The following is a 144179-nucleotide window of genomic DNA, read 5'->3' on the forward strand; positions in this document are numbered from 1 at the left end:
AGGGAATACTACAATCTCATGTAGCAGCTAAAAAAAGGTATGAGCAAAAGAAGAGCAAATCCAGTAACTAAAAAAAGATCTTTTTACATTAAAAAAAAAAATCCATTATCAATATAACGGCCTTTGACAGACTTGGAGTGTGTCTGAGTAGAGACCTTCAGGCTACAGAGATAAAAGCAAGGACAAAAAGAAAAAAAAGAGAGAGAGAAAAGAAAGAAACTGTGAGAATGGGGAGAAAGAGTGACAAATAGGAGCTAAACTGAAAAAAAAAAAAAGTGGGAACCATTCTGAGATGCTTATTTGGAAATGCTATATAATGCACTTGTCCTCCTTTGCTTACCCTGCAAATTCTTCACTTAATCCTGTATTGTTCACCAGTGCTAATGGGCAGGTGGAATTTTGTGTCTGTGAACCTCAGACGGAATAGCTGACATTACAGATACTATACAACTGTTATTTATAGAAAATTAGTTTATCTTCACTCTCACTAAATAAGTATCAAGCAATACTTTCCAAACATAAATCAGTCTGAAGAGGCACCAAAACATTACTGCCTGTCTGGTGCTCACACAGATCTCAGACCAGCCTTGTCTGAGGATATAATGTATTTATTTCTACATGAGAACTCTGCTCTCAAACTTCTCCTCTATCTTTCCACCACTTTCCTCAACTGCGTTTTTAGAGAACGTGTAATTTTAAAAGTCATTTTAAATCCCTTATGCAACAAGGCGGGTGATAAATACAAGTAATGTCTCACATGCTGATGGCTGGTAGTACACAAAAGCCTCTTTCACACATATGCTGCCTTCCATTATAAAATTGTTTTCCAAGTTCTAATTTGATATAACCCAAATAAATCCTCTGAAACTGACACAGTGATATAAAAGGGCTATTTTTTTCATCTGTCCAACTACTGGGGGAGTGGAAGAAGGAAGGATGCCTAATGCCTGGCCCAGGGCAGGACCTTCTGCTGGGTTAGTCAGAGACATTGCAGAGCAGGGATCAGAAACCAAATCTGTGTGAATGCTTATAGCCTCCCACCAGCATAAACTTGAGTAGAGCTCTGACCTCTACAAGCTCCCTGGTCACAATAACAGACCCACTGTTTCCGCCCCCCACCAGCCAAACCAATTGTTAAGTTGTTAAGATCAGAGTATTTCTATTACAATAAACAGAAAAATAGTCTCATAACTTCTCTCCTTTATTTCTATTCCTAAAGCAAATACTTGGCTTCTTGGGAATTTCTAAGGGTTTTTCTTTAACTAAAAAGTTAAAAACCAAGAGTAAAAAGCACTCCTCCTATGCCTCCCAATACCTTTTACTTCCTTCTTTACATCACTTAAAAAATAGAGTTCCACACAGACGTTAAAGACAAGTCCTTATACAAAGTACTGGGTCAAATACATCTTGAGGATTTCCTTCCAGGAAAAAGCGGACTAAGTCTGTGCTATTTCCAGTGTACCAGAGACCCTGGGATTTGAAAGGGGAGCAAAACAGGGGAAGTGCATTTACAACTTACCAAATCAGTTAGCCCAGCTAAAGCAAAAACTCCTAGTGCAATATTAAAATCCTCTTCAATAATCAAATAGCCCAAAACTGGGGCCAAGCCAATTCTTGTCATTGACAACATATTTGGGATTGTCCATGGGTTTTCATACTGAAACACAAAGACAACAAAATTTAAATTAAATGCTAGGAATTCATACTTTAACCATATTAGAAAAATATGCTTATACCAACTTAGGAGTCAAAAACTATATTAACTTTAAATTTAATACTTTGACTTTTAAAATCCATTCTGTTGTTTACAGACCATAGCACTAAACTATCAGAAATACAGAAGATGAAGATATGTCATATGCCCATAAAGTATCTGCTATATAGAGAGTGTGTGTATGTACACGTACACACACACACACATTTCTTAAAGAAAGAAAAGAATATGTATTATTTACCATATAGGTCAAGGCTTTAATATAGGACTTCAGGATTAGAATTCAAACCTTACAACACTCTGCTTTTAACAGTGTAACTTCAAGAATATCTTATACTTCAAGTAGAAAAGTATCAGGGAAAAACAAACAAATAAACAAAAACAAGCCAAATTACCAACCCCAGGCATTTTGGCCTAAAATGCTTAGCAAATAACTTCTCTCCCTCCCCTGCACATACCCATCAAAGGAAGGCTAAATGCTATACAGTATATTGGACATATGATGAAGAGGGAAAAAAAATTTAATTCCATGATCTCATCACTGAATGGATAATTGCTGGAAGAAAATGGAGATAGAAATAGGGATTGAGACCTTTAGGAAATAAAGAGAAATTATGTAAATCTGCTCAAAACAGCCATGAAAAAAAATGTTAAAATTTCCACCTAGAATCTGAGGGCTTTAATATTCTTTGAAACTTCATTTGGAGCCAAGCTGTTTGAAGTTGGCACTAGCAAAAGGGCTCTTTGGCAGCTACTATGAAGAACATTACTTACTTGCCAAACAAAATCTGTTGCATGAGAATATTTCAACTTTAAAAAGCCCCACCCCAGTGGAGCTAAGATACCCTGCCCAACAGATACAGAAATAATACCAAGAAAATGTCTCCCTAAAGCCTGGACTTTTTCTCTACTGGTGAAGGTTGCCAACTCCTACCCCATGGGACTATCTCCTCACAAGACTAAGCCTACTCTTAATTAGTAACCAATTAATCTGAACCTTAACTTTGATTTTTTTAAAACAGTGACAGTTTCCATTTCTAAAGAAATCTTTTAAAATTCCATGAACCATCCCATAAGAAAAAGCAGTTCTCTAACGATACTAAATCTGTGTTTATAAACAAACGGGTAAGAAATGTTTACCTTAATTTGAAAAGAGAATGGGGTTGTTAGGGCAGAATACTGCCATTTAAAGCTACAGAAAAAACTTCAAATTCTCCGGAAACAAATCACCAAACAAGAAGCAATACAAACCTCTTTTCAAGGACCCTTTATTGAAAGTAGAACACATTATGTAATGAAATGGGAAAATTCTGGGAACATATTCCAAATTCAAGTTCAAAGGTCAGAGTGTTTCAGAACCCAAAGAAAAAACTCTGTTTACCATGGTCTGTTAACCATAATGTGGTACCGAGTAAGTCAAACACTGATCCAATATTACAGCAAATGAGAGGGGGGGGAAAAGTTCATGACTGAGAAAAAGGAATCACAAAACAAAAGGCCAAAATAGAGTCCCAAAATCAATGTCAGAAATACCCACAGGGCAAAATTAAAGACAAAGTTGCAAACAGCCAGATCATTTCATTTGGCGAACTAATCAACAGAACTATAATGTTGTTGGAACAGTGAAAGAGACTTCTTTTTAGCTCCATATAAAATATTTTTAAGTACCTCATTAATTTCTAATCATTACATTTGCAAGTTTCTAAATTACAATTAAGAGAGCTAATCTCAGATTACCCAACCAGATAACCTGTGGCATACTCGACCAACTACTGCCGCTCTGGGAAGGACTTCAGCCACCATATGGCAACCTCAAAGCATCCAGCATTCAAACCCCGACATACTTTAGCTATTAGTGGAGCTGAGACCCCGGCCAGGAGGTGGCCACCTCAACCCATGCTGTACAACTGATGAAAGCAGTACAGGGCCCACTGAAGACATAACAATTGAAGATGTAATAATTGCATGAGCCTTGCTAACATGACATCAAAAGCTCTCCCATATTCATGCTCTGGTGTCTTCTGCTTGGGCAGTATTTCAAAAGGTAAGCAGACAAATATTTCGTTCTATTACCTCAAAAAAAGAGTTGTAATCTTCTTCAATAATTAGAGGTTAAAGAATCCTTTAATTACGATTATTTAATTATCCTTCATCTTGTAATACATAAGGTTACCAAAGGTCAAATGATAGTGAACCAAACCTGCACAAGCCAAAAGGCTTGTATACTCTTCTGAAGATTCCTACTGACTTGCCCTAAACATTGGGGAATGGCTTCAGAGAATTAAAAATAGACTTAATAAGACAAGTGAAGGCTATTTTTACCAATGCAATATCCTGTGGCCGATCCCGCTTAAGGTGCGGACAGAAAGCGGGTAGGGAAGGAGGAATTCAAACTCGACCGCCGAGACTAAAGGTGGACTCGGCTGGCACCTCTGAAATTCATCCCAACTGAATGACCTGCCCGTTACTCTTCAGGGAACGGTTTACAAGTTCTGGAACGGAAATGTCTGACTTGGGGCAGTCAGAGCACGTTATTTTCCTCCAAGTCCGACCTCCGTGAGGGCCCGCAATCCCGACCCAGGGCTGCCCCTCCGCCGCCGCCTCTATACATACCAGGCTGGTGGCGCTCGCCTTGCCCCATCGGCCGCCCCGGGCCTCCGCGGCGGCGTCCTCTCCGGCTGCGGGCCCGGGAGCCGCCTTCCCCGCGCCGGAGCAGTGGCCCCGTGGGCTGGCCCCAGGCAGCCGCAGACCGAGCGCGGCGGGGCGCAGCCACCAGCGCTCCACCAGGCAGCCTAGGCAGCCAGGCACCGAGCGCAGCAGAGCCCCGCGGGCGCGCCCCTTGCCCGGCCGCACCCCTGGCGCCCATGCCGCGCTGCGAAGGAAGCCCCACGAGCCGCGGGCCACGCGCGAAGCCAGCATGACCCTGCCGCCGCGCCGCGAGGACACAGGCGGCTAGAGCTCAACAGCCTGGGGCACCGGCGAGCCGCCTCTCCATAGAGTGCCCACAACGTCGCGGAAGCTCAGCCGCCTCCATAGCAGTTTTCAAACCCCAGCACGCTTGGCTTATACAGGTGGCCCGGAGCCGCCAAGGACGACGCCTTCGCGACGCTTTTGCGACACCGTCGGCGCTAGCCTTCCCAGCGCCCCCGGCGGTAGCACAAGGAGCGTTGCGTTGGGCCCCGTGGGCTTGCTGGGAGCCGTAGGTTCGTGGTGCTGTGGCTTTCTTTCTGCCTTGGTCGGGAGCTTAGGTCCGCCGGGAGGGGAGCACAGGAACTGTAAGGCTGAGTGACGGCGGGGCCGATGTGGCCTGAGAGCGTAGGAGCCGTTTCGGGTCTCGGCCTGAAGCCCTCCGAGGCCCGTGACCTGCAGAAGACCCCCCCGCCCCACTCCGAGGTGTGTGCGGCGCTCCGGGGGTCCTCGTGGGAGGTTTAAATATCAGTAAAGCGTCTGGTACAGAAGTCATTAATACAAGCTCCCTGCCTTTTTCCCTCTTCTGAGCGTTTAATACGCCAAAAATGTGGGTATTAGAAAATGACAGTTTACCAGGAAAGTGTTTATTTACAGCTAGGTTCTAGTGCATTCTCCCGTTTAGTCCTTCCAGCAACTCCAAAATAGGAAATTTAGGATGAGAGAGGTTAAGAAACTTGCTTATTAGAGGAATATCCAAAATAAGAATGAGCTCATCATTGATCAATATTATTATACATTAATTATTAATGTTGCAATTATATTAATTGCTGACATATTTTGCATTAATATTGCAATGTTGCAGAACTGTTTTCTTAATTGACTTCTGTGTCAAATTGGATTTGAATGGGTCTTGCTGCCTCCGCACTGTTTCGCCCCCACCCCCCACCCCAGCCCTGTCTGTGGTGACAGACCCACTTTAAAGTTGATCTTGAACTCTTAATTCAGGTAGTTAGGAAAGGAAAAGACCACCTGAATTTGAAAATCATCGTAGATCTGAGTATTTATCAAAAGAAATCTTTAATGTCTTATGTGCATATTGAAATACTGACATTGTGAGAAAAGTTAAACTTTCTGATCTAGCAATGTGAAAAATTTTTTTAAAACCATAAATAAAAAAATTTAAAAAAAACATTGGAATCAAATACCTACAATTCTCATAGACATTGGATAATCCTGTGAAGTGAGAATGGGCAGTATTTCAATCTCTCCTTTGCTTTTCACTCACTAAATTGCCTCTATTCGTTCTTTCCACTTCTTCCTAATTTAAGACAGTTTCTCACTGTTTCTTGGAAGTTTTCTTCTCTATGCTGCGTCTGCCTGTAATAGTTGGCACTATGTGGTCTTTTATCGTGGTAATCATTTTCCAATATATACTTGTTTCGGATCATGTTAAGTGTATACAATGATGTATATCAATTACAGTTCAGATAAAACTAGAAGAATTTAATACCTATATATTATATATATAAAATACATAGATATTAAGCCAACTTTACTATGAACTACTGATAGTACTGTGAAATATAAAGTAGGACAGCAAAGGGTCTGGCATTTTGGCCTAAAGGACAATGACAGGCTAATACATAGGACTAAAAAGTAGGAGTGCTTGGCTGGCTTGGTCAGTGGAGCGTACGACTCTTGATTTTGGAGCTATGAGTTTGAGCCCCATATTGGGTATAGAGATTATTTAAAAATCTTTGAAAAATAAATAATATGAGTAACAGTGCTTCTAGCATTGCATTTCCCTAACATTTTAAGACAGGAGAATATCCAAATATTAGTCTCTGATTTCATTTTCTAGAACATGACAGGTGTCAATAAGTTAACAGGTTAATCTGGGATGAAGGATGTAGAAAATGCAGAAACCCCGGAAAACAATTTCAGGTATAAGATAGTAGGTACATAAAGTAAATAAAGAGTGTAACATATTTCATAACATAGTTTGGAGGAGGGCAAAGGAAACCTTAAAATTCTACAGTTAGTATTTGTTTTATAGTAAGTTCATTTAAATCTGTAATTGTTCATTTCTTTTTTTTTTTTTTTTTTTTTAAGATTTTATTTATTTATTTGACAGAGAGAAATTACAAGTACACTGAGAGGCAGGCAGAGAGAGAGAAGGAAGCAGGCTCCCTGCTGAGCAGAGAGCCCGATGCGGGACTCGATCCCAGGACCCTGAGATCATGACCTGAGCCGAAGGCAGCGGCTTAACCCACTGAGCCACCCAGGCGCCCTGTAATTGTTCATTTCTATCCAGTAAGATTAAATAGGTGGGCAGCTTACATGTCTGAGGGGATTGGGAATCTCTGTCACTGAAATTTTCCCCAAAATTGGGAAAAAATAATTAGAGAAGTCTGTAACATAAATCCAAATAAGAGTCCATATGTAGGGGTGTCTGGGTGGCTCAGTCAGTTAAGCGTCTGCCTTCCACTCAGGTCATGATCTCAGGGTCCTGGGATCAAACCCTGCCTATTTGGCAGGCTCCATGCTCAGCGGGGTGTCTACTTCTCCCTCTGCTTCTCCCCCCCTCTTGCTCACTCTCTCTCTCAAATAAATAAATAAATAAAACCTTTAAAAAAATCCACATGTAAACCCTAGTCCTCATGCTTGAAATTAATTTCAAATTTTTATCTCTCTACTCTTGTTATTAGAATTATTTTTTTTAAAGAGCGAAAATATTCTGGTCAGGTATCTTATCCCAACTTCTCTAGTCAATCATGCAAGTGCTAACATTAAGAGAAACAAAGAATATGAAAAGAAAAAGGACTAAATAAATAACCTTGGATAATTAGCCAAGTTGACAGTGTACTTTAGTTCTATGAAAACATAAATGCTTTTAACAGCCACTAATATCTATAGTGCAATCACAGCGATACTGTGTTTGGCCCTTATCCTTTAATTGATCCTTTGCAGAGGAAGTTGTAAAAATAAAAATCCCGCCCTTAGAGAGTAGTAGTATCTTGCCACATTTATGCTTTCCTTGGTAAGTTGCAAAGCACTAAAGGTCTGGCTGTGCTAACTATCAACGCATCTGAGGCTTTTGAAAAAAAAAAAAAAAAAAGACTCTATTCCAAATCTGTTAATATTTTCTATTGATAAATTGAGAAACTAGAAATATGTTTGCCTTCCCCTTATATCAGACATATGATGAGGCATAGGTTTGTTATTTATAATAATTTTTTTAGTCTGGGACACACTAAACTTGAGCCACTTTCTGTTTCTTGGGACCAGAAGAAAATAGTGATAATGCAAAGAAGTAGCTTTGCAAATGGATCTTATATAAATATAAATAATAATGATTGGAAGTTAAACCAGAAAATTGAAATTGTTTCTCTAGGAATCAAGTTAAGTCTTGTAGGAGTGAGCCATTAAGTATTGACAAAAAAGCCAGTATCTAGTAACTAGTAAGGCACAGGTTTCAATCATTGTAATAAATATACCAACAGCCTTAAATAGAAAGGAATAAAATGATTTGATTTAGAATCAAAACACAAGAGAGGGAATTCATTGTAGGGCCAACCTCCTCAAGACTTGCAGAGATTAACTCCAACAAAACTCTGTAATTTAGCTCACCCTTTAATTTATTAAGAGATCTAAACTAGGGGCACCTGGGTGGCTCAGTCAGTTAAGTGGCTGCCTCAGCTCCAGTCATGATCCCAGAGTCCTGGGATCAACGGAGAGCCTGCTTCTCCCTCTGCCTGCTGCTCTGCCTACTTGTGCTTTCCCTCTCTCTGTCAAATAAATAAAATCTTTTTTGAAAAGAGTGAACTAAAGTATTTTTTGTCAACTTCTAGTGCTAATTTTTCGTTATTCCTTCCTGCAAAAGTACTGCTGTTACTAAATCTATCAAGGCTTTACCTAAGAGCTTTTAGGCAGTCCATTCTTGTAGGAACCTCTAAAAGAAATAAAAATGCTCACAAAGACAGGCATTATCTACAAACGAGGAAGTAAAAAAGGTTGGTTTCAATATATTTACCCTCTTCCCTTTGCAATAGTTTAAAAATAACAAAGGGATTTTTAACATTATTTAGTGTATGACTTGCTTTACTTTCCATTCTAGTCCTCCTTCCTGTCAAGAATTTAAGAATCTTGTTGTCCTTTTTGTTGCTTAGGGTACCCTGTTTTAATGTTTTTATCTATCCTTTCTATTTCAGGGCAAGTGGCTGAATTTTGGAAGGTAAGAAATCACCCTCATAAACCACCAAAAAAAAAAAAAATTAAACCAATGCTGTGGACTCCTTCAGTGATTTTCTTCTGAGAAAAGCCTTCAGATATGAGCACAAGGTAATTTTTTTTTTCCTCCACAGAATCCTAAGCATTTTGGTTCATTTTAAAGGGGTCCATGTAGGGACACCTGGCTGGCTCAGTTGGTGGAGCAAGTGACTCTTTATTTTGGGGTCTTGAGCTCAAGCCCCACGTTGGGTGTAGAGATTGCATAAGAACAAATAAAGGAGTTCATGTAATTACTGAAAATGGAATGCAAATAGAATTTTTCAAGTGTTTTGTGTTTTGGGGGGCACTTGGGTGGCTCAGCCAGTTAAGCATCTGCCTTTAGCTCAGGTAATGATCTCAGGGTCCTGGGATCGAGCTCACACTGGGCTCCCTGCTCAGTGGGCAGTCTGCTTCCCCCTCTCCCTTTGCCCCTCCCCACCCACTCCTGCACTCTGTGTGTGTGCGCGTCTCTCTCTCTCATATAAATAAATAAAATCTTAAAAAAAGTGTTTCTGAATATGGTACGTATTCTTTAGCTATTAATTTTCTGCACATACTTCATAGTCCTTAAGAATTGAGCAGAGTTATTATTCATATTTTTATAAACCATGTCTCCGTGTAACTCAGCATTAATTTTTTTCCTGGTTAAATCAGGTTATTTAATAACCTTATTTCTGGTGCACAGGCTGATACATAGGATAAGAGGGGACAGAGCTGGGCAGCTCAGTACTGATAGCGTTAAAAATAGTTGTGTTTCTTGGCAAAATTGCAGTTAGACTAGGCCCCTTCGGACATTATGAACAAAGTACAGGGCTAGATCTCTTTTGGAAGAGATCACTGCTTTCTTATTAAAATGCATATTTTACCCAGTAAAACTAGATATTACCAAAGTAAGGTCAACTTGTGCAGATGTCAACCAGAGTTTGGGATGGATTTTCTGGTACTAAAGCCAACCCTCTCTTCTGTTCTTTTCAATTCCAATCCCATTTCCCAGGAGGCAAATTAGCCTAAATGTATTCTTTCCCTTTTCCCACAAATACTTAGAAAACTGTTGTATACCAGTCATGTCCTAGATTCTAGGTAACCTGCACACGTCTTACACAGAGTCATCTGTGTAAATAGATGATTACACAATCATGTAAGTGCAAACTTACATGATTGCACACTATCTAGACTCCAGCCCCTAAAAGGTAAAAAAAAAAAAAAAATGTCTTCCAAGGAATGTTTTCCAGATCTCCTATAGAATCTGGTAAAAGCTATAAAACATCTGCAACACAAATTTTGTGTAAAATTTAAAGGATTCCTGTCACCCAGGAGACCCACTCACCAACCCTAAGGTAAGAACCACTAGGCAGTGCTCACTCGATCCTCTGAGCTCAGAGTTCAGGTGGTCTTATGAACTGTTTGCCGTGTTCCCAGGAGTCAGGTCTTGTGCTTGGTCTCTGCAGCCCCTAATCTCATATATTAGGTGGAGAAAACACAGGGCTGTCACCTCAGCTTTTCTTTTAGAGCCATTGATTTAGCAACCCAGAGGGGCACCTGGGTGGCTCAGTCGTTAAGCATCTGCCGAGGTTCTGGGATCAAGCCCCACATTAGGCTTCCTGCTTGGCTGGGAAGCCTGCTTCTCCTCTCCTACTCCCCCCTGTCGTGTTCCCTCTCTTGCTGTCTCTGTTTCTGTCAAATAAATAAAATCTTAAAAACAACAAAACAAAATTTAGCAACCCAGAAATTCTCCCTTTTTATTCTTGGCCTTGGTGAAGGCATGTGACCTTTCTCTGAGAACTGCCCTTTCAAGAACCTCTAGTCTTCCTGCTGTTTAGGTAACCTCTGATGGCACAGAACTACAGCCAAAGGGCGGGGGGGTGGGGAGGTGGGAAAGCGGCATCTCATGGTATCATAGGGGAGGTGTCAATAACAAAATATTTAAAAAGCCTGGGTGGCTCAGTGGGTTGAACCTTCAGCTCGGGTCATGATCTTAGGGTCCTGGGGTCAAGCCCCGCATTGGGCTCTCTGCTCAGCAGGGAGCCTGCTTCCCCCTCTCTCTCTCTGCCTTCCTCTCTTCCTGCTTGTAATCGCTCTCTGTCAAATAAATAAATAAAATATTTAAAAAAAAAATGTTAAAAACTTCCACAACTGAAATTTTAGCTGAGATTTTTTTTCACTGAGCAATTATTCAACATTCAGAGAGCAGGAGACAACAGAATGACATGACTTGCCTTTTTTTTTTTTTCTCTAGCAGGATTTCAGCGTCATGACTACATTTTGGCCGCTACTGTTAGAATACCACGTACAAAATGTATTAGTGTCCTGTTGCTACTTGCAATACATTGCCACACGCTTAGTGCCTTCACACAAATTTATGACCTTAGAGCTCTGTAGGTCAGAGTGTGATGCGGGTCTCCCTGGGCTTTAAACGTCAAGGCACTGACAGGGCTGTGATCCTCTCTAGGGGGTTGTTTCCTTGCCTTTTCCAGATTCCAGAGCCCACCCACATTCCTTGTCTGATGCCTCCGCCCTCTGTCGGAAAAGCCAACGTGTTGCATCTGTTGTGTCTTTCCTGCAGTCTTCCTCTCTCTGACGCTGTCATTTTGCCTCCCTCTGACACTTTCAAGGTTACGTCTGATTATATCAGGCCTGTCTCCCAATTTTAGGGTCAGCTAACTAGCAACCTTAATTTTCCTTTGCCATGTAAGCCAACATAGTCATAGGTTCTGGGGACTAGAACCTGAGGATGATCGAAGCTGTATCTACACATGGTAACTAATTCCACCATGGAGAAAAGCTGATGATGGAAATCAAATAGGTACACTCTACCTTTCCATCCCCAGGCCGACTTCCTAGAGCAAACTTAATACATCTTGTCTGTTTTTAGTTCTGATGGTTACCTCCATAACTTTAAATAAAGCCAGGGGGCGCCTGGGTGGCTCAGTGGTTTAGGCCTCGGCCTTCGGCTTGGGTCATGATCTCGGTCCTGGGATCAAGCCCCACATCGGGCTCTCTGCTCAGCAGGGAGCCTGCTTCCCCCCTCTCTCTGCCTGCCTCTCTGCCTACTTGTGATCTCTCTCTGTCTATCAAATAAATAAATAAGTAAATAAATAAAGCCAGTATGCAGTTTGTGTGAATTAATATTGCCTTCTAACCATAAGTATTGTGTAATGATCTTGGTGGAATGCTTTGGATAAGGATGAATCCGTGAGGGCTTAGTTGCTGGAAACAGAAACGACGGTAGCCACAGGAAGGAGGATTGCACAGTGGAATTGGGTGCTTGTCATATTGTTGGAAGGGTGGAGGCGTGGGCACTCTGTGCTGGGTCTCCAGAGCTGACTCCCAGGAAAAGGTTGAAGGTCTGGCTTGCTGCAGGAGCCACTAACCCCATGACAGTGAGGAAGGTGGAGAGTGGGGACTGCTGCCATCACCCCACAGCTGCTTCGCAACTACTGCTAGGATTCTGGTGCAGAGAAATTAAATGTCTCGACTGCATATGCCATGTTGGAGGAAGATGGCTCTCTCCTGCTTCCACCTTCCAAATCCCACACAGGACGTCTCATCAGTGCAAGCCAGCTCTCACTCAGAACGCTAGCTGCAAAAGGAGTGTGGAAATGTCAAGTTTCTTTGCTTCCTAGTCTCTGTGTGATAGGAAAGCCTACCAGGAGGTAGGAATGAAGGTTGGATATCAAATCGCTGTATTCACGACCTTCATTTCTTTGGCTCGGCAATATGCATATACAAAATTCTACCCATTCATAACCTTCTGTATAACAATAACAACTATAATACATTAATGCAAGAACTCTTTTTCACTCCTTTATAAAAGGAGAGTTATTCACACAGGCCCATCACTGACTATGTGGTACACGTTCCTCTTCTGTTTCGGCTGCATTCTCATCTTGATAACCTCTATCCTTAGGACTAAATTGTCAAATTAATTATCACCAATCCAGGGCGCCTGGGTGGCTCAGTGGGTTAAGCCGCTGCCTTCAGCTCAGGTCATGATCTCAGGGTCCTGGGATCGAGTCCCGCATCGGGCTCTCTGCTCAGCGGAGAGCCTGCTTCCCTCTCTCTCTCTGCCTGCCTCTCCATCTACTTGTGATTTCTCTCTGTCAAATAAATAAATAAAATCTTTAAAATTAAAAAAATGAGTAAATTATCACCAATCCATTTAAAACACTAGAGAAAAATAAGAGGGGAAGGTAAATTGGTTAATGTACAGTACAGAGCTCTCCCCAACTAGTCATGAAGGCCATGAGGTTGTTGTTAATGTTTAGAACTATCTTCCTCCATTCCCATTCCTTACTCCCTTTTTGCTCAGTCAGCATCTCAGCTGCTCTGAATTCTTTACCTTGTGGAGTGACACAAAGCTTCATTCCTGAGGAGTTTGAGCCTACAGAGATCTTACCTGTAGCCTTCCATCATCCCTTATTGGTGGATGTGAATATAGTAGGAGCTTCCCCAGAAGATTCTGAGATTCAGAAATGTCCCCCATGCCCCATTTAGAGGAGTGACTCAGTTTCCCCCTCATTCTCAGGTAAACCCATTAATCCTCTCTTTTCTACTTCTGTCTCAACTTCCAGTTCAGTGGGCCCATTGCTGTGTCCTCTGACAGACGTATTCCTCCTTCAGATAGTAAAACCTCTAGCTAGGAAAGCCCAATTTTTTGAGGATGCAAAACAAAAACTTTATGAATGGTCATTAGAAGTAACAGTAAAACTGTTCTAAAATTTGTACCTTGGTTCCTAGGCCCGTGTCTTCTGGCTGTGGGAGAAACAGAACCATAAAGTGGGCACTAGCTTGAAGAAGTTCACATAGGATGGTACCCCAAACTTGCAAGGTATTGTCACCTAGCTGGTACCGTAACTGAATCTTCATGGTCCATTCCAATGTTCCGTAAGGCCAGATGCTTTGGGGTATCTGCTATAGAGACCGGAGACTTAACAGTGATGATAATAGTAAAAAATTCCTATCCCTTTGGAGCTTACATCCTAGCCAGACTAAAGAAACATTAAAAAAAAAAAAAAAGAATAAACCACATAGTGTATTAGATTGTATTGATTGTTACAGGAAGGAAGGTAGGGTTGGTGGGGGAGGGGGCAGAGTGCAGTTTTAAACAGTGTCTAGGAAAGATGGCACCACTAAGGTAACATTTGACCCTGATGAGCTGGGAGGATGAGCCATGTGGCTCTCTGGTGGAAAGCATATTGGATGGTAGCAACAGCATGTGCAAAAGCCCTCAGATAGGAAATGTGCCCAGGATGTTCTAGAACCAGCAGAGACCATCATGACAAGCAGACTGAGTGAGGAACAGGGGAGAAGTGGGAATCAAGGTGAGAGTGTGAACATGGGGTAAGATGTGAAAGGTGTTGTTCTGTTCAGTAGCTACTCCCCATAGCTCCACCACTCCCCTTATCTACAATGGTATTCTGAGTTTCCCAGGATTAGAGTTAGCTTGCAGATAATACATGACATTTATTTAGGTTTATCTTGCTTACAACAGTTTGTGAACCCATCTGAAAATCTTTTTGTTTCAATAGATGAGTCTATTTGTATTTATTAATGTGACATACTTAGGTTTAAGTTAACATCATGATTATGTTAGGCTCTTATTTTAAATACTTTTCATGAGGGGCGCCTGGGTGGCAGTGGGTTTAAAGCCTCTGCCTTCAGCTCAGGTCATGATCCCAGGGTCCTGGGATTGAAGCCCGCATCACATCGGGCTCTCTGTTCAGCGGGGAGCCTGCTTCCCTTCCTCTCTCTGCCTGCCTCTCTGACTACTTGTGATCTGTCAAATAAATAAAATCTTAAAAAGAAAAAAAATTTCATGATGTAATGTTTTTTGCTGCTTTTGTTCTAAAATTTGTACCTGAGATTTGTTTTAATCAGGTATGAGTTGACAGACAAGAGACAACCACTTTTGGAAAGCATTAATTACATTTACTAAGAGAAGGGGGCATACCATGTCACAAAGGGCCACATGGGGAAGCACCCAGGTTGGTCAGGAGACAAGAGTGAGGGGAACCCTAGCCCTTTATTGCTATAGTTGTGGGAAGTTTTTAGGTGGGGATGTCCTTTACTGGGGAGGAAGTGAAACTCAAGTGTTGGGGTTTGTGGTTGGAGGCTGTTAGTTGCAAAAGCTGCGATCACAGAGATGTAAACAATTTTGGCTGCCAGTTTGGCCTTGTGATTAACTGAAACAAAATAAACAATACAAGATGGAAGAAAACCAGAGATTCTTCTGATAATTTATTATTTTTTCCCCTATAACTTTCTCCCTATCATAGTTCTCACCTTTGACTTTTTAAACAGTATTTACTTTCTTCTTCTTTGAACAATACAATGTGTATATTTATATGGCTATATATACTATATATTCTAGAACATAGCATAGGCTATGTACTACAACCGCTCTTCATCAATTTCTGTACTCCAGCAAGCTCTTCATCAATTTCTGTACTCCAGCAAGATCCTGAGAAGCTGCTGCTGCCAACCTATATGCCATATCCACACTACTGAAAACGGTTTTGTTTTTTTTTTTTTTTTAACCCCAAAAGGTGTGTAAAGTACATTTTAAGAAATATGCTTTGTTGGGTTTCTTCTACAGTATTCACCACCAGGCACCATCTCAGCCTCTTCCCCTTGGAAGGCTGTCTGGGTCATCCTGATAGCTTTTGGCAGCTTTTCCTAGTGTGTTGGGGTTTGGGGATTAGTTGTCTTCTAGTTCACAGAAGATGGACTATATATTTTTATTTTTCAGTTTCCTTTTTGTTGTGAGCAACTTCACAGGAGAGAAAGGGGAGAATGCCTCCATCTCTTGCTAGAAACCTCTTGTATTCTCTTGAAAATTTTCATATTCTTAAATCAAGTTGCTTACCTACTTTGGTTAAGTTCTGTGTCCTCATTTATAAGAGATATAATCACCCATATATGTGTATTGACTTCATGGTGTATGTATCAGAATCTCTTTTACCTGTTGGGGCAGCGGTTACAGAATGAAGCAAAGACTTTGTCCTTACAAGGTGAGATGAGAGATGTGGTTTGGTCCAGAATAATGGAACTAGAAGTAATTAAAAGTGCTGAGTGAATTTTTTGATGGACTAATACAAGGGTAAGAGGAAAAAAAGAGTAAAGATAACACCAATATTTTTGGCATAAGCAACTACCAGGATAGCTATGAAACATAGTAAAATTTCAGGATACCTGGGAAAAGGGAAGACCCCAGTACCTTCTCAAGGTAAAAAAGATCACCTGGCAAGAATAAAAACAATTAATGGCCTTACATTTCTAAACAGGAACACTGAAAACTAGAAATAATAGAGCAACACCTATTTTTAGTTTTACAAACTAAAATTTTATGCCCAAACTATCAATCCAGAGGGAAGGGTAGAGTTTGCCTAATGAACTGTTCTCAGGGAGCTACTAGAAGATGGGTTCTACCAAAAGAAAAAGACATAAAAGTTAGGAAATGAGACAGAAAATGAGAAGTCCCAAAATGACAGTTATATAGTTCAGACTGGAAAATGCTAGAACCAGGAGAAATGTCCCCAAGAAATTAAAATAGACTATTTGATTTGTTTGCATCTTTTTTTCTTCTTTTTTTTTTTTAAAAAGATCTTATTTATTTGACAGAGATGGTAAGTAGGCAGAGAGGCAGGCAGAGAGAGAGGAAGAAGCAGGCTCCCTGCTGAGCAGAGAGCCCAATGTGGGGCTTGATCCCAGGACCCCAGGATCATGACCTGAGCTGAAGGCAGAGGCTTTACCCCACTGAAACACCCAGGCGCCTCTTGTTTACATGTACTAAGAGGAGACATAGACTTGCAGTGGAGCCTCTGGGCCAAATTAGTGGTAGATACAGAGAAAGCTAAATGGTTGAAAAACTAATTATTAACTCTAAGGAAAACAAGTCTGGTACAAGAAAGGAAAAGAAATATTCGATAGTCGTAATAATGTTGAGGCTAAATGTAGATTTAACATAAGATCATGACTTATAACTAAATTCGAACGAAATGGGAAATTGTGTGCATGCAGAAGGGTTTAGAATAGCATTTTCACTTTCTGTGTAGTAAGTAAGTTAATGAGGTTGCTTGGTTTTTTAATATAAGCGTTGTACAGCTACTGACTTAAAACAGGTACATATTTAACTTGGGTAATAGAACATATCATTTAAAATTTTTTTCAGTAGCTAAGATGTTAAGTTAAATATGTCAAATAAAATATTTCCAATTTGTTTTGGAAAGTTGGTTTCAATTTATTTCTGAAAGATATTCAGTATTTGTATGTCAGAACTATTTAAACTTTAAGATGTAACTTTGCAAATACTTACCCAGATGGAACACTTAATATAAAAAAAAAAACAACTATGAAATATTTCTAAGAATAAAAGAGGTCAAAAATAAAACTACATATCATTTAAAAATATAATAATTTATTTTTAATCTTTCAGAAAAGCTGTAAAAAATAAGCACCTGACTTTGTTACTTTTTAAATTAACACTCTTTTCCTATTACTTTTAGCATGTCATTTTCTAGAGAACGGTATTTTTTTTTAACATATTCTTTATTACTGAGATGGTTTTAAAATGCTAATAATCCCTGGAGGTGCTGGTTTGGTAGTCCTTTTACATAGTTTGAAGCTGGTAAACCTTTGGGCCTTTTTTTAAGAGGTAACCTTGGTCATTTAGTGATCCAATAAAATTTTCAAAATCAGCAACCTGGAATAAAATATAAAAAAACAGCCTATTAAGTAATATGCAAAAATATGATTTATAAAACGAATCTCTCAAACAGATATATACAAATCTCAAGTTTCTTGGGCAAATAAATTTATTTTTATTTCCTCAGAGAAAACTGCTTACATATGAGCTTTCAATTCTATTATGAGATTCTATTCTAATTAATTAGCTAAGCCAATAAAAAATAAAAACACCAGGATCCAAAGTATTTTTAAGATTTTATTTATTTTTTTGAGAGATAGCACAAGCTGGGGGAGAGACAGAGAGAGAGGGTTAAGCAGGCTGCCCACTGAGCAGGGAGCCCAATACAGGACTCGATCCCAGGACCCTGGGATCATGACCTGAGCAGAGGCAGATGCTTAGCTGACTGAGCCACCCAGGCACCCCCAGAGTATTTTTTATTTTTGTTTTAGATTAGCTTCAAAACAAAAATTAGACTAGTTTCAATTCTGAAATCAAGTGGGCAATTTTCTGTGTAAACTTTTGTGTGCTTATATCCATTTTCACTAAAACTTTTAAGTACATAGAGCAGGTGGAATATGTCTATTTAACAAATGAGGAAACTGAGATTCAAAGATGTTAAGATGGGGGCGCCTGGGTGGCTCAGTGGGTTAAGCCTCTGCCTTCAGCTCAGGTCATGATCCCAGGGTCCTGGGATCGAGCCCCGCATCGGGCTCTCTGCTCAGCAGAGAGCCTGCCTCCACCTCTTTCTCTGCCTGCCTCTCTGCCTACTTGTGATCTCTGTCAAATAAATAACAAAAACAAACAAACAAAAACAAAGATGTTAAGATGACTTGCCCACCTGGGACGGTCAGAGAAATATGGAAAGTGAGCCATATTTCTCCCAATTGTCAAGATACTGAAAAAGAGGTAAGTGTGTGTTTTAGATAACTTTTTTAAAAAGCTCTGAGCAGCTCATTTCATAGCTTAAATAAAGAAAATAAGCTTATATTTTGAAATTCTCCAAAAAATCCTATTCCATTCTTTTCATCCAAATATTATTTTTTTCAATCTCCATTTAATTTTTTAAATTTTAATTCCAGAAATAGTTAATAGTGTTATATTCATTTCAGGGGTACAGTAGAGTGATTCAGCAATTCCACATATTATTTAGTCCTCTCATAATAAGTGTACTTTAAAAAAAGGATTTATTTTTATTTTTTTCTAAAGATTTACTTATTTATTTGAGAGAGAGAATGCACCTGTAATTGAGCACATACGGGAGTGGGAGGGCCAGAGGGAAAGGGGGAGACAATCATTTTTTTTTTTTTAAAGATTTTATTTATTTATTTGACAGAGAAGAGAGAGAGAGACAGTGAGAGAGGGAATGCAAACAGGGGAAGTGGGAGAGGGAGAAACAGGCTTCCAGGGGAGCAGGGAGCCCAATGTGGAACTCGATCCCAGAACTCTGGGATCGCGACCTGAGCTGAAGGCAGACACTTAACGACTGAGCCACCTAGGTGCCCCAGGAGACAGAATCTTTTTTTTTTTTTTTTTTTTAAAGATTTTATTTATTTATTTGACAGAGAGAGATCACAAGTAGGCAGAGAGGCAGGCAGAGAGAGAGAGGAGGAAGCAGGCTCCCCGCTGAGCAGAGAGCCCAATGCGGGACTCGATCCCAGGAGCCCGAGATCATGACCTGAGCCGAAGGCAGCGGCTCAACCCACTGAGCCACCCAGGTGCCCCAAGGAGACAGAATCTTAAGCAGACTTCCTGCTGAGTGCAGAGCTAAACTTGGGGCTCAGTCTGAACACCCTGAGACCATGGCCTGTGCCAAATCAAGAGTCACATGCTTAACTGACTGAGCCACCCAGGTGCTCCTAAAGATTTTTATTTTTAGGTAATCTCTACACCTAAGTGTGGGGCTTGAACTTGCAACCCTGAGATCAAGAGTTGCATCCTCCATTAACTGAGCCAGCCAGGTATACCTAGTAACATGTACTTTTAATCCCCTTCACCTATTTTACCCATCCCCTCCCCCTACCTCCCCTCTGGTAACCATCTGTTCTTTATAGTTAGGAGTCTGTTTTTGGTTTGTCTTTCCTTCTCTTTTTTTGTTTGTTTCTTAAATCCACATGAGTGAAATCATATGGTATTTGTCTTTCTCTGACTTATTTCACTTAGCATTATACTGTCTAGCTCCATCCATGTTGCACATGGCAAATGTCATCTTTTTAATGGCTGAGTAGTATTCCGGTGTGTGTGTGTGTGTGTGTGTGTGTGTGTGTGTGTGTGTATACACACATACTGTTTCTTCTTTATCCATTCATCTATAGATGGACACTTAGGTTGCTTCCATAATTTGGCTACTGTAAATAATGCTGTAATAAATATAGGGGTGCATATATCACTCTCAATTAGTGTTTTTGTATTTTTTGGATAAGTGCACAGTAGTGTGATTGTTGGATCATAGCATAATTCTATTTCTAATTTTGGGGGGTAATTTTGTACTGTTTTCCATAGTCATCCAAATCCTTTGAAAACATTTTTTTTAAAAGATTCTATTTATTTATTTCACAGAGAGAGATCACAAATAGGCAGAGGCAGGCAGAGAGAGGAGGAAGGAGGCTCCCTGCCGAGCAGAGAGCCTGATGCGGAGCTTAATCCCAGGACCCTGAGACCATGACCTGAACTGAAGGCAGAGGCATACCCACTGAGCCACCAAATCTTTTGAAATTTAAAAGCTCAGGCGCCCCCAAGTCTTTTTTTTTTTTTTTTTAAGATTTTATTTATTTATTTGACAGAGAGAAATCACAAGTAGATAGAGAGGCAGGCAGAGAGAGAGAGAGAGAGAGAGGGAAGCAGGCTCTCCACTGAGCAGAGAGCCCGATGCGGGACTCGATCCCAGGACTCTGAGATCATGACCTGAGCCGAAGGCAGCGGCTTAACCCACTCAGCCACCCAGGCACCCCGCCCCCAAATCTTTTGAAATTTAAAAGCTCTATACTTATTAAAGACCTCATGAGATTGTCATAAAAAAGATGTATTAAGCATTTGGTTTATCATACCTGAATGTTTAGTTCTTTGGCAATCTGCCGAAGTTGTTGAAACTGAAATAAGTTATTGTAAGTTCTTTCAGCAATGTTGTTGAGAGCAGAAATAAATCTTTTTGCTGTTGACCTGTTGCTCATTCCAGAACCGTGCTGAGATCGCTCAAAATCTAGGTTTCCAAATTCATCAGAATAAGTTCCTAGCATACTTAGTGAAAGGAGAGAAAAACAAAGTTACACAATGTGGCATGGCTACAAAATTTTTTGTCTCAGGTTATAAGAAGAAAAATGTGTACATAACCATGAGGCTCATGTAGCAAAAATTTAAACATGTACTGACTGAATGGCCACCATGAAATTCACTATGGTTTGAACTATGTGGAGATAAAGACATTTTTAGACATAGTTACCACTTTTAAGAAACTTGTACATTTGAGAAGAGAAAAGCTTAAGAATACAAAGTTGATAAACTGTGATATAAATACCTGGAACATTCTTTTTGATTCATGAAAAAAAGAAATTCTAAACATATTAAATTTAGGCTCTAGAGGATAAAGATATGTTCCCAGTTCCTAGGGAAGCATCTGACAAATGAAAGATGTTTAAAAATACCATGGGAATGAACTAGAAGGGTTCTGCAGACTTGCAGTCACGACAGAAATGAAAGGATCCACTAGTTCTCTGCTGCTTCCTCTTATTTTCACAGTATCATCAAAGAAAGACATATGTACTGTATAGTAGATTTTAGCCAGAAGTCTGAAAACACCAGAGATACATTTAGCCATCATCCGTAATCCAGTTCTGTGGCTGATTCCCTGCCTGTACAATGGAACTGACATGGCATACGGCAAAAAAATGTTATTTAAATCCAGAATTGGCTAATTAAATACAAATTCGTCACCTGCTAGGCAGTAGATCTGTAGTGGTGAATGAAACAGTTATAATTCCTGCCCTCAAGGAGCTTACAGCAATGAATTTACAGGGTTTCTAAAAACATAGCTTCATTTTGATCCCTGAACAATTAAGAGCCCACATGAAAGAAAAAGCTGTACAAATAGGAATGAATCTTCCAAATAAGACTGTAATAAATAATACATGTAATTTAATTAATGTAAATAAATATAATGAACTGATAAAATCTCTGTTCTGAGGTGACCAACCAATCTAGCAAAGGAGTCCCAGTCCCGGCCCCAGGGGCATTCCAGGTCTTCCCCTAGCCCCACTGGCCACAGCCACAAAAGTGGCACAGATACGGAAGTGAAAGTGTACAAAATAACCCCTTTGTTTGTGCTTGGGGTTAAGACCTTGTGAGATTACTCTCCTCTGAGCTTGCCGGTGTAAAATAAAGCTCTGATCCTCCAAGGTCTCTGAGTTTCACTTGATTTTTTGGCCAGGATCCAGTCCGTGTTCTGTAACATTTGGTTCCCTCACTGGGAAACCCAACCGCACTGGCCCATTGTTGCCACAAGTTTGGGGGCAATGGTGTGGCAGTGACAGAACAAGGGGTTGTAACGGAGAAAGCGCACCCTGCCTAATCTTTGGTAGTCTCCCACCTGGTCACCTTGGACTGGCCCCGCTCTGCTGTTCCTGCCAGACTCAAAAGAGACTTGTCAGGTGAGGACCTGGTCCTGCGGGCCATCAATGAGGTAGCTGTCCCCCTACAGTGGTCCCAAATCCATGCACACTCCTCCAGTATGTGGATGACCTCCTCCTTGCCAGTGACACAAAAGAAGACTGCACAAAAGGCACAAAGGCCCTCCACAGCTCCTGTCAAACTGGGGATACCTAACCTCATGGAAGAAGGCACACATCTGCCAACAACAGGTCCAATCTCTCAGTTTCCTCCTCACCAAAGAGAAGAGAGAACTAGGGCCAGAGAAAAAGAAAGTCTTCATCAAAGCCCTAGAAAAAAAGGGGGGCCTACAAGAATTCCTGGGGGCTGCAGGAGTCTGCTGCATCTGGATTCCTGGGTTCTCAGCAATAAGAAGACCTCTCTATGATCTCTCAGGGGGACCAAATTGAGAACCTCCTGGCTGGACTGAGGAAGCAAAGGTTGCCTTCATAGAAATAAAGGCTTCCTTGAGGTGGGCTCCAGCCCTGCGCCTACCAAATAAGAAAAACCCTTCAATCTCTTTATACACAAAAAAGAACTCGGGGTACCTACCCAGACTGTTGGGCCCTGGCAGAGGCCAGCTGCATATCTGTCAAAGCAACTGGACTCTGTGGCAGCAGGATAGCCACCGTGCCTCAGGGTGCTAGCAGTCACAGTCCTACTCATTAAGGAGGCAGACAAGCTCACCCCAGGGTAAGAACTTAATGTCAAGGTTCCTCATACAGTTGCGACCCTCATGAACACACAGGGACACCGCCTCCTTTCCAACTCTCGGCTAACACAATACCAAGGGCTCCTCTGCAAGAATCCAAAACAGTGAGGACATTAAACCCAGCAACCTTTTTCCCCACGGAAGAAGGGGAACCAGACGATAACTGTTACAAAGTAACTGATAAAGTCTATGCAAGCTGTCCAGGCTTATAGGATCAAGCCATAAAAAATCCAGAGCTTGTGCTGTTCAGTGATGGCAGAAGTCTCCTACAAGAAGGTGCCCAGAAAGCAGATTATGCAGTGACCACAAGCACTGAAGTCTTAGATGCTAAGGCATTACCAGCTGCACAGTCAGCCCCACAGGCGGAACTATACACCTTAGTCAGAGCCCTCACCTTCAATGAAGGCAAGTGGGTCAACATCCACACTGACTCTTGGTTCGTCTTTGCTACTGTACATATACAGGGGGCCATCTACAAGGAGAGGGGCCTTCTAACTGCCGCAGAAAAAGCTATCAAAAACAAAGAAGAGATACTAAAACTCCTCGAAGCCATCTGGCTTCCAAGAGAAGTAGCAATCCTGCACTGTAAAAGACACCTGAAAGGAGACAACTCCATAGCACGGGGAAATCACCTGGCAGATGAGGCTGCCAAGACCACAGCCAGTAAGGACATGGCTGAGGGGGCCACCTGGACTAAAAAGAGTTGGTGGAGGATGCCAGATGGGCATGTCTTCATCTCAACAGCAACAGGAAGACATCTAGTCAAAAAATATCACAAACTCACCCACCTAGAAAAAACTGCTTTAGAAGCCCTCCAAAAAGTACTACTACATCAGCCAGCACTATGTCGAGCAGCCAGTGAGCAATGCATAACATGTGCTAAAAATAATGCTCGACCTGCACCGCAGCCCCCGCCTGCCAGGTGTCCTGGGATGGAAGTAACCCCTTTCAAAGATCTAGAAATAGACTTCACAAACGTGCAGCCAAGCAGTGGATTCACTACTAGTGAATCCACTGGTAAAAGTATACATATTCTCTGGATGGGTCAAAATCTTCCCAACCAGGATGGAGTGAAGCCGGGAAGTAGCCAAAGTCCTCTTGTGGGAGATCGTGCCCCAGTTCAGCCTGCCACTAACAATCCATAGTGACAGTGGGCCCACACTGTAGCAGACATTGTACAGGTCTTAACCAAGTCTTTCAGCATCACCTGGAGACTCCACACTGCCTACCAGCCCCAAAGCTCAGGGAAAACAGCAAATGAATCACACCCTCAAGGGAACCTTAGCAAAGTTTTGTCAGGAGACTAGCCTTCCATAGCCAAATCTGCTACCCCCACTCCTACATGCCTGCTGCACACCTGGGACTCTACATTACTCCCCTTTCAAATTAGCATATGGATGGCCTCCCCCATGCCTGGGGAGTCTTCCAGGAAACTTCCATCAAATTGGAGATTAAAACAAAATGAAACAAAACAAAGCAAACCCTTCAGGCCCTGGGACCACCTTAAATAATTACAAAGGCCCTGAGAGGGCCCCAACCTCCTTAGGGTCCCAGGTACACTCCTTCCAGGCAGTGTAGATCAAAGATGAAAAAAAGGACCCCCTCAAACCACAGTGGACAGGGTCTCACATTGTTGTTCTAACCACCCTTACTACCCTTAGGGTTTCTGGTATCACCCTATGGGTCCAACACTCCAGAATGAAAAAAAGCCCATCACTCCGATGAAGAGCCACACCAGTGGAAAGTCCAGTCAAACCCTACAGATCCGCTCTGGCTTCATCTCTGACGAGACCCCACCAAATAATGAACACCTGCTTGCTGTGGTCCCTCGCTCTCATCAGCATGATATTCCTCATCCTAGGGGCTGGACTCTATACTGTTGCCCCTTCTGACTGGACTTTCCCCCAGAGACTTGCCATTATTGTTGTTTACTGAGTAATCCTAGGGTGTTTTACTGCCCTTACTTGTCCACAGGTTTTACCTGCTATCCGGCTAGCCACAATGGCTCCCTCTAACTAAGGTTGTGGACCCACAACTGAGGTCTACTCCTAAGCACATTTCACCATAGTTTTCCTGACCCCAGTCAGTCCTGGTCTTCTGCTACGTGGTGTGCTGTTCCTCCTCACTGCCATTAGCTTGCCTGACCTGGCATTGGTGGGGGCGGGGGGGACCTCTCAACTCTCGCATTACCGTTACTAGCAAATGGTTCCCTTGGTTCAGCCCCCTCATCGGCCCCCTCCTTATGCTCCTCCTCACAGTAGCATTTGGTCCTTGTATTTTTAATGCCCTTACCAGGCTTATCACACATTGCCAAGATCAGACTCCAGGTGCTCCTTACTATTGCCCATAGATAATAAAAATGATGCCCTCTAAACCAGGCATTTAAAAGGGCATCAAAGGGGGGAATGATAAAATAAATCTGTGTTCTGAGGTGGCCGACCAATCCAGCAAGGGAATCCAAGTCCCGGCCCCAGAGCCATTCCAGGTTTTCCTCTAACCCCACCTAGCCCCACAGGCCACAGCCATAAGAGTGGCACAGATATGGAAGTAAAAGTGTATAAACTACCCCCTTTGATGGAAGTAAAAGTGTATAGACTACCCCCTTTGTTTGTGCTTGGGGCTCAGACCTAGAGAGATTACTCTCCTCTGAGCCTGCCAGCATAAAGTAAACCTTCATGATCCTTCAAGGTCTCTGAATGCTGCTTGATTTTTTTGTCCAGGATCCAGTCCCCATTCTGTAACAGAACAAGAGCTTATTTTTCATAAGATACTTTTCAAAAATGCTTTATGCTATTATGTTAATTATTAACAACTTATGTTCGCCTTAATTATATTTAACCACCATATCCTATCCCATTTAGCCCAACAATCCTCTGATTCAGGGACTATTCTTATTCCCATTTTACAGATGAAGAAGGAAAGTCTAGTAAGGTAAGTTATTTGCCAAAGGTTACAGAGCCAATGAGTGGATATGAATCTGAGCTATATGGGGTCAGATGTGAAGATTTATAAATATCTGAGCCACTTTCCTGAAAGAGAAAAAACTCAATTTTCTTTCATCTTTCAAGATAGCTCTATTCTCCCATACTTCCTAGTATATTTTTTAAAAAAGACTGATTTGAGAGAGAGAGTGAGAAACAGCATGAGGGAGGAGAGGGTCAGAGGTAGAAGGAGGCTCCCTGTTGAGGCAGGAGCCCAATGCGAGACTCAGTCCCGGGACTCTGGGATCATGACCTGAGCCAAAGGCAGTCGCTTAACCAACTGAGCCACCCAAGAGTGCCCCCTTCTTAGTATATTTTTAATTTTAAAGAAAACTTATGTAAACTTTTACCCATAAACATTTAGTTTTTATAAAATAAATATAAATTTACAAGATTGCCATTATAATCAACTGTATCACAGTTTAGATATTTCTTATTTTGACTACTGCTTCCAAGTTAAAATGTAATTTTACAGGTTCAAAAACACATTAAGGGCAAACATTCAAAAACTCAAGAGAAAGAAACTCTGAAATGAGTTAATGACTGAAAAATGATTACTACAGTTAACTTTACTATCAATACAGTATATTTACTGAGGGCATACTGTGTGGTAGGTATGATTCTGGATCCTGGAAGTAAGTACAGCAGATAAAGTCTCTGCTCTTACAGAGTATAGACTAAGGTCAGAAAGTATGGAAAGTTTAATTCACAATCTAGTCTCAGTGTGTTTAACTGAGTCTTGAAATATACTATGGAAATAACAGCAGGTAATTCCAATCACTAGGAATCAGCCTATTCTCGTTATCTGAAAATTTTTATGAAAGCCAGTAAAGCATATTCAATTCACAGAAACAACCTGGTAATGTCACGTAGGTACTGTTTATAGTTAACAATGAGGTAACTTTTTTTGAAGCATAGAAGTAAACTGACAGCCTAAGGCTAATTCAGAGTTACCAGCAAGGCAGTTTTGAGAAGTAGAAACAAACATAAAGTTCTACAAGAAATGCCACAGAGTTCCTCTTGAATGGATAAGTACATGTAAACACTGTCCAAGATGAAGATTCAGACATGCAAAACCAATAACAAATTAGTAATATACCATTTTTATCAAAAAGGTTGAAAGAATAATTTATCTTAAGTGTAATGCTCAGATATGAGAACAAATCAGACCAGTGGATTTATTGTGGAGAAATACCAGATGGCTGCTTGCGGCAATGTCTGGGGTCTGAGGCCTATGGAAACTAAATAAGGGTGAAGCTTCAAAAATAGAATGTTACAGGTAAAAGAAGGTGACAAGGTAGTCTGATCCCTGATTTGCTTGATAGCCAAAAGTCTATGAAGTAGAAGCACATGACACTGTTTTGCAGAGTCAGGCCAGAAGGCCCAAAGGGTGAGAGATCATTAAATGGAAAAGGAAATGTTAGCCCCACCCACACAGATGGAGAGTTTAAGAGCAAGATGCTCAGAAAGAATGTAAACAAAGAGGCAACTTTTTGTCATTAAACAAGAAGTCCCTACTGCTTGTCCTTGTTTTTAACTGGGGGAAAAAAGTTTAGAATCCAGATTTTCTGTAAGTTTGGTTAGATTCACTGACTTAGTTTTCTAGTGAGAAAAAAGGATCTCTGTTAGGGCAATCTCTAGGTTTCTTACTGGTCTGGTCTACCAGAAGTCAGGCAGACAACCGGTATTTGTTGGGCACTCTTCTATGTCATATGCTAGCACACCGAAACTCCGGTAGCACGTTGTAGGAGACAGTCTTGTAATTCGTAGACTACCTGGTTGCTTATAAATGGCAAATGGAGAGTCTCCCAACACAATGAAGTCAACTGGAGAGGGAATGAAGCCAGCTTGGTAAAAAATTTCATCTACAAGATCCCTCAAAACCAGTACTGAATCATGTAAAAGAGAAAATGGACAGTGCAGGCACTGTGTAATACTAAACCGACGCACCAGACAAAAGATAATACATTAGGAATTGGTTGAAAGGGTTAGTAGTCATTAAGTGCTGATGATTTTACCTATTATGACGTTGCTTTTGAGCATTCTCAAAATACGTATTCTTTAATTTATTTTAGAACTATGTGAATGTATTACCCATTCAAAAAAACACATTTTTAATATAAAGATTTACACAGATATTTTAAACCAAGAAAGTATAGTTTGTTCAGAGAATCAAATGGGCTACATAAAAATAATTTAGCTTTGCCTAATTAAATATATAATTTGAGATGAAAAGATAACTGGTATTTCATTTAAAACAGCAGCTAATCTTACCTATATTTCATAACTTCAACTATATCCTCAGCATCTTCTTTGGTTGCTTCCTCTCTTAATTCCAACCTTGCTCGTGCCTTTGAAAGAAAACAAGCATTTTTACATAACAAAAGTATATTTACACTGAGCAGTTAGTATATCAAAGTTTATTTCATTTATTCATTTTGGGGACTAAAATATGAAAAGTCGGAATAAAATTATCTGAAAATTTGAGCATGAAAACAATCACTCGTTTAAAATCTGGATGAAAATCTGTTTGTATCTACTAACATATATCTTTCTAAGTGTTCATTTCAGAAAAACTGATTATGAAATACATGTGGTTTTTCCTTGCCTTTTACTTTCAGGAAATCATGCCTAACCAATCTGTTAAAACAACACAGAAGGATAATCTGATTTTAAATGCAAAAAGCCCAAACTCCAGCTAATTTTAATTGCCAGAGTTTCCTAGCATTCCGAATCTGTGAATAAATGTTACTGCTGTTAGAAAAATAGGTACTATCCTTATGGACCTGTCATGTATCAAATCAAATACTGACACATTCCATGTTTCTATATATTCAACTTAGAATCTCAGAATCCTTAATAAACCTAACCACTTGTCATACTCCAAGAGTCTAAAATGTCAATAAAAGGGGGAAAAAAGAAAAATTGCATGGGAGGTGCTAGTCTCATGCCTAGAAAGAAGTGGCTATACTTTGATTGGTTATGAAAGAGATATGACCAAACATTTTTTTAAATGGTTGTGTGGAAGTTTTGTTGCCTTTCTTTTTTTTAAGATTTTATTTATTTATTTGACAGAGAGACAGCGAGAAAGGGAACATAAGCAGGGGGAGAGGGAAGAGGAGAAGCAGGCTTCTTGCTGAACAGCAAGCCCGACACGGGGCTTGATCATGACCTGGACCAAATGCAGACACTTAATGACTGAGCCGCCCAGGCGCCCCTGACCAAACATTTTTAAGAACTTTTATACATCCATTTCTAATGTCTTTTAGTTTGAAGAATAATTGAGTTAATTATATGCAGGAAATGGAGAGAAATCACATCACTTCTTCCCCTTGTTTTTAAGTTAAAAAAAAAAAAAAAAAAAAGGCATGAACTTAAACCTCTGTTAGACGAATCAGAGATTCCAGCTGCCTAGTGGTGATGGGTGAGCTATTTAACCGCTGGCTCTGTTTCCGAAGCTCAAGGTAAAAATCCTGAAGAATCTGAGCAGCTTCTGTGGATAGCCTTGGATAGACATACTGCCGAGCATAACCAATGTACTTTCTCAATAGCTGGTGGGGAATTAGATCTATTGTTTCTCCAGGAACTACCTAAAACATGATAAAAAGGCCCAACATTACAACGATAGCAAATAAAATCTTTCTGTTAAAATAACTTGTTTAGATACATAAAAAAATTCTAAAAGACTTTCCAAATAAGACAAACACTGTAGTTCTAGCTCTGAGTCTAGCTGGCTTAGATTATTTCAATTAAAGTTTACATGAACCCTACTATTGCAATATAAAAGGTTTCAGTATGAAAGCAACATACCAAACTCTGACATTCAAATACAACCAATCTGAAGGATTAAGAAACAGAAGCTTACCTTTAATCTTTCTGATAAGGGCTTATCAGACACCACTTCAAGTACAGAAGTGTTTGAATCCTGACTGTTTATGCGAGCTATGGTGGCACTGCTAACAGTTCTCTGCTTTCCAGCCCTTATTGCAATCACATGTTCAGAGAGTAAGTGATCATGATCCTCATTTGGGGTATCTAACAGGATAAAGACCAAATCAAATCGGGACAGTAGGGCGCTCCCCATTCTAAGAGGTATAAAGAAAAGAAGAAATTGATTAGAATCAAAGCAAATAGAAAATGGTTTACTATTTAAGTTGTTTACTTGTTTACTATTCAAGTTCCATGTCAATAGAACTTTTAAAAAATGAAGTTTAGGTTGAAGAAACAAGCAATAGCTTTTGGACTCGATAACACGCACCAACTCTGAAGAGACACCAGGCCACACACCCTTCAACATGTAAACAAGCCATATATGTACCTACTTTTCATAAGTTGAGGTAAGGTCCCTTCTCAATCTCTGTTTTTTTAAAAAATTTATTTATTTGTGTGTCTGTCTGAGAGAGAGAAAGCACAAGCTACAGGCAGAGGGGGAAGCAAGCTCCCCACTGAGCAAGGAGCCCAATGTGGGGCCCAATCCCAGGACTCCAGGATGATGACCTGAGCTGATGGCAGATGCTTAACCGACTGAGCCACCCAGGTATCCCACAATCTCTGTTTTTCATATTACTACCTAATGGTGAGCTTCACAATGACTTTGAATTCTAAGATACATGGTATATCATTCACCAGAGGTTTTCTAGTTGTACTTTTGTACTTTTTCTCTCACCAAAAGAGTCTCTCAATGCATCCATGATCACTTAGAAAAAAAAGCCCACTTTTTCTTAGAAGTCATTATAATCAGGACACCTGGGTGCCATCTCGATTTCAGCTCAGGTCGTGATTTCAGGCTGTGAGATCAAGCCCCACATCAGGCTCCATGGGCATGGAACCTGCTTAATATTCTCTCTCTCCTCCCCTCACTTAAAAAAAACACCAAGCCATTATAATCATTATAATAAAAATGCTGTGTTCTGTCTAGTCATCTTGTCATCTTCCCTGATACCACCAATAGATAATCCTTCTATTTGAGACAAGAAAACTAAAATCCAGAGTGATTAAAGAATTGGCCAAGGCCCTAAAGCAGGTTTGGATACCTCTAAAAACCAGAATCCAAGTCCTTGTTCAACAGGATCTTTCTGATTTTTCCAATATAGCAGTTTTTCATTTTATCAAGAAAAACCAACAGATGGACTTTTTTGGTGGGGTGGTATAGCTTTTCCAAGTACAACTGTACATTTTGCTATGTATCATTTCTATAGTAAAGGTATGTATTATCATCAAACATTAGGCATTAGGAAATCTGTTTTTTTCCCTCTAGAATTTAAACTTCCATTTTTTTGGTCTTTTTTCCTTTTTTTAAATTAACATAGAATGTATTATTTGTTTCAGGGGTACAAGTCTATGATTCATCAATCTTACACAATACACAGTGCTCACCACAACACGTACCCTCCCCAGTGTCTATCACCATGCCACCCCATCCCCTCCCCTAACCCCCTCCCCTCCAGCAGCCCCCACTTTGTTTCCTGAGATTAAGAGTCTCTTATGGTTTGTCTGCTCTCTGGTTTCATCTTCATTTTTTCCTCTCCTCCCCTATGATCCTCTGCATTGTTTCTCAAATTCCACGTATCAGTGAGATCATATGATAGTTGTCTTTCTCTGACTGACTTATTTCACTTAGCAATAATACCCTCTAGTTCTATCCATGTCGTTGCAAATGGTAAGATTTCATTTTTGATGGCTGCATAATACTCCACTATATGTAGCTATACCACATCTTCTTTATCCATCATCTGTCAAAGCTTCCAGTTTTTCACATGAGGTATCCTTTTGTCCTTTTTCTCACTTCTGCATCATTTCAATCTATTTCCCCCTTCCTATACTTTTTGTCCAACGTACACAGAAGAAATTAGAAGAGAAAGCATATACAAACGTTGTTTTTGGAAGTGGGATCATACCCATTTATAAGAATATAATGTGTTTTTTTTTTTTTTTTTAAAGATTTTATTTATTTGAGAGACACAGAGAGAGAGCATACATGCACAAACAGGGAATGCTCAGAGGAAGAGGAAGAAGCAGGCTCTCTGCTGAGCAGGGAGCCTGACATGGGGCTCCATCCCAGGACCCTGGCATGACCTGAGCTGAAGACATGCTTAACTGACTGAGCCCCCCAGGTGTCCCTATAATGTGTTCTTTTAACAGTAAAGCACAGAGCTATCAGCACATACAGAGCTACTTCCGTTTTTGTAAATGTTACTTTCCACCATACAGCCTTGCCATAGTTTAACCACTTCCTTTTCAAAGGGCATTTTAAGTTGTTTCCGATTTTTGGTTGTGATAATGCCATCATACCCCACCTGTAAATATATCTCTGTACACTTGCATGGCTATTTCTGTGAGTATTTTTCCTAAAAGTAGAACTGACTAAAACAAAGAGAATGTACATTTAAAATACTGATAAACGGGGTACCTAGGTGGCTCATTTGGTTAAGTGTCCAACTCTTGATTTTTGGCTCAGGTCATGATCTCAGGGTTGTGAAATCAAGCCCTTGGTCAGGCTCTGCGCTGGGCATGGAGCCTGCTTGAGCTCTCTCTCCTCCTCCCTCTGCACCCCCTACCACTTGCTCATGCTTGCTCTCTCAAGAGAAATAGTGATAAACATGCCAGTTGTCCTTCCGTATGCTAACTTGAATATGTGAGAACCCATTTCTCCAATCCTTTGTCAATGATTATAAATATTTGAAATGTCTGACAATCTAAGAGCTATCAATGGTATTTCATTGTTTTAATTTGTGGTCCTCAAACAGTACATTTACTGGAAGGTTCCATTTCTGTGAACGATTATGTCTTCTGTTATCTTTTTCTTATTGATTTATAAGGATTCACTATATTAAAGATATAAATATAAATATCTGAAGAGACTTACTTTAAATTCTCAGAAACTGTTCGGGCTTTATTGTAGTGTCCTCCAACTGGATTTGCAGCAGCAATGATGGATGTTCTTGCAGGGAGGCTACAAACCATGCCAGCCTTAGCAAGACTAATACTTTGCTGTTCCATAGCTTCTAACAAGGCTTGATGTTGATTCCCCATCTTATCAAATTCATCTATCCCACAAATACCTATAATCACAGTAAAATAATACAGACAAAAGCTTTCTTTGGTCAAGCTCCAAATCTTACAGGATGGAAACTGTTTCATAATAAAGTACTGAATTGTTTCCAGCAGTTAAAATTATGAACTGTCAAGGGTGCCTGGGTGGCTCAGTCATTAAGTAACTGCCTTCAGTTCATATCATGATCCCAGGGTCCTGAGATCCAGCCCTGCATCAGGCTCCCTGTTCCGTGGGAAGTCTGCTTCTCCCACTCCCACTGCTTGTGTTCCCTCTCTGGCTGTTTCTCTCTGTCATATAAATAAATAAATAAATAAATAAATAAATAAAATCTTTTAAAAAAAATTATGAACTGTCATACACTTAAGAATTTGTGCCTGTTTTACAGCAAACAAAGCACTCCTCTTAACTAACTTTTATTCAGTATTTTCTCATTCAGCATTTTCCATAGGCAAGTGTTGTGAGGGCTATAAAAATGAAGATATGAGAGTGACCCTCAAAAAGTTCAAAAACTCCAAAGAACAAATAATCCAATCAAGAAATGGGCAGAGGACATGAACAGACATTTCTGCAAAGAAGACATCCAGATGGCCAACAGACACATGAAAAAGTGCTCCATATCACTCGGCATCAGGGAAATACAAATCAAAACCACAATGAGATATCACCTCACACCAGTCAGAATGGCTAAAATTAACAAGTCAGGAAATGACAGATGCTGGCAAGGATGCGGAGAAAGGGGAACCCTCCTACACTGTTGGTGGGAATGCAAGCTGGTGCAGCCACTCTGGAAAACAGCATGGAGGTTCCTCAAAATGTTGAAAATAAAACTACCCTACGACCCAGCAATAGCACTTCTGGGTATTTACCCTAAAGATACAAACATAGTGATCCGAAGGGGCACGTGCACCCGAATGTTTATAGCAGCAATGTCCACAATAGCCAAACTATGGAAAAAACCTAGATGTCCATCAACAGATGAATGGATCAAGAAGATGTGGTATATATACACAATGGAATACTATGCAGCATCAAAAGAAATGAAATCTTGCCATTTGCGACAACGTGGATGGAATTAGAGTGTATCATGCTTAGCGAAATAAGTCAAGCGGAGAAAGACAACTATCATATGATCTCCCTGATATGAGGAAGTGGTGATGCAACATGGGGGCTTAAGTGGGTAGGAGAAGAATCAATGAAACAAGATGGGATTGGGAGGGAGACAAACCATAAGTGACTCTTAATCTCACAAAACAAACCGAGGGTTGCTGGGGGGAGGGGGGTTGGGAGAAGGGGGTGGGATTATGGATATTGGGGAGGTATGTGCTTTGGTGAGTGCTGTGAAGTGTGTAAACCGGGCGATTCACAGACCTGTACCCCTGGGGATAAAAATATATTATATGTTTATAAAAAATAAAAAAAAAAGCTCAAAGACTTACATTCAAACAGGTGAGATAAGATACAGTTATATTCAAAAGACAGTATTATTTCAAGAACTGCAAGACATAGGCATAATTATGTAAGATCAGTTTTCTGGGTAAGGAGAGGACATTTGAGCAAAAACTTCAAGGTAGAAAGGGACCAGGCCTTGCAGATCCATCTGGGGTAAAGAAAGCATGAATACAAAGGCCTAAAGTAGGAATGTGATATCCCTGGAGTGCTGGTTGTGTTCCAGGCATAGCCAGAAGACTATGTAGCTGGAGAATAAGAGGGGAGAAGCAGATGATGAGGCAAAAGAGGTGATTTGAAGGCCAGAATGTGAATAGCCCTGGACCACTGTCAAGCCTTGAGCTTTCACTCTGAGTGAGACAGGAAGCCACTGGAAGGTTCTGAGCAGAAGAATAAACTTGATCTTTTTTTTTTTTAAGATTTTATTTATTTGACAGACAAAGATCATAAGTAGGCAGAAAGGCAGGCAGAGAGAGAGGAAGGGAAGCAGGCTCCCTGCCGAGCAGAGAGCCTGATCCGGGTCTCAATCCCAGGACCGTGTAATCATGACCTGAGCCGAAGGCAGAGGTTTTAACCCACTAAGCCACCCAGGCGCCCCTTGATCTGAGTTTTAATGGGATAGCTCTGCCTTGTTAAGAGCAACAGGAAGGGCAAGGGTGGTCACAGGCACTATAAGATTGCACTACTAATTCATGTAAGAGATGACAGCAGCCATGGAGACGAGGCTGGATAGTGGACATATACAGAAGATAGAGCCCACAGTATTTGTTGATAGACTGGATATGGGGTATGAGCAAAAATCAAGGATGAATGCACATTTTCTGATTTGAGCAAACAGAAGGATGGAATTATCACTGACTGAGATGAGAAAGCCTGTAAGAAGAATTAATTTGAAGGGGAACATTAGGATTTCAGCTTAAGACACGTTAAGTTTGAAGAAGAGATATAAATTTGGAAATTTTCAGCAAATAGCTAGGCAAAGCCATGAGACTAGATAAGATCAAGAAGGTAAACAGACTAAGAAAATAAAGGCACAAGAAAGGCATCTGGAGGTGCCAACCAGTTAAGGCTGGGGAGATAAAAAACAAGACTGAGAAGGAACAGTCAATGAAATGAGAAGAAAACCAGAAGAGTATAATGTCCTGGAAACCAAGGAGGTAAAGTATCAATGTGGGGGGGGGGGGGGGGCAGGCAGGTGTGGGTGCTGAGAGGATTCAGAAATGTGGAGGTCATTGACAAGCAAAGGAATGAAAGACCTTGACTGGAATCTGCGCACTGCCTGACACATGCAAGGGAACATGCTTTTCAGTAGGGTTAGAGCATCACCAAGAGAAACTTGGGTAACAAAGCTCAATTCTTATTGAGCCCTCTAAGTGGATTTCTTATAAACTAGCAGTCATATCCTGAAAAACATCCAATGAAATGGGCTAAAAATATAGCAAAACCTCTAATTATAAAGTAATAGCTCTAAATTCTTATTTTAAGTCTTGTCTGTGAGTAAAAGGGTAACATTCACCTTATCCTTGAACTATCATAATCCAGATGATATGCTGGGCTAAGTAATAGTCAGGCACTCAGCAAATATTGACTATGCACCTATGTATTGGGCAATGTGAATATGGCAGTTAATAGGATGACGAAATCCCCCCGCTTAATGTAAAGTTTTAAAACAGGCTTTAAATAAATGATCACAAATGTGATGGTTGTTATGAAATGGGAAGTACAAGGAGCAATATATAATTGTGTCTGTTGCAGGATTCTGAAAATGAATGACAATAAGTACCAGTTTCAATTCTGCAGTATAAACTGTATTTCCAGTTATTCTTTTCTGGTACTCATTCTCAACTCACTGGTTGATACAGTGCTATCCAAATGCCTCTTGAACAGAATGTAAAGAAATTAACTGGAAAGAGAAAGTCTTAAAAAAACAGCCCAAAGCTCCAGAACTACTAATTACTTAGATCTGGAATAATGCCTTTAAAACCCTTGGCTCAATTTAAAAATAGAAGCTGTAATATTAGGGAAATTAAATGTTGTCAACAGTGGAGAGTTTGGTCTCTTACCTTGATCGCCAAGTACAAGGGCACCAGCTTCCAAAGCAAAATCTCCAGAGGAACCATCTTTTGAAAGAGTTACAGTCAAGCCAGAGGTGGTTGTGGTATTACCACAAACATACACACCACGGGGAGCAACGTTGCATACTGCCTAGGGAAACAGAAGGTTTAAAAGAATCAGCCAGGGCTGTCTGGGTGGTGCAGTTGAACATTGGACTCTTGATTTTGGTTCAGGTCCTGATCTCAGGATTGTGAGATCAAGCCCTGCATTGGGCTGCACACTGGGCATGGCATCTGCTTGGGATTCTCTCTCTGTCTCCCTATGGCCCTCACCCACCGTGTGCTCTTTAATAAATAAATCCTTAAAAAAAATTAGAAAAAGAGTGTTGACTACTATGGTGAGTCCTGTGAATTGTGTAAGACTGACGATTCACAGACCTGTACCCCTGAAGCAAATAATACATTACATGTTAATAAAAAAGTGAAATAAAATAAAAATTAAAAAAAATCTAAGTGTTGACTAATCTGGGTCTGTTTAACTTAGTGCATCATGTGTTCTTTCAGTATGAAGATTCATGTCTTCTTTCCCTCCACCCTTATGAAGGAAATATTATTGAATTATAGTTGTAAATATTAATTCTACTTTATTATTTTGATTGTCTTCTCTAATGTATCCAGAAGTATGTACGTGGATGTTTGGTGTCTGATTTTTATATTATTTCCTCCTCAATTGTTTTAATCTGTTTTTCTTAACTTTTCTTATTTTCATCCCCTATGTCCTATATGATATGTTTGATCCTACCTATTCTTCTTTGTTGTTTTAGGTTGCATTCTCTGGGACACAGACTCTGAGACAGAGAATTGTGTGCATGAGGTTTCTTAGCGATTACCCTTGGGATCAACACTTATGATGATGTGAAGGAAGGAGGATTGGATAGAAGGAGATGCTGAGCTGTAATTAGTGGTGTGCTGCTAACTTTTTAATAACCAATTCTCAGAGGAAGAAAAAGCTCTGATTTGTAACATTTTCCAGCATATAAGTACTTCCATCATGGCCAATTTTAAGCTAGAAACATGACATCACTGAACATGGATCTGGAAAGAAATGCATACATAGTAACACCCATTCAAAAACAACAGATGTTACCTCAAGGGCATAGATAATAATAAATGTAGTAAAATAATTAGGAAGTGAAAAAAAAAATTAGAAAAAGAATCAGACAAAGTAAAAGGGAAAAACAGCTAATAGTGACTGCTCACAAATGTCAGTTATATGCCAAGTACTCTTCTAACAGCTTTACTGTATAATCTTTACTACCACAGTTAATAGCAAGGTATTATTACATCCCCATCTTGTGACAGAAAACCAAGGCCTGCAGAGAGTAACTCACACTGCTATGAAGGTGTAAACCCAGGCAGCCTGCCTCTGATGTCTGTGGTCATATGAACACACACAGTTTCATTTTATGCTTCATTTTCAAGTTCAAATAGAAAATACATGAGAGCCAATTTTAATTTCAAAGGTTTCAATGCTTCTTTGTATAGCAGGTAATAAAATAGCTCAATAATGCTGACCTTGTGAGTAAACAAGCTATGGCAGGTCAGAAAAGTGGTTAAATAGCATAAGAACTAAAAGCCTGGACGTCCAAAGTCAGGAAGACTGTTTAAATCTTGGCTTTACTGTATACTGACTATGCTGCTCTCAGATCTCTCTGAGCCTCAGTTTATGTTTTATCACCTACATCCCTGAGGAGTAAAAGTAAGATCATGTATGTAAGGCACTTAATCTGGTACCTGACACACATATCCAATGAAAGGCAGTAAACAATTCGTAACTGTTAATGTTAACCTAATTTTTAAACACTCTGGTTTAGCAGGGCTAGAACACTTACATACAACACACTCCACTGTCTACAACATTTAATTTCTATTAATATTACAGTTTCTATTTTTAAATTAAACTAAATGGCATTATCCCAGGTTTTAAAAAACATGAAAAAACTGCCAGTGTCATTCCTTGGTATTAAATTTTTTTCAGTACCATTAAAATCTATTTTGAAACCATCATCTGCCAAGAACTATTTCTTAAATTAAAAAGGAGTATGAGAGGGGTATTTGGGTGGCTCAGTTGGTTGGGCTTCCGACTCTTGATTTTGGCTTGGGTCAAGATGCAGGATTGAGCTACATGTCAGGCTCTGCACTTGGACAGGAGTCTGCTTGGGATTCTCTCTTTCCCTCTGCCCGTCCCTGCTGTGCTAGCAGGTGCATTAGTTTGCTCTCCTCTCTCAAAAATTTTTTTTTAAGTCTCACTTATGTATTTGAGGGAGTGAGCAAGAGAGAGCATAAGCAGGGGAAGGGGCAGAGGGAGAAAAAGCAGCACACTTGCTGCTGAGCAGAGAGCCTGATGCGGGGTTTGATCCTTGGACCCTGAGATCATGACCAGAGCCAAAGACAGACACTTAAGTGACTGAGCCAGCCACCCCTAAATAAGTAAATTTTTTTTTTTTTAAAGATCTTATTTATTTGACAGAGAGAGTGAGAGAGAGCACAAGCAGGCAGAGCAGCAGAGAGAGAGGAAGAAACAGACTCTCCACTGAGCAGGTAGCCCGATGCAGGGCTCGATCCCAGAACCCTGGGATCAAGACTCAAGCTGAAGGACAGTGGGCTTATAAATGCAGTGGTGAAGTCAGAGCTGTTCTCAATACTGGCTGCCCAGTGCAATCACCTGTGGAAGATTATACACACACAGATATACTAGAACCCTAATCCAGAGGTTCTTAATTTAGTTGGACTAGGGCATGCCCCAGGATTTTCAGAGTTCCAAAGATGATTCTGATATGCAGTCAGAGTTCCCCTGAACAAAGATTCAGTAGCCACAGGACTACTTACAAAGAGATCCCTAGTCTGGTCACATTTTCCTTCCTTCCTTCTTTTTTTTTTTTTTTAAAAGATTTTATTTATTTATTTGACAGACACACAGCGAGAGAGGGAACACAGCAGAGGGAATGGGAGAAGGAGAAGCAAGCTCCCCATAGAACAGGGAGCCTGATGCAGGGCTCAATCCCAGGACCCTGGGATCATGACCCGAGCTGAAGGCAGACGCCTAATGACTGAGCCACCCAGGTGCCCCTCTGGTCACATTTTTCTACACTGGGGCTGGTCAGAAGGAATGGGACACATGGGTATTCTCAGAAAGGACATTATGACTGGCTTACCAGGTGTCATTCCCAGGCAACCACAAGAAATCCAATAAGCAGAACCTACTAGGGCCATCATAAGCCCTGGTGGGAGACTGCTAAGCTCTGACTGGCAGAGGCAGAACATTCTTGGGCACCAACAAGAAGTTGGTCACAGAAGTTGCCTTACTTAAAACTCACAGAGAAGCAGTGGAGATGTACACAGATCTCTTATCTTTATCAGACGGTTCCTAAAGCTCAATACAGTGTTTATGTAGTTTTGTGAAGAAAGAAGGCATGACCCTGCTTCCCTGCTCTTTACTTTCTGAAACTATTCTGTTCATAGGTGAAGCTGCAACAAAATAGACTAGCAAAGCTGATACCAAAAAAAAGGAATTAGAGAAATGGTTAACACTTCACAATAGCTGACATCTCAACAGACCACCATGTGTACACAGCCTGTATGACAGAAAGCGGACTCTATTTGAAAGGACAGCCAGAGAGAAGTGACACATTACCCACACAAACCCCAATTCACTTTTACCACCAGACTAACTCTATCCTCTGGAACACAGATATTAGAAGCTTTGAGAAAATCCACTTATTAATCAGTCATACATTTCATAAGGAATATATCAAATATTAGATGACTGATTTCCTACCTGTAGCATCTGACTCTTTCCCAAGCCTGGATCTCCAACAACAAGGACATGTGGATCCCCTCGAATCGGAATTCTGTTTTTGTCATCTGCATATTTTTGGCTTCCTCCGAAAAGTGCTAATGCCAAGCCTGCTTTAACAAGCTCAAGTGTGAAAGGGGGGTGTGGGAGGGGGGGAGGAGAAAAACCTCAAAACTGAGAAAGACACAAAGATGAACAGCAAAAAAGGGATGCTTCTCCTTCCATATTTACATTTACTTGAGAATTTTTTAAAAAACATGATTGAACTTTACTTTTTTCCCTAAAGAAATTAACTTACAATAAAAACTTCTATAAGGTAAATGATTAGAAAGCAAGAACTAGTAAGCACATAAAACCAAAGAAGTACCTTTAAAAGGCAGTGAGTAAAGACCTACCTTGCAAGGCATGAATCTACTCCACAAAACTGGGAAATACTTGCTAGCTTCTGCTTTAACACTTAGTGCCCCAAGTCACTTTAAAGGTACCTCATTCCTATTAGCTCAAATTAGTAAGAAGCTTGTTCATACAATGAAGCTGTAGTTTGCTTTTCATATCATCCGCTTATCAAGAGCAATGACATATTGAAATACAAATAAATGGCTTATAAAAATTAACTCTTTTTTGCCAACTTTATATATTTTTGGGTAAAGATGAAATACTTACTTCATGACCAAAAATGACAGGGCAAAGTGAGCTGAAAAACAGAATACGACTTATAAATTCTTATTTATGCTTCATCAATCCATTAGAAGATCTGCTTTATAACTTGCTTCACTTGCTTTTATTTAGCATCAAAAAAGGGAAAAGGCAAACATAAAATTTAAATCCCTCAAACAACTCAAGACATTTTACTCTGACAGCTTCTCGAAATTCTGGTTAATTCATAAAGGGAAGAATGCTTTAAAAATTGTGGCTGTGTAAGGGAGACAATACTTGTAAAGCATTTTACTTTTTCGAAAGAGTGAGCAACAGCAGGGGAAGGGAGGGACAGAGAAAATCTCAAGCAGGTTCCACACCAAACATGGGCTCAATCTCAGGACACTGAGATTATGACCTGAGCCCAAATCAAGAGTCAGATGCTTAACCATTAGGCTACGCAGGTGCCCCTGTGCAAAGCATTTAAAAGTTCTACTGTGGATCTATCACCAGCCTTTAAAAGACCTCATAATCACAGTCTTCTACTTTAGGCACCATACATGGATTACCACCCCTTCTCACTCTCCCATTCCCTTACCAGTATTCCTGGGGATTACCTCCCAAATAAATGCTTACCCAAATTGTTGCTTCTGAAGAAACCTAAACTAAAACAACCTTCCACTGTCTTCTCCATTCTCCTTTCATGGTCCTCCACTTGTTAATCTAGCAAAGGTGGACAAACTTTTTCTTAAAAGGCCAGAACGATATCTTTTCAGTTTTACTGTCTGGGTCACAGCTACTTAACTTGTACGAAAGTAGTTACACATCGATGAATGGATGGCACTGTGTTCAAATAAAATTTTATTTATAAAACCAGGCAGCCTGCCTAATTTGCCATGCCCTCCAAGATTAACAAATGGACAACCATGAAAATTCTAGTTTTAATGCTGAAATCCCAAATATAGAATTAAAGGGTAAAAACAACCTGTGGGAAAATCTTTCTAGTATGGCAGAAGGATCACTGCAAAGGTCTTTCTTATTCAAAATGGGTAAGAGGGACCAATCAAAGAGGTGTTTTGATCTTCAGCCAGGTGGATCCTCCCCACCTGGCTCCTCTCCCTCACCACAATGTCCATGCTCCACAGATCACACCCTTACTCTAGCTCAGAGCACCCCTTCTCCCAGGGTATGTATGGATGGCTGTCTATTCAGAGAAGTCTCTGAGGGTTTAAGGACAAAGACCCCCTGAGGAACTCTATACTTTTCTCAGCTGACTAACTTATTAAAGAAAGAAACGGTCAAATTCTCTTAGTGTCCTAAGCCCAAGTAAGGAAAACACAACGGGGTTATGTGTTCTAACACAACGCATTTCAAAACCTGTTCTTTACTAATGTTAGGTACATCTGTTTTTCAGTCTCTCTTGTTTTCCTATTTCTTCAAAATCATCCAAAAAATTGTTTAAAAGCTTTTAAAGTAACAGCATGCTGTGTTAACTGTGTTAAGTATGTTATAAAATCTCATGTAATCCTTGGAACAACCTGAGGCAGGAATTATTTCTATTTTAAGATGAGAAAAATGAAGGAGGTAATAAGTAACATGTTTCCAACCACACTGGAAGTAAGTGCTTGAAGTGGGATTTTAATTTAGATTTAACTAAAATTAAAAAAAGAAAAAAAAAGCTCTTAACCACTAAAGCAAAGGTTGCCTCAATTTGCATCTTTTTATAAAAGAATATTACGAATATTTACTGAATATAAGTGACTTCTTATGGGCCATAAAAAAAATGGGCAGTGGGCTGGCTTTGACCTATGAACTGAAATTTGCAACCATTTTGACTAGTTTTTTTTACTTGTAGCCAAGAGCACCCCTATGGGGTACATAACATAACAAAACCTCAGATAATCTCATACATACTTGACAATGAGTTTAAACAGGTTTGCTTCAGCTTGAATCTCTTGGATGGCATAAAGGTCTTTAAGTGAGAACTCCATCAACACTCCATGCTTACACCCATCCTCAGAAGTCTTTGTTTTCTGTCCTTTGCTATTACTAACAGAATTTGCTTCAATGTACAACAGGAACATGCATTTGTCATTCTTATTTCGAGAACCTGTAAATTTCAAAGTATGAAATACAATAATTGGTATTTTCATTTTCTCTACAAAGAAACAGAATGAAAAAAAAAAGGTACACTAAGCTACAAATAAACCTTTATTTTAAAGGAAAAGTTTCACCCATGTAAGAAATAAGGAATTCCTTGTATTAGTGGAGATTCAAAGGTATCTTCAAAAAAGATGCTGGCAAATTTTTAAGAAACAATCAAAATGAGAAAAGATTTATATAATACCTTCTTCAGCATTTGAGACTTTGACAACTCCAGTAATGGTCACTGTGTCTCCTGGGACACAGCTATCCACAAGATCGTGAACAAGTTCACACTCTATTGTTCGTGGAATCCGACCTGCTTCTCGCTGATCATCAGACATCAGCTCCTGGATTCTAAAAATTTAAACAATTTTCAATGAGTATAGATACTGACTTTAATTTTTTCAACATGTCATCTATTCACACCCACAAGGTACCAAGCTAGATAAAGAGCAGATTAGTTGGGGGGGGCGGGGAAGCTCAACGGTGTATCTAATATTACTTCAGCAGTTTCCTATTAAGGATGGCAGGATAAGCATATACACTTGTCTACCCTCTCTCCAAAATGTCCACCAAAATGGCAGTTACTACATAGGTAAAGAGAAGTTTTAGGGTGTGCAGAGGTGTTACCAATAAACAAGACCTCCTGACATTTTAGAACACAGCAAGTGGGAAAGTATAGATAAGTAAAACAAAGTCCAAAATACACACAGGAAAAAGTTACAAGGATCTAAGAGAAGTGGGAGCCTCTAGGTTGGAGTTGGCAGGAATGGAGAGTAGGGAATTCTTGTTTCTTACATAGGTGAAACATCCTTTCAGTGGCTGGCTAAAAGGAAATAGGATAATTAACTGAAAGACAAGTAACAGAATAGCTGTTCAGAATTCTTTGGTAGGTGGGTAGGTAAGCAAAGAATGAGAGCATTCCAGCAAACCAGGCTTTCCTGTTTAACAAAACCCAGAGCACTGTTCTAGAGTAATGGATTCATCTATTGTGAGGGGAGTAACAGCATCTAATGAGGGCATCACAGCTCCAGAACAAAGCCTCCTCATTCTGGCATCTGAGAAACCCAACTCTGATTCAAAAACATATTCACGGAGTAAAATTTGATAGTCAAAACTCCTAACTTCTTACCAGGAGGCATGCCTCATGAGGAAAAACTCCTACTTATAATATAGCAAAAGAAATCTAGCCTACTTAACCCCCAAAATTTCTCATTGCTCATCAGACATTTCAGGATGAAAGGGCAATAATTCAGGGAAAAGAAGAACATTAGAAACAAACGAAAAGCTGCCTAAGAGTTTCTGAGAAAATCTACCATTATAAAACAATAAGTGGCTATAAAAAGGGAACTATGAGAAAACAAGTGTGAGATCAGGAAAATTAAAAATATGTATATTGGGTTCCTGGGTGGCTCAATGGATTAAAGCCTCTGCCTTCGGCTCAGGTCATGGTCCCAGGGTCCTGGGATCGAGCCCCACATCGGGCTCTCTGCTTAGCGGGAGCCTGCTTCCTCCTCTCTCTGACTGCCTCTCTGCCTTCTTGTGATCTGTGTGTGTCAAATAAATAAACAAAATCTTTTAAAAATATTTGTATATAAAAATCAAATATTTATAGGAAACAAACAAAAAAGCCAAAGAAATCTAGAAAATGGCACAGAGAAAGCAAAGGGTGAAAAAAGTTTAAAAGACAGATGAAAAGTCCAATCAATATATCTGATAGGAAGCTCAAAGACAGAAAACAGATGTTCTAGAGCCCAAGACAACTCCAGAAGAACTGATCACTGTCCAGCAGGATGAAGACTCTCATTACTTCAGAACACCACAGACAGAAATCTGATTTCAAAAGGTGGGAAAAGCGCTAAACAACACAGTCCAAATATGAAGCACACCAAAATAAGGAAGAATGCAAGAGAGTAGAAAGAGAACTTCCTTTGATTTTGACACATGGATCATTTATTTTAAGGGAAAAAACAAAACAACACAATAACATATATTACATTTCCTTTTCTTGGCATTTGACCGCCTTCCTTGTTTCTTTGTTAAACAAAGATGATCATAAAAATATAAATGCTCTTCTTTTTGTTAGATATGACCTATAGATTAAACAAGGAAGACAGTTATGATTGGAATAGAGAAGTAAACCTTGACAATGTAAAATTAACATCATGCTGAAAGAAGTCTAGCAGTAGAAGGGGGAGTAGTAAAGGCACGTGCATTACCTCTAATATCCTTGGTTCAGAGAGTGAGTGAGTAAAGAGAGGGAAGCCATGAAAAGATGTCACCTAAAGTTATGTATAACACAATAAGCAGTTGTGGGAACTGTGGTCTACTACACTGATTTTTGAAAAATATTTACAGGCATTACCTTAAAACTTTTTTTTTTTTTTTTGCCACACTCACATTCCAATTTAATTATATAGCAATTATATAGCATGAGGTCAGGGGCTTAGGGCCTCTCATCCACCTTTTCACCAACTGAATTAGCATCTCCCCCAGCAAGTGCCGCTTGGCCCCTAACCCCTGGGGATGGCCACCTGGAGTCCATCTGCTGAAACCAGTGGCACATGTATTTTCTCATTCCACAGAGCCATCCTGATGGCTTCCACAGGACTTCATAAAATCTTCTGGGTCAATGGATTTTTGTTGGCATATGATGGGAACCAACGCTTTAAACCAACCATGGCTTTGAAAGCCCAATAGTTACCAGTCCGGCATTTGTGATCTGTTCCCAACCCCCCCTTTTTTTTTTAAATTTTAATTCCAGAATAACATACATTGTCATATTAGTTTCAGGTGTACAACATAGTGATGCAACCATTCCATACGTGACTCAGTGCTCATCTCGATGAGCCCTATTTTCACCCATCCCATTCACCTCCACTCTGGTAACCATCTGTTTGTTCCCTATAGTTAGGACTTTTTTTTGGTTTGTCTCTTTTTCTCTTTGATCATTCGTTTTGTTTCTTAAATTCCACATATGAGTGAAATCATATGGTATTTGTCTTTCCCTGACTGACTTATTTCACTTAGCATTATACTCTCTCAATCCTCCATGTTATTGCAAAAATCACATTCATTTTTATGGCTGAGTAACATTCCATTATATTTATACACACACACAGACACCACATCTTTATCCATTCATCTATCAATGGACACAGGCCACTACCAATTATTTTTAATTCTCTAACTTACTTCACAATGGCAGTGAGCTGAATTATAACTCCCAAAAGATATGTCTGGAAAGTTTCTGTTCAACAATCAACTGATAGCCTTATGAGGTTTCCCTCTGTATGTAAATGTTTTCGTTCTTTTCTCTCACAGCTTTTAAAACTCTCTTTATCACTTCTTTTTTTTTTTTTTTTAACCATTTTAACTACTGTGTGTCTTGGACCTCCTTAATTTGATTTTTTTTAGTTCATTCTGTGCTTCCTATTTCTTTCCTTCCCCAGATTTGGTAAGTTTTGGGTTCCTATTTCTTCAAGTAATTTTCTGACCCCTTTATCTCTCTTCTTCTTCTGGGATCCCTATAGTAAATGTTACTATGCTTGATGGTGTAACTGAATTCCGTAAGTCTATTCTCATTTTTTATTATTTTTCCTCTCTACTGTTCAGCATGCTTTTCATTACTGTCCTCCGACCTGTTCTGCTAGTCTACTATTTATTCCCACTAGTGTATTTTTAATTTCAGTTATTGAGTTTTTCATCTCTGATTTAGTCTTTTCTATGTTTTCTCTTTGCTGAGGGTCTCACTGAGATCCTCCACCCTTTTCTCTAGTACAAGTATCTTTATGACCATTACTTTAAACTCTCTATCAGGCATATTTATCTCCATTTCATTTAGGTCTCTTGCTGTGATTTTCTCCTGTTTTTTCACTTGGGACATAGTCCTCTGCTTCCTTATTTTGACTGACTCTGCTTCTGTGTTAGAAAAATCAGCTATGTCTCCCACTCTTGAAAGTAGTGGCTTTACGAAGAAGGGGTCCTATAATGCCCTGCAGTGCAATGGCTCCTGTTCTTAAGAACATGGCCCTTCAGGGGTATCTCCTGTGTGTGTTCCATGTGCCCTATTATGGCTGAGACACATTTTATCTTCAGTCCAGCAGTCTATAATGGTTCTCTTTGCCTCTTGTGGGCAGGGTTTGGTCCCTGTGTTGTTAGTGGGCCAGCCTGGGCCACCCCAGGCTTGAGTTGACTGAGGCCAGGTGTTTGCCAGAGCTGCAGGAACACCAAACTGCAGGGTGCTCTCCCTGTATTATCCCCTGAGAAGCTTCTCTTGGTGGGCAGGGCCTACAGTCAGACCAGATGTCTGTTCCAGCCCACTGCTGGGGACACAGCTGGATTGGTATGAATGGTTATCTTCCCCTCTCCCCGGGGTAGGAGTCACTTTGGAGTGCTACTGGCTCTTGTCAGGGCTGCTTGCTCACTGCCACACTGTGGTGCCACTCTGGATGCTCTCCTGCAGGCGAGTGCAGGGAGTTATGTGCACAGTGCCAGCAAGGTCCACACCAGCTGGCTGCACGAGGGGAGCTGTAGTCACTGGGAAAACTCCTACTCTACTTGGAGGGGCTGAGTCCACATAAAAGTATAGGGGTGGAGTGTGCCATTAGCAAGCTAGGTGGAAGGTGGAGAGTACTGCACTGTCCTGGTTCCCATAGGTGTCTCTGTATCTAGGCTGGGGATCGGGGAGGGGAGACAGCACCCACCAGCTCTTTTGTTCTTCGATAAGTCTCCCAAATGCGCCTGCCCCTCCAGTACATGCTCGGAGATTAGTAAACAAATCTCCCTCCTGTATAACAAGGAACTTTTTTTTGAAGCTCCTTTTCGTCTATGTTTTTTTTCAATAATTTAAAAAAATTTTTATTTTTTTAAATTAACATATAATGTATTATTAGCCCCAGGGATAACCAGGAATTTTTTAAACTGCTACTTCTATGCTGCATCTTAGCAGGGCTGTTTGTTGTGCTGTCTGTTTAAAGGCAGGGATTCCGCTTCCTCTCACCATACAGCTCTCTCAGAGCTGAGCCACTGATTTTTCAAGTTCAGGTGTTAAGCCCAGCTGATTGTAAGAACTCACAAAATGAAGCCCCTCTGGTTTTCAAAACCAAAGGTTATGGGTGTTTGCCTTCCCCATGCAATTTCCCTGTGCCTGGATGCCTGCTGTGGAGGTCTGCTTCTCTCCCCTCCCTACAACTGCTGCTGAGTCTCTCCCCCACAGGAGAGAGACTCCTGACCATCTCTTCACTCTTTCTACCCTCTTGTGTGCTCTTCTCTATATTTAGCTGTGGAGAGTCTCTTCTGCCAGTCTTCAGGTTGCTTTTGGGGTTATTTACACTGATGTTGGTGTTACCTACTTGTATCCATGAGACCAAGTGAGCTTAGGATCCTCCTACTCTGCCATCTTCCCCAGAAGTCTTTAAAACTTCTTTAAATAATGAATGTAAGTAAAAACCCTGAATGTTCAAATAACAACTTTGGAATACATTCATTATATGTCTGTATTAACCTCCCAATTTAGACTCTTCTTACTAAAACAGATAAACAGAAAGAAAAATTAACAATTACTCTAATCTCATTTCCGAGAGTATCTTCTCAACATATTTTTTTATTTCTTGCCAGTTTTATCACTAAAAACACTGTACACGTTTTTAATGTCATTTCAAAATATTCTCCTGCAACATCATATTTAATAGCTACACAATACTCTTGTACCATCCTACTTAAAACACCTTCTTCAGAAGCTTAGGCTGTTCCCTATTTAAACACACACACACACACACACACACTGAAAACATATACTTTCAGCAACTATTTCTTCACATACTGTGACTGTTTTCACCAGGTAAACCTTTAGAACTGGGACTGCTTCAAATGCAAAGTTTCACTTTGATGCATTCAAATATTTCAATGCACTAGCTGAGAAACAATAATTCTTTATGACCATTCCAAACTAAGCCTCAGAAAAAAAAGAAATTGAATTTACTCTAAGTGCAGGAAGACCTTTCACCTAGGGTATGTAGTCATTTAATATATATATACATTAGTAGAATAAAACCATAATTTAAGCTAATACTATACTAACAAAGTGTTACTATAACTCAATCAAAATGAACTTTAGCAATACTTTACACTTAAAGATTCAAGAAAAGGGGTGCCTGGGTGGGTCAGTTGGTTAGGCATCTGCTCTCAACTCAGGCAATGATCCCGGAGACCCAGTATTGAGCCCAGCATCGGGCTCCCCACTCAGCGGGAAATACGCTTCTCCCTCTGCCTTCACCCTGCTAATGCTCTCTCTCAAATAAATAAATAAATAAAATATTTTAAAAAGAAAATGATTTAAAGATTCCAGAAAAGGATTTAAATAGCCTCCATTTTTCTTTAAAGTTTATTTTACAAGGTGGGGAGAGACCAAGGGAACTAGGAGAGAGAGAATCTCTAACAGACTTCCCAGTGAGTGTGGAACCTGACTCAGGGCTCATTCTCATGACCCTGAGATCATGACCTGAGCCCAAACCAGCTTAACCAACTGTGCCATTATGCACCCCTACATGGCCTCCCTTTCTAAATCTAATATCAAGAGATCATTCAAATCCAATTAAAATACTTAAGCCTATTTTCTTGTCTGCTATTTTTACCAAAAAGCAACAAAATTTTGTTCAAATAAATGAATTACCATGGACCTTCTATGCACCTATCCTATTGTGAGCCACAGCTCCTTTGAGGCCCTCATCACTCCCTTCAGTGGTGAAAGCCCTACAGTCTTTGCAGACCCCTGTGAACTAAAAGGGCACAAATCACGCTCAAGAATCTTAAACATAGCCCTAAAAAAGAATGAAATCTTTCCATTTGCAACAACATGGATGGAACTATCTGGTATAATGCTAAGTGAGATAAGTCATTCAGAGAAAGACAAATACCATACGATTTCACTCAAATGTGGAATTTTAGAAACAAAACAAACAAAGGGAAAAAAAGAGAGAAACAAACCAAGAAACAGACTTTTAAATATAGAGACAAACTCTTGATTACCAGAGGGGACATGGGTGGGAGATGGGTGAAACAGGTGAAGAGGATTAAGAATACATTTACTGTGATGAGCACTGAGCATCACTATAATCGTACATCTGAAACTAAATATAACTGTTGTCTACGCTGGAACTAAAATTTTTTAAAATAAAATGTAAAAAAAAATTCTCAAACATTTCTTCTTTTATAAAATGGAGAATTTGTGAAGATCTCAGCATACTGTAGAATTACATATGTTGGTGTTAGTTTTTACAGAACAGAAAGAGGTGAAGGGAAGTAGGACGGGGCTTTATAGCAATCCATCTCACTTTTTCTGTAGGTTCTTAGTATTTTTAAGACCATCACCTGTTAAAACAAACAAACAAACAAACAAACAAACAAAAAACCATCACCTGTTTTAGCTAGGTTTCTTGGTAGCACTCGGACTTCAAAACTACCTATTATCAGGGTGCCTGGGTGGTTCAGTGGGTTAAAGCCTCTGCCTTCAGCTCGGGTCACGATCCCAGGAATCTGGGATCGAGCCGCACATTGCGCTCTCTGCTCAGCAGGAAGCCTGCTTCCCTTCCTCTCTGTCTCTCTGCCTGCCTTTCTGCCTACTTGTAATCTGTCTCTCTGTCAAATAAATAAAATCTTAAAAACAAAACCAAAAACTACCCATTATTTCATATTCAGGGATGAGTTATGGGACTATAGCCAAATAAAATGGAATAAATTATTGGGTTAAAAATAGACACACACACACATCTATATGATCTGCAAAAAATAGCTTAAAAAAAACCCAAACCTATAGTAAAATGCCTCACATAGTGAGAACATGAAATAAAACACATCCCCGTTTCTAAGGGATTCTTTATTTTAAAACTTCTAAACAACATTTCTATCACAGAATGGAAATAAAATCATACAACTTTGTTGGTATATATCCAGTTCAATGAATCACGTAAGTGAGAAATAAATTGAACTATCCCTCAATAGTAAAAGGACATGACACTTGTACTTAAAATCTTTTTTGGAATCTAATATAGAACAAATTTCAAATAAAGGCATTAATTTCAACATATAAATCCTTAACCAAATAAATCCTTTATTATATACTTTATCATTGTCTATAGATAAGACTCACTGTATAATACAGGAATATTCTAGATTACTTGGCAGTATGAGAGATCTAAAACCTGTGTCTTATTTAGTCTGATTACTTACTTGATTGACTGCCAGTCCATCGTAACCGTAAGAGGTGAGCTACGGAGAGCAGTGAATGACCTCCCTCGACATGTGGGCACAGGACACTGCAACAAGATTCATTCACATCCAGATTTTGATAAACTACAATTACATCTCAGGAAAATGCATATTAAAATGCTTCATTTAATATTGTTTTAAGTTGGTCCCAGAAGGGTGTTATAATAATATGCACTACAAGCTTAATGACTTTCTATATCCACCTGCACCAATTCTGTATTGTAAGCTTTCGAAGCATTTTTTCAGCTGGTCCCTCTTGATCACTGCTCTTACTCTTCCAGCTGTGGGTGTGCAAGGCTCCTCACAAGCCTCTCATACTGAGCACATATTCCTTCCTTTGTGTGCAGTCTCCTGATCCTTGAATGCCCTCTCGCATCCAGTCCCACATATCTAGCCCAATCCTCACCTTTTCCAAAGTCTTCCTGGGTCTCCTTTAATCCCTAGCTCTCCTATCTCACTTCCTTTTGCACTGTTTGTATAATATTTACTGCACACAGAGACAATCCTCAAAAAGCAAGTGAATTGTGTTCAAGATTTTAAAAGTCACTTGTTTGCTATTTGGACCTCAAGATGCATTTACAAATTCAGAGATTGTGGTTGACTGTATTTTCCAAATATGGTTGCAACAGTATCTCCCCATGAGCCTTTCTAGAACTCCCACTCCCCCATCAAGAAATGGAGTCTAGGGCGCCTGGGTGGCTCAGTGGGTTAAGCCGCTGCCTTCGGCTCAGGTCACGATCTCAGGGTCCTCGGATCGAGTCCCGCATGGGGCTCTCTGCTCAGCAGGGAGCCTGCTTTTCTCTCTCTCTCTCTCTCTCTGCCTCTCCATTTACTTGTGATCTCTGTCAAAAAAATAAAATCTTAAAAAAAAAAAAAAAGAAAGAAATGGAGTCTAATTTCCCTCTTCTGGGATCTGGACAGGCTTATGACTCACTTTGTAACCAACAGAAGTGATGTCACCTGATTTCTGAGGCTAGGTCAAAAGAGGCAAAGACATTTTTTCATGAGAGCTGGACCCATTTCTTGAAGCTCTCAGCAGTCATATGAGCAGACTAAGTTGCCATACTGTGTTCCAGAAGCCAAAACCAACCCAGAGAGACTCATGGAGAAGACATGCCCAGCTAGCCCCCAGCCTCTTGCTGTTCTGCTTTATCCGCCGTTTGACTACAACACTGTAAGAAACCTAGATGCAGAACTAGCCAGCCAAGCAGTTCTTCCAAACTTCAGACTAACAGAAACCATGAGAAATAATTAAATGACTGTTGTTATTTTAAGCCACTAGGTTTTAGGCTGATTTGTTATACAGTAATAGTGACTAAAACATGGATCACCTAAACAACCATCTTTCTGGTCACTTCAATTCATGGAAGTTTAGACACATGCATAACTCTTTTCACACACTAGTACTCATCTTCCCAGTCAGCATTACTACCCATTATATTGGGAGGCCTGGAAATACCTTGATCAAATACAGTTAACAGAAATTACCCAGTAAGTCAGGATTGAAATTCTGGCCTCTGAACTAAAGGCAGAGCCTAAACCTTAAGCCCAGACAAATAGTAGACGACACTCATTTACCAATACCATTATGCGGAAACAATAGCCAAATCTCACATACCCTATTCTTCCTGTAAGAGAAGAAACCCTTAAAAATTTCAATTTGTGTAAAAATGTAATAAATGTAAAATGTATTAAAGTCCAAGGCTGATAAAGGCAACTCTGGAAAAGAAGAATAGATATGGTAAGTCTCCCTGCCATTTCAAAAGTTTTAATGAGATCAATGTAAATAGGACTGTATAGAGCTGGTATAGGACCAGTGAAATGAAATGCATTCACATGTCTAAGGACAGTGTACCATAGAGGAAACAATACACATCTGTAGGAATACAGGGCTTAATTAATAAATAAATGGTGACAACCGGCTTTTCATTTACAAGAACAAAATTAGATCCTCAGCTTTATGCCATTCCTAAGATTAAATTCCTGATGGACAGAAATCTAAATACAAAAATGAAACTTGGGAATTTGGGTGGCTCAGTTAGTTAAGCATCTGCCTTCGGCTCAGGTCATGATACTGGGATCCCAGGATAGAGCCCCAGGTCAGGGGCTGAGCAGGGAGCCTTCTTCTCCCTCTCCCTCTGCCCCTACCCCTACTCATGTGTGTGCTCTCACTCACTCCCTCTTAAATAAATGGATAAAATCTTTAAAAATAATAATAAAAATAAAAATGAAACTTAAAAATATTAAAAGAAAATATATGTTTACAATGCTCAAGCAAAGAAGGCTTTTTAAGCAAGGCTTTTTAAAACACAAAAGTTATAAGGGAAAAAAATATGATCAATTTAACCACATCAAAATATAAAACTACAGAACAAAAAATACACCACAAGGTTAAAAGATAAAGCAAATACTGCAAGAAGACATCCATAATATATATAATCCATGGTTAGTATCTAGAATTCATAAGGAACTCCCATCAATAGTATAAACAGAAAAATAAGATATTAAACAGAAAATTCAAGAAAGAAGGAAATTCAATGGCCAATAAAGATATGAAAAGATGTTCAACTACAATAGAAATTGGTGTAAATACTACTTATACCAATCAGCCTGCCAAAATCTAAAGAGTCTAACAATACCAAGTGTTGATGAGAATACAGAGAAATGGCAATTGTTTAACACTACCAAGAGGGGTGTAAGCTGGAACCAGCAACTCTGGAAAGTTTTTTGGCAACATCTCATAGTTAACAATAAGTATATCCCACTACTGAGAAAGTCTTCTGCCAAGGAGACATGTGCAAGAATGTCTCTGTATCATCATATAACTGTAAAAAACTGGAAACAATACAAATGTCCACCAGGAGAATGGATAAATAAATAGTGGCTATTCATTCAATGGAATACTCCACAATAGTAAAGATGAAAGAACTAGGTGTGTATTAAGATAGGTAAAGTCCAAAATAACCAAGTGAAAAAAAAATTGGCAGAATGTTACATTCAGTCTATCATTTTTGTAAAAACAAACACAACAAAACAAACCCTCCAGGTATATAGTCAGGTATAAGAATGCAAACTGGAAGAATTCATGCTAATTTCAGAAAAGTGGCTCCTTCTGAGGATGGAAAAAAGCACGTGGAACTGGGGAGTGCAACAAAGAAGAAACTTCAACTCTAATACTTGGTATTTTATGTTTAAAAATTTAAGCTAAAATTACAAAATATTACTATTTGTCAATTCAAAATGGTGGGTATACAAATATTCTCTCCACTTTTCTATGGCTTTAAGATCTATAGTCTAAAAAAAGTTAATAGGGGAGCCTGGGTGGTTCAGTGGGTTAAGCCTCTGCCTTCAGCTCAGGTCATGATCTCAGGGTTTTGAGATCGAGCCCCGCATCGGGCTCTCTGCTCAGCGGGGAGCCTGCTTCCTCCTCTCTCCCTCTTTGCCTGCCTCTCTGCCTACTTGTGATCTCTCTCTCTGTCAAATAAGTAAATAAAATCTTTTTAAAAATAAATAAATAAATAAATAAAGTTAATAAAAAAGGAACACCTCACTTTCACACAGGAGAATAAAGAAAACTTGATGTGTATACCTATTCAAGTCAAAATATAAAAATGTGAATAGAAAGAATACAAATTAACTTCAGGATAATGATTATCGCTGGGCATGGTACAAGCAAGGGTTACAAGAGACACTAATCACCATCAGTAATGCTTTATTTATATCTTTAAAAATATATCTGGAACTGGCAAAATGTAATTTCTGGGTAGTGATTAATGTTTTATTTCTTTATTTTCTATACCCTGAAGTATTTCATAATTTAAAAACTGAAAGTTAAAAATAAAAATAAACTCTGTGTTCAAAAATACTGGAAAATGTTTTCTGTGAACTGATTTGCCTTCTTTGCCAAAATAAATAATTAAGTTAAAGAACATATTACCTTTGTGGGAAGATTATATTTTCCATCTGGAAGAGAAAAACCTTGAACTTCTCCACATGCAGCACAAAGAAAAGCCATCTTGGTGCAAAGAGGCTTTATATTACTGACTCGAACCACTGTCCCTCTCAGAGCAATGTATTTTCCATAGTAATTTGCCCGGACATTCTTGAGCTGTGTCAACGGCTCATAGTTATAGACCCTAGAAACAAAAACAAGAATGTATCTATCTGTGAATTTACAAATGAACCAACAGTGGACATTATCTCAACCTTCACAACTTCCTTTTAGGAGCAACTGGAGTACTCCAACCATATCATCCCTTTACATCAGAAATTTCACAAGAATTAAACCATTCTTAAAGATTAAAAAATGCTAAATCTTCCCTTTTCTTATTCATTGGCTGTTCTCTAAGGGAAAAAGGAAAAAAAAATACCAACAGAAAAATTTTGGCAACAAAAAAGTGACTTTTCAGTTTCTAACTTCTTTTTCAAAAACTGTTAACACAATGTCTTCTATAAATTCTGGAAAAGAAAAAACCCTGGTAATTATCTTGTTCATTTCTTCTAATGAGAATTTAAAATCTTAAAATAAAGATGAATTAAAGAAAAACAAAATGTAATTTGCTCTGTGTCTAACAGAAACAGCAACAAAATATAAACACACCACTTAGTGTATTACATAGAGTATTAAATAGCAGGGACTTGATAAGTATACACCCAAAATCAATGTTTATAAAAATATGAAGATTGGGAAAAACACCTTATTTAGAAAGGAAAAGTTTATTTTTGTCATGATCTCTTAAGAATGCTCAGGGGGTTCATGTGGGTGTTATAACCAATGAGATAGCAAAGAACTCATATCCTTTTTACCAATTTCTTTGGCTTTATAAAACAAGGTTCTCATTCTTAAAAGTCTTAAATGTGAGATTCTAAATACTTCAATACTCGCAAATCCTCACCTTGCATGAATATGTGGCACATTTACTATTGTTTCCCCATCCTTAGACAATCCTTCCTGGGCTTGTAATTCAGCTGCATGCCTTTCAAGGTCCCTTGTTAACACCTAAACAGGACAAGTATTTACTTAAAAGTTGGAAAACAAAACATCCTCTTGAAGCAGAACTCTTCTACAAAAAATACAAAGTTCATGAATATAAATAGTTCAGAGCAGAATATTAACAGAACTCTAACAGCCCTTTAAAACTCTGATACTTAATTATGACTACTTGTTTTATAGTGGATTGTTTTACCCGGGATTTTGTGGTCCCTGGACTGGAAAACTCCAGCATCCCTATCTACTACTTTCTGTCCAAACTAAGCTTAATAGTAAAAGTCGTTACAGTGGGCCCTAAAGCTATTATTACCTCCTGGACAGGCTCTGGTGATAACATTTTTCTATTTCTCCATATTCAGTGATTTATTAAGAGAGAGAAGATAAAGATGACTTTTGAAATACTCAATAACTGCTCCCTTGGCATCAACATTAAATAAGTATTTAATAACCTCCTGTATATAAAGCAGTATGCTGACAATCTGTGAAAATGAGATGCACATACATAGCTCTGATTGTTACAAAGACCATAAAGATTTAGAGACAAAATACTATGCAAATTTTGAAGAAAAGGTCATGAGAAAGGTTTCATGGAGAGACAATAGCATCACACAAATTTTGACATGCAACGTAAGGGGCATTCCATGGTTAAGGGACAGCATGTGTAAGAGATCAGACTATTGAAAGAATCCTGGGAAGAACTCAGCTTAGCTGAATGGTAGTGAGTGAAAGTGGAGGAGGAAGTTGAACTAGATCATGAAAGGCCTTCAATGCCTCAGAGTGGATTTAGATTTCACTTTGCAGAAAAGTCACCAGTTTCCAAAGACAAATCATGTTCTACCAGGTCTAGCAAGTTTAGGAAACATAATGAAGGCTTAAGACTGATGCAGTAAAGGTGGAAAAGAGGTGGATTTAAGAGAAGTTTCAGAAATAGAAATGAAAGAATGTGGTGAATTGGATACAGAGAACAAACGAGAGGACTCTGAAGACAACACCAAGGTTTCTGGTCTCCAGTAGCAGCAGTGTACACATCTTTGTAATAAACTATTCCTTGCACCTGGCTACCATTACTTCCTCTGCACTGTGTGCACTTCTCAGTAACCTTTAAGACCCATTGTAACTGTACCATCTCTACAAAGTCTTCCTCTGAGCTTTCCCCATTCCTCCCCACTCACTGAGGGTCTTATCTCGATCTCTGAATACAGCAAGTACTTTATCCACAGACAATACTTTATCTGTGCCTGTTCTGAGATTTACTACTCTTTACTTTGAAGCATTTATCTCTTTGGCAGCCTAAATACTTTCACATGTGTTCTGTCAACTAGCCTGAGAAAAAGTCAGGCAGACACTGCACATATTATCATTTTCAGTTTATATATGGAGACGCTCAGGGAGAGTAAGTGACTTGCCTCATGTCATAGAACCTAAATCTGAGGTTGCTTTCCAAGTTCGTAACTGATAACACGATCCTTGTCTTATCTTCCCTATGAGACTGCTTCCAAGGAGCTCTTTAATTTCTGTATTATCTTCAATAGACTAAGCTAAATCAAATAAAATAAATGTTATATTTAGATAAGCTGTTGTATACAGAATGAATGGTATCTTGTAGAAAGTGTACTGTTATTGTAAAATCTTCCTTTAAAATTTTGACAGAGTCTGGACAAAAATAAGTCTTTCTTTACCTGATGTATTGCCAGACCCATGCAAGCCAAGGTTTCCTCAGGTGTATCCCTCAACTCATTTGCTATATTTGGTATCAAGTCAGCCATTTCATCGTCTTCTGTCAGTTCTTTAAAATCCACCAAAATACTTCCCTTTCTTTCTATTTCATCCTAGAAAATATTAAGGCATGAAAGCAATGATGGTTTTTAAAAGTTAACTATCGTAACTAAACATTCAATTACACACTTTGAAAAAGCACGTTTATACAGTGGTAACAATGAGTAAGTATAGTAAGCTTTGTACCGCTTAAAGTATTTAAAATATATCAACTTATTTATGTCTTTTTTTTTTTTTTTAAGATTTTGTTTATTTATTTGACAGACAGATTACAAGTAGGCAGAGAGGCAGGCAGAGAGAGAGGAAGGGAAGCAGACTCCCTGCTGAGCAGAGAGCCCAATTTGGGGCTCAATCCCAGGACCCTGGGATCATGACCTGAGCCGAAGACAGAGGCTTCAACCCACTGAGCCACCTAGGCGCCCCTTATTTATGCCTCTTAATAACCCTTGGTGGTATTAATACTATTATGCCCAACTGATACATGAGAAAACCAAGATACAAAGAACATAAGTAATACACTCAAGTCCACACCGCAACTAAGTGGCAGAGCTGGGATCTGGATCAAAGCAGTCTGGCTGCAGCATCTACTCATCACTAGCACCTCAAATACATCGTTCAAGAAAACAACACATAGGGGCCCCTGGGTGGCTCAGTGGGTTAAGGCCTCTGCCTTCAGCCCAGGTCGTGATCCCAGGGTCCTGGGATCGAGCCCCACATCGGGCTCTCTGCTCAATGCAGAGCCTGCTTCTCTCTCTTTCTCTCTGCCTGCCTCTCTGCCTACTTGTGTTCTCTGTCAAATAAATAAATAAAATCTTTAAAAAAAAAAAAAGAAAAGAAAACAACACATAAATGTGGACTAGTAGCTTTGCAGTACAGGAATCTTACCTTATCATATAGATCAATACGCTTTGTGAAAAAATGTTCAAATGCTTGAATCTTCTTAATCAAAGGAGAGCTACTGCTGTAAACTAATCCAACAAAATGGCATTAGCACTAATAATCACATGTGTACAGATATATTTTTCATGAGATGGAAGAAACGTGGATACATGCCAAAGGACTTTTCCCAATTACTTTGCATTCTGATAACATTTACGTAGGAATATAGATAAGTACTGAGTGAATAGTTAAGATTCTAAAACAAATTTAGGTCTGCATAATCTTAAACGCAGATAGGAAGTGACTCTCTCTAAAAACACCAACATCTGGGAACCTTTGTACTGAACCTTTGACACTTAATAGGACCTAGTAGTTCAAACAGCTTACATAATAAAGCTTAAAATTAAAATTATAACAATTATAACAAATTATTTTATAATTATATATATTAATATATATAATTATAACAAAGCCAAAGCTAGACACATGATTAATAAATTCTTATTCAGAAACAGAGATAAAGACAGGAAGTCTTTACAAAGTAAATTCTACTAGTCCAAACTGCCACATCCTAAAATCAGGGGAGAAAGATCACTACACTTCACTCTGTTCCTAAAACCTTTACAGGGTAAAGTTCTAGAACATTTTCAAATTGGTCTTCCACAGAGAAATAATACTGTGAAGCAGTTTGTAAGTACAGATGATTAAGCCTAAGGCATCCCCTGAACTCATCTTTAGGACCAGTCTAAAGATCACTTCTAGTGTTCTGGGCTAACTGCTAGGCACATATTGCAGGTGCTGGTAGCAAATGCATCCTAAAGCAACAAAAAACAGACTACTTATGAAACACATGTGTGTATATATTAGGGGAAAAAAAAAAACCAACTCTCAATACAGAAAACATTTGTGAAGTGCTTTATTCATTCACCAAATGAATACTGAATGCTTGCTATGGGCCAAGATCCTTGCCTTAAAGAAGTACACAATCTAGTGGGAAAATAACCTACAGATATATATGACCATGTAACCCATAACTAATAAAAGATATAACATAGAAACTCTAAGAATGCAGAAAAGGCTAGTCTCCAAACCAAAAAAACAGGTATATGATGTTAGCTGATGTTCTTGATTATTAAAAGGGAGATCCCTTAAGTGTGTTTCTACACAAACCACTGTTGATGGTCTCTCCATTCCAAGTCCGCTGTTCTATTTTCTGCTCTGTGATGCTATGATCGAGATCTGCACAGTGCATTTCCCAGATTTCCTCTAGGTTCTGCCAACTGAAGGCACTTTAAAGACTGGAAGGTGGCAACAAAAAAGGATTCTATTTTTGTTTCTAATTCTTTTCAGCATCTCTCCAGCTGCAGAAAATAGCTGTAGCTCCAGCCTCCAGCTCTGCACATCAGCCATGTAGTCCTCTCACCAGAGCTACCAGCCACAAGCAGCTTCATTCACTGCAGGGGTCTGAGCACAGGTGTGAAGGGTAACCTTCAGAGGTCCAAGTACAGCTTTGTAGGGTGCCCTCAGAGGCTGAAGTAACAGCCCTTCCTTTGAATTCCTACGTCGTGGCAACCTCATAACTTCTTACCTTTTATACCCTCAGCCATAAGGATGGTTGCTGCTTCCAGAAGCTACTATTATCTGGGGGCTTACCTCAATGTTCCCCTTTTGCTCTTTTAGACTTCCATCTGTATATTCAATTCCCTGTATTATATCCTCTTTTTGAAATACTTAGAGTGGTTTCTGCTTTCCTCATATAAAACCTAAAAATATTCTTGAAATAAACATGATTTGTTTGGGTGAACTAAAATGAAAGAAGGTGGTACCTATCAGTAAGCTAAATGAATTATAATAATATGAGCTGTCCAAAGACAAGTTATGAAAATAGAACTTATGGTACTTTTTGCACTTTTAACTCTACCTTCAGAGAAATAAAGCTTCCAGCCTTTATATGGTATTAATTGGTCCAATGTTGATTGCAGTAGCAAAGACTGTGGGGTTTGTTCTGAAAAACAAACAAACAAAAAACCCTCAGAATACTATGTTAGCAGAAATAGCATATGTGCTGTCGAAGCAAGTGCTATGTCAGTAGAAATATACTACATTTTTTCCAATTTGCTTCTCCTTCCAGCAACGAAAAGCTGACAAAATATATAGTAGTTACAGGTTAAGTTACACGTTTCAGTAAAAATATTTTATCTTAACATTTAAATGCTACTTTAGTGAATAACATCAAATAAGACTGAAATTTAAGTTAAACTACTTTGTAGGACAGGCATAGTTTCCCTCATGAGGGGAAAAAAAAGTTGAACAATATTTGACCTCCCCTACCAGGAGTATGTTTTCTTGTGGTTTTATTCAGGTCAGGTCTACGTTCTCTCTCTCTCCATTTTCCTGTGAAACTCCCACCACCTCTTCCTCTTTTCCAGCTTTGAAATCTTCCTTGTCCAAATCCTCTGCCTCTATAGTCTCCATTCATATTTTCTAAGATTAAGAAAAAAATCTTCAATTCCTTTATTTCAAAATAACAGTGAAACAGTGCTCAAAATGTATTAGCATAGTAAATAAGAGAAAATTAATGTATTCTAAAACTTAAAAAAAAAAAAAGATTTTATTTATTTATTTGACAGGCAGAGATCACAAGCAGGCTGAGAGGCAGGCAGAGAGAGAGAAAAAGAGAGAGGGGGAAGCAGGCTCCCCTCCGAGAAGAGCGCCGGACGTGGTGGTCAATCCCAGGACCCTAAGATCATGACTTGAGCAGAAGGCAGAGGCTCAACCCACTGAGCAACCCATGTGCCCCGAAAATTAATGTATTCTAGTTTGAGATTAGCAAACAGGCCTGCAACAGTGTACACTATGATAATATGAGATGTAGCTTCAAACACTCTGCAGATATCCTTCTAATTCCCATCTCTCTCTTTTTTTCCTTATTTATTTATTTATTTGACAGACGGAGATCAAAAGTAGGCAGAGAGGCAGGCAGAGAGAGAGAGAGGAGGAAGCAGGCTCCCTACTGAGCAGAGAGCCCGATGCGGGGCTCTATCCCAGGACCCTGAGACCATGACCTGAGCCAAAGGCAGAGGCTTCACCCACTGAGCCACCCAGGCGCCCCTTTTTCCTTCTTTTTAATTCCAATTAGTTAACATGCAGTGTGATATGTTTCAGACGTACCACACAGTGATTCAACACTTCCATACAGGCCTGGTGCTCACCACAAGTGTACTCCTTAATCCCATTATCACCTATTTCACCTATCTCCTGACCCACATTCCTCAGGTAACCATCAGTTTGTTCTCTCCAGTTACTATGAGTCTGTTTCTTGGTTTGTCTCTCCCCCCCATCTTCGCTCATTTGTTTCTAATTACACATATGAATGAAATGATATTTGTCTTTCTCTGACTTACTTTGCTTAGCATTATACTAACTCTATTCATGTCATTGCACATGGCCCCATCTCTTTTTAAGGTATATCTATGATGCTTCACCAAGTATACTGAATGTTCATAGAATAAAAACAAAGTACTGTACCTGTTTGCAAGGAGTGCCTATTATACAAGTGAAAATAACACAATAACTCTGAGATGACTTGTTTATAGTGTTTTAGACTTATAAAAGAGCAGCACTGGCTGAACATATCCTGACCTGTGACACTAGGAATACATCACCATCACAGCCCCTTATACATAGTCAATCCTGCATGCCGTATCCACTTTTATCAGAGATACAAGGATATTCTTACATAGGCAACTAATGTAGACCTTTCTGGAGAAGCATAGGAGTGGGACATGGTACACACACATTTCAATCTTTCCTCTCTGTAGGGGTGAAATGGGAAAGAAGTTAATTTTCTGGACCTTAACTTCTTAAAAAGACAACATAAGAAAGATCATTTCTAGGTGAATATTGACTAGACAAATTTAGTTTTTAGATAAATTTGCTGAAATGCAATAGTTTTTTTGACAGATACATCTGTATCTGTCAATATGATCCTTTTCATTTTGCTAATTATCTCTTCACATTTTGTTTTGTACACAGCAAGATACTTTTTTTTTTTTTTAACTCAAAGATAGTTCTGGCTAAGTATCAAAAATTCAAAATGTAAGTGACCTATAAAATGGGTTTTGAAATAACTCCTATGGGTGGAGCACAGGGCAAATTTAGGGCCGTAAGATGATTCTGTATGATCCTTTAGTGGTGGATATACAATATTATGCATTTGTTAAAGCCATGGAATTGCACTACAGAAAGAGAGAACCCTAACATAAACTCTGGACTTTAGCTAGTAATAATGCACCAATATTGGTCCATTAATTGCAGCAAATATAGCACACTACTGCAGGGTGTTAACAAGGGGAACCTGGGCTGAGGGGAGAGAAGAGAAAATTATAAGGAACTTTCTGCAACTTGTGCCATTATTTCTGTAAACAAAAACTGTTCTAAAAAATAAAACCTATTTTTAAAAACAGTTCCTAGGGGCACCTGGGTGGCTCAGTGGGTTAAAGCCTCTGCTTTCCGCTCAGGTCATGATCCCAGGGTCCTGGGATCGAGCCCGGCATCGGGCTCTCTGCTCAGCAGGGAGCCTGCTTCCCTTCCTCTCTCTCTCTGCCTGCCTCTCTGTCTACTTGTAATCTCTGTCTGTCAAATAAATTAAAAATAAAAATAAAAATAAAAACAGTTCCTATCCCAAGGACTTAAAAAAGAAAGAAAGAAATATAAAGAAAGAAAGAAAGAAATATATCCGAACACTGGGGTGCAATTCTTCACAAAGGACTGTATCCAATCTGTCTGGCGGGATTTAATTGATAAATAAGTTAATACCCAAACAGTTCACGATGTTGGGACAAGACAAAACTGAAAATCGTCCAGACCATATGGCAAGTTAGGAAACTGAAGCCCCCCAAACTGATCAAGGTTCAAGTTGTCTGGTGGCAGTAGTGAGCTTCAAACTCCGTCTTCACACACGCAAGACGAAGCGCCCCATCGAGAACGCTCCATACCGTATCTTCCCCAAATGAGAACAGAGTGAGCACAACTAGTAAAAATCCCAACACAAACCAAGAAATACGACTGCAGAGCTGAGTAAAGGAGCCACCCGGCGTCTGCTGTGCTTCGTTAAATATCCTACTTCATTTAGCTCTCCTCACGCTGTTCTTACTTGCAAAGAATAGAGGTCCCAGAGCTCTCTCGGTTTTCAGCTGGGCAGGGCCCTGGGTGGCAGCTGGTGCGCCCCGCCTGGCTCTCCCCTCGTTCCGGAGAAGGGTGGGGGGAGACAGACGGGGACACGAAGAGTCTGAGGTCTGAGCTCCTCAGGTGACTTCTGGCGAAGTCCCGTGGGTCGCAGTCCTCCTAACGTCCTCGCGCAGGGGCCGAGTCTCATCTGTTGGAGCAGCTCGGGGACCTGTTTCCCCCTACACCTCAGAGGCTCGCGGGGAGATGTTTAGCTACTCAACCTGAACTCGTCGGCTTCCAAATTCTTTTTTGGCGCGTCTGTGACGCAACTTCCGTCCAAGGAGCGGCGAGACGAGAGGGGCGGAACAGAGTGCAACCAATGAAGGAGTTCGGCCAGGCGGAAGCCGTGTTGCTGCCGGAAGCCGCCCGGAGGTTCCGACCGGAAAGCGGAAGCGGCGCGCAGCACGTGGGGGCGGTGCCGGTCGGCGGGTTCTGCGTCCACTCGGCTTGTGGTAGTGAGGCTGGCCGCGGCTACAGCCGAGCACTAGGGGCGGGGCGCTGGGGGCCGGAGAGTCGCTGCAGAACCCGGAGACCGGCTAAGCTCCATGGAGGGCTCAGGAGAACTGCCGGACCCACAGCCACCGCATCCCGGGGACCACCGCATCCGCGACGGCGACTTCGTGGTGCTGAAACGGGAAGATGTGTTCAAAGCAGTGCAAGTCCAGCGGAGAAAGTAAGTCAGGTCCCTGGCCTTAGGGCTCCCCATCCCCATTTTCTCGTTACTCCTTCCCTCAGGTCTTGCCACAGAGCCCTCTTCCACCAGAGTCCCATTCTTGATTCTGTAGATCCCCAACCTCCTCTTTCGTTTTTTCCTTTTGGTCTTCCTACAGAGGCCTTTTCCCCCAACATCCCATTCTCGGCCCTTGGGGTCTCATCTATCACTCCTGTCTTCCCGCAGAGTGCTCCTTCCGTGATTTCAAATCTGGCCTTCTGCCCTCAACATCCCTGTCAATCTTTCCACAGGGTCCCTTTCCCATTCTTGCCCCTCGGGCGCTCAGGTGCCCTCCCCGCTCCCCACGCTTACATTTCCTTCTGTCCTAGGGTTCTTCCAAGTCCGTGAGATGTTCTCTCTTGTTGCCTCAAAGAACCCATCAATCATCCTCTGATATCCTTGCCTCTCAAGGTCCTCCCCTCCCTTGCCTTTTCCCTAAAGACCATCCTTTCTTCCTATTTCCTGAGCAGGATCAATCCCACAAAAAATGAAACCTCTCCGACCTTTTCTGTCCCTCAGGCTCTTCTCTCTGTCCAAACTGGGATAACTGTTAGACGTAATAATGCTGGGGAACAACTTCTCAGAGCCCATAGGATCACTCTAGCGTTCCTTCACTTTCCAGGAAGGGATGCCAGGTCTGGGAAAGTTACATTTCTCAAAAGCAGTTGGCTCAAGGTCTCAAAACTTGAGATTATGCTTGATTTTTGATCCTGTTGATTAGTTATAGCTCTGTTTTAATATTAGAAAAGTGGGAATTTTTGGTAGCTTCTTGGCAGGGGTGGTGAGACTGTTACACCCTAACAGCTCATTAATGCTGAAATGTATTGAGATGTTTCGGTTAATTATCTGAAAAGTGCAACCAAACTTTCTTTTGAGTTAGGTTATTACAGTACTTTTGACAATGAAATAAGTTGAGTTTAGTGTCAAGAGAACAGCTTTCTGCAGACCATAGGCCACGTAGTGGTAGATTGGGAGTTTCTAAGTGTGCACATGAGGTGAATTATTTTACTGCTCTGTGAATCAAACTGTTGATTGGTATTTAAAGTGAAACAGGTGTCATTAGAAAATAGTCAAGTAACAGTCCCCAAAGCAGCATGCTGGTGACAGCCAAGTCTTATTGCACAAGAATCAATTTAGGAGGGCGCCTGAGTGGCTCAGTTGGTTAAGCAACTGTCTTCTGCTCAGGTCATGATCCCGGAATCCTGGGATGGAGTCCCACATGTGTATCCCAGCTCCACGGGGAGTCTGCTTCTCCTTCTGATCTTCTCCCCTCTCATGCTCTCTCTCAAATAAATAAATAAAATCTTAAAAAAAAAAAAAAGAATCAATTTAGTAAAGACAAAGAAATATTGGGGGGGTTCCTTTAGTCCACAAATATAATATCTGCACCATTTTCTCTTTAAAATTTCTGATTAAAAATATGGGCCAGCCTTCAAGTATATACTTTTTGGAAAGAGCCAGTGCTAATTATTTAAACTATTTAATTGAAGTACAGCGGTGCAGCACAGTCCTTGTAAGTTTGATGAAATGATACCAAAGTTTACACAGCTGTATAATGACCATGCAGGTGATATTTTGGTTTTTCTTCCTTTTCTTTCTCATACTTTTAAGTTGCTTAATTTTAGAATGTGGTTGTTATTTATTTATTTTTTTTTTTAAGACAAAGCTTTTCCATTAACAATAAGGCAGGTAATAACATCTTCATTTCAAAAAGTACTCTGGAAGCACTCGAGACATACTTATTTGGAAATACTTTTCATTACTTTTCTTGGCAGAAGCCAGTGCATTAGTTGCCATTTTATTTAGTTTATGACCTTCTGAGCTCATCTATATCCCAGGGCATATTCTCCCTTCACTTTTTTGGGGGTCTGTATGCATCTGACTGGGCAGAAGCAATCTGACTTTTTGAGAAGAAGACTCTGCAAATCCCACTCCTTCTCAGTGAAGACATGGCATCACATTCTTCTGCCTGGTCCCATTTTCCTGACTGGGACAGTGACCTCTTGCCACGCATCAATTTAAGTGACCCACCCTTCTTTGAATATCAGACCAGCCTCGAAAAGGATAAACCCAACTCAGCTCAGTGTTTCCTGAGCATCAGGGTGCTCAAGGGGTGAGCATATGGAGTGCACATCTGGGCTGAACTGAGTTTCAACTGAATTGACTGGACTTATGTCAGCAAATATTTTAAAAATCTGTTATAGTCTGTTATGTTATAGAAACTGGGAACCTAGCAAAGAATAAGAATTGACCCTATCTGGATCACTTAGGATCTCACAGGAGTTCGCTCGGATGATTCAAGTGAGGAGATTTAAAGATTTTATTTATTTATTTGACAGAAAGAGATCACAAGTAGGCAGAGAGGCAGGCAGAGAGAGAGAGAGAGAGAGAGGGAAGCAGGCTCCCTGCGGAGCGGAGAGCCCGATGCGGGGCTCGATCCCAGGACCCTGAGATCATGACCCGAGCCGAAGGCAGCAGCCCAACCCACTGAGCCACCCAGGCGCCCCTCAAGTGAGGAGATTTAATGAAGATGTGACACATACACATACAGTGGTGTGGAAAGGTTTAGAGAACCAGCAGAGAATGGTGATGCACCCAGGGTCTAGTAATGGTGGGAAAGTTTTGGTAATGGAGTCTGGGTGATGTGGTCTATGTATCTGTCATAGACTCCTGGGGCACAGAGAAAGGAGAAGAAAGTGTAGGTGGGGGACAAACAAAATTAAACAGTATGTGTCTTCCAGGATGCAAAGTTCTGTAGACGTGGGTCATGTCCTAAAATTAGGTAGGGCTTCCTGAGATCCATTAGCCTTTTCTGGAGCAGACTGTGTGGTATGGTAGAAGGAAGCAGGCTTTGGGGTCAGGCAGACCCGGATTTTAATCCAGCTTCCACTTTGTAACTGTGAATCTTGGACAAGATACTTTTCCCTAAGCTCAGATTGCTCTTCTGGAAGGAGCTATGTCCTAGGATTACTGTGAGAATTAAATAAAAATATGAAACACAGTGGCACATACTGCCTAGCCATTGGTCAACATTCAGTGGATATTAGTTTTCTTTTTGGGGAAAAAATTTTTTTTTGTTTTTGTGGGATTTTCCTCTTAAATGATAATATAAAAATCCAGGTAATGGGGAAAGCTGATGTTGCCCAATCCTCAGTAGAGCATCGTCAGTGTTAAGCACCATTTTGAAATGTATAGATTGTCAGTGATATTTACTTGTAAATATAATTTGCCTTTACTAGATAATTTTGTTTGTTTGTATGTTAAGTAGGCTCTATACCCGGTGTGGGGCTTGAACTCACAACCCTGAAATTAAGAGTCTCATTCTCTACTGACTGAGCCAACTAGGCAACTCTGTTTTTACTAGATAATTTTGAAAGAAAATAGCCAGTTAGACCAGGGAATTTGCTGAATCCCTGTCATCCCGATGATAGTTCAGTTTCAAGAGTTTTCTAGTTAGAGTTCAAGTAGTGTGACGGTGTGTGTCCAGTGGCCTGGCAGTTTCAGTGACCCTTTATGCTGTACAGGAAATTTACAAAGCTGTAAGTCTGGACATCCTGTCATTGCAAATTGGAGCCAGACCAGTGCCTCAGAAGAAGGTCTTCTGTCCTTGTTTCTCCTTCCAAATTCAGTGTTTTTGTATGTTCTTACTAATTTTATGTCTCTGCCCCAACCCAGTTCTCTTTAGTTCATTTGTCAGTTTATGTCCAGAGGTAATGCTGCTGATCATTCTTTATGGAGACCAGTTTTGAAATAAACTTGATTAAACCTTTCTTTTTTATACTGAATGCAAATGAGATTCAGCTAATTGCATTTTCTTCCCTAGAAAAGTAACTTTTGAAAAACAGTGGTTCTATCTGGATAACGTCATTGGCCATAGTTATGGAACCACATTTGAAGTGACCAATGGAGGAAGCCTTCAGCCTAAGAAGAAGAAGGAAGAGCCTGCTTCAGGTGCACTACTTTGGGTATATGAAATAGGTGCTCTCGAGCTGGCTGGTCAGAAACCTGTCGACCCCAGTTCTAAAATGCTAACTCAGGCTATCCCGAAAGAAATTTAAACTTGTAATCTAAGAACTGGAGCTTGGTGGAATGAAGCAAGGTCTGCCTTTGGCTTTGGGAACCTGGATTCTGGCTCCAGCCCTTAATCCTAGAAGAATCCTTGCTATTTCAGTGTAAGGGCAGGTAGACTCGTTTCAGCGCCCCGAAGTTCCCTAACAGCTGGAGGCAGTTAAGAGTCTGGCTTCGAATTTAACTGACTAGGTTTAATTCCAGTTTCATCACTTGCCTTGTAATCTTAGGCAGGTTACTTGATTTCTCTAGGTCTTCTATCTGCATTTGTAAAATGGAGCCATAAATACATTTAATGCCTAGGCTGTAGCCAGTTTGAGTCACATAACATATAGGAAGTTCTTAACAGTGCCTTGCCTATAGCAAAGACCCCATAATTTTAGTGGTTATTGTTAGTTAAAATTAAATATTTCAATATTTGTTGAAATAAATGTGTGTAAAATAGTTTATTAGTAAAAATAAAAATAATTTTTAAAATCAAATAACTACAATGCTGTTGAAGTTTTGGTTCACACCAGTTAATTAAGTGCTTTTAAACTAACCTCCATATTTTTATTGAGCACCAAATCTGTGCCAGGCATGATTAGGCATTGTCTAAATCATCTCATAAAGTGTACAGAGCAGTGGGGAACACCAAGAATAAGTAGAAAAGCAAACAGCACACTTGTAGATAGTGATGTGTGCTGTGAAGATGGTAAAGCAGGGAGGTGTACTGGAGGCTGACTGGGTGAGACGTGAGTGAGATGATGAGCTCAGTCCTGAGGGCTGGAAGGGACCTAGACCTCTGTCATGAGGGCACTCACAAGTGGAGGGAGCAGCAGGTGCCAAAGCCCCGCAGTGAGCCTGTGCTTGGTGTGCTTAAGGAACAGAAGAGCAGCATGGCTGAAGCACAGGGGCCGAGAAAAGGTCACTGGGGTCCAGAGCGTGTACGGGATGGGCTGGATGTGGACATGAATTTAGAAGAAGAAAGATTTTACATAATTTCAGATCATCAATGTCATTAAGCAATTTCCTTCCTTAGAGACCAAAGAAGCAGGCACTGATAATCGAAATATAATTGATGATGGGAAATCTCAGAAACTTACTCAAGATGACATAAAAGCTTTAAAGGACAAAGGCATTAAAGGAGAGGTAATATTCAAAGGATGTTGTGTTTTGTTTTTGTTTGGTATTGAGGAAATTGCTTGGATTTTAAATCAGGATTTACTTAAGGTGAGATGTAAAAATACTGCTTTTCTTTTAGCAATAGCTTGACCTGTACATGCCATTCAGTAGATGAAAGATTTCATTTCTTATATACAGGAATTTATGTAAGTGAGTGACAACTGATATTATTAGCAAAAGAGAATTTAATAACTTCGTGACTATCAGAGCTTAACTTGGTTCATTTTCAGTAATGTTTTCAGCCAGTGTCTTCAGGAAGGACAATTTCCTCTATATCCTTTCTCCTTTTATTATGCAGTTCTTTTTTTTTTTTTTTAAATCCTGTTTTAAGTACAGTTACAAAGTACTTGTATTTTAGGTAGAGGTAAAAAAAAATGCAGTTTATTTATTTAGACTTCTGTGGAAAAGGGACTGGAAAATCAGACCTTTGGATACATTCTAGGGTAAGAAACCTCTGAAGTTATCATTTCCATGGAAATAAAGTTTCAGGAAATCTGCTTGCTCCTTTTCTTATAGGAAATAGTTCAGCAGTTAATTGAAAATAGTACAACATTCCGGGACAAGACAGAATTTGCTCAAGATAAATATATAAAAAAGAAGAAAAAGAAGTAAGTGGATTTTGTTCGAAAAGGATGAAAGTGTTATATCTTTATAGGTTTATAAAATGTTTATCATTAAAAATAAAGTATTTTTAAACCAGTTTTAAAAAACTGATGTCTTCTTTTTTCTTCCCCCAGGTATGAAGCCATCATTACTGTTGTGAAGCCATCCACCCGCATTCTTTCAATTATGTATTATGCAAGAGAACCTGGAAAAATTAAGTACGCTTTGTTTCCTTTCAAAAGTATAATTGGGGGAAAATATATCTTTAAGAACGGTCATGATTTTAAGTAAAATGAAAAACTTGCTCACCTGCATAAAGTGTCCTCCTACCTCATGAATTGTAAGTTCTTTTTACCGTTGCCTCCAAAACAATCTATAATCTTATCAACATAATTTTTATGAAATAAACAAAACTTAAAAAAATGATTAAAATAGCTGCTTCTGCTTAGCTAAAAATAAACAAATCATTCTTTTTTCCTTAGCCACATGAGATATGATACACTAGCCCAGATGTTGACTTTGGGAAATGTCCGTGCTGGTAATAAAATGATTGTAATGGAAACCTGTGCAGGCTTGGTGCTGGGTGCAATGATGGAACGGATGGGAGGTAAGATTTACCATTTTTAGGTTCATTAGAGCACTACCATGATATGAGTAGAAGGGCTTAAAAATGTAAGGGTACAGAAAGTGAGGCTGAATTACTGCAAGATTCACAGAATGGCTTGGGTGGGCCCCCGCCGCCCTAGTCCCTGGGACCTTCGTGCAGTCCACATCTCAGCCAGTGCTATGTCGGTGCCGCTGGATGGCAGTTGCCCTTTCCCCAACTTCTGTATCAGTGGGGGTGTTTAAGAAGCCTTTGGCCGGCTTGGACCTCCAGGACAGTGATTTCAGTAAATTCTTGGATAGCTGGTTCTCATTTTATTGGCCAGAATTGAGGGGATTGGATGAGAAGACTATGTGGGGTATATTTTGTCCTGGAGGAACGCACACAGTTTGCCTGCCCTTCCTCTAACCTGGTTTGCCTGCCCTTCCTCTAACCCTGTGGCAGGTAAGAACTTCGAGCTGCCCTGATTGAGGTTCAGACTGGGGGAAGGCTGAGAGCTAATCGCCAATCACGAGACACCCAAATTTGCAAGATCATACGGTTTTATCATAGTATCACGTGGAGGTTCATGTGTTCTGGAATTGTTTTTCCTTCCTTGGGAATATTCATGGGCAAACGACCGCCAGGGGGAGCTGCATTATCCCGCAGCCCCTACAAAGAGTAGAGACATTCAGTCTTCTTACAGTGGAGGACCCTAAGGGTGTCCTGAGTCTAGAATCCCCTCCATCCAGCAGATCTTTATTTTTTTAATCTCTTCAGGTTTTGGTTCCATTATTCAGCTGTACCCTGGAGGTGGACCTGTTCGGGCAGCAACAGCATGTTTTGGATTCCCCAAATCTTTCCTCAGTGGTCTTTATGATTTCCCACTCAACAAAGTGGACAGTCTCCTAAATGGAACATTTTCTGCGGAGATGTTATCTTCAGAGCCTAAAGATGGTGCTTCTGCTGAAGAAAGTAATGGCACCCTGGAGGAAAAACAGACTTCAGAACAGGAGAATGAAGACAACGTGACAGAAGCGCAAGAGAGCCATCACCCACCGGAACAGGAAACGATGGAAATCGTCTCGCAAGATCCAGACTATAAGGAGTCTAAAGAGAAAGGAAGCAAAAAGGATTATGTAAGTGTTAAGAGTCCCACTTCCTTCATAATATTCCTCTCCGAGTTTCATTTGGCACTGAGGTTTGGTGTGGCTTTGGAGCATCAGTGCCCAAGATAATAAATACCAGAGCAGACAGAGAAAATGTGTGCATGGATGTGCACATGTGTGTCGTGTATTCTTTGGGACGGAGCTTTGGGATCCAGGAGCATTGTGTAGGTAGCTTACTGATGGTTCTGTAACAAACTGGTTTGTGTGTTTCCAACTTCCTCATGAATGACCTTCTGTTGCTTTAGTCCAGGTTGATAAATACCATAGAAATTTTTGACAGACCATCATTTCCATAAACCTGATTGAATGACTGCAGTATGCTAGTTTCTTCTTTTTCTTCTTGAAGATTCAGGAAAAGCAGAGGAGACAAGAAGAGCAAAGGAAAAGACACTTAGAGGCTGCTGCTCTGCTGAGTGAAAGAAACTCAGATGGGTACGTTGATGAAGGAATACAGATACCTGGGTATCCGTGGGCTGTGCTTCCCACGGAATTCCTCGTGTGTCTGCTTCGATTATAGTGGGAGCAGAGATGATGAATCTATCTTGTTTTTTAAGACAGGAGGCTGCATCTGGTGGATGTGGGAAATTGTGTTGGTTTCAGAGTTCTAGAATAAATTTGAAGCGTCTCCAGTGATAGTGTATCAGATGAGTCTGTGTGGTCCTGCTATATGCAGGGGGTAGGTCATTCAAATTGATACCACTGTGGCTAATGGTAAAGGCTGAGGAAAACCTGACAGGAGACGTAGATTCTGATATCTGCAAAGGTAGAATTACAATGTTGGATTTGTTTCCAGATGATTTTTTTTTTAAGTCAAGAATGTCATTAAATGCTATTTAGAGTTGCCAAGCACCAAGAGAGCTTTTAGTTCATTTTGTGTTTCTTAGAAACACATGATTTTATTTTGGGGGGAGTTTGTAGAATGTGGTATTTAAAGCTCTTCCTTGCGTGAGTCATGGCAAATGAATAGATGATCATTTTTTCTGAAGATTTTACTTACTTGAGAGAGAGAGACTACAAGCACGGGTAGTGGCAGAGGAAGAGGGAAAAGCAGGCTCCCCGCAGAGCAGGGAATCGACACAGGACTCAATCCCAGGGCCCTGGGATCATGACCTGAGCCAAAGGCAGGTGCTCAACCAACTGAGCCACCCAGGCATCCCAGTAGATGGTCATTTTAAATGCATTTTAAAATCTATGCTCTACCTTGCCAAGGAGAGAAATAATTTGTCTAACTTTTTTTTTTTTTTTTTTTTTGCAGTTTAATTGTTGCTAGTCGTTTCCATCCCACTCCACTCCTGCTGTCTTTGCTAGACTTCGTGGCCCCTTCCAGACCGTTTGTGGTCTACTGTCAGTATAAAGAGGTAATGCTGACGTGGAAGTGCTGGGAGTTCTTACACTGTGTGTTAATACTCAAATCACAGCCCTCACAGGCATTCTTAACAGAATTCTGTTTATGCCTTTAGCCCCTGTTGGAATGCTACACAAAACTGCGGGAAAGAGGAGGGGTCATCAACCTCAGGCTGTCGGAAACCTGGCTCAGGAATTACCAGGTACGTGTTTTTCCAGCTGGTTCCAGGGGGCTGCTCTTCTGAGTTGCTGGCTCTCTGCAGTGGTGCCAGAAGCTGTTAAATAGATGCCCATATTTCCATCTACAGATGAAAGAATCTCCTGCTTGTAACTCAGACAAAGTGCCCTGGCTCTTCCTGACCCTTTTTCCTCCTTCACGTCAGGGTCTGTTACTCTGAAACTCCAGTCCAGAGCCAATTAAAATGCAAACAGTTATGGTTCGTGTTTCTCCAAGGCCTCATGATCACTGTGGAGGGAATAACTGATGATAGCAAAATCCCTAGGCCAACAAGAAAGTGACTCTGCTCCCTCAGCTGAGATGTCTTTGCAGCAGATTTTCAGGATTTACTGGTGGGTCCAACATCAGTTCAGGTCCTCTGGAAGGCACACGCTAAGATAGAATTAGAAGTATAAGGGTTTTATGGGGGAAGATGCCTCTGAAAGAGGAAAAGGAGAGGGAGCAGAGCCAGGTAGGAAAGTCCTCAAACCGTATTGGAGGTCTGACTGCTGCAAAAGGAGGGGGAGAACGGGAGATGGGGAGGAAGAGCCTGCAGTGCTCCCTTCAGAAAGTCTCAGCCAGGATGATGGGGAACCCCAGAGCAAAGTTTGCCCAATAAAGGAGCCCTGTCTTGGGCAGAAGTGTTGCGGTCCTGGGTACCCATGCTCAGTAATCGACTTGGAGCAGCCCATGGCCTCCCTGTGTATGAATGCTGCTCAGGATCCCAAGGAAGCAGCAGCGAGAGGCTTTCTGCTCCTCGAACTCCTCACAGCTGGTTCCCTCTTGAAGGGAGAACTGAGGGAGTACCTCCATGGCCGCCACAGGCCCTGCCATGCTGCTTGCACATCTACTGCCTTGATCCAAGATACTCAAGGCCCTGAGCAGACTCCGCCCTACATGGCAGTGATCTTCTTAAGCTATGGTAACAGCAGAGAAGAAATTGTGTCAGAGTTAACAAGGTATCAGGGGAGGGAAGCTCTGGATATGTCCAGTAGCTACTTCTCCGTGGACCCACACTCCACTATTGGCTGTGAAGCTTCCTGGAGCCAGCAGGCCCAGAGTACTACACAGACATTTGCTTGTTTGCCACTAGAAACTTGCCTCTGGTTTGAGAGCAGCAGCTTCAATTTTATTTTTCAGAAGAAAATCCTTAAAACCAGCTTAAATCCTTAATCTGCACGTGAAGGAAGGCACTCTTTAGAAATTGATCGGATTAAATCTTCAAGAGAATCTCCGTCATTTGAATTCTGATTTCTGGCATGTGTATTGTTAGCATGTGCTTTATCTGCTTAGGAAAACATGAATGTCTTTCTGTCTTGATTAGGTTTTGCCAGATCGAAGTCATCCCAAACTACTGATGAGCGGAGGTGGGGGGTACCTTCTCTCAGGCTTCACTGTCGCCATGGATAACCTTAAAGCCGACCCCAGTCTCAAATCCAACGCAAGCACTTTAGAATCACACAAGACTGAAGAGCCAGCAGCTAAAAAACGGAAATGCCCGGAGTCTGACTCTTAACCTTTCAGAAATTGCTCTGATTTTTTTCGTCAGGCGCTATACAGTTAGTAATTAAACTTTAAATGCCATCACTAATTGTTTTCTCATCTTCTAAAAGTAAGTAAGTCTATATACTTGTTCCTGGGAAGGACGAGTAAGCTTTTTGTCCGCCTCTGGAACAGATAAATTTGGTCTATGAGAACATCGAGCCTGGGGTATACACAGTGGACTAGTGTGTATGTGGCCAATTCTGTTTATTTCACAAAATCCTCTAAGTACTTGTAGTACTCTGTGAAAATATCTTGAGAATTTAGAAATCCTAAAAATATCTTTATACAAGACTTCATTTATACATTAAACTAAGTGGAATGACACAACATATCCAAAACTTAGGTACTGACAGAAAGAATCTGTGGAAGAGATTTCTTGTGTTCATTCCACTCTCTTCAACTGAAGCAATATGGATGTGTGAGTGTATGAGATTGACAGCACCAAAAATACCCTCCTTGCTCCCTCCAGTGGAATAAACTTTTTTAAAACACTAGATTTTTTTATTTTAATAGTGGACAGCTTAGGAAAGTTCTGAGTATTTATTGTACTGCTTTTTTGGGTCAATGCACAAAGGGGTAGTAGGGTACTTTTTTGCGTTAATTTGCCCATCTCCTCATTCTTTGTTCCGAGTGAAATGCCTAGAATTTTTGTGTTTTATTAAGTTAAAGGAAACAGCAAAGGTTTTTTCCCCCCATCCAGAGACTTACAGAAATAGACACACACTCGTGTTTATGGCTATTGGTATATACACACATATATATTTATATATACGTATGGAAACAGAGAATGCACTATTTATAGGATCTATGACAAAATTTAGTGCAGGGCTTTGACCAGTTCTCATTGCATTAGCATCACTCCTTGTCAAGTGTATTTTAAAGTGCCTTTTTTGGTGATTATTAATGCTGGTCTGTTGAGCTCTGGCATGATTAGGTGGTTAGTCTTTCTAAGCTCTGAAAAATGTATAAATTTGGTCATCTGCTACAGCCAAGGAGAGTATTTAGAATAAGCTGTGGCCCTTGTCTTGCTCACTAAATATGCTCGTAATGTGTATCGCGACATCATTATAGCATAGATGCTGATCAGCAAGGAGCATCTCAGACAAAAAGAAATAACATTTTCCTAATAGCATGTACTATCCTGATAATGGTCAATGTGATCACCAACCAGTACAGTTTTGATTCCTTTTTCTTAAAACAATGGCTTTTAAAGAATAAAAGTGTTTCCTATTACGATTTGTCTGATTTACATTAATGATGGGGTCAGTGACACTGCATTCGCTGGCTTTCAGCTGATTGTGACACGTGGTCTATATAAGAAAACAGGCCCACATCAACACCTCACTGAATATGTCCTTACAAACAGTCGCCACCCACATACGACCTGTCCCAGTTTGTCCAGGAGAACACGTGTGCACAGACTGGATTCTGTAGTGGCTGGTCTCCACTGGTTACTCTTGTTTAAATCCTCTCCTTGGGATTCATCCAGTTTTCAAGGCTCATCTCATTTCATTCATTCTGGACGTCGGCACTATCAAGGCATGTGCCCATGGATCCACCCCTGGAGCTGACTTGTGAACTCCTGTCCTGCACCAGCAGCAAAAGTTGCCCTTAACCTGTGTTATTTTTTTTTCTCTTGCATATAATGTACTTCATCTTTAAGGACTGATGCTTAATTCAGTAACTTGAAAACTTAGTGTGTGCCAGAATTCCCTGGTGGGCTTATTAAATCCAGATTGTTTAACACCTCCAAGTTTCTGATTCAGTAGTCTGGGGTAGGCAGAAGATTTGCATTTCTAGGAAGTTTCCAGGTGATGCTGCTGGCCCAGGAGCCACTGCCTGAGAAACACTCCTGTGTGTGCACTCACATCAAGAATGCGGCAAAATACATGATGCTGTTGTCCTGTTTGTAAAGTGGACATCCACCTTTGGAGCAGATGAATGGGTAATTCTATGACTTCTGGATATCAAGCCACCAGGAGAATTATGTGAAATAACACTTTAATGAGTGGCAGTCAAAAAAATAAAGACAAAAGTCATTTAGTGATATGTACCTTATTTCTTCACTGGATTAAGATACTTGGAAATATACAGTGGTGCCAATTAGATGATTTTTTAGCACTAAAATTGTGTGAAGCACACCCCTCGCCCCAGTTTTATTGACTTGTCATATAACATTGGATAAAGTGGGACACCTCGGTGGCTCAGTTGGTCAAGCATCTGATTCTTAGTTTTGCCTCAAGTTGTGATCTCAAGAGCCTTGAGATCGAGCCCTGCGTCAGACTCTGCACTGAGTGGGGTGTCTGAGATTCTTCCTCTCCCTCTGCCCTTGTCCCCACCCCTGCTCATGTATGCACACGCGCTCTCTCCCTCTCTAAAATAAATCTTTTTAAGAAAAGACAATATCATGTAAGTTTAAGGTGTATAACTTGTTATTTGTTATATTTATATATTGCAAAGTGATTACCACCATAGCCTTAGCTAACACCTCCATCCCAGCACATAATTACCATTTCTGTTTATGGCGAGAATGTTTAAGATTTACTCTACTGGCAACTTTCAGTTTATACTCTTTGATCAATATCTCCTCAGTAACCACCATTCTACTCTCCATTTTCATGGCAGGATTTCCTTCTCATCGGGCTAATTAGTGTTGCATTGTGTATAGATACATCTTTATTCATTCATAAACAGACACTTAGGTTGTTTCTATATCTTGACTATTGTGAATAAGGCTGCAGTGAACATGAGAATACAGATACCTCTTTGAGATACTGAGTTTGTTTCCTTCAGATCTAATCCATATACAAAAGTCTATATGTTTACACTCCCTGTGTTTTATTATTTTGATGGCACAATTTTTTTCATAATCTGTATATTTGTATTTACAGTTATTTTTAATCCTTTTGTCTTTTAACCTTTGTACTAGAATTATTAGTGATTTATCCACCACCATTACAATATTGTGAATTTAACTATGTATCAGTGAATTTCATACTGTTTTCATTTCAGTTACCTGATTAGTAGCTTCCATTTTAGTTTAATGAATTCCCTTTAACCTTTCTTGTCAAGCTAGTCTAGTGCTGATGAACTTCTGCTTTTTGTCTGGAAAATTCTCTCCATTTCTGAAGGACAACTTAGAGGATTCTTAAGTAGACTATTCCTGATTGGCAGTTTTTGGGGGTTTTTTTCAGCACTTTGAATATATCATCCCACTTTCCTCTGACAAGAATTGGTGATGAAAAATCCACCAGCAGTCTTAGAGGGGTTCCTTTGTAGGTAACAATTTGCTTTTCTCTGGCTCCTTTTAAGAGTCTCCATATCTTTAATTTTTAACAATTTAATTATAATGTGTCTCAGTGTAGATTCATCTTATTTGGTACTCTTTGGGTTTCTTGGATGTGGATGTCTGTTTCTTTTTCCAGGTTAGGGAAGTTTTTAGCCATTATTTCTTTAAATAACTTTTCTTCCACTTTTTCATTCCTTCTGGGACCCAGATAATGCATATGTTTGTCCACTTAGTGGTGTCTCATTAAGTCCCTTAGGCTATCTTCGCTCTTCATAGTTTAAAAAAATTTTTTTGCACCCCTCATTGGATGAATTCCACTGCCCAGTCTTTGATTTATTGATCCTTTTTTCACTTTGATCTATCTGTTGTTGAACACCTGCATTGAATATTTTAGTTCACTTATTGTGTTATTTAGCTCTATGATTTCTTTATGGTACTTACTTTTATTTTCTGTCTTCTGAAATTCTTACTTTGTTCATGACCTGACCATGGTGAGCATTTTTATGACCATGATTTTGAACTCTATAAGATAAATCTCTTATCTCTGTTTCATTAAGAGCTGTTTCTGGAGATTTATCTTGTTCTATTGTTTGGAACACATTCCTCTTTATTTTTTTCTTCACTCTGTATGTTGGTGCTTACCTCTCCCAGTCTTGACAAATTGGTCTTGTGTAGGAGATAAGCCTCACCAATCAGCTCAGTCTGAACTCCTGGTTGTCTGTCAACCCTTTGTGATTGTCAGGGTGCCTGGATGGCTCGGTTGGTTAAGCACCCAACTCTTGATTTCAGCTCAGGTCATTATCTCAGTGTTGTAAGATAGAGCCTCACATCATGCTCTGCACTGGGCATGGAGCATACTTAAGAGTCTCTGTTTCCCTCTGTCCACCCCCCACCATACACACAAAAAAGAAAAAAAAAAAAAACTTTGTGATTGTCTAAGCCACCATCTTTGTTCTTAGTGATACCCAGTAATTGAGGGTGTGCCAAGACCTGCTAGTATCCCAAAAGGAAGAATTAAATGTGTTGTCTCACAGTCCTGGAGACCAGAATTTCCAAATCAAGGTGTCAGTGGGGCCATTCTCCCCCTGGTAGTTCTAGGGAAGAATCTTCCTTTGCTCTTCAAGCTTCTGCTGACCCCAGATGTTTCTTGGCTGGTGGCAACCCAGCTTCAGTCTCTGCCACCATTTTCACGTGGCCATCTTCCCTCTATGTCTTCACATGACATTGTCCTCTGTATCTATCCACATTTCCCTCCTCTTTTAAGAACACTGGTCATATTGGATAGGGGCCCACTCTAACAACTTCATCATAACTTGATTGCATCTACAGAAAATCTTCAAATAAGGTCACACTCACAGGTGCCAGGGGTTAAGTCTTCACCATGTCATTTTGGAGGACACAGTTCAACCCACTATATGCCTTTCAGGACTACTTGATGTTTTGCCATCAACATACATGACTTTGATCAAAAGAGGAGAAAACAATGGCCTGGGTGGTCCTTGAGTTCATCTTAAAGAAATGGTGGCATGGCATCCCCAGAGATCCTAATTGCACTTTGCTGGCACCCTGGGTCAGGTGGGATTTCTTGAATGTCTTCTGTATCCTTGATAGGTCATCTGTGCATACACATTGCCCTGCCCTCAAGTGTTTTCAAACTAAACCAAAAGGGTGTGTTAGTGCATCACCAGGAGACCAGGACCATGCAGTGTTATGCTCCACCTGCCAGCAGCCAGCAGCTTCTCAGGAGCAGGGCCATGTGCATGTGTGCGTGTGTGTATGTGTGTGTGTGTGTTGCTTGCCAGGCTAGCATTTGGTGCATTGCAGTGTTTTGTCTTCCCTTAACCAGTGAGTAAACCGCTATTCATCTTGGGCCCTTGAGTCCTTTTTATTAGGAAGGGATTTTGTTTTCCGCAGAGCTGCAATAGAAAAAAAGGAGAGATGTGTCTACTGCCATGTATTAAGCATTTCTTAGTAACTTGTATTAAGATGTGGTAACACAGAGGGTTATAATGGCCGTACATTAAAAACATTTGCCATAATACAAGCCTAGCTTTGGATGGTTTCTTGGGTTGGGGTCCCCCAGAAGCAGACCCTGAAATAAGAAGTTGAGGACAAGCTGTTTATTTGGGATCTGATTCCAGGAAATACCTGCTGAGATTACCAGTAAGAAGTAGTACAGGGAGACAAAGACAGCCTAGAAAGGGTATATTACCAAGCAGCTCACTGCTGTGGCACCTGGGGCTCAATCCCTTGAGAGGCACCGCTGGTGAGGGATGAGATGACAAGTAAAAGGAAGGAGAAGAGGACACTTTCCACTTGTCTTGCCATAGGAAGCGAGCTGCGGTGTTAGTAATGGTAGCGGCCAGCATTTCCTGCACCATGCCATATGCCAGGCAATATTCTAAGTGTTTTGCATACTCATTATCCTCGTAACAACCCAATAAGGCGGGTATCCTTATTTTACTGATGAACCTGAGGTCTAGAGAGGGAAAGCAACTTGTCCGAAGTCCTACAGCTACTTAGTAATAGAGCCAGTGCGCCATCTTCTTCCACATCATCAAGCAAAACATCAAGTAGTCCTGAAAGGCATATAGTGGGTTGATCTGTGTCCTCCGAAATGACTTGGTGAAAACTTACAAGAGACCGGCCCTGAGGGTCGCTCCAGGAATCTGTTTGGATCAGCCTACCTGTTCTGATTCCCAGTCCAGAGTTTTTCCCATTATCCAGACTCTCTCCTCCTTAGCTCTGAAAAATGACCTGTGGCTGGCTACTCCCAGAGCGTTCCAGATAACAGGATTTTAAAAAGTAAATGTCTTATGGTCATTTTTGAAATAGGTTCTTCAAGTCTATTTAATAATCTTTCTTTACCCTGGGGGAACAGATGTCTTTTCCTGTACTCTTTTGCTTTATATCCCAGACATTCTTTTACTTCAAAGTTTTTTTGTTGTTGTTTTATTTTCTTTTTTGCCTATTCTGCATCCAAAGACCAACAAAGCCTAATGCTGTCTTTTAAAATTTACTTTAGAGAATGGGTTTGAAAATCACACTCTTCCCTGTTAGCCCAAAGGAAGCTAAAAACATGAAACTTTGGCCTTAGGTGAATCTTTTATTATTTCAAACCAAGACAAATGTATTTCTTTTTCAAGGATTATAGCACAGTCATTGTCACGAGCATGTTAATGTGTCTATTTTGCAAGAAAGGATATATTACAAGTCATGCTATTCATATTTTCAATAGCATTCTGGCAAAAATTAAAGTATTTCCAATTGTGTCAAACACTGAATGAACAGAAAATTCTACTTTCTGCTTTTGGGTAAATAAATGGTGCCTTTTGGTGAAATGGTGGAAAATAGATAATGTGAGGACTGCTTCTTAAAACTGCCCTTTGCTCCAATGGCCATCAGCCCCTTCGGTTACCACTGAACTTCTCAGCTATTTTCTGTAGTTCTAGATCCATCGCAGCCAAGTTCTCAAGTTCCTTTTCCTAGAAAATACAGAAAAGGAAAAGTGGAGGCATGAGGTCCCAGATCGATTAATTTTATTGTGGTTTGAGGGAACTGTGGTTTGAACAGAAGGGAATTTTTGATATGTTAGAAGCCATACGAGACTCCCTACATCGGTGGTTCTCAAAGTGTGGTCTCCTGACCAGAGACATCAGCATCACCAAGGAACTTACCAGAAATGCATATTCTTGGGCTGCACCCAGGATCTACTCAATCAGAAACTCAGAAGCTAGGAATCTCTTGAGATTCTGCTGCACATTCAAGTTTGAGAAATGCCAGTCAGCATAATTCAGTATTAGGAAAAAATGATTGTTTAGGCAGGTATGGTTCTGATCATGTTAACTTTTTGAGATGTAAACTAATTTTTATAGTCCTGTAGCTGAAAAAGATAGACTAAAGCAGCAACTCATTTCTATATCATCAGTTCCTACCCTGGGAAATAGTGATGAAAATTTAAATGACCAAGAAGGCACCAAAAGAATGATTGTCAACCTTGGCTGAACACCTGGAAACCACCTGGAAGCTTGTAAAAATCCTGAGGCCCAAGTAGCACCCAGCACCAAAGATACAGAATCCCTGGAGGTGGATCCTAAACATCACTAATTACTCAAACCCTCCAGGTGATTCCAACATGCAGCCAAGGTTGAGAAGCACTGCAGTAGGGTAAGTGGGTAGGGATATGGACAATGGAACTCCAGCCCAGAGGTGGTCGGCATTCTCTTACTAGGGCTGTATCCTCATGGTAATCAATTCCCACCAGTTTCTCCACACTACTTTCAGATAGTCTGAAGATATTAACATTAACCATTTTAATTTTAAACAAAAGCCCCGCACCGTACCTCTTCCTCTGTCAGAACTCCCTGGCCAGCCCTGTCCTTTTCATTCTCTGCTGCACGGCGTGGGGTTATCTGCTCCTCAGAATCATAGAAGTCTGGAAATTCGGCTGACTTCTTCCGGTAATGAAGAAGCTGGTCTAGTTCAGCCACTCGGTCATACTGCCTTTTCAGATCCAGTTTGGGGGACAGATTTCTCTTCTCGTATCCCCAGTTCACGTCCTCCTCAAAGGGCTTTTTCTCCCACAAGTCATAGTTGTATTCTGGGAAGAAATTCTTCTCATTCAAGGTCAGCCCATTTTCCTCTTCCCCCTCAAGAAAATTGTCATCCATGTTGTCTTTCCTCTCAAAACGGCTGGTCTTCCACTGGGAAGGGTCATAGTATGGGTTGAGCAACTCCCCTAATCTCTTCCTCTTGTCAGTGGTGTAATGGGGACCATACTGTTTGCCTTGAAGCCTAGCTTCCTCCCTGCTTTCTGTAGCATCTTCTAGGTCCTCCTGCTGTTGCCATTTCCCTTGGGCTTCTTCCTCATCCCTTTCCTCACCATAGTTGAGGTAATTTCTGTCCTGCTCCCTCCACTCGCCTTGTGGGCGCCTCCTTGCCTTGTCCATCTGGTTGTCTTGGACATGGTGGTGTCCTTCACCCAAGAACCGTTTTTCTTCTTTGTTGTCTGGAATGGAATATGCACCTGGTTCCCCTCCCCTGGCTCTGTGGAGATGTCCCCCCTCACGGCCCCTCTCTTCCTCACTTTCTTCGTTATATCCCTGTGCTATGTTGTCAAGCTCTGAGCTGGGGCGATTTCTCTTATCCTCCTCCTGGCTCTCCTCACTGGGAGGTCTTGGAGCCCTGTACTCCTCACTTCCTCTGCCCCCATATCGTCCCTGCTCCAGATCCTTGGGAGCATGGACAGCCTGGTAACTCCTCACTTCTTCCCCATATTCAGGTTCTTCCTCTGAAGCCCTATAGTGGGCTGGATGGCGGTCCCTCTTTTCCCCTAAACTGACTGTGCCCACGTTTGAGTCCTCAGATTCCTCACGGAGGTGTCCCTTTTCCTCGGAGGGAGGTTTCCCTTCTTGAGAGGACCTGTCAGGCCTGGTCCTCCCGTGGTGGTGTCTTGGCTTCCAGCGTCGTTTGTCCACATCAGGCTCAGCATCTTCCTCACTTTCCTCAGATTCTTCCTTGCTCCCAACTTGGCTTTTAGACTCTTGAGTGTGTTTCTCCTGGCTTCTTGTATCCTCTCCACTCTCCTGGCTGTTCCTCTCCCGGCTGTGTGTCTTTTCCTCAGGGGGCCCAGCAGAGTGTAGACCATATCTGGCCTCTAACTCTTCTTTTTTCTTAGCTGTAGCCTGGTTTCTTTTGTTGAGAAAGGCATTCTGTGTCTCTCCTAGGTCTTCCACATTTTTCTCTTCACTGCCATCTTTCCCATGCTCCCTTTTCTGATATTTCTCCCTCCCTTCTTCCTTCCTGTCCTCTTCCTCGATTTTCTCAGAATGGTGTGGGTTTGCTTCTTTGGAGACTTGTCTGTCAGAGGGGAAGAGGTCCCCTTGGGGTTCGCTCGCTCCTTCTCGGCTGTGCCCACCTTCCTCTGTGTCTGCCACTGTGGGGTCTTGGGTGTCCTCCTCTCCTGGGGCTCTTGCTTCCTCCATCCCAGAAGGCCTATGGGCTTCTGAGGCATCAGCTGGGTCTCTTAACAATCTTACTTCAAACCGTGTGTTTTCATTTTCACTTTTCTCTTCATCTTTGACTTCTTTTCTACCTATAATGAGAATAAAGAAGTATAAGTATAACTTCAGAATTGCTTGTGGTTCAACAGGCACCAATGTCAGTGATCACTACAAAACCAAACGGCCTGAATTACTTGGATAATTTTTTAAGTTAAGAAAAATTATACTCAGATTCCTTTTAAAAGAAAACGGTATGAAAGTTCCTTGGCTCTGTTTAACTATAATTTAAAAAAAACCTCTATTCTTACTTTTGTCATAACAGCCAGCCAGCATTTCTCATTGGTATGATTTTTTTTTTTAAGATTTTACTTATTTATTTGAGAGAGAGAATGAGAGAGCGCACAAGCAGCAGGGAGGGGCAGAGGGAAAGGGAGAAGCAGAGTCTCCACTGAGCAGGGAGCCTAATGCAGGCTCAATCCTGAGCCAAAGGTTGATATTTAACCAACTGAGCACCCAGGTGCCCCCTCACTGGTACTATTAATGATCAAATTAAAATCCAAATAGAGATTTGTGAAATGTTAGTATTAAGAATCAGAAGAAACCTTAGAATTCATCTAATTCAATCTCCCCTTTTTACAAACAAAGACATTGAGACTTAGAGAAATATAATTAGGGACACTTCTTTCCATATTTGCTCTAAGTGAGGACAAAAAATTAGCATTATGTGAATAGTTCTCCCATCCAAGTACTAAGTAGGCCCGACCCTACTTAGCTTCCGAGATCAGACGAGATGGGGCATGTTCAGGGTGGTATGGCTGTAGACGAATAATTCTAACTAGAATCCAGCTAAATAAAGTTAAATAGCTAAAATGGGAAGTATCAGGATTCAAAGGAGGATTTTAAATTTTTAAATTATTAGTTTATCAGTCTTTTTAATCCAATCCACTGTGTAGACTCAATGTAGCAGTGACAATATAATTTAGTAACCAGTGTTAAGAAGGATGTGTATTTCTTCCCTGAGAAAACGGCACAGCAGTAAAGAAACATTTCTTCCATCACTCAGGTCCCATCTGCCCAAGCATCTCACATACTGAGGTTGAAGATCAGTATACTGAGTTATCTTTGTGTTTCATTAGCCAACAGTAGATGGTATAACTGATACTTTAATTGAATGTGTTCTCTCCTATCTTTTCCAAATGTCAATAGCTCCTTTACTAAACCCTCCTTAATTCAAGGGCGTTTCATGAAAGGAGATATGCAGCTAGCATTGCCTGATTGTTAGCCAGAAAGGCTTGGATTTCAACTTACGTCACTGAGTTCAGAGAGAACTCCTGAAGCCAAGGTCTCTTATAGCTCTGGGTCCAGATCTATACTGTCTGTTGTGGGAACTGCCAGCCCTTTGTGGCTACTGAGTACTTGAAATGTGGCTGGTCCAAACTGAGATGAGCTGTAAGTCTAAGACACCCACTAGATTTTGAAGACTTTGTATGAAAAAAATGGAAATACTTCAATTTTTCCTATTGATTATATATTGAAATAATATTTTGGATGTATTAGATGATATATATTATAAATATATTGGTTGTGGGTGCATCTGGCTCAGTCAGAGGAGCATGTGACTCTTGATGTTGGGGTTGTGAGTTCAAGCCCCACATTGGGTGTAGAGATTACTAAAAAAAAAAAAAAGATAAACTTTATAAATAAATACATAAATAAATCTATAGGTATGTATATAAGTATATAACTATAAATAAATATGTAAGTATTATATATTGAATAAAATACATTGGATACACATAAAATATACTATTAAAATTAAATTCTCCTATCTCTTTACTTTTTTAATGTGGCCACTAAGAAATCTGAAATTATATCTGTGGCTCACATTATGTTTCTACTGAATGGCACTGATGAGTCATTTTGAACTGACATTTGCAAAATGGAAAAAACTGGTCATTGTAAAAATGTCCAAGAAATAGTGGATGGTCTGTACCTTTCTCCTTAAAGGGTAGCCTGGCATGATAACATTCTCATGTTTCACGGATCAACTGAAATATCTCTACCCTCTCACACCCAGAGACACCTGAGAGCTGGTCCCTCCCCAGTGACTTTGTCTTTTAAGAGCCATTGCAACATTGAAGCAGGTGGGGCCATCGATCCAGGTAGGCACAGGTGAGCAAGGAGGCTTTGGGCAGATACTGACCTCATTCTGAGAGGCAGCTGACATAGCCCTAATCATACAGGATCTCAGCTTTCCAAGGTGGGGGCTGTGACACCCCTTTCCTACTGCCTACTGGTCAGGAACAGAGTATTTTTATTTTTTCCCAGTTAAATGTGCGCTCCCTGTAGCAGCCTGTGTGTGAGTCTTTGCACTTCTTCCTAAATTTAGCTTTAAGTCCCCGCAGGTGAGATCAGAGGACTGTGATTAGCAACACATAGTCATTGTCAGTCTGTAAAACCAAGGTGTGGAATGAAGCTCATCCTTAATTTCAAGTAAAAAAGGGGGAAATGTACCTTCCATCCTTAACTATCCATTGCCAGGATGACCAGATTAACCTGGACAAAAAGATTCTTGCACCTATTAAGAAATTGGGTTAGGAATGCCCTAAGGTCTCTTCAAGCCAGAAAACAATGATTCTCCTCTATTCCCCAAGTGCTCATTCACTCAACAAGTGTATGCTTGCTCCACCAACCCTCTGGAGAGAATAGAAAGTGGAGATGAAGATGCCCCAGGGGCAGGAGGGCGATTTCTCTTTCCAGTTGGCCAAAAAGCTCCACCAGTATTGGGGTCAGTTTAGGACATATGAGCAGGAAAGAAAACTAGAATTGGGAAGAAGCCACAAATTGGTAGCCCAGAGGTGAGTTCTGCATGGCCTACATAGCATATTATTATTTATACCAAATATAAAATTATTATATATATAATATATATTATTTATATAATATAAATATATTATTTATACCAAATAGCTTATTATTATTAGTCATTTCAAATTCAGAGGCAATGCTTAAATACCAGGAGATACTGCTTACAAATTCAAATTTTAACTTCTTTTGAAAAATCCCCAAATCTGATAACAAAGTCTGTATTTCTCCACAGTGGGGCTAGAACTGAGAAATTAGCCCTCCCCCCGCCCCCCCCCCCCCCCCCGGACTTGTATCCTTCCAGTTTGTGAGTTACTTCCTATCCTCCTATCCTGCCTTACTCCCTATAGGGTCTGTGTCTGGCCTTGGCTGCTGTCTGAGTCTGCCACCAGGGGACGCTCTTAAACCCTCCCGATCTCAGCATTGTATAATTCTCTGGGTGGAGTGTCACCAGGGTCCCTCCCGAAGACAGGAGTCATTTGATTTTAACCAGTTTCCCTGGGTCTCTCTGAACAGACATCAAAAGACTCCAGGGCACAGTCAGTGTTAATCAGAGGCTAGAATCACTATGGCCTCAACCGACCTAAAGGCTGAATCTGATCTTGGCAGGCAAGCAGAGCCTTGCATTCAACAGCTCTTCCTAAGAAATCACAATTCTTCAGTGACCTACTATGGCAGACCCCACACTTTTGCATCCATCTGGTAAACGAAGGAAGGGAAAGGGAGAGAGTGAGACAGGCTTGCCCAGAGGAGCTCCCTTTAGTCTCTGCCTGAAGACTCATTCTGTCTGTGTTCATTCCCTGTAATGGCTGGAAAAGAAAGTTGGGGAGAAATTCGGAAAGACGTGTAAGCTGGGATTGGTAAGGAAGTTTCCACCCACTGTTCATGGGGTGTGTAGAGGTTCAGGTCCCCATATCTGTGATTACCCTGAAGCCCCCAACGGTGGACTGAGTCCTGCCAGGTTAATCTTTTGTTCAATTGCCAATACTTACTTTTACCATTTTATGCACAAGGGCTCATGTGTGTCACTAGCAGGAGAGTACTATCTTGCAATGAGAATTTTGGAGGTGACAGGAAAAACAAATCCGCTATTCCCAGCCTAACTAAAAATTTAAAAGCAGAGAAGGTGTTGAAGAGAACAGTGGTTTTTGGATTCGATTGAGTCAGGTTGACTTCATGCATAAGAGACGGCAACTGATCTCAATATCAACCCAACGGATACTGCTTGCATTTCTCTTCAAGTTTTGTCTTGAACAGAAGTTGATTGTATAGAGAACACATCCCACTCTAGATGCAGAAGGTCACTGCTCTGACTCACTGGCTGCTCTACTTCTACCCTCCCTCTTCTAGTTCTCTGCCATTTGGGAATACCTCCCATTCTAATCAGCTCTAAATTAAGATGGCTTGAACAATCTGTCATGTAAAGGGGCCAGAAGTTCCCAAGTCATTCTTCGAGCTTCTAACATCTTACTGTCAGAAGAGCAGAAGGCAAAGAGAAGAATAATTTTAAGGTCTCCTTCTAACCTTTCTTCCTCCAGCATTCCCAGAACAGTTCCACCCAAGTGAAAGCTGTTCTAAAAATCCAAATTCTGGAACCAAGAATTTAAGAACTGATAGCTAACTCAAAGGCTATCATTGAGTTCAACTCCCTCATTTTTACTTTGAGAAAATAAGCCCAGAAAGGCAAGAGGTCCTTCCCCATAGCCACATAGCTGTGAAGTGGCAGAGTGGGACTAGAAGTCATTATCTTCGATCTCCCCAGATCCTAGTCCAGTCTTCACTCTTCCCATTGCATTATGCCCTTCCCGTTCCCTTTCATTTGGAGGTAAATTGGAAGGTAATGGAAGCAGGAGGAAGGACAAAGATTTTCTGCAGTGTAGGACACACTTACTCTTTTTCAGGACTTGGCGACACTCAGGGGTGATGGGTGGAGCGTTGGACTTCGACAAGGCATTTGAGAGAACCTCAATGATGCAGTGAGTCACCTGGGGGGAAACCCAAGAGCAGGTTGGCAAAAGCTGATGTCACTGGGATGACAGACTAACTCAACCCAGAGCTGCTATCGCAAGAGGCTCGGCTCTGTGGCCTATATTGGTGTGGGATCCTTGGGGCAGAAATGTAGATTTACAGGACTACAGTGATATTTCATAGGCTTCTCGACAGAACAATGCAAAATAGCATGGGTCGAGATTACACAAGAGAGGAGACATAAATACCCATTTCTTGCAGGTTGGAAGGAAAATGGTGATCACAGCTATCCTCAAGGGCACTGAAGACACCAGGAAGGAAGGGAGAGCCCAGAGCAGGAGGGACATTCTTTGCCTCCAATTCCCTCAGGGGTAAAAACCTGGCTTTATAAGACTATATTGTAGGTTTCCTGCTGCTGTATTTGTTTTTGTTTGTTTGTTTGTTTGTTTGGTTTGGTTTGGTATGATAAGGAGTGGGAGAATCTAGAGTCTAGGTAAAAGTCCAGATTCTGGACGTCCAATTAAACTTACCATTTCTTCATTGTGGTTCCTGTTATCCACTGGCACAGAACTGACTGCTTTGAAGGAGAAAAAGAAACGGGAAGACTTTAGTTGATTTTTGGAAGCTGGGTAGCCCCAAACTCACAAAACCACCCCCCCTTGCACGTTATTTAGAGAGAGGGGCAGAGTCACAGCTGAGCAAAATGGAAATGGTTGAAGAAAATTGGTCTAGGAGTCATAATTGCCTGTGCACGTGCACACACGCACATGCACACACACACACACACACACATACACACACTGCTGTTTTCCTTAGCAATGTCTTAAACATGATTTGGAAATGAATACTGTCTTATATAGAGTATAATTCAAATCCAGACCAAGACACAGAGAGCTTCTGAGATGTTGGCTATGTTTGCTTTCTTTCTTTCAAGATTTATTTATTTATTTGAGGGAAAGAGAGAGGGGGAAGAAGTTGGGGGAGGGGCAGAAGGAGAAGAAGAGAATCTCAAGCAGACTCCCCCACTGAGCATGGAACCTAAAGTGGGGCTTGATCCTAAGACTCTGAGATCATGACTGAGCCAAAACCAAGAGGTTCATGCTCAGCCAAGGGAACCACCCAGGCACCCTGGCAAATTCTGTTTCTTGATCAGAGTAGTGCTTACACAGTTGTGCTCAATGAATGAAAAATACATTAAGCTGTGTGCTTATGATCTATGCAGTTTTCTTAAAACTTTAAACCTTCAATAAAAGGTTTAAAACTTAGTTTAAATGAAACCAGTAAGAGTGAAACTCTCAGACAGCAGAGATGAAAGCTACTCAAATGCAGTTTATTTTTAACTGGCGACCTGACCTCTTCTCACGAAATGTTTGCTCTCCAAGTATTTTTAACTGCCTGCCTCTAATCAGTTACAGATCATAGGGCTCAATCTCGAAGTACAACAATCTTGAAATACAACACCTATTTCACTCACCTTACTGAATTTTCCTTTTTCAAGCATGGCCTACGATCTACTTCAATTGTTTCGAGAAGCCCAAAGCTATCCAGCATGTTAAATTCATGTGTAAACTATTTGAGAAGTGGTTAACAAGGTAAGAAGACCCCACAATCTTCCTGAAATGTAGTTCAGACAAGATCCAGATGGCCTACCTTTGGCACCCAGGGTCCATTATGCGAGGCCATTATTTTATCCCCCAAATGGCTGTTATTTGGGAACATTTCCACTCTGGCACTTATTCTTTGGACCTAAATCTGTAAAATTCCCCAGAAAGAAATAACTGAGAGAATTACTCCTCTAATGAACTGGAAGTTGCCTTTTAAAAATCTAGCTTTACTAAACCTTCTTTGTAATGCATTTTCTTGCTAATAACTTTTTCCCCCACAAATGTAAAAATAGGTGCTTTTATTAACTACTGACATTGCCAAAGTATTTACAGTTATCAGATTTTGGTGGAGAGAAATATTTTTCTTTATCATGCTAAACAATTTATAGCTCATGTTTGTTATTGCAGGACAGTCCTGTTTCTCTGACTAAGGCTCTTCCAATCTGTTTCTGTTGGAAAGGAGCTAAGGTCTCCTTATATAGGTGCATTATGCATCTTCCAATAGAATCTGTGACAGCAAAGTAATAACCAAAGATGTGTTGATCCCCCTAAGATAGTTTTGACTTATTTTTGTATAAATTAAGATTCAAGAGGCACCAAAGAAAACCCAAAGATTATGATAGAAGTGAAGTATTCAGATGGTAGAAAATCTTCAAATTGTATTGTATGATAAACCTGAGAATGACTTCTAAAGTATTCTATATCATAAGACTATCAAACTAAGGTTTGATTCCAGAATAAAAATGCAGCTATAATTTTAAAAGTTAAGCAACCTCATCTGAATGCAGAAACTATTTCACCCAGTATATTGTGGATATCACAGAGTTGCTTCACTCATATTAATTTTTTAGAGTTCCCAGTAGCTACTGTAGAAAGGTATGGATCTCCCTTCAGAAGCTCTTAAGGGTAGGAAATGAACCAGATGGTTTCCTGAGGCTTTTCTTCAGCCCTATGATTTTGCTAAATAGCAAGTTTTGCTGGAAGGCTACCATGTTTCATTTCCAGGCATTTGTGGAAGGTGGGAACAGGAAATGACTGCTAACAGGTATAGGGGTTTCTTTCTGCAGTAATGAAAAACTTCTGACATTTGATAGTGATTACAGAATCTGTGAATATACTGTCACATGCTTTAAAAGTATGGATTTTATGGTGTGTGAATTATAGCCCAATAACTTTTAAAAAGAATATAATGTCTCAAAAAATAATGTCTCAACTTTAGCCAATACTAAAATGTGAACCCTTCTTAAAATATTCTCTTGCATAAAGGAGCTATAAATATTTTACCACTATAGTTAAATAAGTCTCACAAATGACACTGTTTTTTAGTCCAAAGTCAATGTATAGCATAGCTATAGCACTTTAAGCAATCTCTTTCTGAAAATATTTTTGACTGGAAAAGACTATAAATATTCATTTAGTTTTCTTTAGATTAAGAACATTTATAGACAATTTATAAGAGTGACAAGAATGTTAGAAAATTCTGAATGTATGTAGCTTACAATAAGATAAATTATCATTGGTTTTCATCTTGTGTCTTTATATTTGGGATCCAGCATTTGCTGTCAATGAAAGCTTCATATTCATGGGTGGCAATACCTCAGTTCCAGTTAGGAATTGCAATCTCGGATAAGAACAATATCCTATGAGATTATTAAAACAGCCACAGAAAACCTCCAGTTTAATCTGGTAATAGCATATTTACTTCCCAATGATCTAGTGATTTTACTTCAACACACACACACACTTTTTAAAATCTTCAGAGATTATTTATTCAAGATCCAGAGTAGTTTGAAAGATTAATCCTATAGTCTTCCACACATCAAGAGACACTCTCAAATACCTGCTACTTAAAATTTCATTCTCCCAAATTGGCTGAAATGATGTTTTGGGTTTAACTTCTTCAAGGATATCTTTGTAGTTATTTTATAATTGTTATTTTCCCGGAGTACGAAAGTCAAAATATCTACTGCAGTTTCCATTCATAACTTTAAAATGCATGAATTTGGGTATGGAATTACCTCTCCCCAGAAATGGAATTATAACATGCAAAAAAAATTAAACTTGTACATACATATATGTGAACACATAGAGAAACATGTTAAAAGAAAGATACCTGATATACATAGAAGACTTAATTCCATCTCATCATATTTAAATAATAATAAAGGAAATTATGCAGGTGCCAAGTAATACCATAATACATGTACTCTTGTGTCTCCATAGTCCTCTGGCTTTGAAAAACCAAACAAATTCTTAATTCCAGTTACATATTAAGATTTTAGCAGGTAGAGAGAACGTGACATATTAGAAGTGAGCACAAAATGTGGGGTTTCCTTAGAGGTACAGGCACGTTTCTCTCTATCTATAGGAAAACTCAGATATGAAAAGACTGAGACTCTTCTGGTTGGGCTAGGAAGCCCTCTGGCTTTTTCCAAGTCAGACGATGAAGCAGGGAGTTTCAGAAATTAAGACTGTCAAGCAAAAAGGAGAACGCTTTCACTCAACCTTCCTCTCTCCCCGTGTATATACAAGTCAAGCTTTCCCAGGGGCCAGGAAGACCGAGGCTAGCGCTGTCCACGGTGCTGAACAGCCGGCTGAGCCCACTCACCGGCCACCACCGCCGCTCCCAGGAAGCCGAGAAACACGGCCGGCTGCATGGCTCCGATCGCTCGAATCTGCACGGAGAAGAGGATGGGAGCTGGACCGGTGAGTGAGATGCGGGCCGAAGGCGAGATAAAGGTGCTCCGGAAAAGCAGCTGCGGGTCCGGGTCCCCACGGTGTGGCGCGGTTGGCGCAGGCCCCCGCTCTTTTAAAGGGCAAGCCGGGCCTCAGGGACAGGAGGGGTGGGAACCCAGGAGGCGGCGCCCCCTCGCTCAGCCCTGACGTCACGAGGCGGCCCCCCGGGCCGCAGCGCAAGTAGGAGGAAATTTACGCCAGTCCAGTCTCCTGGGTGCTTGGGGTCTGGAGCGGGGGTGGGGAGTAAGGCGGACTTAGGAATGAAGGGCTAAGCGGGAGGTAATGCAAATCTGACGTGAAGGGAGAGACTGAGGTCCCTCTGAGATTGCTCAAGCTTATTCCTCATCTCCTCCACCCCACCTCCAAATCTGAAAGCGTGTGTTAGTGTGTATGGCTGTGTATGGTGTGCGGTTTTGCTGAGAGGGTATCTGGGACTGAGTCTGGTTTGTGTCTTCATTACCCAGCGGAGGATAAAATTGCTAATAACTAAAGAGGACTAAAGGGGGGAGGGGGACGTGGAAAAAGGAATGATGGCTTTAAAAATAAAAGGTGCAGCTGGAGAATATGTAGCCTGCTGTTCCTTCAAATTTTTAGTCTTATATTTGTCGACCTACCCATTATTCTATCTGTGTCTCTCTACCTACCCATGTGCTATTCGTGATTTTCTCTCTTTCTCTCTCTGAACACATAACATATAACACATGGTAAACAGTTTTTAATTCAGATGGTACAAAAGGGTTTACTATAAATGTCTCCCTTCTACTTCTATTTCCTCAAGTTTTCTAATTGCCCTCTGCAGAGTCTGTACTACTTAAGCACTTTCTGTTGTTTAGGCTTAATTTATTTTGAAACATACATAGCTGCATCTTCTTTTGAAAGGCTGCACTATATTACATTGACTGTATTAATAGAATTCATTTAACCAGTCCCCTTTCTGACTGGCATTTATTTAGGTTGTTACCCTTTGGCCTTTAATTACTCCTTTATAACAGAGCCCTAGTGTCGGGTGTGGGTAATGGAATAACCTGTTTGTAGAATCTAGTACATCCTGTAAGCACTGTGCATCCTGTCTTGCTTTAAAATTGAAATAGGAAGGTTGTTATGTGTGAGAGGAAAGTAAAAACATCTTCCAGGATATTTTTAACATGAGCTCTCTCAATCTAATGAGGAATCAGGAAAAAGAAGCAGGCAAGTGCCCTGCAACAAAGAGAAGCCATCCAGAATCTTCTCTGATAATACAGGCTTTGGGGAATAGAGTGAACCTTCATTTGGGGTCTTTTTTAGGGAAGGCAGATGTCTGTTTCAGTGTCTTTTTCTGGAAAATCAATGATGCTCAAATCCTTTAAGCACGCACTACCTCTTCCTGAAAAGGTGGGGAATTATTTCACCAAGACCATGGCCACAGAATATTTAAAAGAATAGTCTTGAAAAGGATATTAGTGGGACAATTGGTAAAATTTAAACAAGATCTAAAGATTACATAATTAATATTGTGTCAATGTTAATTTCCCAATTTTGAGGATTGTACTGTGATTATGTAAGAGAATATCTTTGTTTTTAAGAAATGCATGTTGAAGTAGCTAGAGATAAAAGGGTATCATATATACAGCTTACCCCCAAATGTTTTAGAAAAAAACACAGATAGAGAGAGGAAAAGAGGCAATATTAAGGTAAACAAGGCAACATTTGGAAATCAGGGTGAAAGGTATATGGGAATTTTTAATACTCTGCATTTTTCTGAAATCTGATATTATTTTAAAACAAACAGAAAAGAATGTTCTTGCACAAAAGAGTCCATATAAAATCTCTAGAAAGAAAGGGCTACAGACAAAGAAGATGTTAAGGGAAGGCCCTTCCTTGGATGCTGATCTGGGGGAAATTCTTTAGCTATTATTGAAATTGTATAAGGGTTCCAACTGCTGTTTAAAATACACTGATTGCCAATAATACTTAGAAATTGGCACCTTCCAGGACAATCTAAATTCTGTGTTTCAGCAATTTCCCTTTTGTCTTGCTGTCTTATAAAGCACAGGGTTAAAAATGTTAATGTCATCTCATGGCCTCTCAGATAGGATTTGGGCTGAGTTTATTACTCATCAAGAAAATTCTTTTCATTATTGTGAATTGGCTCACAACCAGTTCCTATATTCAGACTGACCTTTCTTTGTTCTCATTATTTTACAAACTTTTTATTATTTTACCTTTCATATTTAGATCTCAATGTACCAGGGGGAAAAAAAGCTTTTGGAAAGAACATTTCTAAGGAATTCTTTCAAAGCAGAATGACCAAGGAAAACCAATATTTTCCTTAGGAACCAGAGCTTAGAATAAACCTGGCATGAGTTAGGGGTACAGTTGCACTTTTTACCACATTGCTACTTAATAGTCCTGAGAATTTTTTATTGAAGTGATCATCCTTTCTCTCCTACTGCATAGTGTCACTGAAAACAACAACAACAACAACAACAAAACCCTAGAATTCATATGCACATAGGTATGTTTCTAGATTCTTCCATAATACTGATCTGTCTCATTTGTCTATTTATTTATCCTTGGAGCAACACCACACTTTCTCTATCACCACAGCCTTTTCTTTTTTTTTAAAGATTTATTTGTTTATTTATTTGACAAAGAGAGAAATCACAAGTAGGCAGAAAGACAGGCAGAGAGAAAGGGGAAAGGAGGCTCCCTGCTGAGCAGAGAGCCCGATGATGATGATGATGATGATGATGATGATGATGATGATGATGATTTGGGGCTTGATCCCAGGACCCTGAGATCATGACCTGAGCCAAAGGCAGAGACTTAACCCACTGAGCCACCCAAGTGCCCTTCACCACAGCCCACAGCTGGTTTAAAAATAAAAGTCTTCCTACCCTGTTTTTCTTCTGGAAGGCATTGGTCATTCTTGACCTTTGCATTTTCATACAAATTCTAGAATTTGTTGCCAATTTCCATGTGACAAATCTGTTAGGATTTTGAGAAGAATTGCATCAAATCTATGGATCAATTTGTGGGCAGCTGACATCTTTACAATATTGGTAAGACTTAGCTTTTGATTGCTGATAATGTTTTGGATATAATCTCTTTTCAAGTAGTATAAAATACGATTACCATAGGAAAAGAAGAGAAGCCATGGGGAAGAGCATTTGTCAGGAATGTTCTCCAAAAAAGAAAAAAAAATTTAAGAAGGAAAACAGGTCTCCTTTAGGAACCAGGGTCTAGAAAAAAGCATGGTTTTGTACATGGCTCCTGAAATAGATTATCCATGAGCGTCCAGCCAGGAAAGTGAAACCACTATAAGAAATTTAATAAAGGAAATAATACACAGGGATTAGAAAAGCTGAAAGAGCAAATAGGGGAACAAGAGGAAATGCAGAGATTAGTAAATGCAGGCAGCTGCTTCACCTCTAGGGAATGGAAGGATAAAGAAATGTATCCTCACTGGAGCCTAGAAACATGAGCCACTTGGTAAGAGTGGGAAATTCCACAGGCTAGAAAGGCGGAATTTGGGACCGTGGAGGGAGAGTTGTCTGGTAAGAGCCGGAAACACAGAAGAGAAGCAGCCACTTCTACCAATGCATCCTCTACTTCCCAAAGAGAGAAAGGGGGAGACCTCTCTTGGCTTCTCTTTTCTTTCAGTGCCTGTACCTCTTATTGACTAACATACCTGGATATGACCAGCAGGGAAGCCAGAGCAATATGGTTTGCAAGGAACAGCCCCTCCAATGATACAGAATAGAGCAAGGAACCGGAGAGCAAACAAACAAAAGAAGGGCATATAGGTCAAAACCACCTAGCAATACAGGTACTGAATTTAGCTTTTCTCTCAACACTCATCAATTTCATTTGCATCTATAAATGCTCACTACATATCAGGCACCGTGGTTCATGCATATTTGCCTACAACAAATTACACAGTCAATCCCAACATTAACGGTGAAAGGAAATATACCCCATCTACTCTAGCAGAGTTCATCAGCCAGCCAGGGAGGAAAGGTGGGAGCGGTGTGGGGTAGACTCCAGGGCTGCAGAGGAGGGTGAGAAAACATGGCATGTCAGGAAAATGGCAATACCATGGAAACTGCTGCCCTGCAAAGATACCTCTATAGAGTGCTGAGACTTCTCCCAGATTCCCAGATCCCTCTGAGGTGTGTGTTCCACAGAAGCTCTGAGAGGTTTCCAGTTGGACTAAGCTTTAGTGACCCACAATGGAACGTTCCTGATACCAAGCTCCTTGGATCTGCCTTTCCTTCCTGTTTTGCTTCTCCACCCCTTGTCTCTGCTTCTTAGCATTATCTCCAGAATAAATTATTTCCAGTCAGATTTTTGTCTCAGGGTCGGCTCCTGGAGGAAATTGAATGATGACACATATATTCACAAACCTATTACTGGCTGTTAAATAGAATTTTTCTTATTATGTCTGACTTTTGGCTGGAGCCTCACAACTAGAGAACATGGGTTTTAAGTGCCCACATGTTCCAAAGAGAGGAGTCAGGCCCCTCTCTATGAGATTCACTAACCCAGGCACAGTGGCTGTCAGAACTAAGAAATGCAAAGTTGGAGAAAGACTCTAGTTGATAGGGAGCCCTGTACTGTTTCATGATGCTGCTTCCTACCTCTGCCAAGTGATTGAGAGCAGTTCACAAAAAGTGGGGTTGTTTGCAGGAAGGGAGACTGACATCTCATTCCTGGCTGGAAGCTTGCTAAGCTGCAGATAACAAAGACTTCCTATAAAGCTAGGAGGAGAGGGTGCCTGGGTGGCTCAGTGGGTTAAGCTGCTGCCTTCGGCTCAGGTCATGATCTCAGAGTCCTGGGATCGAGTCCCGCATCGGGCTCTCTGCTCAGCAGGGAGCCTGCTTCCTCCTCTCTCTCTCTCTGCCTGCCTCTCTGCCTACTTGTGATCTCTCTCTGTCAAATAAATAAATAAAATCTTAAAAAAAAAAAAAAAAGCTAGGAGGAGAAAAGGAAGGAGACCAAAGGGCAATTTTAGTCGACAGTTCAGGAGTTAAATGAAGATGGAGACAGTGGCAAGTCAGTTGGAGCAACTTGCAAATTAGGGAGAAGGACAATGGCTGGAGCATGTGTATCTAGAGAGCTTCCCTGGGCCAAGTGGACTGCATGAAATGTTACTGGTCTTGAGTCACCTGCAAAAGGATCCTGCTTGATGGAGCAAGGGGATCCAGGGATGTACTCATGATGGTAGCTGAGAGGTGTTGTGAAAGATCAAATAGGGAGTGTCACGCCTGTCAGGGATTGGTGGAGTGAGGAGGTTACCAGGGAAAAACTCTGAAGAATCGAGAAAGATCTCTTGTGAAAGGGCAAGCCAGCATCTGGAGGTCCCCTGGAGAACTACAGAGAACACTGGCGAACTCTGATCCCATCTCCGTCTTCTTTGATCTTCTGCCTTGTTCCAAACCAGAAGGAGCTGGGTGGAGGGGGTTGGGAGAGGGGGTGGTCATGATAGGAAAGAAAGAAACAAGGAGAACAAAAGAATGAGCCAGGCTTTTCCTCTTTTCCATGATTGGTTCTGAGTCAGGCAGCAGCTGGGTGCTGGAGGAGCTTTGAAGTGGGTGAAAAATAGAAGTCTGGACTGTTGTAACGGTCTGGAGTTAATGAAAAGCTGTTGTTCCTGCCTGATAGTGTTCAAGGATCAGGAAAGGAGATTTGACAGAGCATGCCTGAAGGCAGTTGTGAGAGAAGATTGAAGCTGTTTCCTGAGTGTACCTTCCAAGTTCAGCTTGTTCAAAATGTTATATGTGTAGCATAAGATTGAAAAATGCTTCCACGTTGCTTACCTATATGAGTGCTGTGGTATAAGAGGGAATGCTCCAACTGGACCAGAGATCATGAGGAATCTCCCAAAAATAAAAGCAGATGGGTTCTGAGTGAAGGAGAAGATTCACAGCCCCTAAGACAGAACTAATGGGAAAGATTGGATGAATTTCGGAGTTCCTCCAAGCCCATAAGCAAGAGGGAATCTGTGGGTCACCCCTAAGGGTATTAAGGGGGGCCCCTGGGGAAGCACTTGGGTTATATGGCCCTCCCTCCAGCACTTATGTCAGGCAGTGGTAGCAGAGATGCCGAGACCCACACCCTGTTCTGTTGGGTTGTTCCCATCTTAGTGGCAGCTCCCCTCTGCCCCCGACGCCTTGATGCCCACAGCCTCTTTGTCCTCTTCCCATTGAAAAGCCTTCTCTGTGGTACTCTTCATAGGGATTTGTGAAATTTGGTCTCATTCCAAAACATGTATTTCAATTTGTGGAATTTTCAGCACCTAGCCAGACATGGTGGTCATAACCTTGAAGTCACATCAGCTTCAGGCCAACATGGCTGTCACTGGTCCAGTCCTGTGCAGGGTGTTCTAAGGTCTCCCTCTTGTGCTGCCTGCTGAATTCCCCTGGCGCTTCTCTCTGCAGCTCATCCTCAGGAGTCATGAAATGTAAGTTGGTTCTGCCTCTGTGATTCTGAGCGGTCTGGCAGACTGAATAAAACCCTCTTTGCTCTAGGAGGAGGCTTTCTTCTGCTGATGGTGAATTTTTAATTATTTATGGGGAATATTAGAGCACATCAACTCCCAGGCAGGTCTCTTCTCTACAAAAATGTATTCTGTGGATGTAAACTCTGGGAAAACTCCATGTAGGCTAATTTCAGTTTTACACCTATGAATATTTTATTTCCCAGTCATTCATAATGGTCCTTGAGGAGCCATTTCTATTAAGTAAATATATGCAGTCCCAAACCTCCCAAGATGTAATTGCCCATATTTTTGTTCTGGGTAACAAAGATATATATGTATGGTGGGCCACTTCTCGTAAGTATTACTGAAGGCTTGCTCTCTCTCTCTTTCTCACTCTCCCCTAGCTGCTTTTTCTCTCTTTTGTACTCACTCACAAGGCTGAGGTAAGAACACCAAATAATATATTGCCGTATAAACATGGTACTCCCTGAAACTAGAAATAACCAGTGAATGAGCCACTCTCAACTCAATCTTTTTGTCTTTCAGAAGGCATGTGACCCTATCAGGTAGGAAAATAAACATTGGGACACTTATTGGATTTGGTCCTTTCCCCCTAGAAGTATAGTGGAGGCAGGCTTCATAGCTAACTTAGGAAGAAAGTACCTTTGCTGGAATATGACCGATGGGGAAAAGTGGTTCCCTAGATCCTGCAGACTAAAGGCAGAAGGCTTGGGGTTCATTGGAAACTCCTGAACCTCCTGGAACATGGGGCAGTTTCCAGCCCACAGATGGAAGAGGAAGCAAAAGGGCATCCAGAAGACCTCACTGAATCTATATAGCCCAAGGAAATGGTGAAGATACATCAGAGCAGCACAGGAATTTTCTCAAAGGAGATGGTTTAGTCACTGAAAAGTGAATCTGAATCCCTCAGTTCCTGAATTCACCCAAGGACTCTATGAAATGGACAGACAATAATCTTCAAAATCTAGAGCAATGGCTTGTTTGCATAAGAATTCACTATTTTATTATACTACCCAGGACACTGTTTTGACAGTGAGGATGTGGAGGGAGAAAAAACCCAGGAAGAGTATATAAGAGGCAGAGTATCATACACATACATTCTTACTCTCTGCTCTCTAAGTCAGTCCTCACGGTGGTTTCTTGGATGCTGCTACCTCTTAATTTGGGAGAAAAGGGCACATAGGAGGTAATAACACAAGCCTTGGGACAGGCATCAAAGTGCCAAGTCAGTCGATGGCCCCCAGTCCCTTCCTTCCCATGTCCTTTTCCATTTCTCCTTGTCCCTCCAGATGAAAGAGAGAATCCAAAAGAACTTTGGGAGGTAATACCCCATGCTCTGCCTTCTTGTCATTCCACTCTAGAGTAAGCATCTAGATGGCCTAGTTTCCATCATCTGCCTGTGTTTCCAGGGTGATTAACATCCCAGCATACCAGATCTAAAAGTGAAGAGTGTAATTTGTACAAAATACGCTATTATAAAGTGGTAATGAATGCTGGGAGACTCCAAACCAATTTTACTCCTGGAACGATTTCAGAACAACTTGTCCCTGAAGGTATCTGAGGAGAGGGAGTCCATGAGTGGAATTTCAGCACAGTGCAGAGATTCCCCAGAAACCCACTTCAGTTACTAATCTTCTTAGGGTCCCTCAGCTCATACATTATCTTGTGAGCCAGGGCCCACTCAGTGGCCAACTATGCTCCTGGTGTACATAAAAACAGTAAGTCCCATGATAACCTTCTTGGGATTGGGGGCTGCTGCTGAAGTGGACATTTATGTGAACATTGCAGAGTGCGTGGTGGTTTGGAAGACCTTCCAGGACTCCTGGAAAGGGAGTGCAGGTCTTTTTTTTTTTTTTTTTTTTTTTAAATCTCTGTACCCTGACAGCATCTGGCCCAACCTCTAGTGGGGGTGAGAAGGTGTTGATCTTGAAATATCTTTTGACTGCCACTGTTGTTCTCCTCTGTCTACAACTCACATGCTTTACCATGTGTTCAACTTTGAGCATCACTCACATGCTTTACTCTGTGTCCATGGACTGAGCCTTGCTGAGGCTTTGGATCTCCCTTAGCTTCTGTTAAGAGAGATACAGAGAGTTCAGCGTCAGGCCACATTTCTTACTGGTTGGGCCCAATCTCCAATCTGACTTCTTGTGACTGGTCTTATTTCTGATTCATCTTTTTTTTTTTTTTTTTTTTTTTTTTTTTTAAAGATTTTATTTTTTTATTTGACAGAGAGAAATCACAAGTAGATGGAGAGGCAGGCAGAGAGAGAGAGAGAAGCAGGCTCTCCGCTGAGCAGAGAGCCCGATGCGGGACTCGATCCCAGGACTCTGAGATCATGACCTGAGCCGAAGGCAGCGGCTTAACCCACTGAGCCACCCAGGCGCCCTCTGATTCATCTTTGACCGTCCTGAGCCACCTCTACTCTAGCCCAAGGTTGTATAATGTGTGGTAAGAGTTTGGGACCTCATACCAGTCAAGGATGTCTCCATACTCAGCCACAAACCTTAGAGTCACCCTTCACTCCTCTGTTCTCTCACATCCAATAGTTGGTCGTTTGGCAAATCCCGAAGACTCAAAAATATATCCAAAATCTAACTGCTAATTTCCATCTCTAACTCCTACCGCCACTGCCGCAAGTCACCATCTTCCCTCAGCTAGGTAAATGAACAGCCTCCTCACTGGTCTTCCTGCTTCTCCCCTTGTCTCTTGAGAGTCCATCCTCCATACTGCAGCCAGATGAGCACACTAAAATGTCTGTTCAACTCATGCCACTGCTCGGTTCAAAATGCTCCAATGTCTCCCAACTCATACACAAAACCAGAATCATTACACTGACCACCAGCCCTTTATGATTTGGCTCTCTTTACCTCTCTCACTTCTTATGCCATGCTCCCCTGTGCACAGTGCTCCAGCCATGCAAGTTCCTGTGCTGTTCCCAAAACATGTCAAGCATCCTTCTGCCTCAGTTTCTTTTGCATTTACTGTGTCCTCATGCAGAGCCAGAGATCCATATGTTCCCTCCCTCCTTGAGAACTTTGCTTCAATGCCACCTTTTCAGTGAGGGCTTCCCAAACCTTCTCCCTCCCCTGTTGCGGGCATTCCCTACCCTTCCTCCTGCTTTATTGTTCTCCAAAGCACTTATCACCACTAGTAAAACAACATACACATTTTTCCTTATTTGTATGCTGCCTACCTCTTCTACTAGAGTGCAAGCTCCATGAGGGCAGGGCTTCTCTGCCTGTTTCATTCTGTACTCTGTTCCTAGTGCCCGCAACAGTGCCAGCACATAGTGACTACTCACAGCATATTGTTGAATGAATGAGTGATGCATAACAAGATGTGGGAACCATTGTGGGAACCATTGTTGGGGAAGCCAACAGGAAGGTAGGTGGTCTGCTTTTGGAGGTATTAAAACTACAACACTGTTTGATTCTAGGAAGGATATACTGAATGTTTGCTGTGAACATGGCACCAAGAAAGACAAACCAAGAGAGAGGCTCTGACCCCTTTCTTCAGTTTGACAATGAAGTCTCTGCTGGGTCTGGCATTATGTGAGTTGTTGGGACTCAAGGACAGTTAGGACATATCATAACTGACCTCAACAAGCCTATCAGGAGTTCAGAGGTACAAATAAATAATTATAAGCCAAGATACTGAGTGCTTCCTTAGAGGAAATATAAAATAGGACCAGTACAAAGGTTGGCAGGGATGTCCCAAGGCTTCCACTGGAGCTGATTTTTGAGCTGGCTTTTAAGTAAACATATGCCAGAGAAGCTTATTATTTCCTAGGATGATGAATAACATTAAAGACAAAATAGCAGTTACAAGGCAGTGTGCCACTCATGCTGGAGCTGGCTTGTACTAGTTCATGAGAGTTGACTGTTACATTTTCAGGAATTTCAAGAGAGTTGGCTGACATCACATTGGCAGCTTGAACTCAGCCATCGTGGGAATATTACACACAGAAACCATATGTATATATTGTATATATTTTATATATACATATATATATAAAATATATATATGTATATATATATATATATATATATATATATATATTCATATTCTCTCTCTCCCTCTCTTTATATATCAGGTCTTTCCCTCCCCAAAGAACTGGTTGCTAAAGACTCATGAACATACCACCAGCTACAGAACAGATATGATCCTGTGGTTCACATGACTGGATGGTCAGAGTAGCTATCACAGTCAAGGACAATACACTTCAGTGATGGTAAAGAGCTAGGTCTCCCTAGTGGGTGAGATTTGGATGCGCCACAGTGAATGTACTGGGTGAAATAATGTCCCCCCCACCAATTCATTTTCATGTGGAACCTCAGAATGTAATCTTATTTTGGAAATAGGGTTTTTGCAGATGCCATTAATTAAGCGAGGTCATGCTAGATTAAGATGGGCCCTAAATCCAGTGACTGGTTTCTTTATTAGAGGAAGGAGATTTGGATACAGAGACAGAGGAGACCTGGGACAAGAGACTCAGAAATTGAAGTGGTGCAAAGAGAAGCCAAGGAATGTCAAGGATTGCTGTCAACCACCAGAAAGTAGCAAAAAGCAAAGAAAGAGTCTTCCCTGTAGGATTAGGAGGGAGTATGGCCCTACTGACCTCTTGATTTTGGACTTCTAGTTCCAGAACTGAGAGACAATGGATGTCTCCTGTTTTAGGCCATCCAGGTTATGGCAATTTGTCACCATATTAGGAACCAGGCTACCATATTGGGAAACTAATGCAGAACTTCATAAACAAAGAAAATGAGGGGGGATATGTATGAGATGACTGAAGGAAAGGAACAATAAGAACTGTTGTCATTTGCTTATTGAGGGTCTCCTTCATTCCTGTGATGTGCTGACTGTGTGGTCAGTATCATTTCTGTCCTTCTCCCTCTGTTTCAGGCATTCCCTATCCTTCCTCAGGCTTTACTGTTCTCCAAATCACTTATCTTCTGGTTCATCATTCTCATTTTGAAGCGAAGAACACCAAAGTTCAGAGAAGTTAAGTGACTTGCTCAAGGACACACAACTATTAATGACTTAAAAAACAAGCTTGTCTGGCTTTTAACACTCACCTTCCTTCCCCTGTGACACTCTCTCTCCCTCATGCTCTCTTCCAGCTGGGCAAGAACCATCCCAGTGTCTCAGGACGCCTGGGTGGCTTAAGCCCCTACTTTGGGCTTAGGCTATGATCCCAGGATCCTGGCATCAAGTCCCATACGGGGCTCCTTGCTCAGCAGGGAGCCTGCTTCTCCCCCTGCCTGCCCCTCCCCCTGCTTGTGCTCACTTTCTCTCTCTCTGACAAATAAATAGATAAAATCTTAAGAAAAAAAAAAAGAACCATCTCAATATCTCAAGTGAAAGAGACAGTAGTGATATTAAAATCCTTAATAGGTACATTAAGGAAGCAGGGCAAGGAGACATTTAGGGTACAAGTAGAGTTCAACACTTTTTTGCCCTGCAAAGATCACCTCAATCTGATAGAAAGATTCAGATGTCATTAAAAAAAATAAAATTTTAAATACCTACAGGCATGAAAAATGCTATGAGAACTGAGACATTTATATGGAAGGAAACCATCATCACAGTCAGAAGAGATCTAAGCAACTGACATTTATGTTGGTTGGAATTTCTTTTTTTCCCCCAAATCTAGTCTTTTATTTGGCATCCTGGTCTGAAGTTGAAAGAATAAAGATCTGGCTGTTAGAATAGCAAGCAGGAGTCACATACCATTCTACCTGTTTGTATACTTTAGACAAGATTTCACTTAAAAATAAAAATAATCAAAAAAAATAAATGAAAATAAAAATAAATCCACCAGAGTTATAAGGGAAGATCACATTTAACAATTATGGTTATATTGCCAATGAGTCCCCTTCCCCCTACTTCCAATAGATTCATGAGTTATATAATTTGAGGATTGTGTTTGAATTTGCTTATTGATAAGGATAATCAACCAATTATATAATAAAAGGAAGCATTCCTGACATAAGTGCAATAATTGAATGGTGGATAATAAGATGAGTCTATATATGTTACCTTGCTTACAAAAGCACAGCCTTCACATGAGATAGAATTTTCTTTCTCATATGATTACTCAATTTATAAAAGTCTAACATTAGAAATACTGTCATTTTGCCTACTTGGTTTTTATTTTTTAGAAAGAGAGACAGAGCACATGTGGAGGGGGTTGGGGAGGACAGAGGGAAAGAGAGAATCTTAAGCAGGCCCCACTCTCAGCACAGAGTTGGATGTGGGGCTCAGTCTCACAACCCTGAGATCACGACCTGAGCCGAAATCAAGAGTCAGACTCTTAACTGACTTAAGCCACCCAAGGGCCCCTTGCCTACTGGTTTTTAAAAATCATTATTATTTCTTCTGAACTGTGATTAGTTAGCATCTTTTTTTTTTTAAGATTTTATTTATTTATTTGACAGAGAGAAATCACAAGTAGATGGAGAGGCAGGCAGAAAGAGAGAGAGGGAAGCAGGCTCTCCACTGAGCAGAGAGCCCGATGCGGGACTCGATCCCAGCGGCTTAACCCACTGAGTCACCAGGCGCCCCCTAGTTAGCATCTTTTAATCTGTGATTTTAACTGTTGATTTAACTGTTAGGGTCTGAAGTTGGCCTAGCAATTGGAATTGGTTTCTTTTGGGCCCATACCTAGCAAAAGGCTATGTCTGTACTTCACTGACTGTATTCTAGCCTTTGGGAAAACACTTTCCTCAATGTTCTTTTAAGGTGTGACTGCATATGCAGGGTGCACCTACCCCAAGCCATCTAGATCGTCTAAACCGCAGGCAGCATTCAATGCAGAGATCCCAACGTGGTAGAGCCTGGCCTTCAGTGGCTGGTTTGGTTGGTAGTTTTAAATACTTGAATTTGAATGCTTTTAATTGAGGCTTGCACTCTCCTGTCTGGCCACACTAATCTCCACCACTTTTGCGGTCTTAACATTTAGCCGAGTTCCCACAGTTTATCATTTATGTGGCCCTTGGAAGCATTTGCTTCTATGACCCAGGGAAGGAATGCCTTGGACTCTTTTCCACACTTGCAAACATGCTTTCATTGTCTTGATTATGCTTCTACTCCCCACGGGAGTCGTCATAGTTCTTCTACTCAATCACATTGCTTCCCTCCTGAAACCTAAAGTCAATGCAGAGAGAACCGGAGTCTTGCTGGCGGGGAGTGTGTATCTTTGAAGCTTGAAAGGGCAGTTTTAGTGGAACCGAGTAGCAAGGGGCTTTGGGCAGAGAGCATGCGAGGTGGTTCCAGATGAGGAGCTGCTAAGGAGTGTCTCCATGAGGGAATTGCTTCCCAGTGTTTCTTAGATAATTTATATACTTTGCAGATACCAAATTCTGAGACAAATTGAGAAATCGGGAAAACAGGAGAAGGTATTACAATTCTCCAGTGAGAATCAAAGCTGACCCATGAGCAGAGAGATACCACTGGTCTGAAGGGATCTGTTGAGGGGATCCACTGAAGGAACAAGAAGCGCTAGCCCTGGAGGTGAAGGTTAAAGTAGACATTTCCCAAGCATGTCGCGGGGATGTGCCGATATGATTTGCCTTCGTGCCTCTAGCTATTACCATATTGTAAGTATGTGTTCCTGGTCCTATCTGCTGCTAAGGGAGAGACACTCCTTTTTTTTTTTTTTTTTTAAAGATTTTATTTATTTATCAGAGACAAAAAGAGTGAGAGCGCGCACAAGCAGGCAGAGTGGCAGACAGAGGCAGAGGGAGAAGCAAGCTTCCTGCCCAGCAAGGAGTCCGATGCGGGACTCGATCCCAGGACCCCCAGCTCATGACCAGAGCTGAAGGCAGCAGCTTAACCGACTGAGCCACCCAGGCATCCTAGGGAGAGACACTCTTGCAAACAAAATAAATATGAATACCTATATACTTTTATGTTCGGATATTTGCTACAGTCTACAATTTTTTTGTATACATAAGCTGCATATTTCTCATCTATTAAAAATATTTTAAGAAATAGGAGTATCTGCCTGGTGTAGCCAGTAGAAGGTGTGACTCTTGATCTCAAGGTCATGAATTCAAGCCTCATGTTGGGCATAGAACTTAACTTTAAAAAAATATTTTTTAAGAAATCCATAGGGGCACCTGGCTGGCTCAGTCGGTTAAATGTCCAGCTCTTGGTTTTGGCTCAGGTCATGACCTCAGGGTCCTGGGATGGAGCCACCCCCACCCTGCTCCCAGTCAGGCTCCATGCTCAGGATTCTCTGTCTCTCTCCCTCTGCCCCTCCCCCATTTGTGCAGCTGCACACACGCTCTCTTTCTCTCTCTAAAATAAGTAAGTAAATAAATAAATCTTTGGAAAAAAGAAATCCACAATAATAAGTAAAGATTTTCTGATTTTTTTTTTTTTTTACTTCCAAGTCCCAAACATTAATATGTTTTTGAGACTTTAGAAACAGTGCAATGAATGAGGATTTAAATGGGTGGTGAGAGACTGTTTTGAAATTTTGCCTAGGGCCAATCTTATTCCTGGAGGAAAACAACTGGTCTCCAGGAGGCACAGGCTTCTGCAGGGAAGCAAAACTATTTGGTAAATGTCACAGGGTATGGAAGACACAAGACACAGGGATTTGCTATTGTTTGTCTTATCTCCCACATTCTCAATTTCCCCTGGAAACGTCATTTCATTTTTGTCTTGACTGACAAATCAGCTTATACGGCTAAGGAGGCTTACATGAATGTCGTAGCTGAGGTGCTGTTTTGGTCCAGAATCCGAGGTCTCTTAACTACTCTGTGGCGTATAGCACTTGGCCAAATAGTGGGATCTGTGGCTTCCCTTGTGTCAGACCAGTTCAGGTGGAACCAGATGTGATCAAACCATGCCACGGTCTCAGTAATGATTGCTCTTTTGAGAAGAAATTATTCTCTATCACCCTACGAGAGACAATGCTGTCTGTACAGATTCCCTCTGGTTCTGGGAGACTGGCAAGCAAAGAGAGGGCATGAATGAAATCCAACAGGCCCATGCTTCACTTCTCATTTCAGTCCAACTCAAAATGGGAGCCTCTTTGGCTTCCATTAGCAGGAACCAAAATTGCCCTTGGAGACTGGGACAAAGCCAGTAAAGAACTCTTTGCCTCTTATACTTTAAGGAGTGTGATCGACAATGGTTGACCTCTGTTCCACTCACATTTTTGTATGTGGCCAGAGGAGGGGAGAATTAAAATTCTCATTCTGATATAACAACAAGGCTCTGAGCTGCTAATTAGGTATACAAGTAGATGCAGAAATAAAAGACGAACATCATAGAGATGTAGATGTTATCTGTGGTGAAGTAGGCGATGTTGATGTAGATATTCTAAATGTTGTGATGGAGTTGTCCGTGACACTGAAATAAGTGCAGATGTAGTGATACAGATATAAATATAGAGTAGCTGCCAACAGAGATGTAGATGAGACTGGCATAGCCGTAAACGTGGATGTAGTTGATGTGGAGGACAGATTAGAGTTTCTCAAATGTCAGCACTATTGACATTTTGGGCTGAATTATTCTTTATTTTTGGAGCTGTCCTGTGTATTGTAGGATAGTAGCATCTCTGGGCTCTACTAACTAGATTCCAGGGGCACGCTTTTCCTGCTGGCAGTTGTGACAATCAGATACATTTCTGGAGGTTGCCAGATGTCTCGTGGGTATGAAGTTGTCATGGTTGAGAACCACTGCTTTAGACAATGTGGATGTAATGTCAGGTAGACGTTGATGAGGATGTGAGCATAGATGTAGACAATGCAGATGATGAACAAGAAAGTGTAGCTGTAGGTAATATAGATACATTGATGTTAGAAAAGTATATGTAAAGACAAGCGGCCGAGATGATGTAAGAGGAGATGTAAATGCTCTCACTTTGAACATGGATGTAGATGACATACATGACATGGTTAATGTTGATGGTATAAATGTAAGTTGTATGATCTGGGCAGAAAAATGCTGGTGTTGGTGATGCAGATGAGAGATTAGGTAAAACCAGACTTCAGGTATATGAGACAGATATCTGGATAGATCACTATAAAAAGAATTTTCCCAATGTGAACTTAAGTTTTTTGAAGATGAGGATCATATCTATATATACGGATACCTCCCTGAGCAATTTGGAGGTACTTATGAATGATCTATTGATTGTTTAATTAGTTCTACCTGTTAAGAGCCAATAAAGTTATCTCTTATATTCAAGTATATTTTCTTTTTTTTAAAGATTTTATTTATTTGCCAGAGATAGAGAGAGTACACACAAGCAGGCAGAGAGGCAGGCAGAGGCAGCGACGAGAGAAGCAGGCTCCCCACCGAGCAAGGAGCCCGATGTGGGACTCGATCCCAGGACCTTGGAATCATGACCTGAGCCGAAGGCAGCGGCTCAACCAACTGAGCCACCCAGGCGTCCCTCAAGTATATTTTCAATTAAGTAAACAGATTGTCTTCAGGAAAGTTTGTGGTTATTTAAAACTCCAAGTTATAAATAAAAGTATGTGGGTAGACATTTAAATACTCAAAACATATCCTGCATATATTTTTCCAACATTTTGTTATGAAAATTTTCAAACATACAGAAGAATTGATAAAAATCTACAAATAAGACCTATATACCCACCACTTAGAGTTTACCATTAACATTTACTTTACTATATATATATATATATACATATATATATATATAATTTATTATACATTACTAGGCTATACTATACTATATACTTATACAACTCATGTCTATCCATCTGTCCATCCATCACTCTGTCTTATTTGTTGATACATTTCAAAGTAAGTCTTACATGTGTTTTTCACTGATGCCCTAGACAACTAAATTCCCCCAGATACTACTTTTGACTTCCTGTAATTACATATTATCACCTTGCCTAGGGTGGTCATAGATCACCCAGGATGCTTTTCAGAATAAACCTTTGTAGGACTTAGGAGATCATCAAGACATTAGTTAAAAATTTGAAACTGAAATTCAAGCCAGGACAAAACCAGAGTTTATTAAGGAGAGACACTGAGAACAGGCAGGCTGTGGCATTTCTCCCACTTCTTTGGGAGAGTTTCCAGACCTCGGGTAAGCAGCATCCTGTCAGGAATATTTTTTTAAGTATGGTGTTGCCTGAAGCAGAGAAACTGTCCTGTGATCTATTAAGGTCCTTTTCAATAGAGTCATCTGATTCTGAGGTCTCTCATTCTCAACTAAAGACTGAGACTAACATTGAAAAAAGACAAAAAAATGATGAAAACCAGAAAGACATTAGATTTCAAGAAATAGATAGCTTCGTTAGTACAAGATCACCTGACAAGTCTCAGATGGTCTCTCAACTCATTCAGTAAACCTTTTTTTATTTTAAGATATATGTATTTATTTATTTGAGAGGGAAAGAGAGAAAGAGCATGAGCAAGGGTAGGAGCAGAGGGAGAGGGAGAAAATCTCTCAAGCAGACCCCCAGGCTGACCGTGATGCGGGGCTCCACACTGGGCTCGATCCCATGACCCTGAGATCATGACATGAGCTGAAACCAAGAGGTGGATGCTTAACCGACTGAGCTACCCAGGCGCCCCTTCGGTGAACTTTGGTAGTATGCTCATACATCAGACAGCAACTGCGTCAATGGTTCTGCTTTCACAGAGGTCCTAGCCTTTCTCGCAGACATTGCCAAGTGGTCAGCTCGCAGCTGGCTGACCCACAGTTTAAGCAAATGCTATTCAGAGTCCTGAGGAATCTGACTTCTTCCCCCTAAAGAAGAAATGACCAACATGAGACTCTTCAGAATCACAGTTCTCTACATCCCCCAAACTCATTTGCCTAACCAAATTTGGAAATCTCTCCAAAACATCAAAGCTGACAAGAACCCGCTGAAAGTCCATTGGCTGTGGACTATCCCATTTCCAAATATCCAGTAAGACATTTACTGAGTGGAAGGAGTGTCTGTCTGTCAAGTCTATTGAATTGTTACAGGGCTGTGGTCAGACTGAGCTGCCAACATGTTACCAAGTTGGGCTAAAGAGGGCTAGATATGGGACCCTGTGACATGGGCGGAGAGCTACTGAATAGTGAATAGTGAAATGAACCATCTGCACCAATTAGAAGGAAGTGTACCTTCTACTTGATTCTGGGAAGGTTTTCCCTGGGCTTTGAGGGTGGGGAACAGAAAGTTTGTCCTCGAGTCTGGAGGATGGGAGAACACAGAGTAGCATCTACAGGCTGTAGATGCCCAGCCTGTATCTCCTTGGGCTTTGACGTTGCACAGATACCAACATGACTTTGAACAGCCAGCATCTGCCTCTGTACCTGGGGGCTCTGTGTGGTAGCCGGGGTCTGCTCTGCCCATGCACACAGCAAGCCAGACATGCTGGAGCATCATTGCCCTCCCAGGTGCAGCCTTTGACAAGAGTGATGGGAGCTGGTGCTCACATGCCCTCACCTCTTGCTCCTCATGCAGGATAAACTCTGAGGCTTATGTTCTGCCCTGGTGCCCCAAGTTGTGCAGTGGGATTGAGTTCTGGTTGTCCACAGCAGCAACTTGCTTGATGATGCACCTCCTATTGGCCCCTTTTTCTCCTATCTCAGCTCCCCACTTTCTCACTCAAGTAAGCTATTTGCACTTGAATTTGTGCCCCAGAGTCTGTTTCTGAGGGAACCTAAACTAAGCCACACAGGCAGCAAACAAAAGCTCTGAAGGTCCCTCTGGCTCCTTATTTTCCATCCTGTAATCCGTGAAGGCCATCAGAAAGCAGAGAAGACAGAGCCGGCCAAACTCTCTTACCTCAGCCCAGAAAACTCAAGGGCATCTTTTCCTAGTAACAAAGAAATTCTGTGCCTTTGGGAACAGCTGTCACAGTGTCAGCTCTGGCTTCATATTACTTAACCACGCACCACCACCTCCCAGGATGCAATCTGAGAGCCATCAGAAATACACTGAAGGAACAGCGGCACAATCCTGGCCATAGCAGCAAATCTCCCACGTCCCCGTTCATCTCTGCCCCAGCCTGATACATAGCAGCATGGAACACTTTCAAGTACAAGTCCCATCACTAATGGAACCCTTGGAGAAGAGGTTTTAATGGCCCTGGAAGCCACTGTGCTTACACTGAGCATCTGAGTGAAAGTCAAGGGGACAGATCGATCTTTGGTTTTCCCCTAGAGATTAGGCCAGAAGAAAATCACTGAAACACCAAGACACAAAAGAAACTGTTACCTCTTCAATGAGGTTGAAGGCTTTGCAAACTCGGTGCTTAAAGGGGTGCTGAGCCTGGGTGGCTCAGTTGGTTAAGCGGTGAACCCTTGATTTCAGCTCAGGTCATGATCTCAGGTTATGATCACGGGGTCCTGGGACTGAGCCCTGGATGGGGCCCCATACTCAGTGAGGAGTCTGCTTGGGGATTTTCTTTCTCCCTCTCCCTCTGTCCTTCCCCCTTCTTGCATTTTGCAACCCCCCCCCCCAATAAATAAATCTTTACCAAAAAGGAGTGTTATTCTGTTGATGTAATCCAATTTGCAGGTTGGGAAATACCTCCATATTTTGTTGAAATAAAATAATTACTGTTGTCTATGTCTATACACTAACAGAAGTTCAAGTGGGGAGATGGGCAGGTCATTTACTGTTATGAGGAATGCTGAGCATCCTAATTCCCTTTTATCTATGATGTGGGAAATGGTGAGAAGCAGGATTCATCCCCGACTACAGAAGCCAAATCAGATGGCCCTTTCCCTGACCCCCAGCTACTAGAGGACAGTCACATGATCTAGTCTCAGCAAATCAGACGTTCCCATGCAGGACTTAATTTAGACTCGGGAACAATTTAGAATCTAGTGCAGCAGTGGCACCTAGGCTCCTGGCCATAGCTGCAGTGGTATTCAACAGCCAGAGTGCAGCAAGGCCAGAGTCAGGAACATTCCAACCAGACCATCCCTGCAGCATGACCTCAGCTGCATTCCTGCTGCCCAGCCTCCTTCAGATCCTGCCTGTTTTCAAAACCTGATTATCCAGATTTCTGGATCAGTTCTGTTTGCTACCCATTTGCCTTCTACTAAAGTCAGCTGAAGTCCACTTCTGTTGAGTACAATGCAGAGCTCTTACTGGCACAGAAAGTGACATCCCCTAGTATACAGAGTCACCCTGGAGGTCGGAGATGTGGGTTCTTGTTCGGGTGGGGGTAGGCATCTAGATAACTAGACAAAGTGGTCTTTATCTCCTTCTCTGCAGAGGGCTTGACTGCATAATTGCTAAATTACCCTTACTCTTCAAACTCTATGATTCTACATGAAGTGTTTGCCAGTGAAGACCCAAAGATACTTGAGTTTCTCCCTCCTTAGTGATAGGGGAAGAGTGTCTGGGAAAAGATGTCACTGTGTGAAGCCCACAGATAGATCTGGTCCAAATCAAATAATCAAAGAGTATCTCAAGCCACTGTATGTGTGCACAGGTCCCCTGAAAGGGTGAATGTACCTGGTAAACACTGCTTTGGACATCTCAAGGCCAGGAATATCGATGGTTCATTTAATGGTGTCCCTAAATGTCTGCTATATGAGAGGTCCCATTGGAGACAAAGAAAGTCAGAGATCAGATTGCAAGACTGACTGTCACTTTTATGTATGCAGTAATCTAAATGATCTTGTAGCCATGAAAACAAGTGCAGGGAGTGGGAAATGCAGTCATTACATGCATAGACCATAGATTTTTAGGGGGAGAGTAAATGTCGCTTGCTTTGAAACACTTCCCGTGGTCACACAATAACAGATGCAGGAAAACCCCATTGGAAACATGGAACGTCAGGAAAACTTTTGCAGTTTAATGACATTGGAATTTATTTGTAGAGTAGTTCCAGTTTTTATAGGAGAGCAGCTAGTGCAGATTGAAAGAGGTTTGAGAGCTACAAATGCAATGGTAGACCCTTGCTTAAATCCTGATTCAAATAAAACAACTGTAAGAAGACATTTTTTCAGACAATTGGGTAAAACTGAACATGGACTGAGTATCAGATAACATTAAGGAATTATGGATGATTATCGTCAGTTATTCAGATGGCCCTTTCAGATGGTGCTTTTGTTTTGTTTTGTTTTGTTTTGTTCTGTCCAGTCCTTTTCCATTACCAATAGATGCTCTGTTCACAGGGGAAATAAAAGAATGCCTCAGATTTACTTTAAAATACTCTAGCACTGGGACACCTGCGTGGCCCAGACAGTTAAGTGTCTGTCTTTGGCTCTGGTCATGATCCCAGGGTATTGGGAATGAGTCCTGCATCGGACTCCTTGCTCATCAGGGAGCCTGCTTCTCCCTCTGCCTGCTGCTCCCCCTACTTGGGCTTGTGCACTCTCTCTCTCTGACAAATAAATCAATCAAATCTTTTAAAAAAATCATAAAATAAAATACTCTAGCATTGTACTCCTCAGAATATGGCCTGTGGATCAATGCAAATTGCATGCTGTTGGCGTGTGATAAGTGCCTTAACAGTAAGTGTTTAGAAACCGTTATGACACTTGGCATTGTCATAGCACCCAAGCAGGGTTAGTGGCTTACTGGCCAGGGAAGAGCCTGGTCTGAGTGCTGTTGAACTTGGACGGTGAACTGCATGTGCTCTGAGCACGAGCTGCGTGCTGGAGGGGGCCAGGACGGGACGGACACCAGACAAAAAGGCCCTTCACTATTGATGGCTAAAGAAGCAGCGCTTTAGCACACACACAGAAAGGCTTGGGGGTGGGGCAGATTAATGAAAAAGAGCTGCAGAAAACTGACGGCTGTTGAAGCTAGGTGATGGGCACGTAGCACGGAGCTCTCCACATTTGTGAAAGCCTGGAAATCTCCATCACTTGGTTTACCAAAAAGTTAAAAAGAAATCTAGTCTGTCAAGGGAGATATTTTAAATAAATACATTTGCAATACATTTCACAGATTTATATAGACACATAGAGCGTATGTGTGATAGGTGTGTGTTTCACATAAACTACTGTAGAAATGACACGCAGGATAATGCATTGTTCACATAGGGATTATGTCATGGTTCAGGTAAGACTTTATTTTACAGAAGTCGTGGTAAACAAGCAAAATAATTTGCTGCATCATGAGCTTGGTGAGCTTTTATTATATAATAAATTCTGATTATATAATACATTCCTTGAGGCCAAGTTTCCTGGGAGATACCCTCTGTGTCTCCATAGGACTCAGCACAGGGGACCGCAGAGTAAATGGTGCTTAATAAACACTGGCTGATAGGCCAAACTCAGGAAATGAATTGCTCTGAACAGTAGTTTAATTCTCCATGCAGTAACGCCACACCGCTCAATCAATTTGAAAATCAGTTTCCCGAATCCACCCTCGTGGGGATTTGTCACAGAATGTTTGAGCCTGAGGGAAACTTGGAGCTTTGCTAATGTCCTCATTCTGCAGATGGAAATGAGGCCTGGAGGAATTATTTTATTTATTTATTTATTTTTTAAAGATTTTATTTATTTATCCGAGAGAGAGAGGGGGAGAGAGCGAGCACAGGCAGACAGAATGGCAGGCAGAGGCAGAGGGAGAAGCAGGCTCCCTGCTGAGCAAGGAGCCCGATGTGGGACTCGATCCCAGGACGCCGGGATCATGACCCAAGCCAAAGGCAGCTGCTTAACCAACTGAGCCACCCAGGCGTCCTGAGGCCTGGAGGAATTAGATGAGCCTCACTGGACGTCCTGCTTGTTAAGGGCAGCACTGTTGCCTCGGCCGCCTCCAGTCTGCCATGATGTTTTCCAGAAGGGACAAAGCCACCTCCTCCTTTCCCCCGTCCCTTACTCCTGCTTTAAAATTACATGGTCTCATTTGCAGGAAGGAGAAAGAGTTGTCAAGCCGGCTCTACCAGGAGGCTGAACGGAAGATGGGACCCCTCTTCTGGGGGATGAGACGGGACTCTAGATGGGATGGAAAGAAGATGGGACACGAGAATGAGCTCATGTCCTAATGGGTATTTACCCAGGACTGGTCTGTCCCTAGCCTGGCTGTCCCTAGCCTTTAGGAAGTCTCCATCTCTTTGGGGAAAGAAGATATATACACTTTAATAGCTATAAGAAGGTCCTGCGATGTAAGATTAGAGCATAAATGAGAGCTTGGGTAGACTCATGGGGGCTAGAGAAGGCATGGGATGTTTGGAGGCCGTGGAGCTTGGGCATAAGGTCTGAGGACCGAGAAGAGGGAAGAACACTTAGGTTAGAATAGCATGGTGCTAGGTTAGTGCTTCCCCCTGCTGGTGTTAAGGAACTTGGGGAGTTTCTGGGGGGTGATGGGGGAGGTAGAATGGGATTCAGTACTGACTAGATTTAGAAAGACCCCACTGGTAGCAACGGTGTATGGGAATAATTGCAAGCAGGAACCTGAAGAAGGGCCTCAAGGAGATAAAAGCTTGAAGCAGATAATGGCAGTAGGAAGAGAAAGAAGAAGCAGATATAAGAATTTCAATTTTTGAGCAACCTCTCCCTGCTTAAAATACTCCAAAAAAACCGAACACTACTCCCAGGTGCAATTCTAAACACCATAAATCAGAACTCATTCGAGTACTCTGAACTAGGTATGATTGGGTATTTCTGTTTTATAGACGGAGAAACTGAGGCACGGTATTCTCAAGTAACAGGCCCAAGGACACAGGCTAATAAATGATAGAGTCAAGATTCATACCCAGGCAGGGGGCTCCCAGGTCTCAGCTCTTAACAACCACTGCGTGCTATAGTGGAATGCTTAAAAGCATCTCATGCCCCAGAATGTGAACCCAAATTTTTTAAGCCTGAGTGACTTAGCAAATGTTAATGCCATTGATGGATGGCATATATCAAATGGGAGAAACATTAGCCTGCAGGAAAGAGGAGATTATCCTTGACTTTTTATACATTTTGTTTAGGGTGACAAAGACACATCTGAGTAGAATGTGCCTTGGAAAATTGGAACTGCAGGTGGAGCTTGGGAAAGACATGGTTGCAAGGTGGTGGTGGTTGTTTTTTCCCAACCTTTGGAAAATGTTGTGCTACTTTCTCCATGATTTCTAATGAGAAATCTCCCATCATTCCAATTGGTTTTACCTATAACTAAGACGTTCATCATTTCTCTCTGGTTGCTCTTAAGATTTTTTTTCTTTAGTTTCCAGAAGTTTAATTTTGCTGGGTTTTGATGAGGATTTCTTTATTTTTATCCTAGTTCAGGTTCACACTATGTCTTGAATCTGTAGGTTTTGTCTTTCACCAATGGAAGTTTTCAGCCACTATTTCTTTGAATATTTGTTTAGCCCCACAATCTTTCTCGTCTCCTTCTGGGAATCTGATGATATCAGTGTCAGTATCTTTTGTTACTGTGCCACTGTGCCCAGTACCTTTCCTCTTGTCTATCAGACTGAGTAAATTTGATAGAACTGTTCTCAATTCAGCGATTCCATCTTTTGTCCTCTCCACTCTACCAATGAACCCATCCAACCGAGGTTTCTTTTTTTTTCCTTTTTTAAATTTTGGTGGCTGTGCTTTTCAGTTCTATAATTTCCACTTAGTCCTTTTTTGTAACTTCTATTTCTTAGATGAGGTTTTATATTTCTTCTTATGTTTCAAGGGATTTCATAATTACTTGCTGAAACCATTTTATGGTAACTGCTTTAAAAATCTCTGCCAAATAGTTCCAACATCTGATTCATCTCACTACTGGTGTCAGCTGACTATCTTTTCTCACTCACATTGTGATTTTCTTGGTTCTTGGTATGACAAGTGATTTTTTTTTCTTACTGTATACTGGACATTTTGCAAATTATGTTAGGAGACTCTAAATCTTATATACATCTTCTATTTTAGTAGGTAGCCACCCTGTTTGGGCTTTGGATTTTTTTTTTTTTTTTAAGATTTACTTTTGTAGGCTGTAGTTTCAGTGACAGTTTTCTGAGCCTTTGCAATGCTGCTTTGGTCTACTTTGTTCTAGCTTTGCTTAAGCTCCCACTGGATCCCTGCATGTGATGCTTACATGATATCACTGGGCAGATGTAGGGGGATGCCCTAGATCACCATCTGCCATCGCATGGAGGCTTGGGAGACCCCAGGCCTGCTGGAGCTACTAGCGCACATGAATGTATCTACATTGTCCATTTTTAAAAGATTTTTATTTATTTATTTGACAGACAGAGATCACAAGCAGGCAGAGAGGCAGGAGAGGAGGAGGAAGCAGGCTCCCCGCTGAGCAGAGAGCCCGATGCGGGACTCGATCCCAGGACCCTAGGATCATGACCTGAGCCGAAGGCAGAAGCTTTAACCCACTGAGCCACCCAGGTGCCCCTACATCATCCATTTTTTATTCTAGCAGTTTTATGATTTTATCTTTTTACTTTTTATTTTTAATCCATCTAAAATTCATTTTGATATCAAGAGTGGGGTGAAGAATTTAACCTTTTTTTACTCTCCTCCCCCAGCTGGGGAACCAATTAAACCATCCGCTAAAAATTCCACCTTCTTACGAATTTGAAAGGCTACCTTCATCAAATTCTTAATTTACATATGCATTTATATCTGTGGGCTGAACTCTTTTTTTTCTTTGATTTGTCTGCTTTTGTTGCTCCTTGAGTTACTATAGAATTAAAAATGTTTTCATATTAGACAAGGCTAGTCCCCTCTCTTTAATTTGCTAGCTATTTATGTATGTTTTGCTTTTAAAGGGATTTGTGACAGGGTTGCAGGTTAAAGAACAGCAAAGGAAGATGTGGCTTGACCTGATAGAAGTTTCTTGCAGTGTTCCAGGAGAGAGAGGGTAGGATACTATAAGGACATATGGCTACCATGTCTTATTTTTGACATATCTATATATTGTCTACACAGTTCTTAACTTTATCGCTAATTCAATTCACTCAAAAAAATTTTTTTTTTATTTATTTATTTAGAGTGAGAAGGTGTGAGGGGCCAGGGAGGGGAAGAGGGAGAGGGAGGGAGAATCTCAAGCAGTCTCTGCTGAGAGCAGAGCCTGACGCAGGGCTCAATCTCATAGCCCTGAGATCAAGACCTGAGCCAAAATCAAGAGTCAGATGCTTAACTGACCGAGCCACCCAGATGTCCCTAATTCAATTCACTTCCAAATTGTAAATATTTATTTTATTTTTATTTTTTAAAAATTTTTAATAAACATATAATGTATTATTAGCCCCAGGGATACAGGTGTGTGAATCGCCAGGTTTACACACTTCACAGCACTCACCACAGCACACACACACCCCCAATGCCCATAACCCCACCACCCGCTCCCGACCTCCCCCCCCCCAGCAACCCTCAGTTTGTTCTGCGAGATTAAGAGTCTCTTATGGTTTGTCTCCATATTTATATTAGGCTTATCCTTTGTGCTATCTGCAAAAGCACAGATTAGATGCAATAGTTATATATTTTCTAACATATCAAACTGAATAGAAAACAATGAAAATAAACATTGTTTGTTCACGTAGTGCCTACAGTATACTACCGGCAGTTTGAGAAACAAAGGGTCTGAGCAAACTATTCTCATCTGTTTTCCAGATGAAAAGCCTCACTCAGAAGGGAGTCACCTGGGTTGACTAGTGATCTCTATCACTTGAGCCGGATTCTGGGTGCACAGGTGGGTTTGGGTTGTGAAAATCATCAGGAGGTTCACTTAGAAACTCTTCTCTGTGTGAATAGCACAATTCAGTAAAAAGTTTTCCAAGTATCTCCGTATTGTTTTGTGCTAATGACTGGTACTAAGATCCGGCATGTACTCACACAGGTCTTGCAAAGCAATGACTAATGAAGTGAGTAGTCGCCATACAAACATAAAACTTAACAATTGTTCTTCAGAGTTCTGATGTTCCTGCAAGCAAATCTACCCTCTTGGAGACTGCTGGAAAGAGCCATAGAGGATATCACAGGCCAGTCAGAACGTTCACGGGATGGTAGGATCTTGGTGAAGTGATCTGTAGGGCAGAAACAGATGATAATGCCAAAGGCTAGAGTCTTAATATCCTTATCTCTTGGTCTTTATTAAAGGTAAACAGAGATAAATGGAAAATGCCATTTGAACCTCATGAAGATCAAATTAGAGAGCGAGATTGCAGGGAATCAAATATCTTGTACTGACCTGTCACAAGCACTTACTCAGATACAAGCAAACACACTGCATGCTCTTTTTTTTTCTTCTTCATCTTTTTTTTTTTTTTTTTTTAACCCTAAGGCGATCCTGGCTTTTACATTTCTAAATTCCCTGGTTTCAGAGCCTGCCTCCTGCTGAGCTGCCCTTAGCACCCAGAATAAAAAAGGTTATAAAATCACTGATACTAAAATCTCTCTGCCAAACAGAAGTAGCTTCCATTTTCTGTCCTTTAAGAACAGTAGAAAATAATCCAGTCTCCTGTTAGTGGGCATGGAAACTAATTTCCAATATTTTTTTCAGTGGCTGAATAATACTAAAACCCACAGCATTCTTTGGAGGCCTCCATTAATGGGTCCCACACTAAAAAGCAATAAAGTTACCGACCTTAAAATTCAACCTGCACATGTTCAATGGTTAAGTCCGGCTGGTTTCCTGATTATCTGGGGGTTAGTTGAATAGAAGCCTGGGTGGGAGAGATTCACATGATTGCTTGTCTTGTTCCCTCAAGTATCTCTCAAAGACCTACTCCTTTCCTATTTTCTCCCATTTGGGTCTCCCTCCAGTGGTGTTTCTGCACTTCTCTGTGAAACGCTGTTTCTTACCTCTGATCATCTCAGAACTGGAAGCCTCAGTATGTAACTCCTGACCTTTAAAAGTCTCCTCTCCCCATCCGAACGTCACCAAGAGACCTGCCTGAGAGGGCTCCCTCACTCTTCATGGACACTTGAAAGCCGATCTATTTGCAAAATCCACTTTCTGGCAAGTTTCTGGAATCTTTGGCCAACCAACTTTCACCTCAGGTTTCTCAGAATCTTAACTGCACAGGGTTGCCAGCTTCTCTTGTTCTCCCCCACACGAACGACAGACCTCCTTCCGTCAATGTCATGTTTGGGAAGGGCTGTCAAGGCAGGGATTGGCATGAGGCCTCCAATGGCAGCTTCAGAGAGCTTGGTGCCAGGTGATGTCATTCTACCCCCCAAGTCTCGAACGGGGGGTTCAGGACACGGCCACGGAGCAGAGCATCTGCCAGCACAAGCCAGCACTAGCTATTTAAAGCCTCTCCCTGGCACAGCAAGGACAGGGCAGGGGTGAGGGGCCAACTGTTCTGAGGGTGACAGAGGGTGCTGAGAGTGGGCAGGCACAAGGCCACAATGACAGGGAGGAATCCACTTGGGCAAAGGATCCCTTTTCCTCTTCCTCCACCAACGGCCAAGGCCACATCTCAGCAGCACGGCACGGCCTGATGGAGCTTCCACAGACTTCAGTACGTGGTGCCCATTTGTTTTCTTCACACCTTCCACATTGGCAATCTGGTAAAGACAAAGAGCCTTTCTTTTCTTTTTTCTTTAAAGATTTTATTTATTTATTTGACAGAGATCACATGTAGGCAGAGAGGCAGGCAGAGAGAGGCAGGGAAGCAGGGTCCCCGCTGAGCAGAGAGCCCGATGCCGGTCTTGATCCCAGGACCCTGAGATCATGACCTGAGCTGAAGGCAGAGGCTTCAACCCATTGAGCCACACAGGAGCACCCCCCGCCACACCTTTTTTTTTTTTTTTCCCAATTTGCAGGTATTAGCTCTTATTTTAGAGGGTCCAAATGCTCCTTCCACACCCTGTTCGTATTATAAAACCGGGAACTCTGGCTTTGGAGAGACATTATGATTAACATGTGATCCATCTTAAACTGTATTTAAATCTTTATATTATTTGGAGAAATACAATCTCAATCACATGGCCTCTGTTTTACAGCTTGGTCTGATTCTTGTACTTAATTCCGTGTAGAGATTTAAAGCTTTCAAAAAAACCCACATCTAATAAAAAAAAACCCGTCTCTCGGGTTGGGTTCTCCCAGAAGTAGACTCCGAGTCAAGGATTCAGGTGCAAGAGCTTTATTAAGGAAAGGCTCCCAGGAGACACCAGTAGGTGAACAGGAGAAGGAGGACAGGGAGACAGAAGAGGCTGAGCAAGGCATGATTTCCCGGGAAGCCCAAGTCTTGGTTTGATCCAGAAGGGAGCTCTGGAGAGTATGTTATGCCGCAGATGATTTTCTTCCTTCCTTGGGCAAAGGAAGCTGTGCTTTTGGGCTCCCCAGCCAGACAGTCTGGGCCTTAAGTCAAAGGGAGTGGTAGGGTGGGGTGAGAGGTGGCGTGAACAGAGAGGCTCTCCAACCCACAAACACTGCTGGCTCTCCATGCGGGCTGAAGTGGCTCTGGTATCATCAACTCATGGGGGGCCGGGGGGGGGGGGCGGCTGGAGCCACAGGATTGGCCAGATAGGCCAGAGGGGCAATGGGGGAGGCACTGACAGCACAGGCCATGGGGCCATCCTGCACGCTGCGTGCCCTTACCACTGGGGGCATCTTAGAGAGCTTTCATCACGTTCTGCTTCAAGAGGAAACGAATGACGTCTTTTGAAAGTCCCGGGGTTGGCTTTTCATCATCCAGAGACACACTTCCTTCTTCCTGTGGGTAGAAGTGGGCGTCCTTGGAATGCCTCCGTAAGACCGCACAGCCATCCCGGTTGAAGATGACCCGGGCCATCTGGAAACTGCGAAGGGCATACTTTTGGTTCTCCTGGCCCTTCAGTTCATTGATTTTCTGAGTCAGGCACTGGCAGACTGATGCAGAGAGTGGATTTCTAGCGGCTGGCTGGGGATGGCCAAACATTTCATAGAACCTATCCAGGGATTTCCGAAGCCCATTGTCCTCTGCTGTGGTCTCCGTCTGACCCTTCACACAAGGGTCAAGCCAGAAGTTCTCAGAGGTCCAGGAATCATTTTGTTCGGTACTTAGGTTACCGGTGTCTGCAAGATAAAACACATTCCAATACTCAAACACATATTTTAAAAAGCCAAAAACAGACAATGTCTCTTCAATTCACCACACCTACTACTCTCTTGGGTGACTGATAATGGGCACAATTAGCTGATTTCAGAATTGATTCCCACTATCCTAGGGTTATGCCACTTGTTTGCTCAGAACAAGAACATCTGATTTGTATGTTCCAGGAGTTCTTCATCTATGGTCTTTGCATAGAAGTTCAGGGTAGGTGTGAATTTGGATGGGGATCAAAATCACATCTTTATTTTCACTAACCTCTTCCAGAAATTAAGCATGTCCTCCCATAATGTAGGCAACAAACCTATTAGCAGCAGTGCCTATGACTTTGTTACCAACAGCTCACAGCTATTTTCATATCACCCATAGTCTGCAGAAGACATTTTTAAATATCATTTATGCCTGTCACTATGCTATGGCCTGAACTGTGGTTCTCCAAAATTCATATGTTAAGCCCTGCTGCCTAATGTGACTATATTTGGAGATGGGGCTTTTAGGAGGTTATTAGGGTTAAATGAAGTTGTAAGGGTAGAAGCCAAATCTGATAGCAGTGGTGGCTTTATAAAAAGAGGAAGAGATCTCGCTCTTTCTCTCTCTCCGTCCATGTGCAGGAACTGGGGGAGGGCCTGGAGAGCCCACAAGGAAAAGGTGGCCTTCTTGAGGCCCGGAAGCCCTTCCTGGAACCCAGCCATACCAGCACTGTGATCTCAGACTTCTGGTCTCTAGAACTCTGAGAAAATAAACTTCTGTTGTTTAGGCCACCCAGTCTATGGTATTTTGTTATGGCGATCCAAGGAAACTAAGATACGGTGCTTTGAAATTACTGCTGTTATTAGTCCTGATACTAGATCTTATCATTTAAGCATTCATTTACAAAGCATATATTAAAGACTCTTAACTATAGGGACCAAGCAGAGGGTTGCCGGAGGGGAGGTGGGGGGAGATGCAGTAATTGGGTGATGGGCATTAAGTGGGTGACAGATATGTGATGGAATGAGCACTAGGTGTTCAAGGCAAGTGATGAATCACTAGATTCTACCCCTGAAACTAGTAATACAATATATGTTAACTAACTAGAATTTAAATAAAATCTTAAACCAGATGCCAGCGGGATCCAGGGCACAAATGCAGTAAAGACCCCTAATGTAGACAGTGCTGGGTATTTATACAGTTCAGACATTGTCTTTCTCTATTCCCTACAGTAATCCTATAGACTCTTTATCTCTCAATTAAAATCACCACCTTTGTGATTTGTAAAAGAGTCACAAACTAAGTGACTTAAGAATAGACAATATGAAGCCAGAATTGGAGTCAAACCCTAGTCCCTGATCTCACTTTCTGTACTTCTCTGGGAACCATAATTCTTTTTTTTTTTTTTAAACCTTTTATTTATTTATTTGAGAGAGAGAGAGGGAGAGAGCACAAGTAGGCAGAGAGGCAGGCAGAGAGAGGGGGGGAAGCAGGCTCTCCACCGAGCAGAGAGCCCAATGTAGGGCTCGATCCCAGGACCCTGAGACCACGACCTGAGACGAAGGCAGAGACTTAACCCACTGAGCCACCCAAGTGCCCCAGGAACCCTAATTCTTAACACAGGAATCTCTGAGCTCTTCTGAAACAAAGGAAAACATTCCACACAAATAATTTGCAGAATTCTTATACATTTGCAGAATTTCTTATACATTTTATTCTTTAACATTTTATACTTCAAATCAAAATATTATATTTTCCTTTTCTGCTCTGATATAAGCTTTAATAAATTACTACCTTTAATTCCACACACACACCCCTCACCCCCACCAACTCAATCAGTAGCTATCATAAGGGCGCCTGGGTGGCTCAGTGGTTAAGCCGCTGCCTTCGGCTCAGGTCATGATCTCAGGGTCCTGGGATCGAGTCCCGCATCGGGCTCTCTGCTCAGCAGGGAGCCTGCTTCCTCCTCTCTATCTCTCTCTGCCTGCCTCTCTGCCTACTTGTGATTTCTCTCTGTCAAATAAATAAATAAAATCTTTAAAAAAAAATATTTGTACTTGCTAATGATGAAAAGTTGTGTGCTACAGCCGGTGGTTTTACTAAAGGAGAAGGGATTTGGGGTTTTGCCTCTAGTCTTGTTATCAGCTAGACAGCATACTACCTTGCTGAGCTTTTGCTTTCTCATCTACAGTAGTGTCAGTAAATGGTCTCTCTTCAAGAACTTCTGTGGTTGGACAAGGAACAGAGAAGTAGATAATCCAAAGCATCCAAGGATATGGACACACATGGTAGGAGACACAGGTAGGCCCACACATGGACAGACATTCACGGGCCCACCGTACAGGTAGCCCAACAACAATGCACTTAGCCACCTTGAAGAATGGCTGATTCCAAGGTGGTTATAGGAAAGTACATGATGGGTACTTTGTTCTAGAATGCTCAAATACCGATGGGGGCTTGTCAAGGGGAGAGCAGAGGTCAGCTCGAAAGGGGTCAGCTGGCCGCATCTGGAACAACTTGAGCATCAAAATCAATAATGAGAATAATGAATGACAGACCGTTCACTAAAACAGAAAACCATGAATTCATAAAGTAATTGAAAGTTTGCTGAGGAACAGGGTATTCGCAGTCTCAGAGTACTTCCCCCTAAAATACTTATCAGTTACAAATGGAAAAAGAATAACTTCATCGTGGAGAAACCTGGCACATATCACCTCAATCAAGTGACCTAAATGATGGGACCAACCGAAATCCTGTTGACACTTGACCAGACACAACATGAAGACCCCAGCCACTTCTCTGATAGTCACACCAACGCTGCATCACCTAAACCCAATTTTGGGGAAGTGACAGACAAAACCAAATTGAGGGACATTCTGTAAAATGACTGGCCTGTACTCTTCAGATGTGCCAAGGTCATGAGACCCAAGAGAAAAGTGAGGAAGGCTGTTCCACACTGAAGGGCACCAAAGAGACATGACAGTTTAACACAACATATGATTTTCACCTGGATCTCTTTGCTATAGAGAACATTTCTGGGATCACCTGACTGGGGGCTGAGGATTAGATGGTAAGAATGTACCCGGTTAAACTTCCCGATTTTGCAAGTTTCGCTCGGTTATGGTTATCTCCTCGTTCATAGGAAAATCAGGGTGGTGGGCATCATGCTGGCAACTTACTCTTAAACAATTCGTTGGGGGAAAGAAAGTTCTTTGTGTTGTACTTGCAAGTTTTCTGTGCGTTTGGGATTCTCGCAAGAAAAAAATCATGAAAACGAACCTCTGGAGGAATAATCATTAAGACTTCCTTTGGCGGCCTACTTTAATATTAAGAAAAACGAAAAAAGAGCCTTCATCCAGGGCTTGGCCAACAGTCCTGTCTAACAAATGGTAGTGGCTATTACAGAGCCAAGGGGAGAAGGGGCCGGGCCAGGGGTCCCACGATGGCAGGGTGAGCTGTCCTTCCCCACTTTCTTCCCCAAAGATGATCTGGTCCTGGGGACATAAGGGAAGGGAAGAAAAGGGAAGGGACAGGAAGACGGGCTGAGAAGTGTCAATGGGAAGAGTGGAAGGGAGAAAGAAGGTCCTTGGCAGTGACCCTGAGAAAGCTGGGGCAGCCATTGACACAGAGCTCTCCTAATAGCACAACAGAACTTGCTAAGGAACTGGTCAATAACTTTGATTTGAACCCAATGAGCCTAAAACATGGGCTTGTCTCCTCTGTTTTTCATGTAAACATCAAGCAGAAAGCAACTCATCTTCAAAGAAACCCTCCTTCCCTTTTCCAGAAGAAAATGACAACATGGGTTGAGTTATTTACTACGTCAGTTCTTTTGAACACTGTCCCCAGCTCATTACTGTCTTTGATTTCCTTTTAAAACTTGCTTTACTACCAAGAACAAAGCTATCTCTCTAATCATGTGGCTGTTGCGGCCTTTCTGACATCTGGGATTTCTTTGCCAGCAAATAGAGTCAATCGCTTTTCTTTTCCTGATACACCTATATGCGGACGGACAGCACGGTGATCTTGGATAACTCAGTCAGTTCCTGCATCCTCACAGCCAAGTTCAGACTGTACCTTATTTTTACATTAACATAGCCCAGACTTGTAGGGCTCTCAACTTGGGACAGTAATGTCTACTCTAGGGAGAGTCTGGGGATGTTTTTGTGTCAGTGATTGGAAAGTGCTACTTGTATTGGGTGAGTGGGGTCAAGGAGGTAAGTGGCCTAGAAGGCACAGGACGATCCCATACAACAAAGACTCATCCTCCCCAAAATGCCCATAATGCCTCTTACCCCTTGAGAGGAACAGTGGCTCAAATGATGATTTCTGGGAAGAGCAGGAAGTGAATGCTGAATCCTGCTGCACTGTAATATATTGCTTTGTTTTGGGCTCCCAAGGCACCTTTTTTCTGGCACCCATTTGTACCATGCATTCCTCCCCTCTCAGACGTTGAGCACATTTTATTTTTCTCAGCAAGCGCCCCGGTCCCAATGATTGTGGCATTGTCTAAATTGAGTAGAATTTCCCTTTTGATCCCAATTTGCTTCCATCACGAATAGAATTTCTTTAGGAATCGACAAGAAGAAAGGCAGGAGGATGGCGCTGGGTATGACCATGCTTTTGCATGCATTGTTTCAAGGTCACCTATCTACCAGAGCACCTGTTGGTTAAATTACCTTTCGGCCGGAGAGAAAACAGCTGACATACAGATGTTTGGGATTCTTACAAACCTAGAAGTCTTTTTATATCTTTAGGACTTATGGATGGTAGTTTGTTCAGGCAGTCAATGAGCACGGAGGATTTGAGATTAACGGTTGCATTCTGTAAGACGCCATTAGCCTTTAGAAACCCGTATGTTTAATGGGGGTTTCTTGTAGAGAATCTTCCATGGCTACGTCTGTGGTTGATAACTGCGCAGCAGGATTTTATCTCTGTGAAACATTTTAGCTTTCAACTTTAACAAGTTTTTCCTAAATGGATTTGATATTTAGCATTCTGTCTCCCCAGCCTCAATGCCCGCCCACTCTGCCTTATTTGTTCACTTTCTTTTACTCACGATTGCTAATTGGGAGGATCTGGGGTTTCAAGGCTGCACTGAGCCGAAAGAAATCAAAGATTTAATAAAAGAAGAGAACGATCAGGATTTAAGGAAATAAGGCATTGTGGCTCATACAGTCTCCTTTTACATTGCCTCAAAGGGAACGCTGCCCCTTTCCTCAGGGCGGTGTGCGGTGCACGCCCACGTGTGGCCCTGCTGCCTTGGTCTGTCTGTTGGAGGCTCCTCGGGTTCTGTGTGGCTCTGAGAAAGTCATGTGTGTAGGAAGAACAAAGTGAGTGGGGGAGGCGGCATGTCCTAGTCATTAATGGTCACAGATTAGCACAGTCTCCTCTCCTTTATGACAGCAGACTTCCGAGGCCCGCAGGCTCGCTCTGTGGGTGACGGCATCGTTCTTCAAACAGTAAGGGCTCTTGCCTGTGGATCTGGAGCCCTGCTCTGTAGGCTGCATCTCCCTGCCCAGACCTTTTTTTCCTTCCTACCCTCTTCTGCTCCTCTTACTTCTGCCACTCCACTCCATACCCTGCGGAAGAAAAAAGGAGTGAACAGGTTCTCGGGATGAACAAGATTCAGTCCTCTACCTCCAGCCCCACCGGCTGCACGGAAGTCGGACTGCGGCAACACCTCTGCATCGTGGCCTCGGGAACTGGCTTCTCTTCTGACCCTTGCAGGCCTCCTCCTCAGAACCTCGGCACCTGCTGTTCCTCTGCGTGGAACATGCTTTCTCCACTTTATCTGCATGACTGGTTGGTTCCCTCTCCTCCTCAGGTCTCGGTTCAGACGTTAGCTTCTCTGTGAGAGCTCCTGTATCGGTCAGGATCAGCTACGTAACAAGCATGGGCCAAATCTCAGGGGCTTAAAATAATAAAGGATTGTTTCTCACTACTTCTAGCTCTGTGTCATACCAGTAGATCTGTGTGGGCTTGTCCGTTACCCTGGAACCCAGGCCAGTGGGCCAGCCACCACCTCAACATTGCTTAGTGCCTGCGGCAGAAGGTAAAGAACCCAGGGGAGCAGGCAGTGACTGGGAAAGCCCCGTCATGTCAGTGCACATATCACTGGCTAATGTTAATTCATATGGCCAAGCCTAATTCTGGGAAAGAATAAAGATCGGGGCACCTGGCCAAGCGTCTGCCTTGGGTTCAGGTCATGATCCCAGGGTCCTGCGATCGCGTCCCTTGTCCGGCTCCCTGCTCAGAGGGGAGCTTGCTTCTCCCTCTGCCTGCCACTCCCCCTGCTTGTGCGCACTCTCTCTCTGACAAACAAATAAAATATTTAAACAAAGAATGAGGATGAAAATTCTCCTGCTGTGGGAGGAAGAAAGTATCATTCAGTCTTCTGATCCTTCAGTCTTGCTCAGCAACTGCTGAGCACACAACTTAAAATTGCATTTCCCTCACTCATTTAGGCCCTGACTGTCCTTGTGTCCCTTCTCTGCCTTACATTTCTAAGTAAACATAGCAGCATCTACTAATGCATGATTTGTTTGTTTATTGTCTATCTTCTCCTGCTTATGGCATTTGTTTGTCTGGATGCCAGCTGTCCCCCCCCCCCCCAACCCCCAGGGCCTAAAGCAGTGCTGGCCTGAGATAGATACATTGAAAACCTTTTGATGTTTTATTTTACTTGATGAGTTTCATTTTCAAATAAAGATGTAAAGGTGCATGATTACTAGGGTTACCAGTGCTCCCTAAGGTGATTGGGAAGTTTGCCCAGGACAACCCAGGTTTATGGCTGTTGTCTCAATTAATGATTAATAGCACACTCTTTCACTCCCAAAAGGGCCCTGGATCCCACGATTCGTAATATATATATAGACATGTGTGTATATATATATATATATATACACACACACATATGCATCATGATACAGCCACCACATAGAAGTTCCTGCCATACATCCCTATGTCCCAAGGGCTGAGTTTTGATGCCAGAGATAATCCCATTCTGTGGGCTAAATAATAAGATGTCCACACACTTTTATTTTTTTCCTAAACTTTCTGCTCTGCTGTCCTCCAGGACAATTCTCCTTCCCTTCCCTTTCTTTTCACAGCAGTCCTTTCTCCTACCCCCTTATTGTCCAAAAACTGTTTGGTTTCTGCCCTGAAAGCAAAGGGACTCAATTCACTATATCCCATCAGTAACTCACTGTGATTCTGCTTTCTGGTCTCGTATGACTTTCCACCACGGTGCAGTTAACACCAGCACTGGAGTTCTAAGATACCTTACTTTCTGTCTCTTTCATAGCCTAAAATTAATGACCAAAAAAATCAGTAAGCTTACGCTTCCTTTTGCCCCATAGCAACCCTACCATCTGCGGCTTGTACAATTTGGAATTTGCAACTGTTCCTTTAAAGGACAAGCCCCACAGACTCATAAAGGGGTGGGGGCAGGACGCAGATATCAAGCTATTTAATCCAAATCCACACTTCAAAGGACGGGTGGTCTGGTCCGGTGCGTTTGAAACTGCAGTCTGAGTCAGGACTTGTTTATATCCGAGAGCTAATCCTGATGAATCACCCAGAGGGGAGGTGGCATATGCTGTCACCCTTCCTCCTAATGGTGAACAGATGCACCGGGCAGAAGCTAGGGTCCTCTACAAGGCAACTGCTGAGAATGAAAATGAACGCTGGAAAAAACCAAAAATATGTGCGATCGGTGAACAGCCCTAAAATTAAGTGCCCGTGGCAATTAATAAGGCTGACTGATCTCTGCCGTCTGATTGGTAAGCTATCTTACTCGTACCTGGGCATTTTATATTTTCTTAGGAAACTAAAATGTTCTGAATACAAAGAAATAGAATATCCAAGTTCACACCACTCTAAACGGACAGTTACCATTGTCATATTTGCTTCAAGTCTTTTTTTCTTATTAAGAAGTAAACACTGGGGATCCTGGGTGGCTCAGTCAGTTAACAGTCTGTCTGCCTTTGGCTCGGGTCATGATCTCCGGGTCGTGGGATTGAGTCCTGCATCCAGCTCCCTGCTCAGTGGGGAGTCTGCTTTTCCTTCTGCCTGCTGTCTCTCTCTCTCCCTGACAAATAAATAAATAAATCTTTAAAAAAAAAAAAGAAGTAAACATTTTAGGGATGAGTGAAACAGGTGATGGGGATTAAGCAGTGTGCTTGTTGTAATGAGAACCAGATGTGTTGAATCACTCTATTGTTCACCTAAAACTAATCTAACACTGTATGTTCACTACACTGGCATTAAAATAAAAACAAAACAACAAAAAAAGAAGTAAATATTTTAATTAAAGTTGACCACTTCTACACAGAAATTCATTCATTCCAGGCCATTTATTTATGTCTTTGTTCTTAAAGAGTTTATTTTTGAATAATCTCTATACCCAATGTGGGCCTCGAAGTCACAACCCCAATATCAAAAGTCACGCACTCTCCCCACGGAGCTCGCCAGGCGCCCTTTCCAGCCCATTTTTATACCTGACATATGTTATGTATCCCTAAGCAACACCATGTTGCTTTGGGTGATGGTCATTTTCATTTTATTTTCCATATACGAAGTTTTGCTTTTTCTCACTCCACTTTATGATTTTTTCCTTCCTGCCATTGTTGATATATGAGTCTGCTTTAGAGTATTATAAGAACATACCTCACTATTTTTCGTCCATTTCATTCTCTTGGGATGGCCATGTGGGCTGTGTCTAACTTATCCCTGTCACAAATGAGGCTTCAGTGACCCCTCCCCCCATACCTACTTCCTGGTGTACTTGCTCTAGAATTATATCTAGTCGTGGAACTGCTGAGTCGAAAGGAATGTGCGTTTTCAGTTTCACTAGAACCTGCCAAATCACTTTCCAAAGTGGCTGGGGCACTCCCACCAGCAGGATCTGGGTTACCCTGTTTCTCCACAGCTTTGCCGAACTCTCTGACACTGTTGGGTGTATCCAATATGTCTCCTTACTTGGGGTCACATTTCCCTCCTCACTCAAAGTGGCCGAGCTGCTCTCCAGACCTGTCTCCAGTCACCTGGCGGCGACTTGTGCTTCCTATACTGTGAAACATTCATCTTCTTTACCCTTTCTCTATTGGACTTTGTCTTTTCTTCTATCTTCTTTTTAATGGCATACAAGATGAAGTACAGAGAAAACACGGTCTTTGACTTCTCTGCACCTGAGGTCATGACTAGATTATCCCAGGCTGAGGCTGGATAAAAGACCTCGATCGGAGTTTGTTTTCCTTTTAATGGCAAATCTTCTCAAGTAAGACAACCTTCGCAGTATCAGTTTATCACCTCCAAAATGTGATACTGTGTCTCTACTCCATTCAGTGAAAAAGTCACACGCCAAGGCGGACCCAGGGGCAGGGCCAATAGCCGGCTCACTGAGTCTCATTTTGCAGACAAGAAAATTGAGACAAAGACCAAGTCTCCAGAATCACTTCATGAGAGGCTGTGGTGAGACCACGGACAAGGCTAACCTGCTTATTAATTTTCTTCCTTAAAATACTCTTCATGTGGCTCACATTTGCCATAATTAGGACTACTTTGGCTGTGATGAGCCAGGCAGGGGTGTTCTCCCTAGATGATTTTGGTAAAAGCCGAGGAATCACAGGCCTGGATCCTAAAAATGCTTAATACCATTCTCTTCTTTAGAAGGAGATTAAGGTTTAGCCGAGGCTTGATTTAAAACAGCTTCCTTTTGCAGGTTGTTAAGCAGTAACCAAATTAAAGGATCAGAACCTGACCCCTTTGCAGCTAGAAAAGCCATGGGGGATTTGCTGGTTCAGCTCTTGCACTTTCAGGACCAGAGTCTGAGGGCTGGAGCTGGAGCTGGAACAAGAACTTGGATCCCCTGAGCCAGTCCAGGTTTTGGGGCATAGCTCTTGGTCGGTTCTGCATTCAGAACCCCAACAGGGGACAAGAGGGGAGGCTCTCAGACCAGAGAACCTGAGACAGAATCTCCTTCAGGAGCAATTGGGAATCAGGAGCTTCCCTGCAACACTTAAAGCAATCATTTAAAAATGTTTTCCCCCTGCTAAATGCCTTTTAAAATCTCATTTTACATGGGATATTTCAGCAGATTTATTTCATATCATGGCCTAGATAGTAAGGCACAATCAGGGGCAGAAAAGAAAATCAAACGATTCTGGTCTAGGTTGCTATGGCAACGTTGCTATTTTGAATACGATTGTTTACTTCAGCATAATTAAGTTCAATGTGAGCAGCTAATTAAGATGAGGCTTGAAACTTTAACCTTAACCTTCACTGTAAGAAAAAAAATAAGACTTTAAAAATGATGCTTGAGGTGTTGCTGGAGACATATTTAGCAGAATGCTCATCTCCCTTTGCTGGGGAAGCAGAAAACGGATTCTTTTTTCTTTAAGAGGAACAGGGGCCTACTCACCATCTGTCCAAATCCACAAGTCAATATTTCCTAATTTTTAGAGATAAAGAGGAACAGAACAGAGCCCTTATCAAAACAAAGCCAGTTCCCATGTTGACATCAGCAGACTTGCTGAGACTGACAGGCAAGGAAAGTCGGATGCTTTCCTACACACAGCAGGGTTTTCATTAGATGCATATTTGTGTAAACAGCCTTGACTCCACATCAGATCCGACCTTAGGTCCATCTGTGAAGTAACAGGTTGAATTTTAAGGAACGTGCCAGAAGGCAAAGATATAGCTGAGCTCTCCCCCTTCAAAGTAACCACCCACCCCAGGAGGCCCAGCTCTTGTATTCAAAATGCTGACATCACTGAGAACATGCTGGAACCTCTCAGGAAGTGTTTCCACTCCTCCTGGAAGCTTCTCCTGGACATCCTCATTGGTGGCAAATCTCCACCCTTGGAGGACAGAATTACCTTTTTGGAAACTGTCAAAAGGCATTAGGAGTAAAAGTTGATCAATAATGTCAGTGATCAAGCAGGGTAACATGGAATGAGGTAAAAAGCAAAGTTCATCTCCAAAAAGAGATTGCTTTTCTTACATTCCACACACTAGTTCTGAAGTTGTTCTTACAAAGGAATTCTAAAACCAGTTCTGTGCAATGGCAGGCAGTGTGGTACTATATGCTTTCAGAAGTGTACTTTATAGGGCAGAGCTAATGTGGGTTTAAGTTCTAGCTTCTGTAAAACAGCTCATAAGCACAGATCAGAAATCTGAGTATTTCTGTCCTGATAGATGACTTGCTTGCGAGCATTGCGAGCATGGACTGGGGTTTAGAAGGCTCAGGTTTGAGCGCCTACGTGTCTGCTTCTGGGCTATGTGACCTGGGGCGAGTCACTTGACATCTCTGAATCTTCACATCCTCCTCCGTAAAATGAGGATGGTAATAATAATGATCCATACCTCGTGGATAGTTGTAAGAATTAAATGCTTTATTAGCATAAAGCCTAGCACACAGTTCACACTTAATAAATAATAGCTACTTTGTCATTATTATCATAGAGCAGCCCCAGCAGCAGTGATGTTACATATAAATATGAAGGCATTTGTCATTTACACCCGAGGATTTTAAGAGTGAAGTGTAAATGCTCTCGTGTATCTACATGCAGGGATAGACACGTATCACAGGGAAAGTCCAGGTAAGCCCGCGTCGTACCCGACATCGTCTTGACCGACAGCTGCTGCCCCATCCTGGCATCAGAGCTGATGGGGCAAACCATGGTAAACATCACCCATCTCACGGTTAGGACTGACTCCGGAGAGGTCCCAAGTGCAAGCTCTGCAAAGCAAACATGATCCCAGCGTGGGTGGAAACAGCAGGTCCCTCGGTGTGTGGGAGTGTCAAACACAGAAGCCCAGGCTGGTGGGGCCCTCCAGCTGTCCCCTGACACATCCACTAGCCTGTGGGTGGGATTGAAATGACTCAACCTGTAGGACCTAATGGCGGTGGTGGTTTCCTATTTGATGGAACCTATGAATCAAGGGCAGAGCTTCAGGGAAAAGCTGAGGTTAGTAAATACCCCGCAGAAGGAGAAACAGACTGCATCAAACAAACAAACAAACAAAGAGACTGGGAAATTAGGCAGAAATTAGGCAGAGAAGATCTATGTTCACAGAATGACTGCTGACAGAGTCAGAGCTGTAGTGCTGAGTTAGATTTTAAAAGGCAAGATAAAGACTGAGAAATACACTAAGAAGAGTGCCAAGGGAGTGAATATTTCCCTCTCTCCCTGCCCTCCCCAACTTGTAGCTGACTCTGAAGAAGGGCAAAGCTATGAGCCTTCTTTTCTGGAGAAAACATCAGAAAATATAGAGAGCTCAGAAACTGGGGGAAAGCCATAAACATTTAAAAACAACAAATATGGGAATCTGCCTTCTGCTCGGGTCATGATCCCAGTGTCCTGGGATGGAGTCCCGCATCTGGCTCCCTGCTCAGAGAGAAGCCTGCTTCTCCCTCTCCCTCTGCCTCTGCTGTTTGTGCTTCTCTCTGTCAAATAAATAAATAAAATCCTTTTCAAAAAATAAATAATAAGGGCGCTTGGGTGGCTCAGTGGGTTAAGCCTCTGCCTTCGGCTTGGGTCATGATCTCAGGGTCCTGGGATTGAGGCCCACATCAGGCTCTCTGCTCAGCAGAGAGCCTGCTTCTTCCTCTCTTTCTGCCTGCCTCTCTGCTGACTTGTAATCTCTCTCTGTCAAATAAATAAATAAAACCTTTAAAATTTTTTTAAATTAAATAATTAATTAATTAGATAATAAAAACAACAAATATAATACAACCTATGCAGAGAAAGACCTTAGAGACGGCAAAGAAATAAAAGCTGGGGCTGATGGAGAGGCAGAAAATATGAGACATGAGGTGTTTAGGAAGTATTTGTATTGAAAATGTTTCCAACATGAATTATTAAGGGCTGGTAGTGGGGGCAAATATGGAATTGAATTTCTAGCTTGATAAGGACACCTCTAGTAGGAATGCAGAGATAGTTATATATTTTCAACAACAACAAAAAAATGTGATGGGCAAGATATTATGAAAATCCTTGTTGACAAACATCTACAAATTCTGGGTAAATTTTTTTTTTTAATCTTCTAAAATGCACAACTGAGTAGGAATAAAGGAAGAGGAATCCTTAGAGACCAAAAGCAAAATCACAATGGATATTCCAAGAGGTAAATGAACCTTGAGCTGGTGTCAGAATCTGGCAAATCAACTTTACTGGCACTCAGGCTTCAGGACATAGAGTCTAGCATTGGGCAAGATGGGGGGATTGAAAGAAGGTCACTGTATAAAGCTGAGAGCCCCGAAGTTACACCCTCAAGATGAACTAGAGAAAAAAAATGCCTTGCCAAGGGTCCTAGTAAGAAAACTTGTTTGTCTTTGCTTTGGCCCTGAGTAGAGAGAGAAAAAAAAGAAGCATTCCTGGGGAGATTCAACTATGAGCCTGACCTTACCTGTGTTTGTGGCCTGAATTAAGACTATTTTTATGGTCTGAAAACCCCCAGCCAGGAATTTATTTCAGGCTGGTTCCAGAGTAATGTGTCCTTATTTGTTTAGAGAAAGCGAAGGCAAATTCTCTTTAGAGGAATGTACCTTCACTCAAATGTCAAAAGAAACCCTGTACATAAAATTCCAGTGAGCAGGAGCTCACAAAAAAACAACAGTCACAAAATGCACACTGAAATGAGGCAATGGAGCCAGTCCCAGAATAAATCTCACAGAAACTTTAGATACTAGTCAATGGTCACAGAATATAAAACAAGTATGTTTAATATGTTACAGAAATAAGAAATAGAAAAGTCTGAGTTAGGAACAAGAGTCTTCAAAAATAAATCAGTGAATCAGAAAAAAGAAACAAAAATAACTTAGAAAAATGGAAAATTATGATACTAGGTATTTATACCACTGTAGGTGGGTCAAACAGAAGGTTAAACACCACTGGAAAGAGAATTAGAAAATAGAAATCAGATTTAAAGATACTATTCAGAATTTAGCACAGACAGACAAAGAGATGGAGAAACCCAAACAAAATAATGAAGAGATATGTAAGTCAAAGTGAAACGGTCCCACGTGCATCTAATTGGAATTTCAGAAAGACATAAGAGAGGGAATGGGGAAAAGGCAATGCACAATGAGTTAATGGGTAGAAATTTCCTAGAACTGATGAAAGCATGAATCCTCACATTTAGCAATCACCATGTTCTGCAAGCAGGATAAATAAAAAGAACCCCAGTTGCTAAGCATGAGATAAAACTGTAGATTATCAAAAGGAAAAATAAAAATTCCTCAACCACCCAGTAAAAAAAGACAGATTCCCCATAAATGAATGACAATTCAGTTGACCGTTGATGTCTGGACAGTAACAATAGAAGCAAGAAGGTGGGGGAGTAGGGGAGCCTGGGTGGCTCAGCTCGTTAAGTGTCTGCCTTCAGTTCATATCATGATCTTAGGGTCCTGGGATTGAGTCCTGAATCAGGCTCCTTGCTCAGTGGGGAGCCTCCTTTCCTTCTCCCTGCTGTTCCCCCTGCTTGTGTGCTTGCTTTCTGTCAATCAATGAATAAAATCTTAAAAAAAAAAAAAAAAAAGGAAAGAAAGAAAAGAAGGCTGTGGAATAATACCTTCAAGCAAGTTCTAACAGACCTAACTGCCAACCTATGACCACTCAGAAAATGGTGAGGAGATAATTCTCTTCCCTGGTCAGATCAACACAAAAATAATTGTCATAGCCAGATTGCTTCCCACCCCCCCACCCCTCCGCCCCAGTCCAAAGTTCATTCTTTAAGAACACCCAAAATGAACAATACCTAGATTAATTTATGGAGGGTTTGCCTGAAGGCAGAGAAATGAGCCACAGAGAATTTTCATGTTTTCTATTCCTTTGGTGATGTGAATCTGTTTAATTCCCTAATATGGAGCAGTTCTCCTTCAAACAGGGTCCCAGTGTTACACTTTGATTCCAACTCACATGTGACCAACTTAAAAGTGTCCACCGTACATTTTGTGTCGAAAGTTTCATTCTGTAATGAGCCATTATGCAAAATAATTCAACATCAAAGTTGTTCTCATTGCTTTTATAAAAAATGTAGATGCTCTCAATGTTTTGTTTTGCAGATGACATTTTCTCTCTCTGCAATCAACTATTTCCATTTGCTTTTCAAATAATTACCAAGTTTATCTTCCTAACTCAGCTAATGCCTGTTGCTCTGGTGGCCTCAGCCTAGCAATACTAATTATGCAGTCATTGGTTCCAAACCCTATTTTGAAAAAAAGGAAAATAATTAATTTTTCACTCATGATATTCACTCTCTTTGAAGAGATCACACAAAAGCAGCTCTATAGCTTAGTTTTAAGAAAGCAGTTGAACTTTCTCATAGTCAATAAACTATGCCAATCACAGGATAAACAGAGACAGAGGTTTTGACTCACAAAGTTACTACTGGTAACATTTAGTGCTTTATAGCTATTTTGCAATTTTCTGTTACCTAAGGTCCTCCTTAATTTCATTTCACATGTAAATGAAATCATTTTCTTCCATAAATCTAGAAGGGGACACAAATTTGTAGGGGAGTATGAAAAAGAAAAAAAGAAAAAGTAACCTGATTATACTGGTTATTCCAGAGGACTACATTTTTTTTTTTTTTTTTGAGTTCTGAGTAGCAAAATCTCAAATGCATTTGAAACTTTAGCTTCTAAGAAAAGCACTCCCAAAACCCATGCACACGATAAATCTTTCATGCACATTTTTTGTTTCTCTGTATCTCGATCTGGATAGTGGTTAACTGGGTGTATACATAATGTAAAAATCCACCAAGCCGTAACACATTGTATCAAAATAGTATCTCAATTAAGAAAATACCTACAGGCGTGCCTGGGTGGCTCAGTTGGTTGGGTGTTCAACTCTTGATTTCGGGATCATGAATTGCTCCCCTGTTGCGCTCTGCACCCAGCGTGGAGTCTCCTGGGAATTCTTTCCCTCTCTCTGCCCCTCCCCCATTCCCCAGGTGTGCAGGCACACACTCTCTCTGAAAAAAAGAAAGAAAGAAAGAGAGAAAGAAAATATCTACACATACACACTCCCTGTCTTCGGTAAGTCCTAGATGTTGCATAAAAATTAAGGTTTTTTTTTTTTTTTTAATTTTAGTTATTTATTCATGAGAGAGAGAGAAAAAGGCAAAGGGAGAAGCAGGCCCCCCGATGCGGGACACGAATCTAGGATCCTGGGATCATGATCTGAATTGAAAGCAGGTGCTTAACCATTTGAGCCACCCAGGCGCCCAGACATTAAGGTTTTAAAAAAACCTTCCCAGATGGTTCTAATGTTCACTTAGGTTGTAGCCATTACCCTAGGACAGCAGGAACATCTCTTGATTAGAATAAACATTCTAAACATTCAGCAAATATCTGTTTCAATGAATATATGAATGAATGTATGAATGAACAAATGAATACGTGAATGAACCAACAAACTAATAAATATGTGTTATTCATGGTTGTAGGTGTATAATTGACTAGGGTCAGAAAGAGTCCGAAGCATATTTTAAAAAAGAAAAAGCATGCCAGATGTTCTAAGCACTGTAAATGCTTTACCTCATTAACTCTATCAACAAATCTACAAGCTAAGTGGACTGCTCTTGATATTTAGGTAAGGCCGACATAAATGACTTTGGCTACTCGAAGAAGAGAGAGAGATGGTTAGAAGTATACCACAGTACACCTTGCTGTTGGGAGAGCCCTAGGCTCTCAAAAGACTCTAGGCTGAGCTTTGAGGGATTACTCCCCAAATCAGCCAAAGGGGCTCAGGCTCTTCATTATTTGAAACCTAAACAATTAGGAAGCTGCTGCCACAGGTGCTGCTCCAAGTTAACACAGCTTCTGCTGCAATCTGGAAACTTCCCAATCAGGAAGCTCCTGTTGAATCTGAAAGCCATCAGTTGCTGGTTCCAGACCATGCTGTCTTGGACATTATCCACCCCAGTTAAAAATGAATGTCCCATGCCCAACTCGCTTCCCACATAACCTAGGTCTGAATCTGAATGGTTATGGGAATGCATTTGATTAGCAGATCTAATTCACATCCAGAACTCTAGCGATGAAATATTCCAAAAATGGGAAATTCCATTCTAAGAAGAGGAGGTTGGGCTAGGCATAGAGTGAGCTCACTGATAGACTCACAGATAATTAACTTGAGGCACAGATTATGAAACTTGGTCGAAGACACACAGCTAGTAAGTGGCAAGGTCAGGACTGAAACTCAGGAAGCATGGCCTTAAACACTATGAAGGCAAATAAGAGAATAACAGTACAGGGCACAGGCAAGCTCATGGGTGTGAGGTCTCCAGGTCTTGATGTACAAACTTCCATGTTCATATCAGCTATACTCATTAATCCTGACATCACCTCTAGAATTTTAAATCTCAGTTTCTCATCTTCATAATTCAGAAATATATTAATTTACTTAACCATTTAAATTTTGGGTTGGAAGGTGTTCTCAAGTATTGCCAGGGAGGGTTGTTGAAAATGTCCTATCACCAGTGACCAAAGATATCCACACCCAGCCTTCAACAACTACCTCCAACTCCAGCTCCTCACACTAGTTCCATGGTACAAATTAAAAGAATATTTACAAGTATCCTGAAGTTATTTTAGGACTTTCTAATGGAATATCTAACTAATTCCATTTTCCTCAAAAATTCTGGGAAACTATGTTGGATGTAATAGAATGATGGTTATTTAGCTTCTGCTCAGAAAGCTATTACATAGCTCTTATCAACTGGAAACCATGTGACTAAAGCTTGTGATGTATCCTCTGTTATCTGAAACTATATCTCCACACATCTTTAATACAGTTAGGTCTGTCCATTTATCTCCATCCACCCACCCACCCACCCATCCATCCATCCATCCATCCACTCCCCCACCCACCCATCTCTCTCTATGCAAATGACCTAGATAACAGAATAAAAACATTAATGTATCTAAAATAGATAGATCAATAAATACAGACTAAGGTTGACAGGAGTGAGAAGAGTCAGTTCCAAATCACAGGATGGAAATGTTGAAAGTTCTTCAGAAAGGGGAATATGTCAGCTATTCTTAAAAAACTGTAATTTTGAAAAGCGATCCTTCTAGGGACAGGGGAAAGAGAAATGCTTCATTTGACATGACAAATTATAAACTGCAAATCTGCCAGTTTGGGAAGGGTAAATATTTGCTGAAGATTAAGTGCATGGCAGAGGGATGTCATTAAATCTATAATAATTAAAAAGTCAATTTAGTATCACAGGCATCTACTCCATTTTTGATGAGCATACAGCCTCAACAACTCCAAGCCACAGCCCAATAGTCTCCATGGTGTAGAAGGAAATGATAAATGTCTTCAGCATGACTTCTGACAAAGTGAGTCTGAGTTAATTACTCTGTGTGCAAGTGAAAATGGATTTGGTTAAACAAATGGGCCTGCCAGCCAAGAACATGGGCCACATGTTGGACTAAATCTCCTATTAATCAAATGCACATCAAACACTACCAGACATGTGCACAGAAGGAGAGCTTTATTCCTTTATTTCTTACTAGTCTTGGACTCTCTGTGTTGAGATGGAGGTTTCCTGCAACTATCTGGAAGGCTTCTGGGCTGAGTGTTCATCATTTAAGGGTGTGGCATTAAAAAGCAATTTTGGGGGCGCCTGAGTGGCTCAGTGGGTTAAGCTTCTGCCTTCAGCTCAGGTCATGGTCTCAGGGTCCTGGGATTGAGCCCCGCACCAGGCTCTCTGCTCAGCGGGGAGCCTGCTTCCCCTCTCTCTGCCTACTTGTGATCTCTGTCTGTCAAATAAATAAAATCTTTAAAAAAAAAAAAAGCGATTTTGAAGCCCTTGCCATGGGTACAGCTTACAGATTGGTGGGCTTCATACAGGGGGACTGATTGATAATTCATTCAGGTTTTCCAAGGATGGATCCTCTAATCTCCAAACTGGCCAGAGTGATGGATGAAGATGCTCTTTTAGACAGGAAGGTCCAGAAAGCCCTGTTGGAGGAGGTGGCACTTAACCAGAGCCTTAAATGCCATGAAGGAGGAAGGAAGCAATGCAAATATCTGAGTGGTACAGTCCAGACAGAGGACATGGTGCGTGCTGAGTCCCTGAGATGGGAACAGGTTAACAAAGCTAAGAACCAGCCCAGTGAGAAGGAGGAGACAGAAAAGAATGATGTGCATTTATCATGTATGAAAATAATTTCCCATATAGGTAAGGGCATGTGATTCTTGACCTCGGGGTCGTGAGTTCAAGTCCCACATTGGGCACAGAGTTTATTTTGAATAAATAAATAAATAAAAATATTAAAAAAAAATTTTCCACCTAGACCTTGTCAGAGATGTTAAAAAGCATAACATTAAAATATTTAGTGATACCTTATAAAAACAAACAAACAAAAATCACTTTGACTTGCCTTTGGTTTAATCAGGCAGTCTAACAATTATGTGAAAGTATTTAACACTGTTAAACCTTGTGAGGATGGTGCAAAATAAAAAATCCATACCTCATAAACACTTACACTAGAGACTCCCTGAATAAGATAGAAATCTGTACACACATCGGAGCTAAATCAAAGGAAGCAGCTCGTGTTGTTGAGAAATCAAAAGCTTAGGGAAAAAAAAAAACCCCAACCGGTTGCCAAGGCAACAAGAAAATCATTCGACGGAAAATATAGTTTCCATCTCAAACGCGTTCAC

General features: G+C 41.3%; 5 protein-coding genes across 13 annotated transcripts in view; 1 reads left to right on the forward strand and 4 right to left on the reverse strand.

Annotated features, from left to right (window-relative positions):
- LOC132008132 (cardiolipin synthase (CMP-forming)) overlaps positions 1–4787 on the reverse strand; it is a 24389-nt gene extending 19602 nt beyond the window's left edge. The window contains exons 1-2 of the mRNA XM_059386526.1: positions 4328–4787; positions 1520–1657 (exon numbers count right to left, since the gene is read on the reverse strand). Of these exons, the coding sequence (XP_059242509.1) occupies positions 1520–1657; positions 4328–4633 (444 nt within the window). The 5' untranslated portion in view covers positions 4634–4787. The remainder of the gene's footprint in view (positions 1–1519; positions 1658–4327) is intronic.
- A 12505-nt stretch (positions 4788–17292) lies between these two features.
- Positions 17293–64496, reverse strand: LOC132008161 (DNA helicase MCM8). The gene is made up of 19 exons (XM_059386575.1): positions 64170–64496; positions 61346–61498; positions 60936–61019; positions 59021–59103; positions 58039–58188; positions 56265–56368; positions 55307–55505; positions 51331–51416; positions 43304–43455; positions 42871–43066; positions 40984–41014; positions 40303–40443; positions 36474–36615; positions 32776–32971; positions 29776–29995; positions 29291–29500; positions 28185–28261; positions 20624–20813; positions 17293–17594 (listed from the first exon to the last, which is right to left on the reverse strand). Exons 2-19 carry the CDS (start codon positions 61491–61493, stop codon positions 17502–17504), a joined length of 2502 nt encoding a protein of 833 aa, XP_059242558.1. The 5' UTR covers positions 61494–61498; positions 64170–64496; the 3' UTR covers positions 17293–17501.
- A 133-nt stretch (positions 64497–64629) lies between these two features.
- Positions 64630–76881, forward strand: LOC132008128 (tRNA (adenine(58)-N(1))-methyltransferase non-catalytic subunit TRM6). 2 transcript variants are annotated; one of them, XM_059386521.1, is made up of 11 exons: positions 64630–64916; positions 68779–68906; positions 70045–70154; positions 70704–70795; positions 70925–71008; positions 71273–71397; positions 72154–72512; positions 72889–72974; positions 73798–73900; positions 74003–74089; positions 75428–76881. In XM_059386521.1, exons 1-11 carry the CDS (start codon positions 64789–64791, stop codon positions 75617–75619), a joined length of 1494 nt encoding a protein of 497 aa, XP_059242504.1. In that variant the 5' UTR covers positions 64630–64788; the 3' UTR covers positions 75620–76881. The 2 variants fall into 2 exon arrangements, with proteins under 2 accessions (XP_059242504.1, XP_059242505.1); XM_059386522.1 differs by lacking the exons at positions 68779–68906; positions 70045–70154 and having other exon boundaries at positions 64834–64916.
- A 5149-nt stretch (positions 76882–82030) lies between these two features.
- Positions 82031–94457, reverse strand: LOC132008127 (secretogranin-1-like). Of its 2 annotated transcripts, none has more exons than XM_059386520.1 (5): positions 93985–94457; positions 90303–90346; positions 89696–89789; positions 83281–85031; positions 82031–82422 (listed from the first exon to the last, which is right to left on the reverse strand). In XM_059386520.1, exons 1-5 carry the CDS (start codon positions 94031–94033, stop codon positions 82339–82341), a joined length of 2022 nt encoding a protein of 673 aa, XP_059242503.1. In that variant the 5' UTR covers positions 94034–94457; the 3' UTR covers positions 82031–82338. The 2 variants fall into 2 exon arrangements, with proteins under 2 accessions (XP_059242503.1, XP_059242502.1); XM_059386519.1 differs by having other exon boundaries at positions 90303–90349.
- Positions 94458–123560: 29103 nt separating this feature from the next.
- The window catches only part of LOC132008174 (shieldin complex subunit 1-like), an 84021-nt gene continuing 63402 nt past the window's right edge, over positions 123561–144179 (reverse strand). For 4 of the 7 annotated variants that reach the window (XM_059386591.1, XM_059386590.1, XM_059386593.1 and 1 more), the window contains exon 3: positions 123561–124490. In XM_059386591.1, coding sequence (XP_059242574.1) covers positions 124048–124490 — 443 coding nt within the window. In that variant the 3' untranslated portion in view covers positions 123561–124047. Of the gene's footprint in view, positions 124491–135875; positions 136238–140313; positions 140476–144179 lie in introns of those variants that run through there. The other 3 variants (XR_009401554.1, XR_009401555.1, XM_059386594.1) reach the window with 3 other exon arrangements.

This window comes from Mustela nigripes, unplaced genomic scaffold, assembly GCF_022355385.1.
Source record: "Mustela nigripes isolate SB6536 unplaced genomic scaffold, MUSNIG.SB6536 HiC_scaffold_75, whole genome shotgun sequence".
Taxonomy (NCBI): domain Eukaryota; kingdom Metazoa; phylum Chordata; class Mammalia; order Carnivora; family Mustelidae; genus Mustela; species Mustela nigripes.

Coding starts and splice junctions, on each gene's coding strand:
- LOC132008161 (XM_059386575.1), bottom strand. CDS start 61,493: ATGAATGGAGACTATAGAGGCAGAGGATTTGGACAAGGAAGATTTCAA. Junction 55,506..56,264: donor GTGCCACATATTCATGCAAG/GTGAGGATTTGC, acceptor TTTTGTTTCTAG/GGTCTATAACTATGAGCCGT. Junction 20,814..28,184: donor GTTGAAGTTATGAAATATAG/GTAAGATTAGCT, acceptor CCTTTCACTAAG/TATGCTAGGAACTTATTCTG.
- LOC132008128 (XM_059386521.1), top strand. CDS start 64,789: ATGGAGGGCTCAGGAGAACTGCCGGACCCACAGCCACCGCATCCCGGG. Junction 68,907..70,044: donor GAAGGAAGAGCCTGCTTCAG/GTGCACTACTTT, acceptor TTCCTTCCTTAG/AGACCAAAGAAGCAGGCACT. Junction 70,796..70,924: donor ATAAAAAAGAAGAAAAAGAA/GTAAGTGGATTT, acceptor TTCTTCCCCCAG/GTATGAAGCCATCATTACTG.
- LOC132008127 (XM_059386519.1), bottom strand. CDS start 94,033: ATGCAGCCGGCCGTGTTTCTCGGCTTCCTGGGAGCGGCGGTGGTGGCC. Junction 90,350..93,984: donor GGGAGCGGCGGTGGTGGCCG/GTGAGTGGGCTC, acceptor TCTCCTTCAAAG/CAGTCAGTTCTGTGCCAGTG. Junction 85,032..89,695: donor TCGCCAAGTCCTGAAAAAGA/GTAAGTGTGTCC, acceptor TTCTCATTATAG/GTAGAAAAGAAGTCAAAGAT.